General features: G+C 40.7%; 3 protein-coding genes and 1 long non-coding RNA gene across 8 annotated transcripts; all 4 read right to left on the bottom strand.

The window, feature by feature from the left end:
* Positions 1 to 17,493: 17,493 nt before the first annotated feature.
* Positions 17,494 to 80,889, bottom strand: LOC119777316 (NACHT, LRR and PYD domains-containing protein 12-like). 4 transcript variants are annotated; one of them, XM_038276141.1, is made up of 15 exons: positions 80,757 to 80,889; positions 80,133 to 80,262; positions 79,935 to 80,048; positions 73,171 to 73,284; positions 71,747 to 71,825; positions 71,426 to 71,630; positions 69,496 to 71,296; positions 34,758 to 34,931; positions 32,642 to 32,824; positions 30,285 to 30,455; positions 24,543 to 24,725; positions 22,637 to 22,807; positions 19,109 to 19,279; positions 18,480 to 18,650; positions 17,494 to 18,308 (listed from the first exon to the last, which is right to left on the bottom strand). In XM_038276141.1, exons 2-15 carry the CDS (start codon positions 80,219 to 80,221, stop codon positions 18,296 to 18,298), a joined length of 3,639 nt encoding a protein of 1,212 aa, XP_038132069.1. In that variant the 5' UTR covers positions 80,222 to 80,262; positions 80,757 to 80,889; the 3' UTR covers positions 17,494 to 18,295. The 4 variants fall into 4 exon arrangements, with proteins under 4 accessions (XP_038132069.1, XP_038132070.1, XP_038132072.1 ...); XM_038276142.1 differs by lacking the exon at positions 19,109 to 19,279; XM_038276144.1 differs by lacking the exon at positions 24,543 to 24,725 and having other exon boundaries at positions 80,757 to 80,888.
* LOC119777319 lies at positions 19,300 to 21,275 on the bottom strand. The gene is made up of 3 exons (XR_005279907.1): positions 21,256 to 21,275; positions 20,324 to 20,326; positions 19,300 to 19,383 (listed from the first exon to the last, which is right to left on the bottom strand). It is a non-coding gene; the product is annotated as an uncharacterized LOC119777319 (long non-coding RNA).
* A 1,331-nt stretch (positions 80,890 to 82,220) lies between the features above and the next one.
* On the bottom strand, positions 82,221 to 108,055 carry LOC119777320 (zinc finger protein 605-like). The gene is made up of 6 exons (XM_038276149.1): positions 107,739 to 108,055; positions 102,045 to 102,425; positions 86,712 to 86,782; positions 86,556 to 86,633; positions 85,710 to 85,803; positions 82,221 to 82,390 (listed from the first exon to the last, which is right to left on the bottom strand). Exons 1-6 carry the CDS (start codon positions 107,875 to 107,877, stop codon positions 82,221 to 82,223), a joined length of 933 nt encoding a protein of 310 aa, XP_038132077.1. The 5' UTR covers positions 107,878 to 108,055.
* On the bottom strand, positions 88,935 to 119,412 carry LOC119777317 (gastrula zinc finger protein XlCGF57.1-like). 2 transcript variants are annotated; one of them, XM_038276147.1, is made up of 3 exons: positions 119,357 to 119,412; positions 89,636 to 91,298; positions 88,935 to 89,467 (listed from the first exon to the last, which is right to left on the bottom strand). In XM_038276147.1, exons 2-3 carry the CDS (start codon positions 91,138 to 91,140, stop codon positions 89,143 to 89,145), a joined length of 1,830 nt encoding a protein of 609 aa, XP_038132075.1. In that variant the 5' UTR covers positions 91,141 to 91,298; positions 119,357 to 119,412; the 3' UTR covers positions 88,935 to 89,142. The 2 variants fall into 2 exon arrangements, with proteins under 2 accessions (XP_038132075.1, XP_038132074.1); XM_038276146.1 differs by having other exon boundaries at positions 88,935 to 91,298.
* Positions 119,413 to 125,376: the final 5,964 nt, after the last annotated feature.

The following is a 125,376-nucleotide window of genomic DNA, read 5'->3' as shown; positions in this document are numbered from 1 at the left end:
CTCTCAGGGTCTGGGACTTGGACTTGATCTGACTGCGTGCAAAGCGCAATTCACATGTGACGCAGACAAAAAAATTACCTGCAGGTCATGAATAATTATATACATATGGAGAGAAATCAAAAACTTTTTTTTTGGGTCCTTTGTATGTGTATTTAGTTCAGGTTAAATCAAAATCCAAAAAGAATGAGTTCCACAATCAAATGAATCATTTTATCCAGTTTAGAGCGACAGTCATTAGTTTGAATGAACAGCTACATGTTACATTTTTTTTCAGTGTACCTGGATTCTGCCTGCTGCCGACCTTTGACCTGTCTTCTCACCACGGCTTGGATCCCCCTCCTGGATCTTTTGGTTCCCATGCGTGATCTGGCAGCTGCTGCTCCTCTTCTCTCCTGGATCTCTGCTGCCCATTTCTCCCAGTTTCTGACCACAGATATTTCCAGAATCAGCAGGTGTGTCAGGCTCAGGTGTTGAGCTCACAGGAGCTGCTCTCATCATTTAGAAAAAGGAGATTTCCATGGGGAACATCTGAGAAATGGAGCTGCCCTGCTCTGCTGTGATCCCTAGCATCTTCCCCATGTTAGTACAAATAAGAATCATTGTTTGGATTCTATTGAACTAAGAACCTGATGAACAGGATCCAACTATTGAAGCAGTCGGAGCAAATGAGTGTTTTCTGTCTTTCTGTACCAGGCTAGGAGCCCTTTATTAGCAGGAAGACGGATTCTGTCTTCTGCTACTGGTAGAAATCTCCTTTATTGGCCTCAATGGGGAAATGAAAGGTTTATTGATCTTCTCTAAAGTTCACGATTTGTTTTTAGTTGCAGATTAATTTCTGTGGTTGTTTAGTTTTAAAGGGTTTACTTTTGATCAGCCTTAGCAGAGACTGAGCCTAGAAGCAGCCTTCAGATAGAAGACCTGGGACAGAATAATGGGTCCAGTTAGAAAGTGGAACATTAGTTGATGATCTGGACCCTTTTGGATCAGTTCTAACAGAACTATTATTGAAGTTTGGACTGAAACAGACCACAGGGTCTGCCTTGGAGGAAACTGATATCTGTTGCACCAGATAACAAAGGAGCATTTTGACCCAACGGTTTATCTGATTCTTCTCTGAGGCAGACGGAGGAAAATACATTTGTTAGAGAGTCTTTTAGATCACAGCCTGATTTTTATTTTCACCAACAGGTTTATATTTTCCCACATTTACCAAAAAACCCAATTCAATCCAATCTTTTGTTAAGTCTCCACCCTTTATACCTGAGTTTTTATTCCTGCAACAAAAGTCAGTTTTTTAAATCAATTTAAATACTTTATAAATTACAGACACTTTAACATGTCAATAAAGTTTCGTCTTCATCTTCAAACCTCCTGGATCCTCAGCGAGTTCTGACCAATCAGAGCTAACCTTCTAGTGTCGGCATCAAGTGGAGGAAAGAAACCTGAATCTTAAAAGGAGCAAAGTTCAAGCAGAAAATAAACCTCCACAGAAGTGAGAATGTTTCCTTTAGACCTCGTCTACAAAAGCTTCTGAAGCTAAACTTTCAGATAGATTTCACATAGAAACTCCAACCATATAACAGGATCCTAAACAAGAACATCACAGATTCTCCTGCTTTGATTTCTAATCATCAGAGGAAGCAACAAGTAGCTGCGTTGCCTCTTTTTTTATCACTGGACCATTTGGACAACAATGCAGCAGAACCAGGAATATACTGAGCATATTCTCCCAGAGAAAAATAAAAGAAGAAATCAGGAGGTGCAGCAAAGGAGCAGCGATCTGTAGAGAAGCAGGTCTCAGCTTTGCAGAGATGTTACCAAAGGAAGACCTGGAGGAGCAACGTCGCCTGTGGCCTCTGATTGATGAAGCAAGGAAAGCTGAAAAAAAAGGCCTTTTTTTCCTGGCGTCCCCATTGATACATTGAAGGAAGACGAGTGGACATAAATATGTAAATGACTTTTCACAGGGAGGAAAACATGCCAGCGGTGAAGGAGCTTGTCTTATAGCTTTCCCTTTCTTCTTTTCCCTTTTCTAGCTGGTGATTTTGATTCTTAAAAAATAAAAATAAAAATAAAGGTTAATGTTGAGTTCCAAAATTTATTTAGGTTCATTAAATGTTAAAAGAACTTGTTAAAAGAAAAGCAGTTTTTTTTTATTCTGTAAGGGGCAAAAATCTCATTGTTTGTTTCTACGAGAGACTCATCCTTCAGATGTGGACACTTCATTTTGGAAAAGTCATGGGGAAGATAGGATCCTGTTCAGTCATGGCACCAGCTGATCCGGTGGAGTTGCTGTACTATTCAATGATTTTCAGGGAGAAATCATCACTCATGGAACTGATAGTGAAGGTCACTGGCTGACAGCGGTGGTGAAGACAGATAATCTATTGATTATTTTATGTAACATCTACGGGTATAACAATGAAAATAAAAACAGAATAATGCTGGAAGACATAACGAAGGTTATTTCTGAGCTTAAGGCTCGTTATCCTACTGATTATATTTTGATGGGAGGTGATTGGAATGTGACTCCTGATGAGTGATTCGATAGACGGCCCTCAGGATCAGGGAGACCGCAATATAATAGGATAATTTATGATTTTATTGTTACTAGCAACCTGAATGATATTACAGTAGGAGATTTAAGAACCCAGGACTTCAAGGTTTTACACGGTTCAAGCCTCATAGATGTTGCAAATCTAGGATTGTCTACTGGTTGGGAAGTGACTCTGTTTTAAATCACACTTCAAAAATTATGACTTCAAAAGCTTCTCTTACTGACCATTGCTTTATAGAATTAAGTTTGGAACCTGCTGTTAGGAAATAACAAAAAAAGGGCTATTGGAAGTTTAATAGATTATGAAGACTATAGGTTCAGAAAAGTATCTTGAAGTGAAAGATTTAAACTTGGAAATGGCTGAAAGTATGATGGGAAAACCAATGGGACCACCAGAAACTGGCAGAATGACGATAACTTAAAGATCAGTTAGAAATTATGAGGGCAAATGTGATTGAGTATTTATTAAGTTGGGTTAAGCTAAACAGTTCAGAAAATATTATTTATTGATTGATTTATTTTATTTGTTATTTTTTCTGGGGTTGAGTTTTGTTTCCTGTTTCCTTGTTTTTCTCCTCATCAGTTGGTGGCGGTAATGCACCGGAATTTGCTTTCAACCGACATTAAACAGAAGAAGAAGAAGCGGAAGTTTCATCACTGGCAGCTAGCAGCATTAGCTTAGCTTGTGTGTGGAGTCATTGTAGAGAGGCTGATAATCTGGGAGTGTTTGCAGTGAGAATGTCTTCAGTCCAGCTTCAAGGAGAGTTTATCACCGAGCAGTTAACTCCTGCTGAAGAAACATTCACGGAGTTTAAAGGGAGTTTGGTCAATTCGGAGGAAAAGATGGACGATCAACATCTACTGCTGGATTTCACCAGGATCCCCCAGATCATCTCACACCGGATAGGTAGGAAACACCTGATAGAAACGATTCCCTGATGATGCACACTGTGGATTTTAGCTTCATCTGATTGGAAAACTGCTTAGAGGAGATCAAGATGCTAAGCTAAAGCTAAAGATGAACTGGTTGAGCAAAACTGCCAATATTTACACATTAATATTATTTAAAACTTTTAAGAGCTTTGAAAAGCAAAAATAAAAAAGCTGTAACTCTTTAAGCCAGTGGAGAACTATGATCCAACACTGATTTTGAGTCAATTCATCACATGACCTGGTAGCTTTTGAGCAAAATTGCTAATATTGTCATATAAAAATAGATATTAGAGATTTGAAATGGTAAAATAAAAAGTTTAGATTAGATTAAACTTTATTGTCATTGCCCAGGAACAGGTACAAGGAAACAAAGGGCAGTTTAGGTCTAACCAGAAGCAAGTGCAGGAAATACAATCCTTTTAAAATAAAGAAAAATAAAAGTAAAACTTGGACAGAAGCTTTTCCGATATAAAGTGCAGTGGAAGGTAATTGCATTTTACAGTTAAAATATAATGTTGCAAATCCATATGTAAACAGGTTAGTAGTGCGAGATGCTTTTAAACAGCTGTTACCATAGTAACGGTCAGCAGTGCAAGTAAACATTATAGTATTGCAAATAAAGTGGAGGCAGGTGTGAGGAGGGAGAGGAGAGTCTATCACCTTATGAGCAGAGTGGGATCAGTGAGGATTAGAGGTCAATAAAGAGACAGCTCTGGGAACAAAGTGGAACTATTGATGACCATGGAGTCAATTGATCACATGACCTAGAAGCTATAAAGCAAAAATGCTAATATTTCCATATAATAGCTAATTTAAAAAATTTAGTTTTAAAAACGGATAAATAAAAGATGTAACTTTTGTTCAATTTGTCACATGACCTGGAAGCTATTGAGCTCAAATATTTTCATAAGACTTAATTTTTTAAAATATATTTAGAGATTCCCCTTTTTTGACCGCTGTATTAGAGCTGTGAAAGGAATGCAGTGTCCTGATAGAATTTAAAATCCTCCTTCTCGCATTCAAAGCCTTAAATAGCCAAACTCCATCCTATGCCACAGATATGATAATTCCTCATGTTCCTAACAGGCCATCTTCTGTATCTATGCTTCTTTTTCTATGTCTGCTTCTGTCTCCTTGAACCCCAGTCGGCCTCAGCAGATGGCCGCTCACCCCGAGCCTGGTTGTGCTGCAGGTTTCCTCCTGTTAACAGGCAGTTTTCTCCACCGATGCTGCTTAATGTGAGGGATTGCCTTCGAGTGAACGAGTCGAAGTAATCAGCTGGATTTCCTTATATAGAAAACTTTAAACCAATCTGACTGGATGATCTGATTGAATAGTCTCTGTAAAATGCCCTTAAAGCCCTCATCAATAAAAATCAATGGAAACAACTGATGTTTTCTGGTCTGGCAGATTTGAACCCCACCATCAAGCTAGGCCTGGGTTTGCGGTACGTCTGGGAGCAGTCAGAGGCGGAGATGTCCCGATCCATGGCCTCTTAAATCGGCTCTGGGAATGTGGAATATCACCTCTCAGGTGGAAAGGAGCCTGAGCTTGTGCGGGAGGTGGAGCGATGCTCGTTAAAAACAGTGGGACTCATTTCCACACATAGCCTGGGCTCTGGAAGCCCGGCGGCTAAGAGAGGCTGGACTCTCTTCTACTTTGGAGTGGCCTGTGGGGAGGCGGCGGATGGGTCTGCTTGTCTCCACCCAGCTCAGCCATCTCATTTTGGAGTTTACCTTGGTGTGTCGCATCCTTTTTCATTTTCAAATAATTTTTAATAAATATTCTATGTATGGAAATATTAGCATTTTGTTCATCAGCTTCCAGATCATGTGAGCAGTTGACTCAAAATCAGTGTTGGATATTAGTTCTCCATTGCCTTCAAAAGTTATACCTTTTATTTATGCATTTTAAGTCTCTTAGTAGTTTTAAAATATTTCTGTCTAAATATCTGCAGTTTTGCTCAATAGTTTCCAGAGTTTGGGATGATTGACATAAAATCTATAAGGGATCATGGTACTGCACTGGTTTCTTGAGAGAAACCTTTTAGTTTTGCATATAAAGTCTCTAAATATTTGTATTTTTTGTATATAGGATAAATATCAATATTCTAGCTTGATAGCTTCTGGGCTTCAAAATCTAGGCCTGTAATTTTATTTTAAAAACAGGAAGTAGGCGCATGCTGTAGCCGTTTTCTCGTCGTTTTTCCACTGTAAGGTCTCTAATGCGGATGCACATGAAGTGTTGGTGCGACTTTCTCCACTCGCAGCAAAGAGGAGGTTTAACAGGAAGAAGAACAGGTTTAACCGGAGCAAATGTCTGTCGAATATTCAACGTAAAACTGACTTCACCGCGGTAATATGTCCCACTATCTTCCATTCTCTGTAGATCAGTCTAACATCAGCGATAGCGCAATCTTTCCAATAAAGATGCGTGTGGCTCTTGGTTCAGAAGCATCCAAGTTAGACTCACTTCAGCTCTGTCAGATGTTTTTTAATGTGACCATGCAATCCGACAAACTTTCTTTCCTCTTGATCAAGACGCTTTATTTTCAAAAATAAAAACAAACTTAGATTTTCTTACCGCAGTATGACGTGACAGGCAGATCATGTCGGCTCATTTCGTTCCTTTTTTGCCACTAAAAAAACAACAATAATCAAAAGTATTTTAATGTTATATTGCCTGACCCTTCTCTGTTCTCAGTAATTCCCCGTACTTATTGAGCTGTTAGGAGTATTTGATGGTTTATGTATGTATCTAATAATACCTGCCTGTTAATGTAAAGGCTCATGTTTTTCCAAGCTGTCTATTTAATTAGGACAGGTTATGGGAATGTAATGGGAGCCCAGAGAGAGGGGATCATTCTTCACAGAGAGATATCTCTCACTGTGCCTCAGAATGGCCTTGACCATAAAACAGTGTAATATTTCCATATGGCTGTAGGCAGGGACGTCTCCTCAGTTACAGACATGTATGATGTAATGATGTGATGATGTGGCAGGCTGCAAAGTCATACTGAAGTTTTATAAAATGCTTCTTTTGGCGTTACTTTGCCTTCATGTTCTCTGGTCTTTTAATACATAAATCTTCTAAAGTGATATTTAAAGTGTTTCTCTTGCCAGGAAAGAATCAGGATAGAAAGCTTAAAGATGTAAACACAGAGCTTTCTGTTCCAGCTCACATTCTAGCCAAATAACTCTGTATCATCTTTGTGATTTTAGCTGTTAACTGTTTCTGATCTGTGTTTCCTTCAGTGGATTTAGATTAACTGGTGAGATTAATTTCAAAATCCACAGATCATGCAAATTTAGTTTTAGATTCCAGAATATGAGATATTTTTTCCTTGTTTCCTCTTTCAACAGAGTTTTCCTCAGTTCTCTCTGAGCCTGCGTGGGTTCTCTCCGGGTACTCCGGCTTCCTCCCACAGTCCAAAAACATGACTGTTAGGTTAATTGGCTTCTCTAGATTCTCCTTAGGTGTGAATGGTTGTTTGTCCTGTTTGTCTCTGTGTTGCCCTGCGATGGACTGGCGACCTGTCCAGGGTGGACCCCGCCTCTCGCCCGTAGACAGCTGGAGATAGGAACCAGCACCCCTGGCGACCCTGCTTGGGATTAATCGGTTAGAAAATGGAATGATGGATGGATGGTTGTATGGAAACGGTCATCCTGGAGGCTCTCTGGTGCTTTTAGGGTGGATCAACACAGCCGACCAACTAGAAATATTTCAAACCCATTATTTACACAGCAGTGTTTTGATCAGGCAACAACACAGCCACCTAACTTTAAAAATACAGCCATTATGCAGACCCCATTAGTCACAAGTTAATTAAGGTGGGATTGTTTTCCAGTTTGTTTCTTGACTCTTGTCAACAAGGAGTCTAAACAGTAATTCAGTTCAGTTTGTTTATATAGCACCAATTCACAACACATGTCATCTCAAGGTTCTTTACAGAAACAGTTTAACTAGATCATACAGTCAGATTGGTTCAAGGTTTTCTATCTTAAGGAAAGTAAGTATCTGCAGGATCCACTCGCTCCTCAAAATCAAGGACAGAGTTTGGTGCTTTTATGTGAAGTGTCCTTTATTTAAGCACCAATAGAAAGTCTTTCTGCTGTGTTTGTCTTTCAGACCGCCTGCAGGATTATATTGGAAAAGAGGAGGATTTCTCTGACCAGCAGCTCTGTGGACAGGAGAGGAATTCCAGTTTGGATCAAGAGGAACCAGAAGCTCTGCGGATAAAAGAAGAGCAGAAAGAACCAGAAGATCCCTGGACTAAAGAGGAAACCATGGAGCTCCCCATAAGTGAGCATGAAGAGCAGCTTGTTCTAAAGCAAGAGACTGAAGAAACAGGAGAGAAACCTTTCTCATGTTTTACATGTGGACAACATTTTCTAAAAAAAGAACATTTAATAGTTCACATGAGAACTCCCAGAGGTCGGAAGATTTATGAATGTCTGACCTGTGGGAAAATCTTTCCAAAGAAATCTGGTCTTGATAGACACATCAGAATTCACACAGGGGAGAAACCTTTTTCCTGCACCATTTGTAACAAGAATTTCACTGAAAAGAGTAGCTTGACTTCTCACACGAGAATTCATACAGGTGAGAAGCCTTATGAATGTCTTTACTGTGGAAAAAGCTTCACTAAGAAATCTCATCTCGATAGACACATCAGTGTTCACACAGGGGAGAAACCTTTTTCCTGCACCTTTTGTAACAAGGATTTTACTGACAAGAGTAATTTGACTAAACACATGAGAATTCACACTGGTGAGAAGCTGCTCTCCTGAATGGTTTGTGACAAAGGTTAGAAAATAGAAGGTAATTTGAGCATTCAGATGACATTTGGTCATGCATGATGTGGAATAATTTGATTTTTTTCACATACCCCACCCTCTGGACTAGTTATGAATAAACATAAAATATTAAGTGTATTCCAGCGTTTTAGAAGATTCTAGGTCGTCAGCCATATGCTGGCTAAAGGGCTGGTTATACTCCTGCAGCAGTGTGTCGCAGTGAGCTTGATGCAGACATTTTTAATATTGAAGCGTGGTCTGCGCTACACGCTGTGGGTCTAGATACGGCCGAGGCAGGGAGGAAGGGGGGGCGGGGGGGGGGGGGGGGGGGGGGGGGGGCGAGTTTAGTCCGACAACGGAAAGTCATGACTGTGAAAAAGAGCGAGGATCCAGGTGGAAAAAGGGTCCCAGCGTTCTCACGCACCTCGATCTTCTAGCTGGTAAAACTTCACGAGTTGATTTCTAAAATTTCGGTCATAAAAACAAAACAAGGCGACTTCCTGTCTGCGGTCAGTTACAATTTGGGAGAGGAGCAGCGGAGCGTCTGCGGAGGGGGCGGGGACGGCGTTTTGTTCACTGCTACACCTACGCAGATGACCTGATTTCAAAGTATAAATCAGCCTTAAATCGTCAAGTTGTGACAGGGGCATTAGTAACGCATCAATCAGCCCTGCTACGTGTGTTGTTGAAACCAGGCCCACCAAAACTCCAACTTTATTTGGCCCAGTGTTAGAGCTATGGTCAATAGATATTAGAATGAAGTAGATCATCTATAGAGGAGTCTCAGATGAAGATTTGGGACATATAGAAGTGTGTGTCAGTCTCAGAGTTAGTCAGCTACAAGCTAATTAATGTTGTAAAGTAGCTCCAGCCGCCTTTAAAGGCTCTGGATTATGGGGTTAAACTACGGGACATCAAAGAACTCAGTTTAGAGGCTGGAGTCTGTAGTTCAGGGAAAATGAAGTCCTAAAATGATGAAACATGTTTGTTTAAAAAGATAAACTAGACTGATGATGTTGCTGCTTTTTTACTGATCAGTTTGAACCTGCTTTAACTCGGTAAAAACGGAGGATAGATCTTTGTTCTCAGACACAAAATCCATGTTAAGCTGTGAAAACATTGCATCAACTCATTGATTATGGTTTTTAAACATGTTTCCTTTGTTTACATAGTAGCTCAGTTTAAACTTAGTTTGACTAGCAATGTCAACAGTTATTAACTGAAATATGTTTGACTTGGAGCTGAATTATTTTTATTAATAAACTCTTATATTTTGAATTGAAGTTGTGTTTCCTATAGTAAATGTTCTAATGGTTATTAATGTTGCTTTCAGAATAAACTGTCATGTAAACCATATTTTATTACCATCCAAGTAGGGATGCAGGATATATCTGATGTAGCATCTGCTATCGGCCCATTTTAGCTATTTTCTAACATTTTATTCATTTTCTAACATATCAGCTTCGATAGCAGGAGATGAAAACACTCAGTTTAGTGGTGAGTAAATCTTTGTCTACATCATCATCATCCAGATGAAGAGCTGAGGCTGAAACAGCTGCTCTTATGGCTCGTCAGAAGCTGCTGAGGGAGAAACCTGCTCTGGAGGAGCAGCTGAGGAGAAAGAAGGAAGAGTAGCTGTTGGACATGGAGCTGGCAGCATCTCTGGCTAAAGTGAGTGTGTTCAGGTCTCCAGTTGGGTCTGTGTGTCTCATGGTTCTGCTAAAACAGACGGGATGAAGTCTTGTTTAAAGGAGCTGAGAGAAGCTGGTTAAATGCTGCAGCTTTAGTTGCTGAGGTTACCACTCAGCCATCAGCTGCTGAGGCTGGAGGTGATGCTTTGCCTTCAGGTTCTGCAGCTGTGAGGCTGTAGATGAATAACAGAACAGCTCTGCCTGCTGCTGGGATTTTTCCCTCTGCTGTTCTGTCAGATCTGGTTCTGGACTTTGGCTCGGTCTTTCCAGAACTCCAACTTTCCTCTCATGAAGCCGTTTTTATTATTGCTTTGACCCCCGGTAATGCTGCTGAATCAATTCTCTCTTCATCTTCCTAGTGAACAATAACTGTTCCTGAGCCACAGTTCCACCTGAAGAAAAGGAACCCCACAGCATGATGCTGCCACCACTGTAGTTCACTATGATTGGGATGTTCTGTGCTGTGTAATTACCCAGACCTATAGCTATATGCAGATGTGCTGCACACACTTCAGGGATGGATAAAACCTCTCTAGGAAATGCATTTGCAGATAAGAGAACATTTTCCATAAAAAAAGTGTTCAAATGCAATTTTTGAAGTCACAAATATTTTATCTGCATTAAAAAAAACTATTTTCTATGATTTAAAACGTTTATCTTTTCATTGAAGTTACTTTTTTATTGATTCTGTTGTTTGTTTGAAGCTACGTCTTTTTTGATTGAATAATAAAGACACAAATGTCCTACCCATTATATGGTCCAATCATAAACAATGTTACTACAATTAAAAAAGTTGTTTTAAACAAAAAAGACTGCACTTTCATCAAATAAAATATTTTCTATCAAAGAAAAGCAGTGTTCAAATGTACTTATTTGAGTCTCAAATATATTTTTGCATTCAAATACTTTTTTCTTTGAAAAGGTTTTTATTCATTTTTAATTGAAAATATATTTTTTGATTGAATGATAAAAAAAAAAAACCAAAATCTACCTTCATAGGATGAAATTAATGATAATTAGGAGCTGGAAAGAGCGAAGCAGGTGAAAGGCATGAGTAATTAAGGCCAGCAACCACAGCAGATCATGACACATTCTACAGAGATGAAGAAACAAGCTTTAAACTTCAGAAAAAAATAGAACAATGGGTGAGGATAAAAATCAGAAGTTCCACTTTATCAAATGTTCGGGTTCAACCAAGGAACATGTCCTGAATATTTCCTGTAGAGGTCTCTGTAGAACAAAGACATGTGATTGGTCTAGTCCAGTCAGGAAGTAGGTATTCCTAATAAGGAGAGAGGAGAGCACAGATTGGAGCTAACGTTCATGAGTTAAAGAATGAAAACTGTAAATATTCATTCTCTGACATTTATTGAACGAGGTTTCAGTTGAATCACGTCTGTAGTTTGATTTAAAGGAATCTCTCTATGCTGGACGTGTTTCTGATGGGAAGAGTTGATTGAATCTGAATATTAACTCATCAACTTTAAACAAGGAAGCAGGAGTAAAACATATTTCAGTTAAAACTCTTGACTAAAACAGTGAAACTCGACTAAGAAGAAGGAACAACATCAATAAATCTAGTAAACACAGAAACATCCTATAGTTTATAGCACAGCAGTTAGATTTTGCTGCTCATATTAAAACAGAGTGTAATGTAATCTTAGAATAATGGTTTTTAAATGTGGAAAAATATATCTTTAATTAATTAATGTAATTATTAAAACTGTTTGATTTGCTCACTGCTTATAAATGAAACTTGTTCAAACCGCAGCGGAGAGTTTGTTTGTGTTTTACTTTGAAAGGCTCCACAGGAAGCGCATCTCTGATAGATTTATTCCAGCTTTATTTTACTTGTAGTAACTACTTGTAGCCACCAGGGGGCGGGGCATAAACCCGCTGATCTGAATCCAATGAGTTTGTAGCGCTGTAGCTAGCTGGTTTCCAGACTCAGATCAGCAGATTAACTTCTTCCCAGTTCCAAACATTTTCTCAAATGTGTCTCCAGGTCTCGTTCCAATGTTTTCTCTATCAATGTGAGTAAGAATCAGTTTCACAGAGTTAAAGAAAAAACAGCCCCCAGAGACTCAGAGCGGAGCTAACGATGCTAACAGACGCTAGCAGGAGGTGGAGACACTGGAGGATGTTTTTAGCTCTGAGGCTGATCTTCATCAGCCCTCCCTGCTTAACTCTGATTATCAGCATCTGTAGATCTACACCCTGATGCTGAACCACAGCATCCATCTTTGGATACACAAACAATCCTTCAGATTTTATTTTTTACCATCATTATGATCCATTGTTCTAAAATTCTGAAGAATTGTAAAGTGTAATTACAACCTAATACCACGGGAGGGCAGTATAGAGACCACGTTCAGGACAGAATCTGTAAAAAATAAAATATGAATTCTTGTTTAGTTCATTTTCTCTTGTTCATGATACATTAACTGAACTATTCTGAGTGAAATATCCTTCCTCAATGTTCTTATCTCTTGTGTTTACACAAATAAAAATTATTTGAATTATGTTCAAGTATTAAATTAATTAACTTTGCTTTTTCATTTCCATAATTTTAACAAGAAGCTTCTCCATTTTTTTTAAAGCTCTGCTGCTATTCTTTACGTCTCTTTCCCTGTTTTTTTTTTTCTTACAAAAAAACTCTAAATATCAGCTTCTATAGATCTACACTGTTGGTAAACAAACAAGACCTTCATAGTTTAAGATGTAGAGATGAAGAAAGGATCCAGTTCTGGTTCTGATGATGAAGCTGAATCTGTTTAGAATCAGATCTTTCTGCTTCTGAAGGTGAAGATGTTCTGGTCTGACCATCTGCTTGTGGAGTGAATCCAGAGCAGAAGATCCAACCTAACTAGAAGCTGTGGAGCAGTGGGATCAGCAGGATCAGGAGGGGGCCGTGTCCCCTCCCTGACTTCCACAGCAACAACTGGAGGAGGTTATACATCAGGAAACAAGGTCTGACTGGAAATTTTAATGACAGTCAGAAAAATACTAAAGTTATTTTTCTAAAATACTAACAGTAGTTTTGTTAAAAAAAACTTGAAAATGACTGCTTGCATTATACTACATTACTTATTAACAGATGTAACCCATCTAAGAACATTACTTATGGAAGCCAACTGAGACCAATAATTAGTTAAATTAATTAAGATTTCTTTCAGTATTGTTTTATTTGTACTCAAGTTGTCAAAAGTATAACACTTGTTTGTTGTATATGCATCTATGTAATAAAGATGGGTTACATCTGTTAATAAGTAATGTTGTAGTATAATGCAAGTGGTTGTTTTCAAGTTTTGTTAAAAAAAGACTAGTTTTTTACAAACAAACTTTAGTATTTTTCTGAATGTCATTAAGGTTTCCCACCACAGTGGGTAGTTCCAGGCTACATCAACCACAGATGGAATTGAACTCAGACTCTGCACCACTGGCGCCTTACGGTCACAAACAATCCCACTCTGCTATGACACCTGTCACACTTTGGACTTTTCTCCGGGCGCATTTATCTTTTTGTTTCTTCTTCTACATTTGGTGGAAAAAGATAACATCAATTTCTGTGGCATTTGAACCCATGAGCTTCTAGTTTTAGAGTCAAGGCTTTATCATCCATGCCAAACTTTTGGACATCTGGTTTTTTTCTCCGGGTGGATTTATCATATATGTTTCTATATAACTTGACAAGCCAATGCTTTGACAAACACCAAAATCCAACAAGGTTTTGATCTTAAGAGCTTCAGGTCCAGGTCTGGTTGTTTCCACCACTGGACCACTGGACCATCCACGCTTTGACTTGTTCTCATAGCAGATCTATCCTCTCAGTTTCTACATTGACTTTGAGAGCAGATGAGTTCCCCACTACACCATTCAACCTTCCTCACTTTAACTTAAAAATGACCGCTTGCATATAAAACAACTAACTAAATGTTCCATTTACATAATCATTAGTTATACTTTTGACAACTTGAGTGCATGTAAAAGAAAATCTAGTTGAAGCAGATACTAGAAAGTAGAAAAGATCTTTATTCATTATGGGTTAAATTAAATTATACCTTCTCCTTCTAAAATCTGACAGAAAAATAGAACAATATTCAGCATAGTTTGATGTCAAACACGACATATGATGAATGCAGGAGTACAGTATTATTTTTATGAAGCAACATCTCCAATTACCATCAATAAGATCCCAGATGACATCAAATCAAACAGTTACTAAACATTATATGTTTTAGTTCAATCCTAATGATTGAACTCTGATGTTTTCTTTATGCTTTGCATTAAAACCCTTAACATTATTGTTTTATCTATCCTTTTTAATTACAGGTATTTTGACAGTCACACTTTAAGAAACTGAATGAAATGAAAACAAACGTGGAAAACTGGGGAAAATAATCACATGTCAATAAGAGTTTGTTACATAAAATGAAACAGTTATTTTATACAGTTATATTATATCCGTAGTCAGTCAGTCAGTCAGAGGCAGCAGAAGCAGCTGGTTTACATGCAAAGTCAATGGTTGACGCGCATCAAGGTGCAGCAAAAGATCCTGTTTACTAGTGGTTCCTAGAATTTCTAAAAGTAGAATGGGAGGCAGATCTTTTAGTTATCAGGCTCCTCTCCTGTGGAACCAACTACCAGTTTTAGTCCGTGAGGCAGACACCCTGTCTACTTTTAAGGCTAGGCTTAAAACTTTCCTTTTTGATAAAGCTTATAGTTAGAGTGGCTCAGGTTATCCTGAGCTATCTCTATAGTTCTGCTGCTATAGGCTTAGACTGCTGGAGGACATAGGGACCCCTTTTTCATCATTCTGCTTCATTCTATCTCTATTCTCCCACTCTGCAGAATCTCTTAGTTCAATCTCTAGATGTTGGAGCATGGCTTTTTTTTCAGTGTAGCCCTGTTTCTCTGACTCTGACTAACTGGATGTGCTCTCTTCATCCTCTGACATGGGAGCTGGCTGTGTGTTTCCTGGACGGGGCTGCCTTTTACAGCTGCCTTTAGTATCTATGCTTCTTTTTCTATGTCTGCTTCTGTGTCCTTGAACCCCAGTCGGCCTCAGCAGATGGTCGCTCACACTGAGCCTGGTTCTGCTGGAGGTTACTTCCTCTTCAAAGGTTGTTTTTCCTCTCCACTGTCGCTACAAAAATGCTTAGTGTGAGGGATTGCTGAGGTGACAATGAGTCGATGCAATCAGCTGGTTTTCCTTAGATAGAAAACTTTGAATCAATCTGACTGGATGATCTAGTGAACTGAAAAGTGCCTTGAGATGATGTGTGTTGTGAATTGGAAATATAGAAATAAATTGAACTGAATCAAAAAACTGAATTAACAACAGAGCAGATTATATATTCCATCATTTAAAACATTTTAAACAAGGGCAAAGACTGGAAACCAAACCATAAATAAGAGGAAAATTAGAGACCAGCACTAATAAACCTCCTCAGTTATTATTTTAATCAAATTAAATTACTTTGTGCCTCACCTGGATGCATGAATATGATTGGTTGATTCATTAGAAAGTTAGAGCCCAATCAAACGAATAAAGCAGAACAATGCTGAGGTTCTTGTGGAACACTAAGCTGCTTTTCTCTCTTAGCCATCAGATGTGACAGCTTCATAGGATGCTAGGAGCTTTTTAGAAATCAAAGTGCTAAAGGGGTCTGAAAAGTGGCTAAATATAGCGACTAAAGCGCTAAGTTGGCAACACTGCTCTTTGCATGGTTTGTTTTCAAATGGTTTGCTGCTGTCTGTTTGGACCTTTCTGAACATGTGCAGCAAATGGACTGATCCAATATGGTGGACACTGAAGGGGGGGGGGCTGAGACACACTTAATATTATCAGCGTTCTGGCAAACCAAGACAACTGTAATGGTCTATGACATATAAACCGTAATAACATATAATATTTAGAAATATGAAGATGTGTAAGGTGTGGGATACAGCTTCCTCTCAGCTGCTGCTTTATTTTTGATCTTTGTGAAATGTTTTTTAACCCTTTGATAGCTGTTGTTGCTAATAAGCATTACACTACAAAAAATGTGAATCAAAATATTTTTTTCCTAAAATAATAGCATTTTTCTGATTTGAGCAGGTAAGTGAGACATTTTGCCATTGGAACAAGACAACGTACATTAAAAATAAGAAAAAACAACAACTGCAGTATTGTTTTACTCATTTCAAGTGCATAATATCGAATTATCTTATTTTAATGGTAAAATGCTCATTCCATTGGCAGATAATCTTATTTTGCTACTCATATTACGGGTAAATACACTTATTTTAAGACATTTTTACTCCTTTTCAGAACATTTTTGCAGTGTAGGCAAACAGCCGCCATAGCGTTTTTGCATCACCCCAGTGCTAGCCACAGAGTATGTTAGTATGTAGTTATAACTGCTGTTGCAAAATATACTTTACCTTCATTTCCATATATTTAATAACATTGACTGCTTTAATTTGGCATCTCATTGAAGGGGAAAAACACGCACAAAATGTCTTTTTATCTGTATATGTACATCATTCCAGACTTCAAGGGGTTAATCTCTAGAAAATGTGTCAGAAAAATGTAAAAACTTTGCCTGTTTTTTCAGCTAAAATGGATCCATGAAGGGGAAATCAAAAGGTGATCTGCACCAGCAGCATGGCTCTGTTCTTCCCAGCAGGCTGAAGCACTCTGAGCTGTTAGCTTAGCTCTGAAATAACACCACCTTTGTTCCAGACGCAGAGGAAAGCAGGCGTGAAGAGGCTCCGACTGGATCTGACCTCCTCTCATTCGGAGCAGAAACCATTGATGGATGATCAAACTGGACCAGAGGACTCAGTCTCTGACCTCTGACCTTCTGATGACTCAGAGGCAGTGGTGGTTCTACACTAAATGTACCAGGGGGCCAGGAGGGGGCCAGCGTTGTTTTCATGGGGGCCCAGAAAAGCATGAAATAAAGAAAGGGTTAGGGATTCAAATATATTAATATAGCTGCATAAAGTGACATTTCTATTCAATTCGGTTTAACTAAAATTCTATTTCTTATTAGCTCAATATACATTTAGAATTTAGGAATTTTACATCTTTTTGACTCAATTTAAGTTAATGAATTAGAACTCAAGAGAAGCAGATAAATTCAGCTGTAAGAATTAGAGCAATTTGTTTTGAAAAAAACATTTAGCAGATGAAAAATGGGATCCGATCTCAACACCACTGAAGCGATCACCTTATTGTTTTAAATAATTAGTAAAACAGAATTTGTAGAGGGAAAAAAAATGAAAAAGATCCAAAGGACCTATCAGTAATCATGTCTGTTCCAGCGCAGATCATCATTAGAATTTCTTTGAGTATTATGTCTTCAGTACAGGGGCCATAACAGGGGCCAGGACCTGATCTGCAAGGGCACTGGCCCCTGTTGGGCCCCGTCTAGAACCGCCCATACTCAGAGGTAGTTAATCTAAACGGGCATTTCTCCACGCATGAAGAAACAAACAAGCAGCCAAGCAACCAGGAAAAGTGCCAATATATCTTTTTTATAAATACTTTATTCCAGCAACTTAGATTCATATAAACAAGAAAGTTTTGCACTAATTTTCTCCACAGCAACCAGCTGAGGATGCAACCTGAGGCTCTGATCAATATTTCAAAGCTGTAATGTGAGGTATCGGCCCCCAGGAGCCGTCTATGGAGGAGCGGCTTCAGTTCCAGCAGAAATAAGGTTCACTGTGGCTTTTAATGGGAACAGAAAGAACTATCTGACCGGGGCGCTACGACTACAGTACAGCAAGGAAACCTGCAGGGCAATGAGGTGTGGTGGTGACCACAAGTAAAAAAATCACCCTCTGATTGAAGAAACCATCATTTCCTCACTGAGCTGTTTGCAGCAACAGATCAGATGAGCAGAGCTGCCCAAACATCTGCAGAAAACATCTGGAATAGAATCAAAAACATCCAAAAACTGCATCACAATGAAGCAAACATGCAGCCTGAAAAGTTTAGAATTGAGCTTTATTTCAGATTTCTGGGTTACAGGCTGAAAATTAATGAGAGAGAAAAAAGATCAACTTTACAGTTTGATCAGATTCAGATCAAACCTCCATGGAGCCACTAAATGGAGCTTAGCTTGAATTTCATCTCCATTGTTCCAAAGAGAAAAACAATATCAGACACTAAATGACAGACAGGATCAAATAAAGAGGAGAAAAATCTCTAAACTCAGAGTTCATCATCAGGATCCAGTCAGAGTCTCTTTAAACTCAAACTTCTGCAGCTTCAACCTCTGCGGATCATCAGGACACAGATCAGCTTCTCTCCTCTACTAAGATCATCAGCTCCAGTACCTGCAGAGAGAAGAAGGATGAACAGAGGAGATCAATGAGTGTTTCCAGCCTCTCTCTCTCCATCAGCTGTCAGTCAGTGATGCAGCACATCCAGGATAAAGAGCAGCAGGGACTTCAGTCCTGTTCAGAGCAGCTGTGGAGCAGCTGGACTCACTCCAACCATCTACTTACAGAGTCTTCAGTTTGTAGTCTGGACTCTCTTTAAGATCCTGCAGCTGCTGAACATCTGACTCCTTCAGGTTGTTGCAGCTCAGGTCCAGGTGTTCCAGATGTGAGGGGTTTGACTTCAGAGCTGAGACCAGAGCAGAACAGCTGATCTTTGACAAACCACAGCGCATCAAGCTGGATGAAGAATAGAAAGATGTGAGCTGATCCAACAGGATGCAGGTTAGAACAGTCCAACAGAACTAGTTAAAGAGCTCTCATTGATATTAATGCCAACATGCTGCTGCTCCAATAAAGACCTGCTGACTTCAGCAGAGAGAAGGAGAAATCACACACCAGACGGGCCCTAGAGCAATGTGCTTCTCCTAACTGGGCTTTCCTCAAAGCAGATAGAAACCCAAACAGGACTCCAGCAGAACCCAAACCCAGACCCAGACCAGTAGTCACTCCATATGTTGGGGAGTTTCAGACAAACTGAGGCCTTTATTTTCTAAACATGTCTGTCCTCCTTCTGAGAGTCGTAACCTGCTCTTCTAATCATCAGCCTATTGATCCTTTACTAGCTCACTGATTGACCTTCACACTGAGATGTGCACTGGAATGTTATTAGAATAAACAAATATACTACATCTGACCTCAATGTCTGTAGTTTGCAGAGGGGAGACTGGAGAAACCCACTGAGCTCCTTCATTCCAGGGTCCAGCTTGGTTCCACTCAGGTCCAGTTCTGTCAGATGGGATGGATTAGACTTCAGAGCTGAGACTAGAGAAGCCCAGCTGATCTCTGAGAAACTGTCGCCCCTAAATCTGAATAAAGAATCAAAGATTTTAGCTGAATTCAACAGGATGCAGTTTAAAACTTTCCATTAAAACATTCCAGCAGAATATGTGACCCCGGCACGTGATAAACACTAATCCAAGGACCATTGGTTATTTTCCTCACTGACACTGTGCTGGCCCAATCATACAGCATCACTGAACACATTCTCTCTTTGGCCAGGGTCACTGAATATAGTATAACACCGGTACGCAGCTGCTACCATACTGAGATGGAGATAAAGCCCAGAGGAGTCGCTAGAAACTATGGGAACAAAACTCTCTATTCAAACGGCTCCAAAGGTGGAAAATGACAGTAAGGTTTGCAGGACAGGGCCTTCATCAGCCTGAACTGATGCGTGTGATGGTGGTGGCCCACAATAACATAACATTTAAACATTTTGATCAAAAACTAATTAGATAACTTTCACTGTATTTCATATAATGGCTGCCTGCTCCACCATAACCTGACAATGAATGGAATAAAAATCAGACAGAGAAATTGGTATTTGTGCACATGGGGCACCGTGACTGTGAACTAGGAGCTCCATGCAGGGACGGACTGGCAGCTTGTCTTTACTTTAAAGGTACACTATGGAACCGGTGTTGATTTTCCAGCGAGGCTCCCCCCAGAGGGCGAAAGTAAAAGTGCACTGTCGTAAATATGCACAGCTGTTCTCCTGGTTTCTCCGTCAAGCCAGGCGCGGTTGTTTTGAGCTTAGCAGACAGGCGAACGCAACGAATGACTAATGCTGCGTTCACACCGCAGCTGGCGCGACAGAAGCAGCGAGTTTACATGCAACGTAACGTCAAGGCGCAGCAAAAGGTCCCGCGGCGCGTTTTGAGCAGCAGGCGCCGCACGTCTGAGCAGCTGAAGCAGCGCATCGGGCGCGTTTAAGCATCTGACGCAGGGAGAGAGACACAGCGCTGATGATCACTCCTCTTAAACAGATTATTGACGCCTAAATTAACTTAAAATGCAGAAATCTGCCGGCAGAATATGCAGTTTGGATTATTTAGATGAAAAACACCTACCAGCTGCCATGGTGAACCGCGAGGAGGCGACCAGGCCAGAGGCTGCTGATATGTGGGGGTCTGAGCGGCTCCGACAGAAAAAATATTGAAGGCAGGATAATAATCTGAATGAACTGACGGCACTGATTACGTTTTCAGGTGTATTTTCTCACTTAAAAACATATTAAAACTACTTTATTCCCACTGATCACAGCAAATATAGCTGCAAGGCAGAGAAAGGATAGTGAAGCTCCGCCCAAAGCGCGTCAGACACACTTTTGCACCGCGCAGCCAGAGCAGCAAAGCTGCTTCAGCCGCGCGTCAGAAATAACTGGTACAAGCAGCAAAAAGGAAGCAGCAGACGCGATTTTGCTGCGTCCGATGTGAACATAGCATAACTGCACAAAGATTGCCACTGTGCTAGCAACGAGAATGCTTTTAACTGGGGGCGTGTAGCAGTTCTCGCCGTAAAGCAAGACTGACTCTCACGAGACTTCTGAGCCTGTGGGTGCGGGTCGGTGCTCCTGCAACTGCAAGTGCGGTATTTCCCCCACAGACCACTAGGGCGGCCGAGAATACCTTTGTTCAACCTGAAATGAATCATTTAATCATCCATAACGTTATGGAACACATTAATTAACTGAAAAATGTTGCATAGTGTGCCTTTAACGGGCAGAACAGCTGCTCAGTCCAGGGATGTGGGCCTGCCTCCATCATTACACAGAAATAAAAACAACAAGAAGCAAATAACCCTGCAGCAGGAGAACAGGGCTGATTTCAGAGCAGAGGTGGAGCCTGGTGCGTCTTTGATCACAGGAACAGAAAGAAACGGATCAATCCAGACCAAAGATAGAGATTAAACCTTAATACTGACTCAGAGCAGGAAAAATTTTTGGAAATCTCTCATCATGAATAAAATAATTAAATTTGTTTTTAGGATCTGATCATTTGACAGATTCAACAAAATCTATTTAATCAGTTTCTACGATTCTCTGAGTTTAAGCTTGTCGGCTACCATACATTCCTCCTGTCTGCTGAACTGCTGCTAGTTTAGTTTGTGCTTCAAGTTGTTGCCCATAGGACGACGTTACTGGATATAACGGAATATGTTCAGAACGGCTCCAAATGACACAAAACTATGGGTCAGTTACTGCATCTGAAATATTGACCTTTCTGAAGGCCAGATGCTGAGTCAGCACTTTACCCAAACCATCATCATCTCAGTATCACAGCAGAGCCTTAAAGGGGTCATAGAATGCAAACAGATGTTCCATGGTAATAGATGATTAATGATAGTTCAGGGGGTGAAATGGACGTACAGAGAAGTTCAAAGTCCATCAACACCTCCTTTCTCTGCAAATCTCACAATTGTAAACTTCCACCATAAAACGGGCGAAACCAAACGAAGAACCGAGTTAACGTCAAATCAGGGATGTTGCCTTATTTGGTTCTGGCCTGTACTTTAGTCACGCCCTGAAATTGACATACAGTAAATGCAGAGTTCCAGGCTGCACAGAGAAAGGGGAACATTTTCACAGTCTTCCCAAGGATCCGACGACTTAACAGGCATGGATTATTTTTGTGTATCAGAAGATCCCTGCAAATTTGGATGCTCACTGACTGGACTGGACCGGGCATTCAAACTGAGCCATCAGCTCCGGGGCTGGTCCAGGTCCGACCGAACCCGACCCGGTGATGGTATGCATCCCCCCCGATGGTATGCTTCCTCCCGCCTGCCTTACCAGACCCTAACCAGCCCCGGAGCTGACGGCTCGGTTCTGCTGCACTGTAGTCGACCAAAATCCTGGAAGATTTTGAAATTCCCTCCGGACATTTTTTTAGGTATGAAGGACTGAGTCTTTGCTCAGCAGCTTGGCTCATTGTAAACCAACCAATCAGCACACAGTTCATCTAAATATTCATGATCAAACCATAAAAGGAAGAAAACCTGTCGTTTCGTTCTGGGGCTTTTAACCAGGCTGCATTAGAGCTCATAGAACAGCTAATATGCCATTTTCAGCCCAACCAATGTTACACACCCTATTCAGAGACCTTAAGGACCAGCAGCAAACATCCTATAGAATCATTCTATTACCCCTTTAAAGAATCTGTATGTATTTGTTGATTCATCTGCATTAAAAAAGAAAAACATGTGATTTAACAGTTTGGCTGATTATTCTCCCTTTTTCATTTTTCTCCCAGTTGTTGGACATGTGTTCATGCAGCATCTTCTGAAAAAGCAGCCTATTGATCCTTTACTAGCTCACTGATTGACCTTCACACTGAGATTTGCACTGTAATGTTATTAGAATAAACAAATATACTACATCTTACATCAATGTCTGTAGTTTGCAGAGGGGAGACTGGAGAAACCCACTGAGCTCCTTCATTCCAGGGTCCAGCTTGGTTCTGCTCAGGTCCAGTACTGTCAGATGGGATGGATTAGACTTCAGAGCTGAGCCCAGAGAAGCCCAGCTGATCTCTGAAAATCTGCAGCTCCTCAATCTGAAAAAAAAAATCAAAGATTATAGCTGAATTCAACAGAATACGGATTAAAGCTTTCCATTAAAACATTCCAGCAGAATATGTGACCCCGGCACGTGATAAACACTAGTCCAAGGACCATTGGTTATTTTCCTCACTGACACTTTGCTGGCCCAATCATACAGCATCACTGAACACATTCTCTCTTTGGCCAGGGTCACTGAATATAGTATAACACCGGTACGCAGCTGCTACCATACTGAGATGGAGATAAAGCCCAGAGGAGTTGCTTGAAACTACTGGAACAAAACTCTCTATTCAAACACTGATGAAGGTTCTCAGTCATCCAGGTCATAGTCATTCTGTAAAAATTCAAAAAATATCCACTGGACTTGGTTTCCAAGATTTGAAGACGTTTCACCACCTCTCCAGGAAGCTTTCTCAATTCAAATGTCTGGATCCGCAGTGATTTTGAATCTTATATAGACAACGCCTTGTATCGCTTGGAAACATGCAAATGGTAACCAATGAATGGGTCGTTTGGTTCCATCGTTAGCCGGTAATAACTGAAACCTGTCTATGATTCTGAGGGCCGGTCGTTAAAGGGGGGGTTGTCTCCTGTAATACCTGAAACCTGTCTATGATTAAGAGTCGGTGGTTAAGGAGGTATTGTTCACCGGCTGGAGCGGGTAGGTCCCTTGTTCCTCTGTGATGGGGTGGGCGGTTTTGTGATATCTGGAAGGGATCATGTCGATGATTGAATTGTATATTTTGGGAAGCTGGAATCTGAGTCCACCACCTCTGTTTAAAGTTGGTTTTTCGCTCTTAACATAGATGGCGTGAAGGAACAGCAGCTTTAGGACAAAGATTTCATGTCTTTTCTTCCTAAACATTAGTTTTTAGATGATCTTATTTTATTCTAGTTATTCTAACATGTTTGTGGTTCTGGTTGTCAGGTTTATTCAATGATGATTATAAAATTAATGCATGTGCATATGGAACTATAAAGGATAAGATGCTTAACTCTGTTTACTGCAAACTTTCATGCAACTTTGGTAGAAAACTGCTGATGTTTGTGCAAGGATAATCACAGTTATTAGGAGACCACTCTATTCTGTGATTCAATCAAGAGGAGCATTTTGTCCTATGACCCGATCAATTGCCTTGTCAGAAGAACAGTATTCTGTAACTCACCCCATGTGTTATGATCTGCTAATAAAAAGGCTTCTGCTGACGAAACCCAACAGAGTGGAAATGTGACTGAACGCAACTCTCTCCTCCTGCAGAAGCTGAAAATTCCTATTCTGTGCGGACTCTTTCTTTCTTTTTACTAAACCTGCAATTTTGAACGTAACACTGGTTCTACTCTAGAGGAACCAAATGTCATTCTGGATGGAAAGATGTGAATCAGAAATGAGAAATAAAGCCATCTTATCTTGTCTCATCATCTGAATCTTTCCCAAATCAAACTGAAACATCTCCATCATTACTTAACATCATTTGACTCATTTTCCTCATTTTTGTCCATCAGTCCAAAACATTAGAAAGTTTCAATATCTGGAAAATAAAGTTCAATATTTAGAACATCTGGAACAGAAAAAGAATTCATTTACAAGGTAAAAAGTCTGAGAAATGTTATTCTGACATTTGGAGAGCAGCTGTTTTTAAAGAAATTATATTAGAATAAAATGATGAACTAAAATCAGCATTAAAGTATCAGTGAATTATTTGGTTTGAATAAACAGAGAAAACTCACTGCAGCTTCTTCACTTTGCAGATTGAACTCTCCAGTATCTCACACAGATGCTTCATTCCAGAGTCTCCAAAGGATCTACCTCCATAGATCGTCTCTATTTCCACCACAGTCAGAGGAAGGTAGGACTTCAGAGCTGAGGCCACAACTTCACATTCAGCCTCAGAGAGCAAACAGCCACCAAGTCTGTGATTAGAAGAGAAATGAAGTCAGTTCTAATGAAATCAGACAATCTGGATAATAAACACAGACTATAACATGATGATCAAACAGTGATGTCATCATCTTATGAACATCTGCTCTCCACATTACTGATGGGTCCAGCAACAGCGATGCGTCGGTGCATGCGTGGAGCCCATAGAGCTATACACTGTATCGGTGCGCGTGTCGTTTCCAGAAAGTCATGTGACCGATACAGGAGTTGTTTCTAACTGACTGACTCACTAAACTGGGTTTAAAAACGGATGATACATCTGCTGAAAAAATGTGTAATTTTTTGTGATTTATCATTTAAATTATCAAGAATTTTGGAGCCTATAAGGAATAGGAATGTTTCAGCCGTTGTGTTTTTATTTTAATTTTCTCGTTGTGTCAAACTTTTCCTCTCAGATATCACTCAACTTATCTGACTTAAAGTTAATTTCAAATTGCCTCTAAATTTAGTGTTTTTACTGTACTTATTGTTTTAAAATATGATTTAAAATCCTAGTTTACAAACATCCTCATTCACCTTTTCCCCTAAATATCACGTTATGATATGTTTTTACATTATTCATTGGCTGCATCTAAAAATATCAAAGATATTTTCAATTTAAACATAGATGTGAAATAATACAATATAACCTACAATAACTTAAATGATATCATTGTACTAGGTCATCAAATCAATTCAGTTTAGTCTGTCCAATAAGCTGCCTGTAGTGTCTTTAAATGTCCAGCAGGTGTCAGTATTCTGTGAGACAGTATCAACGCAGCATCAATCCAGTTTGGCTTCAAGATGCCTCATTAACCATCACTGCTCCTCTTCAATGTCCTGTTTGACACCACAGAGAATCTCTTCAGTCTCTTCAGGTCCTGGTTCAGCTGCAGACCTGCTGTGTCTCTGCTTTGGTTAGAAGCTCCATTGAACCACAGTGATGGAGACAAACAGAGAAGCTGAGCAACAGGTTCAAACAGCTCAGGCTTCATGATCATGACTTTAGACTTGATGAAATCACTAAATGAAACATGAACCTGATGGAGGAGACAGAGCCTGAACTGGCCTATGATTTCACATCTTCTACAGGTCAGATGTTGCTAATAATCATCAGTTCCTAACTTCTCCTCTCTCCACAGCCCCACAGACATGTCCAACATTGGAGATGGGAAGCTGCAGAGCAGTGAGATCAGCAGAGAGTGAAGCCTTGTTCCCTCCTTTAACTCAGCCAAGGTTACTGATGTCAAACCTGTGATGGTTTCTAACAAGCATTCAAAAACTATTTTATATGATTGAAAACGTTAATCTTTTTATTGATGTTACTTTTTTATTGATTCTGTCTTTTGTTTGTTTGAAGCAGTGACGTGCGGTCAGGGGAGGCAGGTGAGGCAGTGCCTCACCAGCCATCATGGAAAGAAAGAAAATATATAATCATAAAGTAATTTAAATTGTTATATTCATCCTGTGGTTTGTACTAAAAAATATTTATTTTTCATGTAGCTTCACCAATTTCGATTTTTATTTGTTCAAAATCGGTGAATTTTCTTATTTTCCCATTCAAATGCTTGGAAGCGATGCCGGTGAGGCAGCAGCGAGCTCTGCCTCACCTTAGATTGCGCAACCCCCTGGCTGCTAAGCGGAGAGAGCATGTTGCTGTACGGCGTCAATAAAATGGTTTAAACAAATTTAATATGTGAACTTTTTTCCAATAATTTAGCTTATGTACAGTGCTTTTTGTCACCAACTGTGTTTGTGAAACGTGTTTCGTGTAATGAGCGATTATAAACGGCAGAGAACAGGTTCAACGTGAGGCAGGCAGTTCTCTTGCCTCATGGCAGGGGGTGCTCAAGATCCCAGACTTTCGTCTTGTTCATCGGGAGGCAAGTCAAGTGCAGCGATAGATTATAATAGAGATAGTGATTTTTTTCCTCTCGCTTATCCCGACTTTCGACATGGATGACTACATTATAACACTAAAAAAGTTTTCTCAAGTGGACTTTCAATCGAAGCAGGAGATAATAACCAAAGGAAGACCAACGCCGGAGCTGAAAGGTTTGTTTCAGACTATGGGACAGAAGGTTAACCGCTCTTTTCAAACCGAGTGGTATTCACGAAAAGACTGGCTTTGTGGATGTCCTGCTCGAAACCACCTTTTCTGCTTTCCTTGCATTCTTTTTTCAACTTGTGGCACTGTGTGGACTCAGATGGGATTTGGTGACTTGAAGAACTTGCAAAGATCCCTCACCAAACATGAGCGGTCCACCACTCATATTCAAAGCCAAATTGCGCTAAAAACCTTCGGCCTGTCCAGGATAGATTTGGCTTTGGATGAACAGCGGAGACTCAACATCAGCATCCACAATGCTAAGGTAAAGGAGAACCGAGAGATTTTAAAAGATCTCATCAATGCAACCTGCTTTCTCGCTAGACAGCAGCTAGCATTTCGTGGAAATGATGATGAATCATTTGATCGCTGATGTTGTCAAGAATGTTACAGAACAGGTGTCTCCGTTCATCTCTAGCCGAATGTCTGTCTGTACCATCTGTCAAACCAAGTGCGCCCGTAATAACATTTATTTTGTTTTGTTTTTTAAGGAAATGTGTGTTTTGTGAGCTACAGTTTGTATGTCTAAGGATGCAGAAGTGAAACATAACCTGTAAACTGCTGTCAATCTATGCATCTATTTGCAAATCTGATTCTGATGACGTCAGTGCCTCACCAGCTATGAACCTCACCGCACGTCACTGGTTTGAAGCAACTTCTTTTTTGATTGAATAATAAAGACACAAAAGTCCTACCGATTATATGGTCCAATCAAAAAACAATGTTACTTCAATTAAAAAAGTTGCTATATATAAAAAAGACTGCACTTCTATCAAATAAAACGTTTTCAATCAAAGAAAAGCAGTGTTCAAATGTATTTTTTTAGTCTCAAATATATTTTTGCATTACATACTTTTTTTCTTTCATTGAAAAGTTTTTTTTCATTGAAGTGTTTTTTTTATTGAAAATGTATTTTTTTGATTGAAGAAACCTTTTTCTTGATTGAATAATAAAGAAACAAATCTACCTTCATAGCCTCCATGAATGAAGAAAATGAGAGAAGATAGCATGTTAGCATGAATTAGGATCTTAGCATGAGCTAATGTTAGCGGGGTAAGCTGTATACATGGAAAACATACACGTATGTCTAAATATGAAAATATACATTCATCCCCTTATAATACTAACAGATAAATATTCTCCGAGGCCAAAACGTTTGTAAACTTTAGACAATCTGACTTCAGCTGACTGCTTAGCTGGATGTGATCAATTCAGCTCTGCTGAGCAGTTAATGGAGGAAAAACAACCTGAGCAGGTTACATAGCTGCTGCTAACGAACTGAGTGCTCACTACGATGCTGTTTATTACGTCCAAGAATATATACTTTTTAAAATCTACTAACAAACTGAACAGAGAATCGGGGAAGTAGAACTGCAGGCCCCACAAATTCATAACAGATAAAAGTGCTGAGAACAGATCTGATGTTTGTTTTACTGGTGATCTTATTTGCCGCCTACAGGGCGGAGGTGCAGCATCTGGTGGACTGGTGCAGAGGGAGCAACCTGATCCTGAACGTCGAAAAGACCAAGGAGATTATCGTTGACTTCAGGAAATCAAGACCCACCCACACACCCCTCCTCATCAACGACTCAGCTATGGAGGTCGTCAGTGTTGGGATCTGGAGCTGTACCACCTTCCTCCAGCAGAGTGCGCCGTGGGTCTCCAAGAGCTGGAGTCTTCCAGCACACCTGAGACGCATCTTCTCATCAAGAGACCTGCCCTATATAACCAGCTGCCAGACCTTGCTTTGACGCCGCAGTGTTGACCTAGTTTGGTTAGCGACCTGAGCCTAGAACCTGAGAATCTTTGCTGTCTCTTGAGAGAGATCTGATTCTAATTCTCCCTTGTTTTTGCCTCACAGGAACCCTGTCTCTACCTGAGGCTCTGGATGAGCTTAACCTGCCGAGATTGCCCTCGTGAGCCAAACCTGAAGATTCCTATGTGGATTCCCCTGCTGCTCTTGGCTAAGAGCTGGAAACTCAGATCAAGGTCTACCTTTAAAGTCAGAAGCAAGACGCTGCAGCTGCTCTTGGACTCTGCTGAACAAACAGTCTCTGGACCCAACAGTTCCCTCTCTCTCAAAGAGAAGCCCGGACTCCTTCAAGGTATTCTCCTGAACAATCTAAAGACTCATAACTCATCAGTCCGTTTCCTAATCAAACTATCATCTCTGCAGACTCCAGTGAACCTGCCCTGACCAGTTCCAGATCCTGTTCATAATCTTGTGTTTTTGTACAAACTAAATAAACTCTGTTAAACTTTTACCCAGCCTCCGTTGTGTTCTGCATGTGGGCTAAGAACTTAAGGCCCATCATGACAGTCAGCAGCACCAAGTTCCTGGGTGTGCACATCACTGACAACCTCAGCTGGTCACCCCACATCTCCTCACTGGTGAAGAAGGGCCAGCAGTGCCTGTACTTCCAGCGTCGGATGAAGAGAGCATCTCTCCCGCCCCCCATTCTTCAGACCTTCTACAGAGGGACCATGGAGAGCCTGCTGACCAGCTACATCTCCATCTGCTCTGGGAGCTGCAGGGCCTCTGATTGGATGTCTCTACAGAGGGTGGTGAGGACAGGGGAGAAGATCACGGTTGCGCCGCTCCCCTGCATCAAGAACATCGCGGACAGGCGCTGCCTATCCTGGGCTCACCAGATCCTCTCCGACCCCACCAACCCCAACCATGGACTCTTCCCCCCCCTGGCATCCGGCAGAAGGTTCCGCAGCATCTTCTACACAAAGACCAGACTACTGAACAGTTTCTTCCCCCTGGCCATCAGACCACTTAAATGCCACATAACAATTGTTATGTTTGTTTTTTGTGCAATGACAATACAGGAAGTCTAAGTTCAAGTCTATTTAGCAGCATTCACTGTCAGTGTTTGCTTCAGGAATCATCTCAAATCAATTTAACTAAAGTCAAATCCTGAGAAAAATGAACAACAAGTGTCTGGAACAGGTAGAACTTGTGATGCTGAAATCTGAGTTGTATCTGCAATACTTTATTCCTCCATGAGATGGCACTCACACAGGAGCTGATCCACAGAAACCTTTTCTGGACAACCCATTTAATGAAATGATGTAGCTTATTACCCTCTAAAGCCCCTGTCACACCTTGATGATTTAGCAAGCAAATGTCTGACATATGAAAGATCTGGCAAAAATACTGGAAAACAATGGATAAGTTATGGGTACTTTTCCAGTGTCATTCAGTAAAAATCAACCCTATGAACATTCCAAGCCAAACACAACCTCATTATTTTATTCAGTAAAATGTTTATCAATAGGTTGATCTGAACGTTCTTAGAAATAAAATGTTATAAAAAAAAAGGGAACACACATAAACTGCACAAGCAGCCTATTGATCCTTTACTAGCTCACTGATTGACCTTAACGCTGAGATTTGCACTGTAATGTTATTAGAATAAACAAATATACTACATCTGACCTCAATGTCTGTAGTTTGCAGAGGGGAGACTGGAGAAACCCACTGAGCTCTTTTATTCCAGCTTCCAGGTTGGTTCCACTCAGGTTCAGTTCTGTCAGATGGGATGGATTAGACTTCAGAGCTGAGCCCAGAGAAGCCCAGTTGATCTCTGACAATCTGCAGTGATTCAATCTGAATAAAGAATCAAAGATTTTAGCTGAATTCAACCGGATGCAGATTATAACTTTTCATTAAAACATTCCAGCAGAATATGTGACCCCGGCACATGAGAAACACTAGTCCAAGGACCATTGGTTATTTTCCTCACTGACACTGTGCTGGCCCAATCATACAGCATCACTGAACACATTCTCTCTTTGGCCAGGGTCACTGAATATAGTATAACACCGGTACGCAGCTGCTACCATACTGAGATGGAGATAAAGCCCAGAGGAGTCGCTAGAAACTACGGGAACAAAACTCTCTATTCAAACGGCTCTAAAGGTGGAAAATGACTGTAAGGTTTGCAGGACAGGGCCTTCATCAGCCTGAACTGATGAGTGTGATGGTGGCGGCCCACAATCACATCACATTTAAACATTTTGATCAGAAACTAATTAGATAACTTTCACTGTATTTCATATAATGGCTGCCTGCTCCACCATAACCTGACAATGAATGGAGAAAAAACCAGACAGAGAAATTGGTATTTGTGCACAGGGGGCACCGTGACTGTGAACTAGGAGCTCCATGCAGGGACGGACTGGCAGCTTGTCTTTCCTTTAACGGGCAGAACAGCTGCTCAGTCCAGGGATGTGGGCCTGCCTCCATCATTACACAGAAATAAAAAAAACAACAACAAATAACCCTGCAGCAGGAGAACAGGGCTGATTTCAGAGCTGAGGTGGAGCCTGGTGCGTCTTTGATCACAGGAACAGAAAGAAACGGATCAATCCAGACCAAAGATACAGATTAAACCATCAAAGCAGGAAAAATTTAAGTTACAGCTCAATCAATGTTTATCTCATGTTTTGTAAATTGCCTATCATGAATAAAATAATCAAATGTGTTTTTAGGATCTGACCATTTGACAAAGATTCAACAAAATCAATTTAATCAGTTTCTAAGATTCTCTGAGTTTAAAAATGTTTGTTTATTAGATGATCAAAGATTCAGATAAAGGTTTTTTTTAAATAACTCCGAAGCTTAATGATCTTCAGTGAAAAGCTTTTCTCATCTTTTAGTTAATTTAAACAACTATGAAGGAAAAAATTAGAAAGCAAATTTTTGTAAAACTTTCAAGTTCTACTAAATGAAAATTAAGTTTTTGCCTCAAAAGATAAAACAACCTTTAAAAACTTTATTCTTCAAAATAATTTCTCTGCTGAGAAAACAGGTTAGTTTTGCTCCTTTTCTCTCTGTGTTGGTAGAGAGAACATAAAAATCCTGACTGGGTCTAGTTTGGTTCTAGATTGTAATTTCAGACAGGATGATATAGATTGAAGTGAACAGAAGTCCTTCATCAGCAGCTGAATCCTTTTAGAGCTCTGCTATTCACAGCATTAAAGCTGCAAACAGAATCAACATGGACATTTCCTCCCTAAGAAAGGGGGAATGGACGGGGAATGTCTGCGTCTAACAATCTGGTCCATCAATGTCTCCAGCCTCCTGTCTTCATCCATGTCTCTATCAGTGTTTTTCTACACTGCAAAAACGATCTAGAAATAAGTAAAAAATTTCTTAAATTAAGTGTATTCACCCTTAATTTGAGCAGGTAAATGAGATAGTTTGCCAATGGTATGAGTAATTTTACTCTTGAAATAAGATAATTAGATAAAATGCACTTGAAATAAAACAATGCAGTTGTGTTTTCTTATTTTAAGTGTAAATTCTCTTGTTCCATTGGCAAAATGTCTCTTTTACCTCCTCAATTCAAGAACAAATGCACTTATTTTAATAAAAAATGACTTAGCTAGATTGAAATTTTTTGCAGTGTACAAACTAACTGGGCTCCAACTGGACAGATTCTCTTCCTGATTTTCCCTGTTTTGTTGCAGCTCTTACGTCATGTCGTTATCAATATGGAGAGAAGAAATGAGCCAGTTTGGAGAAAGAAAGGAGTAGAAAGTCCAGATATTTGGCTTCAAATGTAGGAAGGAAAAGGAAAAAGGATTCTGAAAAATAAATACTGAAGTAAATAAGAAGTAAATCAGTCAGAAATAAAAAGCTGCTTAAGTTCAGTAACTAAGTATTTGTGGCTCTAGGCGACTCTGACAGCAGCTGTTTTTAAAGAAAATATATTACAATAAAATGATGAATTAAAATCAGCATTAAAGTATCATTGAAAGATTTGGTTTGAATAAACAGAGAAAACTCACCTCAGTTTCTTCACTTTGCAGATTGAACTCTCCAGTATCTCACACAGATGCTTAATTCCAGAGTCTCCAAAGGATCCACCTCCATAGATCTCCTCTATTTCCACTTCAGTCAGATGAAGGTTGGACTTCAGAGCTGAGGCCACAACTTCCCATTCAGCCTCAGAGAGAGAACAGCCACCAAGTCTGTGATTAGAGGAGAAATAAAGTCAGTTCTAATGAAATCAATCAATCAACCGAATTTCAAATTGACCCTTAGTTTATTTACTGTTTTTACTTATTGTTTTAAAGTTATGATTTAAAATCCTAGTCCACACGTATCCTCATTCACATTTTCCCCAATATGATCACATTATGATATATGTTTATATTATTTATCGGATGCATCTAAAAATATCAAAGATATTTTCAATTTAAACATAAATGTGAAATAATACAATATAACCTACAATAATTTAAATGATCTCATTGTACTAGGTCATCAAATCAAATCAATTCAGTTTAGTCTGTCCAATCAGCTGCCTGTAGTGTCTTTAAATGTCCAGCAGGTGTCAGTATTCTGTGAGACAGTATCAATGCAGCATCAATCCAGTTTGGCTTCAAGATGCCTCATTAACCATCACTGCTCCTCATCAATGTCCTGTTTGACACCACAGAGAATCTCTTCAGTCTCTTCAGGTCCTGGTTCAGCTGCAGACCTGCTGTGTCTCTGCTTTGGTTAGAAGCTCCATTGAACCACAGTGATGGACGGTGTTAGTTTTTTTGGAATATATAAGAGTTATGGTATAATTTCTAGTCACCGATCTGTTGCTACTATATTTTTTGCAATTGCAATAGCGGATCTTGACCTGGCCGGACCGGAGCGGAGCAAAAAATAGCTCTGCTCCGAATTTTTTCGGTGAAGGACGGACAAGACGTACGGGGACGGAGACATGCGGAGGAGTGGCGGTGGATGTGGAACAGCTCACATTGATTTACATGTAAGAAAAGTGCTCCACACGACGTACGTCAGCGGGGCGGAGCGCTGACGGAGTATGTGGAATCTGGGGGTTAGCCTTCCTCTCCTAGATTGAATCCCCCCTGATGTCTCCATGGTTTCTGGTTTGTTTTGACTTTGTTTTCATGTTTTGATTTTGGGATTTTAGATCTTTGGACTCCTGGGTTTCAGTTTGTTTGGACTTAGTTTTTCATGTTTGGATTTTTGGATTTGCTGCTTCTGTTAACCTTTTATTAAACCCACAAGAAAATCAACTCTGCCTCTCTGCCTCTGAATTTTGGGTCATCTATCCACTACCAAATCATGACAAGAGTCAAAGATGTTTTATCACACCACACTCAAACAAAATAAATACAAATATATATATGATTTTGTGTTTTGCTTTGGTCAATAGTATTTTGATTTTGTTAAAGATAGATAGATGCATCATCTGACACGTGTGTCCTGATAAATGTGTATCATGGTAACATTTATCTCCATCATCATCATCATTGTAGCACCATAAAGTTCAGATATTGTTTAATGGCAGCTGGGATTCCTCTCTGTTATGGTTTGGTTTCTCTTTTTTAAAGTTCTGCAGACATTGTATTGCTCACTTAGTTCCAAACAGAAACATCCTGCATGTCTTCAGAAAGAAAATAAGGCTGTATTTATTCAGTAAACAAACTACTGCACCTCCAAGCCTGTGGTATCTTTTTAATTGGGTGGCTGTTACTAGACTGGTGGGTCATCAGTCTTGCAATTCAAAGGTTTTGGGTTCTATTCCAGCTTTCCCAGTTGACATGTTATTTCCTTTGGGCAACGCACTAAACTAAGTGTTTGTCAGTCTGAGTATTGATGAGTCAAAGTGTGAACATTAGAGATACTGATGGGATAAATGTGACCAAGATTAACATCATATTGAGAGTTAAGTAGTATTTGGAAAGAGCTTCATAAATTTAGTCCTAAACAGTTTATTCCATGTTGTGTAACTAATAAAGACATTAATAACATTCAGAACTGAGAGTTTTGATTTTTTTTAGTTTGCAGTAAAACATTTTCAAATTCTCACCAAGTTTATTACAAAAACATTCAACATTATAAAACAAGGCCTCAAAATGTAACTTGGACAGATGTTCAGACCTGAGAGTTTCCAGTTTGCAGTTTGGACTCTTCAGTCTAGAAAACAGCAGCTTCAATCCAGAACCCTGCAGCTTGTTGTTACTCAGATCCATCTCTCTCAGATTAGAGGACTGGGAGCTGAGAACTGAGGCCAGAGCTTCACAGCTTCTCTCTGAGAGGTTACAGTCATTCAGTCTGAAGACACAGAGATAGAAATGAAGAACTATGATTTAATAAAACAAAAAAATGCATATTAAACATAACAGATGAAACACACAATTTGTTTATGTTGTGTGACAAAAGAAAAAAGAGAAAAATATTTATTGTAATTATGTGACATTACATGGGTACATGAAACAATTTCTATAGCTGCATCAAAATTTACAGGAATGCTTTTCAGAATTACAGAAGCCCTGGGGCGCAGGTGGTTGCTTTTTTTATCCAACAGACCCTGGAACAAACTACAGGCAAGAGGTCTATTATTCAAATAAATGTTCAAAGGGCTGGTTCCTAAATACCCCATCTTCCCACTTAAATGAGTTTGTTGTAAATAAAAGGAAATACACTTCAAGCACCTAAACTGCCATACCAAACTTTTGGTTTCAATTCTAACATAGAGTTAACTAAACTTTAATTAATGCAGTTTGGAGGATCAATATTTCAAAAAATTACATAAGCAAATAAATAAATAAATGACTTACTATTATCCATTGGTGAAATAATAGCTTAAAATCTATTACGTAATAATTACGTATATGAAACTCCCTCTCACCCACGCCCCTACACCTGGGTGGGGTGGGGGGGTTCTTTCTTCTCCAGTTCAGATCCTCTACCAGAGACCTGGGAGTTTGAAGATTCTTCTGATTATTTAAGCTGTTCCTAGAACTGAGATCTCTGATGTTTCTAGGGTTGTCACAATACTAAACTTTTCAACTCGATACCGCTACTAAGGAAAACATTCGATACCCAATACCATTTTCGACACCACAAGGATAAAAACAAAGACTCCAAAATTCAACAGAAATATTTTCATTAATAAATAAAATATAATAAATAAAAACAATAAGAACAATATTTTTAGGTAGTATGCTGTGCACAATATTAAGCAAGCATGAAAGAAAACTTATAAAATTAAAATTAAGTGTTCCTTTCTTGGCTATGCTTTGTACACATAATAATGACACTAGCCAAACCGGTTAAGAAACAAATATAATTCTCAGCAGCTGCACCTCTTACAAAAAAAAGTCAGAAACTGAAAAGTGCACAGAATTGTTCAATCACACAGTGATCTGAAAGTGCATTGTCCTCTATTCTGCACTTTAGATGAATGACCGCTTAGGTGCCACTGTTGGTGGCACTGTATCGATACTTTTAAAAACGAGTATTGTATCCGGATACAACATTTCAGTATCGATACTTTTTTGAGTATTGATATTTTTGACAACCCTAGATGTTTCGCCAGGTATTTGTTGGAGCCATTTCTCTAGTCTGGAGGTTACTGCCCTACATGCTGTTGGGATCTGGAGGTCTGTCCACTTTCTCCACCAGAGGGCGTACAAGATCTCCTGGAGCTGGAGCTGATTGCACCACCTGTCGCTCATCTGCTCATCAGGAGATCCGTATTTAAGGAGACAGAGGACTTCTCTCCAGTGCCAGAGTGTTTGCCAGTAACGGTTAGCAAGCCTGAGCCAACCAGCCTGTCTGAACCTCTGACTCCCTGAAAACCTGAACCTGATCTGTTTTCTCCTCTCTGCTTCCTAGATTGAACCTGCCTGAAACCTGAAACCCTGAAGAGTTTCATTGCCGGTGATCTGTCTGTCCGTTCTCAGATGAACTCCGGAGAATTATTCATGTCAAAGATCTGCCTGCCCACTCTATGAAGACACTGGAAGGAAACTCAAATCTGTGATCTGCCAGCACTCGAATTAAGCTCTGCCTTCGCCTAGCCCTCAGCCTGCCGACAGCCTCTGGACCCTCAAGGTTCCCCCCCTCTGCCGCTCTGCTCAACTCCAGAACAGGTACAGCTCTGCACACTCTCATCCTGCAAAATACCTTGACCTCAACTAACTCCTCTGTCCCCCTCTGCAGAGAACCCACTCATGACCAGTCCTGGATCTGATTTCTCTGTGTGCTTTTCAGAACCCACTCGTGACCAAACGAGTTCCCCTCTGGACCTGTTCATTTATTGTGTTCAAACTTATCAATAAATCTTTGAACTTTTCTCCTGCCTCTGAGTGTTCTGCATGTGGATTAGACACCTGAATCCGAAAATGACAGAACACTCTGGCCAACAGACTAACCCAGCGGAATCACTCAGGAGGATGTTGGAGCAACAACAAACTCTCATTCAGAGCCATGACACCGCCCTCCGTGAGTTAAACACACGTCATGAACAAACAAATCGCTCATTACAGGAAATAGCCGGCTATCTTCAGAACGCTACACCTGGAACGGAGACCATTCAACTTCCGGTTCAAGATAGTAATCCTCCACTCAGGTCAGAACCCAGCCCGTCGTTTCCTGAATTCCGCCCTTCACTTCCTGAAAAGTTTTTTGGCAATCCAAGTAAGTGCAAGGCATTTTTTTTCCAGTGTAAGCTCATTTTTGAGCATTCGCCGTCAAGTTTTCCTAATGACAAGAGGAAAATAGCCTTTATTCTGTCTCAATTGTCTGGAAAAGCCCTCAAATGGGCGGAAGCCAGATTTTCTTCAAAATCTAGTTTTGATTGTTCATTTGAGGAATTTATCCAAGAGTTCATGCAAGTTTTTGATGAAGACACTGATAAGTCCACTGAATCTCGTGGACTTTGGAGTTTAAACAGTGAAATAGAACTGTTGCTGAATTTTCAATCGACTTCCGGGTTAAAGCTGCTGCTTCCGGATGGAATGAATCTGCGCTCAAAAGCGCTTATTTCCATGCTCTAGACGAATCAATTAAGGACAAGCTGGCCACTCTCGATGAGCCAGCGACCTTGGAGGAACTCATAAAGTTAACAATCCGCTTGGATAACAGACTGCGAGCCAGATTCAAGTCTAGATTTAGAAGCCATGTTTTTTCTGTTTCTGCCCCAGCAGCTAAGACAAATGACTCAGAAGCTGAGTCCAGATTAGAGACTGACATGGGAGTGGATTTTCACTCCTGTCCTGTCCCACTCCCACAGAAAAAAATGGTGTCCCGTCCCGATCCCGGGCCAGAGTAGAAATCTAAATCCTGTCCCGTCCGAATCCTGGTGAAATTACTCCCACTCCCATCTGTCATGATCGGTTCTCTTATGGAGACCCAAAGATGCAGAACACCACTGACGGACACAGGATGAAAAGTTTAACAAGTTTATTTGCACAATCACACTGAATATGCAGAAGGCTGGTTCGGGCCTGGATTCTGGTTTCACCGGAGTCTGCGTGAGAGACAGCACAGTTAAGGACTGTTGACGGGGTTGGGTTTCCAATGGTGCACAGATAGTACCTTGAGGGTTCTTGAGGTTCTCTTTGGGAGAGTCACTGTTGGTTCTGGAGAAGGATTTAGTAGCAGAGTCCGTTAGCTGCTTCAGCGTCTCACGTCTAGCTTGAGCAGACCTTGGCCTTGGTTTCCCAGCTCTAGCCCAGAGCTGCTTGGGGGTTGTCTGAGAATCTTCAGGGTTTGGCTCTGAGGGTCGGCTCGGCAGGTTAGCTCTTCCAGAGCTTTCACGGAGGAAGCACGAGTTTCCTAGAGGCACAGAAACAGAGGTTAGAATCCAACTAGGGATTAGAGTCATGGAAATAATCACTTAGATCAAGGCTTTAGCGCTGACCAACTGGAACAACACTGCGGCGTTGAGGCAAGGTCTGAAGACAGCTTATATAGTGGATCCTCTGATGATCTTGATGAGCTGCAGCTGTGCAGGAGGCTCCCTCAGAGGATCCACGGCGGACTCTGCTGGAGAAAGATGGGATTTTCTCCAGCTCCCAACAGTCCCCCCCCCTCAACGACCGCCCCTTGGCGGTCCGGAGGAAGTGGAAGGGCAGGAACGCTCGTACTCCTCGATGAGAGCAGGGTCGAGGATGTACGAGCCTGGGACCCACTGACGATCCTCCGGTCCATAGCCCTCCCAGTCGACGAGGTACTGCCATCCGCGACCTCGTCGACGGGAGTCTACTATGCGGCGGACCGTGAAGGCCGGATGGCCATCGACTTCCAGGGCGGGTGGTGGGGAGTCGGATGGTGGGCACAGAGGGCTCGAGGAAACAGGCTTGATCTGGGAGACGTGGAAGGTCGGGTGGATTCGGAGGGAAGGAGGAAGTTGAAGACGGACAGCTGATGGGTTGATTACACGTGAAATCTTGAAAGGACCTATGAATCTCGGGGAAAGTTTTCGAGACATCCCCTTGCCCACAGAATACTCAGGGGTGGGGCGTCTCTTAGCGTCAGCGAAACGCTTGACTGACTCAGATGACTGGTTGAGTGTGGCGATGGTCTCCCTCCAAATCCTCCGACAGCGGCGGATGTGTTGGTTTACGGACAGCACCGATATCTCTCTCTCATCTGCGGGTAAAAGAGGTGGTTGATATCCGAGACTGACCTGGAATGGAGACTGTCCAGTGGAAGCGGAACGGAGAGAGTTGTGGGCATATTCTATCCATGGGAGGTATTGGCTCCAATCCACCGGGTTATTTGATGTAAGACAGCGGAGGGTGGATTCCAAATGTTGGTTCATACGCTCGGTCTGGCCATTCGTTTGAGGATGGTAACCTGAGGTGAGAGATGGTTTACAGCCGAGAGCAGAACAAAAAGCCTTCCATACCTGGGATATGAATTGGGGACCTCTGTCCGATAGAATCTCCTGGGGGATGCCATGAAGCCGGAACACATGTTTGATAAGAAGCTGGGCTGTCTGGAAGGCCGTGGGAAGTTTTCTCAGGGGAACTAGATGGCAAGATTTAGAGAAACGGTCGACAATGGTTAGTATGGTGGACATACCTCGGGAGACAGGGAGACCGGTGACGAAATCAATGGCTATGTGGGACCATGGACGCGAGGGAACAGGTAGTGGTTGAAGGAGACCAGAAGGAGGTTGATGTGAGGCCTTGTTACGAGCACATGTGGGACAGGCCAACACATACTCTTTTACGTCTCGATGGAGCGTAGGCCACCAGTAGCGCCTGGAGATGAGAGCGACAGTCCTACTCACTCTTGGATGAGCGGAGAATTTTGCGGCATGCATCGACTGTATCAGACGGGACCTGACAGAAGAAGGGACATATGTGCGATTAGACGGACCGGTACCTGGATCTGGTTCGGTGGCTAGGGCTGAGTTGATTAGGTCCGTTATTTCCCAGTTGACCACTCCTACGGTGCATGAGGCTGGGAGAACAGGTTCAGGTGTCTCAGGATGATCGACGGAGTAGAGACGAGAGAGAGAATCGGGCTTCACGTTCCTGGATCCGGGTCTGTAGGTGATGATAAGATTAAATCGAGAGAAAAAGATTGACCACCTGGATTGGCGAGGGTTAGCCTGTTTGGTTGACTGGATATGAGCCAGATTTTTGTGGTCAGTCCACACAAGGACCGGATGCTCAGCCCCCTCCAGCCAATGCCTCCATTCTTCCAACGCCAGTTTGATTGCCAGGAGCTCACGATCACCCACATCATAGTTTTGTTCAGCTGAGGAGAGCTTACGGGAAAAAAAGGCACAAGGGTGTATTCTTTGATCTGAATCGAGTTTCTGAGAAAGAACAGCTCCAACACCGGAATCTGAAGCGTCCACCTCAAGGATGAATTGTTTTGAAGGATCAGGTTGAATTAGTACAGGTGCTCTGGAAAACATGGATTTTAATTTCTCGAATGCAGCTTGGGCCTCGGGGGTCCACTGAAAAGTTTGTTTAGAAGACGTTAGTGAGGTTAATGGAAGGGCGGTTTGGCTATAGTTCCTTATGAACCGACGATAGAAGTTAGCAAAACCTAAAAACCTCTGTAGTTGCTTTCGATTCTCTGGAACTGGCCAATCTAGGACTGCCTTGATCTTGTCCTCAGAAGGTTTTACCTGGCCGCCCTCGAGCACAAACCCCAGAAAGGTGACTGAAGACTGATGAAATTCGCATTTCTCGGCTTTCACGAACAGCTTATTCTCCAGTAGTCTCTGTAGAACGAGACGGACATGTCTCTTGTGTTCATGGAGATCCTTGGAATAAATGAGAATGTCATCAATGTAAACAAACACAAACACGTTGAGGAAATCTCTGAGAACATCATTAACAAGGGCTTGGAAACAGGCTCGAGCGTTAGTCAGACCAAAAGGCATCACCAGGTATTCAAATTGGCCCAAGGGTGTCTTAAAGGCAGTCTTCCATTCATCACCCTCTCGTATTCTAAGGAGGTGATAAGCGTTTCTTAAATCCAGCTTGGTAAAGACAGTTGCACCCTGCACTGGTTCAAAGGCTGAGGCGAGGAGAGGCAGTGGGTATTTGTTTTTAATTGTAATCTGGTTCAAACCTCGATAGTCAATGCATGGCCTCAGGGAACCATCCTTCTTGCCCACGAAGAAGAAACCGGCGCCCAGGGGAGAGGATGAAGGACGGATTATTCCAGCAGCCAATGATTCGTTGATGTATTTCTCCATAGTCTCTCTTTCTGGTTTGGAAATGTTATACAATCTGCTGCTTGGAAGAGGAGCACCAGGTAAAAGTTCTATGGCACAATCGTATGGTCTATGTGGAGGTAGGGACGTCGCACTGACCTTACTGAAGACGGGGGCTAAGTCGTGGTACTCAGAGGGAACTGAAGAAAGGTCAGGAGAGTCCATCTCCCCCCCACCTCTAGGAGGCCCCACCATCGGGGCAGCAGAACGAAGGCATGTTTCGTGGCACGTAGTAGACCATGATTCCAGGAGACGTTTGGTCCAATTTATGTGAGGGTTATGCTTCTCCAACCACTCGAATCCGAGGACCAGGGGAGAACATGCAGAGGGAAACACAAAGAAGGTTATAGTTTCTCGGTGGTTACCTGACAAAAGTAGCTCGAGGGGCTGGGTTTGGTGGGTAACACGATGGAGTCTTTTTCCGTCTATGGCGGACACACTGAGAGGCTGAGACAAGGGAACGGTTTTAATCTGGAGCTGCTGGACGAGGTCTGAGTCGATAAGATTACGCTCACAGCCTGAGTCGATGAAGGCGGAGAAAGAGAGACTCTGGTTATTACAGAAAAGGGTGGCTGGCAGCAACAGTCGAGGAGATTTAATTGAATTTATATGGCCCGCCAGACTCCTCATATCCTCTGGCGGGCCCCGGCTTTTGATTTTGCCGGGCAGGAGGCGAGAAAGTGACCACTCTCACCACAGTAGATACAGAGTTTTCCTAAGAAACGCCTCTGTCTCTCCTCAGGAGAGAGCCTAGTGTGTCCCACCTGCATAGGCTCATAATCCCTTTCGCCTGAATGAGAGGCCTGAATCGGCAATGATAGAGACTGGGGCTTAGATCTCTGAGTGGGCATCTGCTCTGTAGAGGGAGAGAGAACAGTCACATAATGAGAGGCAGAAGAAGAATTACTTTGCTTCTTTGAACTGTTTCTGGCTCGAATTCTGTTCGAATTCGAATTCTGTAATCTGATGGAGAGACGAATTAAATCTTCGAGGGAGGCTGGTTCATCGAGGGTAGCAAGTTCATCTTTGATTTGCTCATTTAAGGCCATAAAAAAGGCTCCTTTCAGAGCGCTCTGGTTCCAACCGGAAGCTGCCGCTTTAACCCGGAAGTTAATTGAAAATTCTGCCACTGAAGAATTACCTTGTTTAAGGTTGAAAAGAGCTCTGGAATCAATCGTTTGGTCTGTCTCCTGGTTAAAGACCTGGGAAAATTCAGCAATAAAGTCAGAAAAACGGCAATTTAAACCGTCGTCGATGGCAAATCTTGCCTGAGCCCATTCTAAAGCTCTTCCTGTTAACTGAGAGAGAATGAACGTTATCTTCTTGTGATCTGTAGAAAAACAACCAGGAGAGTTCTGAAAGATCAGCCGGCACTGGAATAGGAATCCCTTACAATCTTTCATGTTACCAGAGAATTTTTCTGGGAGACTAGGACGGAACTCTGATGACGTCACAGGTTGTGACCTCGGGGGAGGAACTGGACCCGGAAATGGTTGCTGTGCGGATGTAGCATTAGCTCCATTCAGAAAATTAGAGCAACTCTGTAGCATTTGATTATGAGATCCAACAAGATGGTATAACTCACGAAGCGTTTGGGTTTGTCCTTGGAGAAGAGCTTCCTGCTCGTCCAAACGACGGGTGAGGTGATCTGCTGGGCCTTGAGTTTGGCCGCAGTGTTCTGTCACGATCGGTTCTCTAATGGAGACCCAAAGATGCAGAACACCACTGACGGACACAGGATGAAAAGTTTAACAAGTTTATTTGCACAATCACACTGAATATGCAGAAGGCTGGTTCGGGCCTGGATTCTGGTTTCACCGGAGTCTGCGTGAGAGACAGCACAGTTAAGGACTGTTGACGGGGTTGGGTTTCCAATGGTGCACAGATAGTACCTTGAGGGTTCCTGAGGTTCTCTTTGGGAGAGTCACTGTTGGTTCTGGAGAAGGATTTAGTAGCAGAGTCCATTAGCTGCTTCAGCGTCTCACGTCTAGCTTGAGCAGACCTTGGCCTTGGTTTCCCAGCTCTATCCCAGGGCTGCTTGGGGGTTGTCTGAGAATCTTCAGGGTTTGGCTCTGAGGGTCGGCTCGGCAGGTTAGCTCTTCCAGAGCTTTCACGGAGGAAGCACGAGTTTCCTAGAGGCACAGAAACAGAGGTTAGAATCCAACTAGGGATTAGAGTCATGGAAATAATCACTGAGATCAAGGCTTTAGCGCTGACCAACTGGAACAACACTGCGGCGTTGAGGCAAGGTCTGAAGACAGCTTATATAGTGGATCCTCTGATGATCTTGATGAGCTGCAGCTGTGCAGGAGGCTCCCTCAGAGGATCCACGGCGGACTCTGCTGGAGAAAGATGGGATTTTCTCCAGCTCCCAACACCATCCCGCTCCCATTCAGAATGACTCCCGCTCCTGCACCACTCCCATTCTTGTTGTTTTTGAGCGCGGGTGAAAAACTCAGAGCGGAAGTTACTATTGGTTTGCTCCCGCTCCCGTCTGCTCCCGTTAATGTTTAATCCTGTACCGTCCCAATCCCGTGATCGTTACTAATACTGACTCCCATCCCACGGGAATCCCACGGGAATCCCGTGACCCGTGGGATTCCCGAAAAAATGTCAGTCTCTAGTCCAGATCTAAGAGCCTAAATCCACCTGTATCTGTGCTTGTATCTAAGACCCATTACGTCTCTCCTTCCACAGAATCCTCAGAAGTTGAGCCAATGCAGATCGGTCACACCAGGCTCACATCTGAGGAGAGGCAAAGGAGGTTTAAGGGGAACCTTGGCATGTACTGTGGAGAACCAGGTCACTTTGTTTCAACCTGCCCAGCTAAGGTAAAATCCGGGGTCCGCCAGAGGAAATGAGGAGTCTGGCCATCTTCAAACCGAGAAAACTCCTCGCCTGCTGTTACCTGCAACCCTGTTTCTCACGGATCAATCCCTCACGCTATCAGCATTGATTGACTCTGGCTGTGAGAAGAATCTTATAGACTCCAGTTTGGTTCAGCAATTGAAAATAGAAACCACCCCTTTGAATAAGCCTCTGAGAGTCTCGGCCCTCGACGGTAAAAGATTACCTCAGGTCACACACAAAACCAAGCCACTCGAACTTTTAATCTCTGGTAACCACAGAGAAACCATATCCTTTTTCGTGTTTCCATCAGCCAGCTCATCCATAGTCCTTGGTTTTGAGTGGCTTCAACGTCATAATCCACACATCAATTGGTCCAAAAGACATGTTGAGTCCTGGTCTGCATCCTGCCATGTTTCCTGTCTCCGCTCCGCCGCACCTTCGACTCAGTCTCCGGCCAGTCATCAGGAGGCTGACCCGCCTGATCTTTCCTTAGTACCTCCTGAGTACCACGACCTGGCACCCTGTTTTCAGCAAGGTTAGTGCACTTTCTCTTCCCCCGCATAGACCTTATGACTGTGCAATTGATCTTCTATCTGGAGCCCCCCTCCCTAACAGTCGGCTCTATAATATCTACAAGCCCGAGAGGGAAACCATGGAAAAGTATATTAATGAGTCCTTAGCCACCGGTATAAGTCGACCTTCCTCATCTCCTCTTGGGGCCGGTTTCTTCTTTGTGGGAAAGAAGGATGGATCTCTGCGACCTTGTATCGATTACAGAGGTCTAAATCAAATTACAGTTAAGAACAAATACCCTTTACCCTTGTTAGCCTCTGCCTTTGAACCTGTCCAAGGAGCTACAATTTTCACTAAGTTGGACTTAAGAAACGCCTATCATCTCCTCAGAATCAGAGAAGGAGATGAATGGAAGACCGCATTTAAAACTCCTATAGGGCAATTTGAGTATCTAGTAATGCCATTTGGTCTGACCAACGCCCCTGCCCGTTTCCAGGCCCTGGTTAACGATGTTCTGAGAGATTTTTTGAACAACTTCATTTTTGTCTATATTGATGACATTCTGATCTACTCCAAAAAACCTATCTGAACATAAGAGGCATGTCCGTTTGGTTCTACAAAGACTCCTTGAAAAAAAGCTGTTTGTCAAAGCTGAGAAATGTGAGTTTCATCGTCCATCTGTCACCTTTCTAGGTTTTGTGCTCGAGGGCGGGCAGGTGAAGCCGTCTGAGGACAAGATCAAGGCGGTTCTGGACTGGCCAACTCCCGAGAACCGAAAACAGCTACAAAGGTTTCTGGGGTTTGCAAATTTTTACAGAAGGTTCATCCGCAACTACAGCCAGACAGCTCAGCCTCTGACTGCCCTGACATCTTGTTAAAAGGACTTTTCACTGGTCTGCTGAGGCTGCATTTAATAAACTCAAGGCTCTGTTCTCTAGTGCACCCATCCTCATCCAACCTGACCCCTGCAAGCAGTTCATCTTGGAGGTGGATGCTTCTGATTCTGGGGTGGGGGCAGTCTTGTCCCAAGTATCTGATTCTGACCAAAGAGCTCATCCATGCATATTTTTCTCCCGCAGACTTTCGCCCGCAGAGCAAAATTACGACGTCGGAGACAGAGAACTCCTCGCAATTTAACTACCTCTGGAAGAATGGCGCATTAGCTGGAGGGCGCAGAGCATCCCGTTCTGGTATGGACTGATCACAAAAACTTATCGTATATTCAATCTGCTAAAAGATCCAATCCCCGTCAGTCCTGTTGGTCACTGTTTTTCTCAAGATTCAACCTGATTATCTCCTACCAGCCTGGTTCCAAGAACATCAAACCTGACTCTCTTTCACGCCTCTATTCTCCTGACAAACCTGAAACTCCTGATTCCATTCTCCCTGCCAGCTGTACGGTGGCTACTGTCTCATGGGAAATTTCTGATCTGATAAAACTGGCTCAAGTTTCTGAACCCGACCCTGGTAATGGTCCACCCAACAGAACTTATGTTCCCTCTTCTGTCAGGTCCCGTCTCATCCACTGGATGCATTCTGCAAAGTTTTCAGCTCACCCCGGCGTAAGCAGAACCGTAACCCTGATCTCTCACCGTTTCTGGTGGCCATCCTTCCATAAGGATACGAATGAGTATGTCCTAGCCTGTCCCGTCTGCGCTCGCAACAAACCATCACATCAACCTCCCTCTGGTCTTCTCCGTCCGCTACCTGTTCCATCTCGCCCCTGGTCCCACATCGCCGTGGATTTTGTAACCGGTTTGCCCACATCCAGAGGTATGACCACCATCTTCACAATAATAGATCGATTCTCAAAAGCCTGCCATCTTGTTCCCCTCAGAAAACTTCCAACTGCCTTCCAGACAGCGCAGCTCCTCGTCAAGCACGTTTTCAAACTCCATGGTTTCCCCTAGGAAATTTTCTCAGACAGAGGGCCTCAATTTACCGCACAGGTCTGGAAACATTTCTTTTCTGCTCTTGACACTAACATCTCTCTAACTTCAGGTTATCATCCACAATCAAATGGTCAAACAGAACGTCTAAACCAGGAACTTGAATCAACTCTCAGATGCTCCACTTCAACCACTGGGTAGAGTATGCACACAACTCCCACACATCTGCCACCGGTCTGTCTCCCTTTGAGATTTCCCTAGGATATCAGCCACCCCTGTTCCCCGCTGATGAAAACGAAATCTCTGTTCCATCTGTTCAGCATCACATCCGCCGTTGCCACAAAATCTGGAAGGACACCATTGCCACTCTGAACCGGACATCTGCCCAGAATAAGAAATGTGCCGACCGCAAACGACGCCCTGCTCCTACTTACACGCCAGGTCAACAGGTTTGGCTCTCCACACGCGACATCCCTCTCAAATCCATGTCCCGTAAGCTCTCTCCCAGGTTCATCGGTCCGTATAAAACCGAGTCCATTATCAACCCGTCTGCCATTCGCCTGCATTTGCCATCCTCACTCCGGATCCATCCAACATTCCACGTCTCTCAAATTAAACCTGTCCTGACCAATTCTTTTTGCCCTCCGTCTGACTCCCGTCCACCCGCCCGGGACATTGATGGTCACCCTGCCTTCACCGTCTGCCAGATCGTAGACTCCCGTCGCCGGGGGCCACGGCTGGCAGTACCTGGTCGACTGGGAGGGCTATGGTCTGGAGGGTTCCTGGGTCTTTCATTCTCGACCCTGCTCTGATTGATGAATACCGTGAGTCTCTGCCATCTACTTCTTTTGGACCACCAGGAGGCGGTCGTTGAGGGGGGGCGTACTGTTGGGATCTGGAGGTCTGTCCACTTTCTCCACCAGAGGGCGTACGAGATCTCCTGGAGCCGGAGCTGATTGCACCACCTGTCGCTCATCTGCTCATCAGGAGATCCGTATTTAAGGAGGCAGAGGACTTCTCTCCAGTGCCAGAGTGTTTGCCAGTAACGGTTAGCAAGCCTGAGCCAACCAGCCTGTCTGAACCTCTGACTCCCTGAAAACCTGAATCTGATCTGTTTTCTCCTCTCTGCTTCCTAGATTGAACCTGCCTGAAACCTGAAACCCTGAAGAGTTTCTCTGCCGGTGATCTGTCTGTCCGTTCTCAGATGAACTCTGGAGAATTATTCATGTCAAAGATATGCCTGCCCACTCTCTGAAGACACTGGAAGGAAACTCAAATCTGTGATCTGCCAGTACTCGAATTAAGCTCTGCCTCCGCCTAGCCCTTAGCCTGCCGACAGCCTCTGGACCCTCAAGGTTCCCCCCCGCTGCCGCTCTGCTCAACTCCAGAACAGGTACAGCCCTGCACACTCTCATCCTGCAAAATACCTGGACCTCCACTAACTCCTCTGTCCCCCTCTGCAGAGAACCCACTCATGACCAGTCCTGGATGTGATTTCTCTGTGTGCTTTTCAGAACCCACTCGTGACCAAACGAGTTCCCCTCTGGACCTGTTCATTGATTGTGTTCAAACTTATCAATAAATCTTGGAACTTTTCTCCTGCCTCTGAGTGTTCTGCATGTGGGTTAGACACCTTAATCCGAACATGACACATGCCACAATGACCGTGAGCACTACAGCTGTCGTTACCTTCCAGGCTCTTTCTATTTCATTATTTAATATTCCATATTCAGAAAACACCATCCTACTAATCCTTTTAAAGTTATCACACAGGGAATATTTCTCTCTTAATATGAAGCTGAGCTTCAAATTCAAATGCCAGGCATGTTTTACAATCAAAGTCTAGGGAGATGTCTATTTATAATAATTAAATAATACAGAATTGGTTCATGTTGAGTTAAATAACTCAAATGCAGGGAGGGATGGCCTGTTGTTTCAAACATACTGCTTGGTCAATGAATGCTGCAAGTTTCCTGGCTTGATTCCCAAAAAATGGCACTCTGTGTCTCAGCATCAGCCTGAGCCCAGAAATACTCCATGGGAGCTACACTGCTGCACACTGCTCCATGGGTTAAATACAAAGGGCATTTTTTGGGGTAATAGAGGATAAAGATTATAGTAACAGTATTTCAATCAGAGAGGTGGGCATGTGTCAAGTTATTGAAGAAAAAGTGAGTTGATTTGCTATATTACAGAATTAAACAAAAAATCTAATTTGTGAAGTTAACCAACCTCTGGATAATATTTATACTTTGCTCCAATAAACATGAATCACAGATCTGGGAAGATTCTCAGTCATCCAGGCCATGGTCAAGCTTGAAAAAACACCTCTAACTGCAGTATATTAATCTCATTGCTCCCCATCACTAATTAGAACTGAAGAACTGAATTAGAGGATTTTTAAAGCATGACTCAAAGAGTTTTCCTCTATGCCCGCAGGGGTGTCAAACTGGTTCCAGAAAGGGCCGTGTGGCTGCAGGTTTTCTTTCCAACCAAACAATAGCACACCAGACTCCATTCATCTTATCAAGTCATCATTTTCAGATATGACTCCCTTGATGAGATGACTGGAGTCTGGTGTGCTATTGTTTGGTTGGAAAGAAAACCTGCAGCCACACGGCCCTTTCTGGAACCAGTTTGACACCTGGTAAACTGGAAAGAACAAACAAGCAAATATAATAATCGACTGTTTTTAATAGTAACTAAAGAAAGCTTCTTATTGAGGAGCTGGACTTTGCCTAATGCTAGGACACGAAATGTTAGAATATCCTGCAAGTTCAAACTTCAGGATTCTTTGTCATTTTTTAATGTTGTACATTTAAATGTTAAAAAAACTGTATCTATGTTCTTTACAAAAAGAGTATCAAACTGCTCAGACCCAGATGTGTTTGCTGCAGGCCAGTCCATCACAGTAGTGTCAGAGTATAAATATCTTGGACTCATTCTGGATTCAAGTTTCACATTTAAAAAACATGTATAGAAAGTCACTCAAACAGTCAAACTCAACCTTGTAAACTTCAGATACATAAGAAATAATCTGAACACAGATGCAGCAAAATTGTTTTCTAACGCAATGATTATGCCTCATTTAACATACTGTCTTAGCAGCTGGTCACAGGGCTGTAAAACAACATTAAAACCAATCCAGTCTGTCTACAAGCAGGCTCTAAAGGTTTTGGACAGGAAACCCTTTCGTTTTCATCATTGTAGTATACTGGACAAACATGTCCTGTTAAACTGGGAAAATTTAGTTACATTTCATGATGCAAATCTGGTCTTTAAAATTTTACATGGCTTTGCTCCACCACCACTTACCGCTTTTTCACACAAGGTAGCAGACTCACCAGATCTGTCTCTTCTAATAACCTTACAGTCCCACTGAGAAAAAGCTCATTTGGTCAGTCTTCTCAGTGCGAGCAGCTCAGTCCTGGAACACCATTCCAACTCATATACGCAATGCAGACACATACAGAACTTTCAAAAACATGTTAAAAGCATGGTTACAGGAGAATCAAACCTGTAATCATAATCAATAACTTCTGTCTGCCTGTCTGATGCACTTTTGTCAATGCTTTTTAAATCTTATATTTGTAATAATGTCTTTGTTTTTTACAGATCAATGTCCAACTTTTATGTAGATTACTAACTATGTATTTTATTGTTTGCACTAATTTTTAATGTTGTTGTTTTATTATGTTGGCATTTTAAACCTTGCCCAGGGACTACAGTTGAAAATTAGCTACTTAGCTAACACTGGCTCATTTACAGAAATGTTTATTAATGTGCACTGTCCCTGTTCAAATAAACACGTAAATAGAAATAAAAATAAAATAAAGTGTAGAATAAATAAAATATTCTAATCATACTTTATATAGAGTATTGGGCTTTCCTTTGAGCTTGCTTAGCTGAGGGCCTGTCAGTCAGTCCATCATTATTCTCATCTAGGCGTATCTCTCCTCTGACCCAAAAGTAAGCTCTTCATAGTCATCTTCATAGAAATCTTTGAGGTTTCTATTTTTTAGAAGACTTGGAAAAGTGACTTTATCCAGTTCAGGTCAAATTAGATTAAATGATCTAAACAAACAACAACTTTAGGTATTTACAAACAAGGTTTAAATGGAAAGAGAATAAAATAAGTATACTTAAACTTCTGAAGAGCTATGGATGTAGATCATCTATAAAACACAATTTGTTGATTAAGTGACCCATTAATGTCAGTGTAATATGTATACAGTATAATATGTATATATATATAATGATGGTGAGATTGTAAAAGTAATCTAAAAATATGAATTGAAAGTCCCTGGATTCATGATACATATTAGATTTGATCTAGAAGCTGTGCTCTAAATCAGCAAATAAATATTTTCTTTATTGATTTTTAGCCGGGTGCTTATTTGCTGTTTATTGCTGTAGTTTGATCTCCTATATCTAACATACCTAGAGAAAAAGTCCTATTCATCAGAAAGGAAGGCTTTTTCCAGTTTCTTTTAAAGCCCTTTCATTATTATATTATTTGCTTGTTTGCTTGATCCAGTTTACTATTAAGAAAAACTGTGTCAGTCTTGTTTGTTGGAGCAAAAAATAAATATTAAGCTTGAAGTTAGTTTTCAGCCAGGCATGTTTTACAACCAAAGTCTAGGGAGATGTCTATTTATAATAATTAAATAATACAGGTTTGGTTCATGTTGAGTTAAATAACTTAAATGCAGGGAGGGATGGCCTGTTGTTTCAAACATAGTGCTTGGTCAATGAATGCTGCAAGTTTCCTGGCTTGATTCCCAAAAACTGGCACTCTGTGTCTCAGCATCAGACTGGGCTCAGGCTGATGCTGAGACACAAGACTCAAGATCTGGAGGCTTGGCTAGCCACGGTGGACAAATCAGGTCTACCTGGCAAGTTCAAGGCCTGGGTGTACCAACATGGCATCCTTCCAAGGATTCTCTGGCCCCTCCTTGTGTATGAGGTCCCGATCTCCACAGTCGAGGGCTTTGAAAGGAGAGTCAGCAGGTTCCTGCGGAAGTGGATGGGTTTACCGCGGAGCCTGAACAGCATCGCCCTATATGGAAAGAACAACATGCTGAAGCTCCCCTTCAGCAGCCTGAATGAGGAATTCAAGGTGAGCCGAACTAGGGAAATGCTGCAATACAGAGAGTCATGTGACCCAAAAGTCTCTCAGGCTGGTATCGAGGTCTGGACGGGGTGGAAGTGGAGGACGGCAGAGGCTGTGGAAGTGGCGGAGTCACGGCTGCGGCACAGGACTCTGGTGGGGACAGTGGCTCGGGGAAGAGCAGGCCTTGGTAGCAACACAACACATTGCTGCGGGAAGGCAAAGGAGAAGAGGAGGAAAACGCTGCTCCAGGAAGAAGTGCGGGTAGCAGTGGAAGAAGAGCAGGCCGGCAGGGTGCTTGGAATGCGGCAGAAGGGAGCCTGGACGCGATGGGAGCAAGCAGCAGAGCGCAAAGTCACGTGGACTGAACTGTGGAAAGCCGAGCCCCAGCGCATAAAATTCCTGGTCCAGGCTGTATACGACGTATTGCCAAGCCCGTCTAACCTGTTCTGTTGGGGGAAGGTGGAGTCACCAGCGTGTGCCCTGTGCCAGAAGAGAGGGACTCTGGAGCACATCTTGAGCTGCTGTCCGAGGAGCCTGAGTGAGGGGCGCTATTGCTGGCGTCATGACCAGGTCTTAAAGGCCATAGCGAACACCATCTGCAGTGGAATAGCCCACTGCAAGCGCCTCCGCCCAGCAAAGAAGACTATCTCCTTCATCAGAGCTGGAGAAGGACCACCAGCTGTTGCCAGGGTCTCTTCCTCTGGCCTGCTCACAATGGCACAGGATTGGGAGCTGATGGCAGACTTGGGGAAACAACGGAAGTTCCCAGAACATGTGGCCATAACATCACTAAGGCCAGATGTGGTGCTGACCTCAGCAACATCGAAGCAGGTTGTGCTTCTGGAGCTCACGGTCCCTTGGGAAGACCGCATCGAGGAGGCCAATGAGAGAAAGAGGGCTAAGTACAGCGATCTGGTGGAGCAGTGTCGGCTCAATGGGTGGCGAGCAAGGTGCGAGCCCATTGAGGTGGGATGCAGAGGGTTTGCTGGCCAGTCCCTCTGCAGGGTGTACAGCATGTTGGGCATCACAGGGGCCAGCAAGTGAAGGGCCATCAAGGAGGCCACAGAGGCAGCAGAGGTTGCCTCGCGGTGGCTGTGGATCAGGAGAGGAGATCCGTGGGTAGGGTAGCGCTACCTGGACACAAGCTGGGGTCTGATCAACCCTGGCTGGGTCACCTGGAGGAGAGTGTATGATGTTTGAAAGACCCGAAACACTCTATGATACCAGGTAATATCACTGATGATGTGTCCAGGTTGCATCACTAGTTGATGTATGTACAAAGATCTTCACACATTAGAGTTCTTGTTTAACTCTGAAATATAGTAAATTTATTCCCTTTTTTTCCAATAACACATTTCCTATTTGCAAAAAAATGTCTCCTCTGTATTTAACCTGTGTCAGGATCCCTGTTTTTGTGTTTGTCTTGTCTTTTGTGTTTCTTCCTTCCACCACCAGGAGGCGCCTGGCTCCGGTTCGACTCCTCATGCACCTGCAAGCGTTTACCTCATCACCGGACTGCTCTTAAGCTGCTGGTTGCCACTACTTCGACACCAGAGTGTTTGCAAGTTTGGGGAAGCCTTCCTGCAAACTGGACCCTTTGGGAACGCCTCCTCCTAAGTGGGATCAACTGAGTCTTACACTGAGCGACGGATTCCAAACAAGAGGTTTCGATCCAGCCACCTTTGAGCACACTGAGATCTCTCTGAGTAAGGAAGTCATCTTCACCACGACCCGTTCAAGTACCACAGGAAAACTGAGTTGCAACAAGAGGCTACATCATTCAGCACCGTCCGAGTTCTGGGTAAACCCTGTTCCTCCCTCCACTAAATCAAACATTCTCTGGAAGATCATCACACAGTCTGAAGTCTAAGTGTCTCTACTTCTATGGAAACGTGAGTGGCAACTAATCCTCTCCTTCAAGATTGACAACTCCAATTTCCTGAGCCTGAACCTAACAGCATGTCTCCCCTTCGTCTTCCAGTTTCCGGCTGAGCGCCAAACTCAATATACCCTTCAATAAACGCCGTTGAACTTTTATATTGTGTCTCCCTGTTTGGCTTCATTGCATGTGGGTCCAAGCCTTGGAAGAATAATGACAACCTGCACACTGTGTTTTCTGGGTTAGAAATTTAACACAGAGCAATAAAGTAACCTGACTATCTGCTCTACCTGCTGCTGAATGTACGACTATAACTCTACATCCAGTCTTTGAACCTTCTAACTTCAACAGCAAGAATATGGTGGAAGTTAGGAAAAGTATCAGAGAAATATCACTTTTTTCAACTGATGTGACCAATGATTTACTGACTTTTACACATTGGTGCAGTTTTTTTTATCAACTGTGTCTGATGCTCTCTGAAAGCTGGTAGCCCCTCCAATCAGAATGACTTGTGGACCAACTATTCATTTATAGAACTTGGATCACTTTAGCTGTATTTACAATCATTTCTGGGGGGATGTAAACATATCTCCACCTATATGGATATATTGAATTTCTACCAATTTAGGTAGACTGGTGATATGTAGCAACTGTAGAGCAAGTTTATTATCATATCAGATAATGGAGTAATCAAAAAAGATCTTTAAAAGGGACTAACAGATACACTTGAGATGGGGGTGGGGGGTTTGGAGGGATTTGAGAAGGTACATCTTCAGTGTATGTACAGAAATAAGCTGAGATTTAATATTAGCATGAACATTTCTTACTTAAAAACATGTGTATGGTACTCCCAGTTTTAATTACACCTGAGAGCAACATGCAACAACACCACATCTGAGCAGGCGCAGGGAGGATCGGGGTCTTCTCACACCCCTGTTCTCCGGCTGCCACCATGAGTCTGGGGCCTGGAGGAAGAGCGAGCCGCCTGGTCTGTGGTCTTGGCAGGGGGCGGCTGCAGGGCCTAGGTGGCCTGATGGTGGCGGGGCTGTCACTTCTGCTCTCCCCAAAGAAGGTTGGAAGGAGGGGCTTTAAGTGGGTGGTTGAAGTAATTTGGGGGGGGGGGTTCTGGTTGTGTGTCTGGTCCGGGTGTCGGGTGGGGGGCCGGGCTCGAAGCAGGAATGAGATAGGTGGGTGTGGAGGTGTCGCCGCTCCCCTCCCCCCCATCCGGATTTTAGGTTCACTTATTGGGTCATCCGATAATCCCGGGACCAACCACCGGTGCTGCCGGGTCTTTGGTCCTGGTATTATTGGATGTGAGAGTTATGTGTGAATGTGTGTCTGCTTTTCTTTTTTTTTTCTTCTCCCAGGTTGGGGTCTGAACTGCCCCCTCTCCCAAACACATCTCAAGTCTCCGCTAAGGGCGGAGCCCATTCCCCCCGTCCTGCTCTCCCTCTGGTGGCTGGCGTCGGGGCTCCCCAGCGCACTGGTGGAGCTCGGGGTTCTCTCCGCGGCGCGGCGGCCTCTCCGCGGGGCCCGGCCGGTTGGGGGCCTGGCTGGGGCTCCTGTCTGGGGGTCGGCCGCCCCTGGGGCCTCGGATCCCTGGGGCCCAGGGCCGGATTCACTTCAGGGTACAGTGGGCACTGGTTGGAAATGGACGGTTTCCTGCGTGATTCCTGTGTGAGTCCTGCGTGGATCACGATGTATTTCCTGAGGCCAGTTTTTTTTATTTCAAAAAGAACTGCAATGTACCCGGACAACCACCAGGCGGCACTTGGGAACTTTTTTTTTTCTCCTTAATCAAGGCTGTTAAGATGCTGTCTTTAAAGCAGGTTTATTGGGGATCTTGGTGTGATATTGTGCTATTTTATGATGTTTTTGATTAAAATAAAGTTAATGAATTAATTTAACACAGTGACTGCATTATCTTATTTCATGAAAATTGTTGCATACTGTATGGGCGCAGTTATAGATACACCCTGTGATCTTATCTGAGAACTGTTTATTTCTATTTATCTGCATCTCTATTATTTAATGAAAAAATATTATAATTAATCTTTTTGGCAAAACAAATAACTGAATCAATAAAGGTCCGTGGATCATCCGTCCATTCGGGAGGGAGAGGGGTTCTTGCAATGTCATTCCATCACCGGTATCTCGGTATCCAATCAGCTCACTGACTTGCGCGTTGATCAAAGCCATCTCTGACAACAGCATTGAAACACCACTATTTATCAAGACGGTCTGGCTGCAGCACTGCAGCTGTCAGACCAGTTCCGCTGCAGGCGCCTGTCACAGGCCACCTCCCCCGTAGGGCCGGAAATAAACAAATTTAGCCATGCCCACCTCCCCCCAACCGACATCACCTTCTAGACGAAGAAGAAGGTTGTTGAACACGCGAGACTCTGCAACACTAGCTACGTTTACATGCGCAAAATTTCCCCGATCCGATCCAAACCTTGGTTGATCGGAAATTCAAAATCTCCGTTTACATGGACACTAAATGAAATGATCCGATCATGACGTGTGTATACATGTATCAAGCGTTGGATCAGATTAAATCTTTTAAGCATGCGCAGAACTTCCTGCCAAACTTGGCAGTTCTGTCTGCGTCTGGTTTTTGGGAGGCCTGACAAACGAAGCGCTCGGAGCGAGCGGAAAGAAAAAAGGAGAGAGGAGGAAAAAAGCGCTTGGCAGCGAAATGTCCGAGAGAAAATGTAAAGAATGAGCGATTGAACCGGCGTGGGAGAGCGAGTGGGCTGTGGAGAGGAAGAAGAGGAAGAGGAGGAGGATAAATTCCTGCTTCCTGCAGCTTTAAATTAACTTATAAGTCGGCGTTCCTAGACTCCCCCCCGCCATGTTGTTCACAGCGAGAGAGACCGGTGATTTCCTGTTGTTGACAAGGCGGAAAACGTCACTCTGACGTCGCACACATGCGCAGTGAAGATTATTTTACTCTATAGATCCGAATGGGTGTTTACATGGACGCCAATCGGAATGGCGATCGGCAAAAACCACCTCTCTCATTCGGAATTAAATTTAGATCCGATCGGACCGAATCGGATTAGAATCTTCAGTCTGACATGTTTACATGAAACATTTTTGATCTGATCAGGCCTTCAATCCGATTAGTTGTGTCCATGTAAACGTAGCCAATGGTAAGTTAATTTCTTAATTTTACTGCGAAGCAAAAGATGTCTGGCTTTCATATGCTTGTCAGCAATGTATCGCTGTAGCGTTATATGTAAAGCACGTGCGGTTACTGAGTGTTACAGTCAGTGATGGGCAGTAGCGCCGCTACATGTAGCGAAGCTATTAGTTTAACTACATGTTCCAGTAGCTTGACCGTAGCATCGCTGCTTTATTTGTCAAGTAACTTTCCAGTAGTGAGGTTATTGTATTTACCAAGTAGCGACGTAGCGTCCACAAACGCTACAAAATCCAGGGCAAAACTAAGTAATGAAACCAGATTTTCTATTTTTGAAACAAACAATCGGAGTTATTTGCTGGACATTCACGCATGAGCCTCTATTCTGCCTCTCCTGTCTGTGTCTACGAAAGATGCGCATGAGCACTGTAGTGGAACTCAAAGAATGACACACAGACACACAGAGCCACACACATAGGGTGGAGGAGGAGACAGGAGCAGAGCGCCTTATCTTCAGCTAGGTATGGAGGAACAGCTCTCCCATGTTTAAAAATAAATACATGCTTAATAAATAAATGAACATTCAATTAATTACCCCCCAAAATACAATGAATAAATATGTAGGTAGAAATTAGATTATACAGTGAGACATACATGTATATATATCTCTTAATTAGCATCTTTATTTTTTCACCTTTTTTGTAAAGAGCTTCATTTGTTACTTGAATCGACTGTTTAGTTTCATGTAAAACAAATGGCTAGTCTTGGCCACATGAGCTCTCTATGGCCAAGAACCGAAATTTGAACACATACTTTTTATCAGAGGATTCAACAAGTTTCAAAATCTCTGAAGATAAGGCGCTCTGCTCCTGTCTCCTCCTCCATCCTGTGTGCGTGGCTCTGTGTGTCTGCGTGTGTCTGTGGGTGTCATACATTGAGTTCCACTAGCGCATGCGCATGTTTCGTAGATACAGACGGGAGAGGCAGAATAGAGGCTCATGCGTGAATATCCAACGAATAACTCTGATTGTTGTTTCAAAAATAGAAAACCTGGTTTCATTTCTTAGTTATGCCCTGGATTTTGTAGCATTTGTGGACGCTACATCACTACTTGATAAAAATAATAACGTCACTACTGGAAAGTTACTTGATAAATAAAGCAGCAACGCTTCGGTCAAGCTACTGGAAAATGTAGTTAAACTAATAGCTTCGCTACATGTAGCGGTGCTACTGCCCATCACTGTATACCAGTTATTAAATAAATGCTTGTCAGCAGATTGATGAATATGTTTAAATATCAAATTTTATACTTATTTGTAAGTTTGTAATTTATTTGTTTCTAACTTTAGTAATTTGAATTGATTAGTTAAATGTGTACAAACCCTGTAAATAACTGACTTAAATCACTACATTCACTATCACTAATGTTGTGTTGAGAAGCCAAACTGTTGAGAAATAAATCATTTTTTGTCTAAATTGTTATCCCTGTTGGGAGCTGGAGAAGTTCCACCTTTCTCCAGCAGAGTCCGCCGTGGATCCTTCTGAGTGAGCCTCCTGCACAGCTGCAGCCCATCAAGATCATCAGAGGATCCACTATATAAGCTGTCTTCAGACCTTGCCTCAACGCCGCAGTGTTGATCCAGTTGGTCAGCGCCTAAGCCTAGACTCTCAGTGTATCTTTGTGACTTTGAATCCAGCCTGGATTCTAACCGTTGTCTCTATCTTCCAGGAAACCAGTGTCTCCTCTGTGAAGCTCTGGAAGAGCTAACCTGCCGAGCCGACCCTCAGAGCCAAACCCAAAGAACCATAGAGAACTTCCATGCAGCTCAGGACTAAGAGCTGGAAAACCCAAAGCCAAGGTCTGTTCATTACTAGACGTGAGACGCTGAAGCAGCAAGCGGACTCTGCTGATCAACTCCACTCCAGATCCAACAGTGACTCTCCCAAAGCTAACCTCAAGAACTCTCAAGGTACAATCAGTTTTAATCAAGAAATCAAGCTCCAACGTGCAACGCTAACTGAACTGTCTCTCACGCAGACTCCAGTGAACCAGTGTCCAGGCCCGAGCCAGAACCAGTACATTCTGTGTGCTTGTGTCAAAATAAACTTGTTGAACTTTTATTCCTGTGTCCGTCAGTGGTGTTCAGCATAATTGGGTCACTCTTAAAGTACCCATCATGACAGAACACTGCGGCCAAACTCAAGGCCCAGCAGAACATCTCCGTCAACTATTGGAGGAGCGGGATGCCCAAATCCACAGACAAGTCCAAGCTCTCAGTGAGTTATTTCAAGATCATATTGTCCGAAACTTCACCAGTCGTTTGAACAATGCTAATGCTACACCAGTACCTCAACCATTTCCGGGTCCTGTTCCCCCTCCGAGGTCACTGGCAATGACGTCATCCGAGTTCCGCCCAAGTCTATCAGAAAGATTTTCTGGTAACATGAAGGATTGCAAAGGATTTTTATTTCAATGTCGCTTGCTTTTTCAGAACTCTCCAGACAGTTTTTCCACGGACTATAAAAAGATTACTTTCATCCTTTCTCAGCCAACAGGAAGAGCCTTGGAGTGGGCTCAAGCAAGATTTGCCTCCGACAATAGCCTTAATTGCTATTACTCTGACTTCATTTCCGAGTTTACCCAAGTATTCAATCAAGAGACTGATCAAACTATTGACTCTCGAGCTCTTTGCAATTTAAAGCAGGGAAATTCTTCTGTGGCAGAATTTTCCATCAACTTCCGGGTTAAAGCGGCAGCTTCCGGATGGAATCAAAGCGCTCTGAAGGGAGCCTATTATATGGCATTAAATGAGCACATTAAGGATGAGCTCGCAACACTCGACGAACCTGCTACCCTCGAAGAATTAATTCGTTTAACGATCAGACTAGATAATAGAATCCGTGCCAGAAACAGTTCTAAATTGAGAAATCAGGGGACACTTTCCTCTGCCTCACATAACGTGACTGTTTGTTCTTCCCCCACAGAGCAGCTGCCCATACTGAGACATAAGGCCCAGTCGCTCCCTCTGCCTATTCAGTCCTCTCATTCTGGTGAAAGAGATGTCGAACCCATACAGGTGGGACACACCAGGCTCACCCCTGAGGAAAGACAAAGACGTTTTCTGAGTAAATTATGCATTTACTGTGGTGAGAGTGGACACTTCATCGCTTCCTGCCCGGCTAAATCAAAAGCCAGGGCCCGCCAGAGAATCTGAGGAGTCTGGCGGGCCAAATTAACACTAAGAAATCTCCTCAACTGTTGCTTCCTGCCACGTTGTTTTGTGCTAACCAAAGCCTCTCCTTTTCTGCATTCATCGATTCAGGCTGTGAACGGAACTTAATCGATTCGAACCTCGTCCAACAACTCCAAATAGAAACTATTCCTCTGACTCAACCTCTTAGTGTTTCCGCCATTGACGGGAAAAGACTTCACCAAGTTACCCATCAAACTCAACCCCTCGAGCTACTTCTGTCAGGTAACCACCGAGAGACAATAACATTTTTTGTTTTTCCTTCTGCATGTTCCCCCCTGGTGCTTGGTTTCGAATGGTTGGAGAAGCATAATCCTCACATAAATTGGACTGATCGTCACCTGGAATCATGGTCCACTTCATGCCATGAAACATGCCTCCGTTCTGCTGCCCCCTTGGTGGGGTCTCCTAGAGGTGGGGGGGAGATGGACTCTCCTGACCTTTCTTCCGTTCCTTCCGAGTACCATGACCTAGCTCCTGTCTTCAGTAAGGTCAGTGCGACGTCCCTACCTCCACACAGACCATATGATTGCGCCATCGAACTTTACCTGGTGCTCCACTACCTAGCAGCAGGTTGTACAACATTTCCAAGCCTGAAAGAGAGACCATGGAAAAGTACATAAATGAATCATTAGTTGCAGGAATAATCCGCCCATCTTCCTCTCCTTTGGGCGCCGGGTTCTTCTTCGTTGGAAAGAAAGACGGCTCCCTGAGACCATGTATTGATTACCGAGGTTTGAACCAAATCACTATAAAGAACAAATACCCACTTCCTCTACTCGCCTCAGCATTCTAACCTGTACAAGGAGCAACAGTTTTCACTAAACTGGATTTAAGGAATGCATATCATCTTCTTAGGATCCGAGATGGTGATGAATGGAAAACAGCCTTCAAAACTCCCTTGGGCCAATTTGAGTATTTGGTGATGCCTTTTGGTCTAACTAACGCTCCAGCCTGCTTCCAAGCCCTCGTGAACGATGTTCTCAGAGACTTCTTAAATGTGTTCGTTTTCATCTATATTGATGACATACTCATTTATTCTAGGAACCTCTCTGAACATAAAAAACATGTCCGCCTTGTTTTACAGACACTGCTGGAGAACAAGCTGTTCGTTAAAGCCGAGAAGTGCGAATTTCATCAGTCTTCAGTCACCTTTTTGGGGTTTGTGCTCGAGGGCGGCCAGGTAAAACCATCTGAGGACAAGATAAAAGCCGTGTTAGATTGGCCAGTTCCAGAGAACCGCAAACAGCTACAGAGATTCCTGGGCTTTGCAAACTTTTATCGTCGGTTCATCAGGAACTATAGCCAGACCGCCCTTCCATTAACTTCTCTGACCTCTGTCAAACGCATTTTTCAGTGGACTCCTGAGGCACAAGCTGCATTTGATTAATTGAAATCTTTATTTTCCAGAGCACCAGTGTCAATGGAGCCTGACCCTGCTAAACAGTTTATTCTCGAGGTGGACGCTTCTGATTCTGGAGTTGGAGCGGTCCTATCCCAGAGACTTGACACGGATCAAAAGATCCATCCTTGTGCATTCTTCTCCCGTAGACTTTCTTCCGCAGAGCAGAACTACGATGTGGGAGACCGTGAGCTGTTGGCCATCAAATTGGCGCTGGAGGAATGGAGACATTGGCTGGAGGGAGCTGAGCACCCGGTTCTAGTATGGACTGACCACAAGAACCTGGCTTACATCCAGTCAACCAAGCAAGCCAATCCTCGTAAATCCAGGTGGTCCATCTTTTTCTCACGGTTTAATCTCATCATTTCCTACAGACCCGGATCCAAGAATGTCAAACCCGATTCTCTCTCTCGTCTTTACTCCGTCGATCATCCTGAGACACCTGAACCAGTCCTTCCGGCTTCCTGCACTGTTGGAGTGGTTAATTGGGAAATCACTGACCTTATCAACTCCGCCCTGGCTACAGAACCCGACCCAGGTAACGGTCCCACTAACCGAACCTATGTGCCATCTTCTGTCAGGTCCCGTCTCATCCAATGGATGCATGCTGCCAAGTTTTCTGCTCATCCGGGAGTCAGTAGAACCATCGCTTTGATCTCAAGACGCTTCTGGTGGCCAACCCTCCACAGAGATGTTAAGGAGTATGTGTTGGCTTGCTCCACATGTGCCCGTAATAAAGCCTCACATCAACCTCCTTCAGGCCTGCTTCAGCCACTTCCGGTTCCCTCGCGCCCTTGGTCCCATATTGCGATTGACTTTGTCACCGGCCTCCCCGTTTCTCGAGGTATGTCCACCATTTTCACCATTGTTGACCGTTTTTCGAAGGCCTGCCATCTCATTCCCCTTAGGAAACTCCCCACGGCCTTCCAGACAGCCCAGCTCCTCGTTAAACACGTCTTCCGCTTACACGGCATCCCCCAGGAGATCCTGAGCCGAGCCTTCGACGCACCTGTGGCTCGTTTCATCATCAGAGGATCCACAGTATAAAAGCTGTCTTCAGACCTTGCCTCGACGCCGCAGTGTTGAATCTAGTTGGTTAGCACCTGAGCCAAAGAACCTTCTGAGAATCTTTTATTGCCCTCTGAGTCCTGCTAGGATTCTAATCCTTTGTGTCTCTGTTTCCAGGGAACCTGTTTTTCTCTGTGAGCTCTGGATGAGCTTAGACTGCCGAGCCTGCCCTCTGAGCAAAACCCGAAGACTCCTCTCTGGATTTCCCATGCAGCTCTGGATTAAGAGCTGGAAACCCAAAGCCAAGGTCTGCACCCTCTTCAGAAGTAAGACGCTGAAGCAGTTATTGGACTCTGCTGAAACAAACCTTCTCTGGACCCAACAGCTCCTCTCTCTGAACTCAAACTGGAACCCTCGAGGTATTAATCTGAACATCACAAACCCAAACCCAATTGCTCTCAAAGCTAACTGCTCTGTTATCTACACAGACTCCAGTGAACCAGTACCCAGGCATGAACCAGTTCCAGACAATATTCCATGTGCTTGTGAACAATAAACATTGTTAAACTTTTACTCTAGTTTCCGTCTCCGTGGTGTTCTGCATAACTGGGTCTCTTCAGTGAACCCATCATGACATTCTACAGAAAAAGACTTTGGAATGGTAACCTGGAGATTACTTTTTTAGGCTTACTCAAAATGTAAATTAACATGAATATAATAAATGAAAGATGTTATTTCCCTACACACATATATATATACATACATACATACATACATACATACATACATACATACATACATACATACATACATACATACATACATACATACATACATACATACATACATACATACATACATACATACATACATACATACATACATACACTCCGAAGTAGGCAGCCTGTGAATTGAGACGCAGCCATTTTAACCATCATTGACAGTCATAATGATGCCTTATTAGACAATGTAGAATTTGTAAATATTTTCTTAATATTAATATTTAGTGCAGTGAGCATGGTGAGGCTTGTGAAAACCACTTTTCTCAGTATACAATGTCGGAGAAAGAGCAAGGCAGTTATTGTTGGATCTTCTGTATTGATAAACCTGCTTGTAATTTTGTTTTATAATGCTGTACATAATTAGGATAATAAATATAGAGTATATGCAACACATTTTTTTTTAAATTTTGTTCATAATCTAAACCTGACATGTTATCAATATGACAAATTAGATCCCGCTGTGTACTTGTTTAAATAGCACTGTGTTGGAAACAAAGCTGCTTTAGATTTTTAAAGAAAGATTTCTTCACAACAATTGCTCATATCCTCATAATCTTTCACATTGGACATATGTGGGAATGTTTGTATTGATTGTGAAAAATGAAGTGTTTACCTATATTGAGATAATTGAAGTTAAAGATGCTAGTATTGGAGGCCAAAAATGTGAGGAATTTTCCAAATAAGTTTGAACCACTGCTACAATCCGGCCGATATTTTAGGGATTGAATATTTTTAGGACCCTCCATAGATCTACCAAGTTTGAAATGTTTGGCTTTATTACTTTTAGAGATAATTGGAATCAAAGATACAATTAGAGGCCAGAAATGCAAACATTTCAGGAATTTTCCAAATAAGTTTCCTCTAGAACAGACATGGGCAAACTACGGCCCCCGGGCCGTATACGGCCCGTTAGGCTTTTTAATCCGGCCCGCCGAACCTGTCCAAATTACCGTATTTTCACGACTATAAGGCGCACATAAACGTCTTTTTTTCCCCTCAAAATGTGCGTTGAGCCCTTTGGTGTGGTGCGCCCTATGTGTGTTGTAACTGCGACTTTTGAGACCACCTCATTGAGGAGATGATGAAAGAGTGGCTGAGGGAGGTGAATGTAAGGAGACCAGGTGGTTTTTTCCACTCATCACCATCGCTGTTAATCTGTGACTCCGTGCGTGCCCATCTCACAGGTGATGTGGAAAAACATGGTGAAACAAATGAATGCTGTGCTCGCTGTTATTCAACCGCTTGACATCGGTGTGAACCGGACGCAGCAGGCACAGCAGAAGCAGCGAGTTTACATGCAAAGTCAATGGTTGACGCGGGTATAGGCGCAGCAAAAGATCCCGCAGGGCGTTTTGAGCAGCAGGCGCAGCGCGTCGGGAGCATTCTGACGCGCCGCCAACGCGCTGCTGCTCAAGATGGAAAAATTTAAGTTTTGCTGCTTAAAAATAAAATGTGAACAGCTTTTAAGATTTTTCAATATGATTAACCCTCCTTTCTTGGCATTGTGCTGCAATTACTAAATCAATATACAATTAAGACAATAAAGAGACCAAAATGTGTTAATTTATGTTGCCTAACAAAACCTATACAACAGAAAACGTTTGTCTTAACACATAGACTTGTACAGAAGAGGATTAGGGCCACTGAAAAAAAAAAAAAAGTTAACTGATTTTTAAATTTTATTTCAGTTTAACATGGGAAAAAAGTCAGAATTCTGACTTTTTTATTGTCAGAATTCTGAGATTAAAGTCAGAATACTGAGCAAAAAGTCAGAATTCTGACTTTTTTATTGTCAGAATTCTGAGATTAAAGTCAGAATACTGAGGAAAAAGTCAGAATTCTGACTTTTTTATTGTCAGAATTCTGAGATTAAAGTCAGAATACTGAGCAAAAAGTCAGAATTCTGACTTTTTTATTGTCAGAATTCTGAGATTAAAGTCAGAATACTGAGGAAAAAGTCAGAATTCTCAGCAAAAAGTCAGAATTATGAGAAAAAAGTTAGAATTATGAGATTAAAGTCAGCATTCTGACTTTTTTTCCCATACTAAACTGAAATAAAATTTAAAAATCAGTTAACTTATTTTTTTTTTCAGTGGCCCTAATCCTCTTCCGTATTTGCAATTGCAAACTCTACCAAAATTATTTGTAGCCTATGTGGTCGTCCTCACGTTATCTGTCATTGACTTGGGCTACAGTGTAAAACTTTCAGAATCAGAATCAGGTTTATTGCCATTGTTTGTGAAGGAGTTCACAAACTAGGAATTTTTTATGGTACAATTGTGCAACATGAAACATATAATATGGAATAGGTAAATAAAATTATAAAAATATCTAAAAACTGTGGGTATACGTCATGCAATAAAATAGACTAATGTATACACTTAAGATAAAAAATATGGATACAAAATATAAAAAGTAAAATAGCATCTTACAAGGAGACAACTAGTTTATCTGGTGACCAGTCGGCAAAATGCGTGTTTGGTGCTGCTGAATGAGACATTTTAACGCACAACAAAATGATTCTGCTTGATCTGTATATTACCTGGCTAATGGGGCACGGGAGAAGCAGCCTGTCAGCGACCGTTCCTGCTATCTGAAAACTGCTATGATGCTGCGCATCTGGCAAGCCCTGCGGGCGACCGAGCGAGTTCACGTGACAAAGGAAGAGAGAGAGGCTGGTCGGGTGTGCGCAAGTAGGTCGGTCATTTCGGGGCATTGTTTCAGTCGTTTTTAATGGCTCAGGTTTTCAAAAGATCATTTCAAAACCGACCTCAGTAAAATCTTAATAATATTAATAATAATAATAATAAAAAAACGAGTTTCAAAAGGGCATTTTCTTTGATAGAGGGCAAACTTCCTAGTGCTTTAGCACCACCTAGTGTCTATCTGTGCACGCCCCTGCTTGTCCAAATGCTCCTGGCCCGGCCCTTCTGTCAAATTTTAGAACCCATTCTGGCCCGCAAGTCAAAAAGTTTGCCCACCCCTGCTCTAGAATCACTGCTCCAATCCGGCTGATATGGGAACCGGAACCACACAGGAGGTCTTCCACAGGATGGGGACCACCCCCAGGCTGAGGCTCAGGTTGTACATGTTGCTGAGGATCTGACAGAGCTCATCTGCACAGGTCCTCAGCAGCCTGGGGGGGAGGCCGTCTGGTCCTGAGGCCTTCCTCTGTTTCAGCCTCCTCAGCTGCCTTCTCACCTGCATTGGTGTTACTGTGAGGGGGGAGGAAGGCACGACTGGAGGTGTGGATGGGTCGGGGGTCGGTGGGAATGGTGGCGGTGGGGGGGAAAGGTCTCTGGGGGGCTGGTGGTTGGAGGTGTGTGGAGAGTTGAGTGCAGGGAGGGGACCATTGTGAGGGGAGTCAAACCGGGTGAAGAAGCTGTTTAACTCATCTGCAAACTTGGTGTAGGCACAATGCTCTCCACACAGAAGGTCATGTAGTCAGTGATGCATTCAGTCAGGCTGTAGAACATGCTCCAGTCTGTGGTGTTGAAACAATCCCTCAGCTCCTCAGTGGCGTCATCCAACCAAACTTTCACTGACTGTGCAATTGTCCTTCTCACCAGTGGAATGTAATGGGGGGGCAGGTAGACAAGGTTTTGATTTGAACGACCCAGCGGGGGGAGGGGTGCGGAGGTGTATGCATCCTTAACATTTGCATAAAAAAGGTCCAGCCTTTTATTGTTCCTGGTTGCATGTGACGTATTGTGTGAGCGTGGTGAGAGTGGAGCAGAGTGAAGAAGTCTGTTCTAACAAATCCCATTGAAAAGGGTGGATTAAACTTTATCGATTTCTGTACTCTAAATAATACCTTTAAAATAAATTGGCTAAAACACTTCTTTAAAAACCCTAACTCTATTTGGAACGTCATACCATGTCACTTGCTATCAAAACTGGGTGGCTTGAGCTTTTTCTTAACCTGTAACTATGATATTGATAAAGTCCCGATAAAAATGTTAGCCTTTCACCGCCAGGCCTTCCTTTCATGGTCCCTTATTTTCAAACACCACTTTTCACCCAACAAATATTTCATCTGGAACAATAAAGACATATTGTTTAAACATAAATCCTTATTTATTGATTATTGGTTTAATAATAACATTATTTTGGTTGACCAATTATTTAACAAAGAGTGTCTTCTTTACTCTTATAAAGAGTTTCTAAAAGAATACAAAATTCCTGTGTCCCCTATAGATTATGCCAAAGTCTTTGGAGCAATTTCTCCTGGTATTTGCATGTCATTTATCCTCTAAAACAAAACAAACACATACATATATATATATATATATATATATATATATATATATATATATATATATATATATATATATATATATATATAAGCCTTTTTTTCGACTCTAGCACAGGGGCCCTCATCCTGACTCCAGCCCAGGGGCCCCCATCCTCCTAAATCCGGCCCTGCATACTGGAATACATTTGTGCAAAACATTGACTGGAAGAAGGTCTGGCTCTTACCCAACTAATATTTGCTGACCACCAAAATTAAAGCAATATCATTTAAAATAATTCATAAGTTTTACCCGTCTAATGATCATATTGTCAAAAAATTTAAAAAAGACATTGAAGTATTGTGGGATGGGAGTCAGTATTAGTAATGATCACGTGATTGGGATGGTACAGGATTAAACACTAAAGGGAGCAGACAGGAGTGGGAGCAAACCAATAATAACAAAAAAAAACTAGGATCGATGCCAAAAAATAAAATAAAATAGAAAGAAAAAAAATCCAGTACTGGCGCAAAGCCGGCATTTTGTAGTTTTTTTCATTGAAGCCTACACTATAATGCGAGTCAAAAAAACTACACGACCCAAAAACCAACAGTGCTTCGGCTCTGAGTTTTTCTCCTGAGCTCAAAAAAAAAAAAAAAACAAGAATGGGAGTGGTGCAGGACCGGGAGTCATTCTGAATGGGAGCGGATGGGAGTGGGAGTAATTTCACCAGGAGTGGGACGGGACAGGATTTAGATTTCTACTCTGGCCCGGGATCTGGACGGGACACAATTTTTTTTTCTGTGGGAGTGGGACGGGACAGGAGTGAAAATCCACTCCCGTCTCAGACTCTAGTCTGAAACTTGTTTACCACGCTTTGGAAACGCACAGCACGATCACGTGACCAAACTCCCGCGGCAGATAATAAAGTCTTAAACTCACTGTGAGTAATTCCACATCTGGGCTGCATATCTGCTGCTTCACGTGAACATGAGCCGAGCCGCACCATTTCTCATTCACAAACACCACCAGACCATGACACATATAATATGGAATAGGGTAAATAGAATTATAAAAATATCTAAACACTGTGGCTATAAGGCATGCAATATAATAGACCTATATATACAGTCAGATAAAAATGTAGAATGATAATCCCTATGGTCTAATGTAATAAAAAAGTGATTAAAACAAATAGAAAAACATTACTCGGCCACAGCTGGGACTGAACCCTCAACCTTCAGAGCAGCAGACCACTCACTCTACCCTCTATGCTAACTGCTTGCAACCGTAACACCCCCCCCTGTTTGCCAATTGAGCTATCTAATCCTGACTCATGGGACGCCGAAATGGACTCAGACTGCCACCTAGTGGCTATAGTAGTCACATGTTTTTCACGCAATTCGTGAAACACGGGGAGCGTGAGTGAAGTGTCCATTTCCAACCAGTGCCCACTGTAGCTGGCTGCTGGCGGAGCCTGCGGACTCGTCCCCGCGGCTTCCAGGGGTGCCGACCTTTCTTTCATTTTTTCTCTTTTTTTTTTCCTTTTTCTTCTTCTGTTTTTCCTCTTCTGTTCTATTTACATTGCAATATCCATATAAACTGTAAAACTCCCTGTATAATTATAATAAAGCAATTTATATGCATGAAACAAGTGTAGCAATATGGCAATTGCCATACTGCCACACTTGTGATAGTAAAATCTGTTGGGCTCTTTTTGGCATCAAGACAATTATTCTTATTGCCTCATTGCCAGACAGGACACCGTAAAAAAAAACAACAAAAAAAACATGTGTGACTTAATTTCTGTTTCTAGGTCTAGCGATAATGAACTTAATTCGTGATTTACAACAATAGAAGAAAAAAATTATTAAGTAATTATGTTCCAGTTTGATAAGAGAAATCAATTTGTGCAAAGATTTATTTTACATAAATGTTTGTATGTAAATTAACTCAACTAGTATTTATTTAAAACATATTTCTATAGAACCGAGAGTCAAACAGGTGAATTGGGATAATTAATAGTAACCTTTTATCGGTTTTAGCATTTGGTGTAAGAACCCAAATTCTGTCAGTACTTACAGAGCTTTGTTTGAAGCTTTGACCACTGGCAGCAGCCTGAGAAGAACCTCCTCTGAAGCAGAGTATTTCTTCAGGTCAAACACATCCAGATCTTCTCCTGATGTCACTAAGATGAAGGCCAGAGCTGACCACTGAGCAGGAGACAGTTTATCTGTGGAGAGACTTCCTGATCTCAGAGACTGTTGGATCTCCTGGACCAGAGAACGATCATTCAGTTCATTCAGACAGTGGAACAGGTTGATGCTTTTCTCTGCAGACAGATTCTCATTGATCTTCCCTTTGATGTACTGAACTGTTTCCTGATTGGTCAGTGAGCTACTTCGTGCCTTGGTCATCACACCTTGTAGGAGAGTCTGATTGGTCTGCAGTGAAAGACCCAGGAGGAAGCGGAGGAACAAGTCGAGGTGTCCATTTGTACTCTGCAAGGCCTTGTCCACAGCACTCTGATGGAGACTTCTTGGTTTTGCTGTCTTAGATAACTTAGCCTTAACAGAAATATTTCTATGTTCTTCCATCAGATTGACTTCATTCTTGACGAAGGTCAGATGGACGTGAAGAGCAGCCAGAAACTCCTGAACACTCAGATGGACGAAGCAGAACACCTTGTCCTGGTTCTGGTACAGTCCTCTCTCCTCTTTAAAGATCTGTGTGAACACTCCTGAGTAAACTGAGGCTGCTCTGATATCGATGCCACACTCTGTCAGGTCTGATTCATAGAAGATCAGGTTTCCTTTCTGCAGCTGATCAAAAGCCAGTTTTCCCAGAGACTCAATCATCTTCCTGCTCTCTGGACTCCAGTGTGGATCTGACTCAGCTCCTCCATCATACTTGACCTTCTTCATTTTGGTCTGAACCACCAGGAAGTGGATGTACATCTCAGTCAGGGTGTTGGGCAGCTCTCCTCCCTCTCTGGTCTCCAACACATCCTCCAGAACCGTAGCAGTGATCCAGCAGAAGACTGGAACGTGGCACATTATCTGGATGCTTCTAGATCTATTGATGTGGGAGATGATCCTGCTGGCCTGCTCCTCATCTCTGAACCTCTTCCTGAAGTACTCCTCCTTCTGTGGGTCATTGAACCCTCTGACCTCTGTCACCATGCCAACACACTCAGGAGGAATCTGATTGGCTGCTGCAGGCCGTGTGGTTATCCAGAGGAGAGCAGAGGGAAGCAGTTTCCCCCTGATGAGGTTTGTCAGCAGAACATCCACTGAGGTGGACTCTGTAACATCAGTCAGGATCTCCTTGTTGTGGAAGTCCAGAGGAAGTCGACTCTCATCCAGACCATCAAAGATGAACAGAACCTGCACCCGATCAAAGCTGCAGATTCCTTTGGTTTCAGTGAAGAAGTGATGAACAAGTTCCACCAAGCTGAACTTTTTGTCTTTCAGCACATTCAGCTCTCTGAAGGTGAATGGAAATATGAACTGGATGTTCTGGTGGGCTTTGCCTTCAGCCCAGTCCAGAGTGAACTTCTGTGTTAAGACTGTTTTCCCAATGCCAGCCACTCCCTTTGTCATCACTGTTCTGATTGGTTGATCTCTTCCAGGTGGGACTTTAAAGATGTCTTCTTGTCTGATTGTTGTTTCTGGTCTGGTTGGTTTCCTGGATGCTGTTTCAATCTGTCTGACCTCATGTTCATCATTGACCCCCCCAGTCCCTCCCTCTGTGATGTAGAGCTCTGTGTAGATCTGGTTCAGAAGGGTTGGACTTCCTGCTTTAGCGATCCCCTCAAACACAGACTGGAACCTCTTCTTTAGACTGGATTTAAGTTTACGTTGAGAAACTAAAGCCAAAAGCTCTGAAAGGTTAAAGAATATCATTAGTATCATAACAATTCCTTTTAATAGATTATTCTTTCTTTCTGCACTTCTGACTGAAATAAAGTTATAATTTCTCCATCATTAAATCTCTGTATAAATCTTCTTACTGCTCTGCAGACGTTCAACCAGCTCCTCCTGTTTCATCCTGCTTAGGAAATTCAGTGTGATCTGGACCAAAGCCCTTCTGCTGCTCCTCATATGCTCCTCATCCTTCCACTGACTCTCTAAGCCTTCTGGTTCATCTGGACTCAGAACCTTCTGGATCTTCTTCAGTTCCTTCTTCACAAAACTAACAATGTTTTCCTCCAGCAGCTGAACAGAAGAATACATGAAGGACACATCAGACTGAGATCATGAAGCCAAACATCAGCTTTATGTTGAACAGACTGACAGTCCCATGGAGAAGTAGTTGTAGTTCATGTACAGACCATAAATATGGAGTCCAGCTGGGTTTGATGCTGCGGGGTAGATGGATCACTGGGAACCTGTGAGTTCTGCTGGTCCACTCTGTAGAGGAACCAGGAAGCATTAACTCACATTCTAAAGAACAACAAGCAGAAAAAGGCAAAGGACCTTGTGGTGCCCCGATCCAAAAGCTATAAATCAGTTTTTTTTTTTTTTTTTTTTTTTTTTTTTTTTTTTTTATTACTTTTGTTATTATTTTTGTCTTTGTTTTTTTTTTCTTCTTTTGGTCTCTGTAGCACTTTGAGATTTCTTTGAAATGTAAGGTGCGTTACAAATAAAATCTATTATTATTAATCTATTATAAATGGGGACACCGGTCACCAGAGTGGAAGCTCCTACCTGATCAGAGTTTGGATTTCTAATGCTCAGACTGATGTTAAAAATAAGTTAAATTAATTCAGAATAATAAGTTTAATTCCATAGAATCCATATAATACGATAGCGGCAGCCTATGTTAGAAAAATAAATTAGGCAAGTTAATCCAAAGTCCAATGGATGGTTGGAGATTTTTACATCCTTAGATAAATCAGTTTGCTTCATGATAAAAATGGTCCAAGATCTGCATCTGAGACCTAAAATGAGGATCCATGGAAAGAAATAATGCAAGTGTTCAATAAGAAGACTTAGAAAAACTTTATTTTCATCTCGTATACTCAGTGTATATATAACAAAATTTTGAAACATACAGCTTTTCAACAGTGAAACAGAGCAGAGAACATTAGGGAACATTTATAAAGCGCAGCAGTGATCAGAATGTAAGGTGGCTTTAACAAGGCATTTCTGTGATTCAAATGAAAAACATCTTTCATTTCTATATTGATTTTATGGAATAAAGTAAATAAAAACGGGTCATAAGAAAGTAAAATTTAGTTATTTCCTCCAGTGAGTTGGTTTGTTTTGCTCTTTACCACCAACAAAAGCTTGCCTTAAACATGTAAGTTTTCCTCTTTATTTAGAGTGTCACACTTGAACCCGAGAGTTAAAAATGATCAGATCAAAGGATTAAACTGGTAATTTATCTTGGTTTGCCTCCTTTATTTATTTGAGTTCAAAGTAATCTGATTAAACAAATTCAGAAACAGAAAAAAATAATCTAGCGTCTGAACTGAGTACAACTTTTTCTGTCATTGATTGTTTTTGTAAAATGTTTAACCTAAATTCTGGCTTCAGCTGAAATCAGCCTGACCCCTGCTGGACCAACAGGTGAACTACAGACCTTTAGAAAAACCTCCAACAATGTTTACCCTGAACTCAATGGAGACTGAATAATTGAAAAAACATCCAGTAAAAAACTGTTTCATTAAAAGGAATAAAAAATATGGAATCAAAACATTTCAAACTGAGTCAGATCAGTTTCATATGGTTAAAACATTTAGACAGAGCTCACCTCTTTGCAGCCGAAGGTCGGTCTGATTTAAAATTGATAATGCGACCCTTTGACCTGTTGCTCTTTAAGGAAACACAGCTAGGTTCTGGTTCTGGTTTGAGGTTCAGTTGGATCCTGAAAGAAAAACCCTGAATTCAATCTTAGTCTAATAATGTATTTCAAGTTAAACAGTGAAGCCCAGAACTCTAAAGTGTCCCACAGTGGCTCTAGTTTGAAGTGGATGCAAATATTCCTGGTTTCACTGTAAACTGTATATATTTATTTTTTTATTTTTTTATTTTTTTTATCTTAACATTTTTATTGAGAAAGCACATTACACTACAATTATATACATATACTGGTTATGTTCATATTTTTACATGCTTTCTCTGTTTTCTAATTTTAACACGAGAAAAAAGAAAACCGAACACACACACAAAAAAAAAAAAAAAAACTTAACTGGGAGTTGCGGGGCAGCCTGAATATCAACTAATAAGCACAAATCAAGTTAGACCATAAATCTGAATGACAGCAGGGTTTATAAAGAAAACTCAGGTATAACAGGTTTGACATATTCTGTCCACTTAGACCATATCTTGTAGAAAGTGTCTCTCTGCACATTGATGGAAAAAGACAGTCTCTCCAGTGCATACATCTCTTTCTCTACACTTATCCAGTCATCAATTGTTGGAGGTTCCCGTTTAAGCCATTTTTTTGTGAGGGCCTTTTTGCTCCCGGCCAGTAAAATGAACAGAAGTTTCTGATCATTGTGGTTCAGTTTGTCTACCGGGATGTTACATAAAAATATGCATTCAAAAGTTAAAGGAAATTTAGCTGAGAATACGTTCTATAAATGTTCATGGATTTTAGACCAATATTGCTGGATGGCTCGGCAGTCCCAGAAAACATGGAAATGATTGGCACCATCCCTTCCACACCTCCAGCAGGTATCACCCCTCCCCTGATATCGTTTCTGCTTTGGGGTTATGAAAAATCTTATAATATTCTTCCAGCAGAATTCACGCCAAACCTTCGATCTTGTTATTGTCCATGGTATCTTACAGATGTGGTCCCAATCTTCTTCTGAAATCGACAGGCTGGCTTCTTTTTCCCATTTCACTTTAACATAATCAGTGCTGTCCTTTTTACACCGCAGGATGGCGTCGTATAACCTGGAGATAATTTTACCTGATTTTGATTTGGTTAGTAATATAAACGTTTCCACAAAACTAAGATTATGTAAATGTACTTTTAGATCTTTATTAAAATAATTTCTAACCTGTAAAAATCTAAAAAAGTCATTTGCACATAAATCATGTTTTCTTTTCAAGGTCTCAAAGCATTGGACGCCCCCTTGTGGACAAAAGAATAGTAATTAGTTAGGCCCTTTGAAATCCACTTCTTGAATCTGTCATCATGTTGATTTGGGATGAAATCCGAATCATAAGCGCACCATCTTAAAAGTTTAGAGGCATTTTCTGAGCCACAGATTCTAATTGCTTCGTTCCATGCAGATATCATTACTTGTGTTATAGGTTCGTCTGCCAAATTAATTTTGTTCTGTAATTTTGTGTCAGCTATTATGGCTCTAATCGGTAGTGTTTTGACTGTTTCCCCTTCCACATTCTTCCATCCCGCAGTGTAATCCGGACAGCATAAACATATCAAAGGTTTCAACTGAGCTGCACAAAAGTATTCTCGTAAACATGGAAGCCCATAGCCCCCTTTTTCCTTTTTTAATTGTAAACTTTTGTATTTAACTCTTGCTTTTTTTCCCTTTCCAAATGTATTTAGACAGCATCTTATCCCATTCTTCAAATTGTTTTGACGGTACGGGAACTGGCAGGGATTGAAATAAATACAAAAATCGGGGAAGAATGTTTAATTTTACTCACTCAATCCTGGAGTGTAGGTTTAAAAATGGCATGTCATTCCATCTTTGGATATCCGACTTTATGGCTATGTTCAAGGGGGCATAGTTAGATTCAAACATTTTAGTAGGGTCACGATGGATCACCACCCCCAGATACCTAACGCTATCGGCCTCCCATTTCCATTTATAGCAATTTTTAATTTCAGCTGGTGGGTCATAATTTACCGTTAGTACCTGTGTTTTGTTCACATTAACCCTGTACCCCGAGTATATGCCGAAATCAAGTAAGATTTTCATTATTTTGGGGAGAACCTGCGCAGGATGAGATATAACGAGCAACAAGTCATCAGCAAATAATGCCAACTTTTGCTCCCCTCCTTTGGTCCTTATTCCAATTATATCCTGTCTCTGTCTGATCCACTGGCTCAGTGGTTATATAAACAAGGCGAAGAGGAGTGGCGACAAACAGCAACCTTGTCGAGACCCTCGCTCGAGTGTGAATGATTCAGTAAGGTCTCCATTAATTTTGATTCTGGCTGTTGGTTTACTATACAACCCCGATATAGTATTTATTATAGATTTATCAAATCCAAATCTCTCGAGAACCTGATCTAGAAAGGACCACCTCACAGAATCAAAAGCCTTTTCGGCATCTAAACTTAACAGTAAAGTCTCTATTTTTTGTCTATGAACCTGGTTCATTATATGTAAAACTTTACTAATGTTATCTTGAGTTTGTTGATGTTTAATAAAGCCTGTTTGATCATTGTGTATTAGTCCGGGTAGGATAGTTTCAAGTCTCTTAGAGATGATGGAAGTGAACAACCTATAATCAATATTTAATACACTGATTGGTCGATAGTTGCTACAATCTAGGTTATCTTTTCCTTCTTTCTTAATTATAGAGATTATTGCTTCTTTCCATGAGGGGGGTATGGTTTTTCCCTCCATCACCCAATTAAATGTTTTCTGCAAGGTTGGAGTCAAATGATCCTGCATTATTTTATACCATTCTGGGCCAAATCCATCTGCCCCTGCCATTTTCCCCCCTTTTAGTCTTTTAATTGCCGAGTGAATTTCTTCTCTGGTTATTTTGGATACCAACACATTATTGTGTTCCTCCGTCACTGTTGGTAGTTCTAGTTTAGACAGGAAAGTGAAGACCTCTTGATTATTATCTACTTGGGTTTGGGAGTAAAGTTTTCTATAATAATTCTCAAAACATTGTTTAATTTTCTCCTCATCGGTTTCTATTTGACCATTTAAAGAATTCTTATTCTGTGTATAGTCCTCTCTGCTTGCTGCTTTCTGAGTTTATATGAAAGAAGTTTTAGTGATTTCCCCCCTACATCACCGTACTTCTGCTTGTTAAAAATGATTTTTTTCTGTACTTCAATCATGTTTAGGTCATCTAATTCTTTTTTAAATTTTACCAAATCAGATGCAGTCATTCATAGTCACGGAGTGTTGATGTTGAAGTTCTAGCAATTTATCTTCCAGGTATTTACGTTTTTGCATGATTTCTTTTTTAAGGTGGGAAGATATACTAATTATTTTCCCTCTAATCACTGCCTTCATTGCATCCCACAAGATTCCCGGAGACACCTCCTCATTATCATTTTGAACTAAATAATTCTCTATTTCTTTTTTTAAATTCTCTTTAATGTTTGGGGAGTTTAAAATATTTGTGTTCATCCTCCATAACGTAGATCTTTTTTTCCTGTTCAGACAGATATCAGCATAAACTGGATTATGGTCAGAAATTGTACATGGGCCAATTTCACAGGTTTTAATTTTAAACAAATAATTTTTGAATGCAAGAATGTAGTCTAACCTAGAGTATACGTTATGCGGGTGTGAGAAGTGGGTGTATTCTCTATTAGTAGGATGATGTTCTCTCCATACATCAACTAGTCCTACCTCGTCCATAAGGTGTCCCATCCTCTTACCAATATTTCGTCCATCACCTTTCCCACTAGAAGAATCAAATTTGGAGTTTAATAAGATATTGAAATCACCACTGCATATTAAAGTTCCCTGACTCTTAGTTGTTGCAATTTCGAGTACCCGTCTATACAGGGACCAATCACTGCCCGGTGGGATGTATATATTCAGAATGGTGTCGTGGTACCATCAATCCTGCCCGTAATCATTATGTAACGACCTTCTTTGTCTTTGAATTCTGATGTGTTCATAGTTAAGAGTTCCAGATAACAAAATTGCCACTCCCCTTTGCCTCCCAGAACTGTGGGACGAATAAAATACATGTTTAAAACCCATCCTGTTCAACTTATCATGTTCACTATCAGGTAGATGTGTTTCCTGCAATAGAACAATTTGGGCTCTGTCTCTTTTAAATTTAGATAAGACTTTCCACCTTTTTACTGGGCTATGCAAACCATTAATGTTGTTTGACACCAATTTTATCAACCTGCTACTCATCTAACTTATATTTCTTAATTATATCAACAAGGTTATTGGGCTCCCCACTCACTCTTAAAAACAATGAACATAGAACATATAGAAAAGTCAACATTAAGAACAAACAGAACTCAAACTGAACTCTTGGCTTACAAGGGGGGGGGGGTCTCAGATGAGAACCCTGCTTCACCTCCAAAGGCAGCTTCCTCATCAAATAATAAAGGGGCCCTTAGTGGCTATGGCCTCAGCGTAGGGAGCACCACGAGAAACCTGTCTTATTTACTTATTGTACATCATAAACCAAATGCAAGTTCTAGTTCTTAATAACAGAGTGGATAAACCTTAATTTTCCTTGCGTGTGGGAGATGTCCTCTTGAAGGCTCTGAGTTTTTCTTTGTAGCCGGCTGCGGGGTCCTGTCTCTTGTTTGCTGGCCCACTCCTCGGTCCGCCGCGTACTCTGCTCCAAGTCAGCTGCTTCAGTTGTTCCAGGACCATTTCTGGTGACTTAACGACCCGCACAGCGTAGCCTCTATTGGACATGTCTTCGGTAGCTTCCACCACTGTGTTGTAGATCTTTGTTTCATCGCCATATTTCACCCTCAGCCGGGCAGGAAAGAGGGTCTGAAAAGGGATTTGTTGCTCCTTCAGGATCTTGCGCACGTCTGCGTATTCTCTTCGTTTTTTCAGAATCAGAGGAGGGTAATCATGGTCCAAATTCACTTGGCTGCCGTTCCAAGTAAATCCTCTTTTCTGCCATGCCTTGCGAAGGAGAAGTTCTTTGGTTTTAAAACTGAGGAACTTCACAATAATAGATCGCGGGGGAGCGTCGGTTGGGGGCGGAGGGCCTAGAGATCAGTGAGCCCGTTCGATGTGTATGTCGAGCTCTTCTGGTGATAGCGCCAAGCCCTCACGGAGCAACCTCTCTACAAAGTCACCCATCGATGCCGAGTCCCGCTCTGCCGCGTCGGGTACACCATAAATGCGTATGTTCTCTCTTTGTGTACGGCTTTCTAAGTCCATTAGCTTATCTTCCAGCTTTAACTGTAGCTTCATTATTTCAGTGACAGCGTCCTCCGTGGTTAAAATCCTCTCCTCCGCTTTTTCAATCAGATCCTCAGCCTCATCCAGTCTGGCGTTCACCTTACGAATTTCATCTTTGATTTCCCCCAAATGTGCATTATTTTCTTGTCGGAAGCCTTTTAATTCCTGCAATACGGTCTCCCATTTAGCCATAGTGTCTCTGTTGGTTGCTTAGCTCAAGTCAGAGAATGCAGCGGTATTTCTTCAAGGCAGAGGTTCGAAATGAATAGCGATTAGCATTAGCTGAAATGCTAGCAATATTTTCTCAACTTTAAATGCCCGCTTTTGTCACCACAAAGCATCGGTTTTGAAGTATTTCACTCACCCCAGTTTTTTTCACCTTTATAGATATGTTTTCGTCGTTTGAGTGGGGTTGGGTTTTCAATTTCTTAGGTTCTCTCGGGAGCCCGTTCACAGCGTGGCCATCACGGTGACGTTCAAACCGGAAGCCCGTAAACTGTATATTAATGATGGATTAATAATTAGCTCTGATAATAATTAATAAGGGATGATGTTTGGGTTTGTTAGCAGGAACTGAACAATAATCAGAAAGTCTGGATGTAGAACAGTGTTTGATTTGTTCTGATCTTCTATCATGACAAACTTTCTTCCTTTGGATCAGAGTCAGAACTGCTGATGAAGAAACAAGTTCATTTATCTTCTAGTTGTTTGTTTTGCTTGTTCTAGTCTTAAACTGATGATCAAACCCCTTTAGAGCAGCGGCTTTATTCTCAGCTGATCATTTCTGAGCTTCTATTCAGCTTTTTATGGTAATATAGGCCTGGTGGTGCATTTAAGGACCTTTCATTAATGCAGTAATCCACACTTAATATCCTATCAAAGCTTCATCTTGTTCTTATCATTAAACTTCCTCGAGCAGCAGGTCAATGATCTTGTATTTCTGATGACATGTAGTGGCTGCTGAAGGAGACTGTGGAGCAGTTTGCTAATAATCAGACTGATGATCATTTTGAATGAACGCAGATGAACTTTAGAAGCTGCTGTTTTCACTGATGTTTGCAGATAACAGTGAGAGATCATGTTTTCCATCAGATTTAGTTTGGATGATTTAGTTTCTATCTAATAGTTGAATCAGCATTATGACTTGCCTACATGTGCATCACCTTAAGCTCTGCAGAAGCACCAACTCTGGTTCACTAATGTGACACAAGGTGATCCAGAAAGATTCAACTGGATGGAGAACAACTGATTTTAGCTCCAATATCATCTAACAAGATCATTTCATATCATCACAATAAAACAATCCTTTGATTATTTCCATTATTTAGCCTCCATCACTCACTGCTTCACATGTGAACACAGACATGAGTGAGAAAGAGTTGTGTTCACATTAATATGTTGGAATGAAGTTAGTTTAAACCAATTAGTGGAACATTTTGAAATAGCTCACCTGTTCGCTGAGGAAGGTTGGTCTGATTTGAAATCCCAAAATGCATCCTTTGACATGTTGCTCTTTAAGGACACACAGCTGGGTTCTGGTCCAGGTTCTGGTTCTGTTTGTTTCCTGTGAATAAAGATGGTTTGGTGATGTTCATGCTGAGCTCTGACATGGAGAAGAGTCCTGGACAGTTAGAGATGGTGATCTGACCTCTGAACTTTGCTCTGGTCCTCATGTTCTCCACACAGAGTGGTTTTAGAGGGAGGGACTCTGTCCTCTCTGTCCTCACACTGATCCATGCTGCTCACTTCACATCAGCTCACACACCTTCTACCTTCATCTGAGGAGGAAAAACTCATCATTCAGCTGAACGTCAACTCTGATCAACAACACTGACAGGAACCAGTAGGTGGCGCTCACTGCTCTCTGTTAAAATATTCTCCGTAGAAATCCCTCTGCAGTCTCTGACTGGTGAGTCAACATTATTCCATGTTTATCAACAGGCTACAATCACACATGAACTCTGATCTGCCATAAAACTAGTTAAAGATAAACTGGAGTCCAGTATCAGAGTCTGGTCCAGAACCAGGACTTGATGTCAGAACTCCTGTCTGAGAGTTTCCTGGAGATAAACAGAACATTACAGTCAGAGTTGTTCTTTGGAGCAGAAAGCAGCAGCAGATGGGAGAGACTGGGATTTATTTTATGCGGAACAACCTGCAGCTAAGTAACACTCACAGCCTGCTGCTCAAAAGTCTCATTGGATCAAACTCTTTTCTTCATCTGGAGACTAAATCTCAGCTTTGAGATCTGAAGGAATAAAGCTGGACTCACTCAGTTTCCTCTCATTTCTTCACTCCGTAACTCTTCTGTCTGGACCAGGTCTGTAGAAGAGAAACTCCTGGACTTTTTCTCCACTGTTGTTCCTCTGAGTCTGAAAGCTTCTGTTACTCTGAAAACAGACTTAATGTTCCAGCTCACAGGGCAAAGATCAGCTGCTATAACTTTATATGACTTCAACTTTTTCAATCATTAACCAGCAGCTTCCTGATGCTAATCGGACCATCAAAGAAAGTTCTAAACTCTCTGGTCTCTGATGGTATAAACACCCAGAACTCTTTCTATTTTAGGGGTCTAAACATTTCTGGGTTGTTTTCATGTTTACAGTCTGCAGGATCCAGTTGGACCCTGTAGAAGCAGCCGATTCAATAAAACTAGAGTCATTAGAGTTAAACATGAAGCTACATGGAGGTTTTAGATCAAAATAAATGTTGGTGTAGTTCTGTTCACCTTCCTGGCTCCTTTGGCCTTTGTAATCTTTTCCAGAAATCTAGATATCAGTGACCTCGTTTCTCATCTCTTCTTGAGATCCAGGCCTGATGTGTTGCTGTTGAAGATTTTTATCCAACTTCCATGTTGTCAGATGGGTTGTATAGATTTTCTTCTTGATTCTGCAGATGAGCAGGTAATCAGGCCCAGATGTGATTGTTGTGTATAGCTTTATTAATGTAATGAATAAAATCATCCTGTGAAAACTGCTTTTTTGTTTAACAGATATTCTTTGATACAGTCTTTTTCCAGTGTGACTTTATACTTCTTGCAATAATTATTATAGTACCTTTAAAGGAATCCTGAATCCAGTCAACACAACATTTTTGAGACACTTTAGTGTTAAATGATGTCCATTTATAGAAGCACATTTAAAGACTGCACCTCATTATACTAAAGAGATGTTGAAATCGGCTCCTCGGTTCTTACTGTGATTGGATGTATTGATTATTTGAGATATCTTAGCATTACCAGAGCAGTTGTCATGGAGACCTCTTATGGTGGCTGTTAGATACTCTCCTTTAGGTTTCATTTTAAAGGACTGAGAAAAGTTGAAAAACAACAGCAGAGAGCAATAAAAAAAAGGCTTCATTAATCAGTAGTTGAGGCAGCTAACAGCTTTATACTGCCCTCTGGTGGTCTCAGAATGTAATTACAACCAAAGCTGGAGAGGTTCATAATGTACTAAAAAATAACTTTATTTAAAAATATATATATTGCAAGTATTTGCATGCAAATTGTTTGAGTAAAATGCAACGCTGCAACATCAAATAAACCTTACTTTACCGTTAAGTGTGTTTTGATTTAAATAAAACATATCAGTTGTGAAGATATTAAGTAACATTCACTTAATTTCATCCCAGTTGTCAGTTATGTATATTTAAACAAATGAAGTAAAGTCCACTTTTTTCAGAAGAAAGAGCTTTATTTTACTCAAAGTTGTAGGTAAATTTTATATCACTGTAGCTGCTAACACAAACTTCCCTCCTCCTCCCCCTCCCCCACCACCTCCTCCCCCTGGGCCAGTACTACAGCCAACATTTTCCTCCATAGAGCTGATAAAAGAGAGGAGAGGGAAGAAGAAAGATCAGATGGTTGAGGATTCAAGGCCTGCAGAAATCCCCAGCATGCTGGACATCCTAAAGGACAAAGACAAGGTTAAGCTGCAGTCTGTGAAAAGGTTTGTCTCACATTTTCAACTCTTTTATATGTATATATATATCTTAAAAAGATGTGGAAAGTAAGAGCAGCAGTGGTGCCAGTGGTAATTGGAGCACTGGGGGCTGTGACCCCCAAATTGGGAGAGTGGCTACAGCAGATTCCAGGTAAATCATCATAGGTCTCTGTCCAGAAGAGCGCAGTCCTAGGAACAGCTAAGATACTGCGCAGAACCCTCAAACTCCCAGGCCTCTGGTAGAGGACCCGAGCTTGAGGATGACACATACCACCCCATGAGGGGTGAGAAAACAGTTTTATATATATATATATATATATACCGGTATATATATATATAGATATAAAAGTTTGGGGGTCACAGCCCCCAGTGCTCCAATTACCACTGGCACCACTGCTGCTCTTACTTTCCACATCTTTTCTAGCTCCTCCTTCATATATATATATATATGTATATATATATATATATATATATATATATATATATATATATATATATATATATATATATACATATATATATATACATATATATATATATATATATATATATATATATATATATATATATATATATATATATATATATATTAGATATATATATTAAAATGTTCTCCTTTTGCTTTTAAAGCTGATTAGAGGTACCTGTAGTCAAAATGAAATCCAAATAGCCGTCTAAACAATAAATCGAAACAATAAATATGTGTATAAAAAATACATCTGTAGAATCTCTTATATTCGGCAACAATAAAAATATTAGTTAAAAAATTGTGCAAAAAAGCAATTACCGTAAAAAAATACAAGAAAAGCTATTCAATAGTAAATTAGATCATAAAATAAAGGTATAAACATTGACAATGGACATCACTGGACTGAAAAAGATAAAGAATGTAAGGGGTCAGTAATTAAGGATGACATTTGGACAGAGCAGCAGACAGGAAGGAAGCGACAAAGAAGATTGGAAGGTGGCCGTCCCAGAAGCCAAAGCTCAAACTGAAACCCCTCTGGTGAGACGCAGGTCTTCAGCCTTCTGGTTCTCAGCTGGAAGGTGAATATTCAGTACATTTGTCAAAGAGTAGGTTCTTGATCTGCTTTGTTCGGTTAACTTCAGTTTGAGCAGCAGATGCTGAAACCAACCTGGAAGAAAAGGTTCCTTTGACCAGGAGAAGCTGAGCTGCTGATCCAGGATCTCTGCGGACTCTTAGAAGAGACTCCTTTATGCTGATCCTCTCTGACCTAACCTGCTGGACCAAATATTCATCATCTCATAGAATCCATGATGTGGATTTATTTATTTTTGTAACTTTTATCCTCTTTATTTTTCACAAACAGGATTTTAATTTGAACATAAACACTAATAATTAGTGTTAACTTGTTGCACATTGAATGGGTGATCAGATCTGTTCTGGAGGAGCAGAATGAGCTCATTGAACATAGAGGGACTATCAGACGTAAAGATTTGGTACAGTGTTTTACATGAAGCAACTGTAGTCTGCATCGACTTGGAGAAGTTATTTATTTAGTCAGTTTAGCTCGATGCTGTAAATTAATTTTAGCATTTAGTTGTTTTTTTTACCAGCTCTAGTTATTTTAGTTCATATTTATTTGCCCTTTTGAAGCCAAAGACGTTCCACTGATTTCACACTGAATTGTTCATTTTATTAAAGTTCTTCTTTGTTAAAGGAAAGCCACCTTAGATTATGTTTTCATATTTGATGCTTTAGTTACAGAAGCAGAGTTTAGTCAGTACCTACCTCTGTGCTTTAGAGTTGAAGGCAAAGTCAAAGATGATGATTCTAGCCAAGCTTTAAGAAAACCATCAGTTGTTATGGAGCAGGTGAATTAAACTGACATTTTCAGGCGTTTTGATGAGTTTCTGTATCATTTCTCAGTATACTTTCACTCTATAGCTGCTTATTTAAGGCTTTTTCAAGGGAAGATAAGGTGGTCATTAAAATGGGATTTTTATCTGCAAAGTTCTCTAAAAATTGTATTTCATTTTAATAAAAGTATCTCCTGACTCCCTGTCCTTTATTGTGCTGAAGCACTTCTTTTTGTAAATGTCTGAACAAGGAAAATTTACGAAAAATTATATTGATTATGCTTATTATTGATTATAATTATTTAAATTGATCGTTTTTAACTGATGTGTGATTTTACATGTTCCATTTTTTACATCTTGTTACGCTAAAACCCCATACTTTCTTGTATTTAAATTAGATGATTTGTGAAGGATCCAATTGCACTGCAGGTTTGCAAAGTGGTAGGAAATGTTAAATGGCTTTTAAAAATCTTCATAAACCAATATCAAAATTGCCTGTAATTAATATTCCCCCCTTTATTGCAGGACCAGGAAAACCTTTTACAATTTAACAAATTTCTCTATAAGTAGACCTATTTTGAGTTGTTTTGAAGAATAAGGATTGACTAATTTGGAATGTGTGGGGAAATTAAAAGCTAGAAAAAGCACTTCTTTTCTAAGGTTTAGATTAATTGCATTAAAAATTCAGTTTTGTTTTACATATTTAGGGTAAAACTAAAAGCATTCAGAAACATAATCTGACCCTGCAGCAGGACATTCTAGCTCACCATCCATAGCATCTCTGTGCCGTCACGATGCAATGATTGTACAAATAAATATCCACATATTTTAAAGACTGAAATGAAGGTAAAGATTTAAATATAAATGTTCCCAATTATAATTAAACGCAGTTCCCAATAATATGGGGTTTTAATGTCAAATTTCAGACTTTAATAGAGGCTTATTTCTGGATGACTGATTTCTATCCTGTTGACAGATTATTCCACTTGAGCTGTAGATCTCTGCAGCTCCTCCAGAGTGAAGCTAAGAGGCACTGTGAATTCTTTGTGGGTTTGCAGCAGCAATTTCAGTCATCCCTACGGTAGCATAAGCTGGCTCAGGAGGAGGGATTTGTCTGTTCAAGCTGCAGCTCCGTACGTCTCTGTGTCATTGGGCAAGACGCTGCACTTGCCTGATGTTAGAGGTCAGATACTGCTATGTTGAAGTTTACCACCAACATGCATCAATGTCTGCTCTGTTCCTTGGTTTTCCTGTCGGGTTATTTCTAGAATGTTCTCCAACAAACCTAAAAGGCCTTCAGGCAACAGGTATCTAGACATTAGGTTATCTCTGAAAGCAGCCGGTTGCACTGGGCATATTTCTCCATAAAGAGTTTATGTTATGATGATCCATCGCATGAAATCCAAACTAAATATTAGAAGGGCAAATAAATACCTCAGGATGTTGTCCAAACTGTTCCTCACCTGTCCAGGTATCTTGGCTCCGCCCACTCACTGCAGTCTGCATGTCGTTCTGGTTCTTTCTGATGAGACCCATTGGACCCTCTTCCAGATATCTCTGCTGATTCAATTTGGTTTTTTATTAATTTCAGTATTAAAGTACTTTGAACCACACAGACTGTGCTATTTATTAATAACTTAAAACTGAATAATTCATTTTTTAAAATTATAATCATAAATTGATTTCAGAAGAACACATTAATTCAAATTATAATTAAAAATTGAATTATTTTTAAATCTAATCATTTTATGTAAATAGGTTTTATGGCAGACGTGGTCAAACATGCAATGTACTTGATTATTTGTATTTAGATAAAGAGCCAAACCTTTATCTCCAAATGTAGCCAAAAAACACACGAGGCTCAGTGAATCTCCCTAATAAATATATCTATATATATATATATATATATATATATATATATATATATATATATATTTTAAATAAAACAATTTCATTCAGTCTCCTCTTCTCTCCCCTTCCCTTCATTCCACCTAACCTCTATTCAGTTTCCACCTTTCTGCTTTTCCCACCTTCTCTTTTCTTCTATCATCTTCCTTTCCTTCCTAACCTCTTCTCTTTTGTCCTATCCCTGTTCCTTCTATCTATCTCGGTTGGATGAATGTAACCTGGCCGTTTAGACACAGGTCGCATTTAAAAAGATCAGATACTATCGGATTCAGGACATAGCCAAGTGGCCTGGGTTGCATTTGAAAAGAAAAAATCTGATCTTTCTTGTTCAGACTGTCATGAAAAGATCAGATACAGATCGCATATGGGCAACACAACAACAAATGAATTAAAAATCATACTTGGGTCCCTTCAGGCTGCATTGTGAACATAGCCATAGTTAGATCCTTCATTCCTCTAGTTGCTTGGTTGTAGCGGCTCTGGACTCACACAGTTATAGCAACTGAAACACTTGTTTTATCAGGAGCCGAACCAACTGGGCCAGAATACGTACCTACATTATTTCCTGATCTAAGTTCTCCAACAAGCAAAGGAGGATTTATCCAATGGCCAGATTTGAACTCAGGCTCTAAAAAGCAAACAGATTAATGCTGATGGAGGAGCAACAGGAAAGACTGGAGAAGACAGAAGGTGAATGCCATTAAACTATTTATTTTACAGCTTTAGTTCGGCTGAAAATATCAGAGAAAACATGGAAAAAGATTCTTTCTAATTTATATGAAACCAGATAAAGAAACATTTTTACAATCCATGAGGTTTTTATTGCTGCTAATTCATCAGTTTAGAAGTGATTACAATAATTAAAAACATCCACAGCAGAATATAATCCATAAAATCAGTTGTATAAAATAGGTGATAGTTACTTTCAATCATAGCAGGTAAATAGAACATCTACAGAATCAAGAACAAAACTATTAGAATTAGTTCAAAGGAAAATTATACTTTCAAAAATCTTTAAAAAGCAGAAACTTTAAACTTCTAGAGGAGAGTCAGATTTCTTTAATACATTATTAAGACAAAGGCTTTTTACCGAGTTAAAGCAGGTTCAAACTGATCAGTAAAATAACAGCAACATCATCAATCTAGTTTATCTTTTTAAACAAACATGTTTCATCATTTTAGGACTTCAATTTACCTGAATTACAGACTCCAGCCTCTAAACTGAGTTCTTTGATGTCCCGTAGTTTAACCCCATAATCCCAGCACCCCCTTTCAAGGTGGCTGGAGCTACTTTACAACATTAATTAGCTTGTAGCTGACTAACTCTGAGACTGACACACACTTCTATATGTCCCAAATCTTCACCTGAGACTCCTCTATAGATGATCTACTTCATTCTAATATCTATTGACCATAGCTCTAACACTGTGGCTAAAACAGTGGGAGTTTTGGTGGGCCTGGTTTCAACAACACACGTAGCAGGGCTGATTGATGCATTGCTAATGAAAGCCAACAAGACACTGAATTAGCTAAACTCTGAACATTTGCAGGCGACCTTTAAAAAATCCTCCAAAAACATCAAGAAACTGAGCAAAGCACATTAAATCTGTCCTACCTTTGCTTTTATTTTCATCTGAGGATATTTTCACCTGAATAAAAATCTGTTTCTGGAATATATCCAACTGATAGCAATCAATCATTCAGCTAAGATTTCTCATGTTTAAAAATAAAATTTAGTTTTTTTTCTGAGTAAATTAATCCAGAAAAAGTTCAAATCCAGATGGACCACTGCAGTGTCCATCTGGATTTTTTATTTCAATTTAAACATTCTTCCCAATTGCTTGTTGTATGGATTCTAAACTTGCTCCTTTTCTCCAAAAAGACCATTAACCTGTGAGTTTCTCAAGTAATGAGGTGAAGAAGTTTCTAGATGGACATTTTACCACCAGTCAAACATGGAAAACACCTGTAATGTTCATTCCTGTGGCATCTAACTGCTGTAACTTAAGTGACACGAATGTTTTTAAAGTTGTAGGGAAATGGCTGCTCTAACCGTATATATTCTTCCATATTCTCCCGAGTAGTGCACGACTTTACACGAGTGAATAAAGTGAATGTAATTGGTCGTTTATCAAGAGGGCGGGTCGTTGTGGCAGAAGGTTCACAAGCAAGTTTAATTGGTGCCGATGTTTGGAAGCATTTTGCTAACCAGTTAGCAACTTAGTGCTACTTGGTCCCAATGGGAAATTCCATTGGGACCAAGTAGCACTAAATTGGTGACTTAGAAACGACGCTGTCAAGGAACGCTATGGACAGAGGAAACATGCAAGAGGAGGAGAGTTTAGTGTCGGAGGTCGTGGATGAGTCTCCTCCGTCATCCATTTTTTATTTAGAGGAGGAAAGCGGGGACGAAGATGTTGTAGAAAAGGACGCCAGGGCGGCAGAAGCTTGGTTTGGTGTAGAAGGCTTCCAGCCGTACATGTTTGAGCCCTTGCCTCGCAACGCTGCCAGTTCTGTTAGCTCTACGCCTGCTGAAGACACAGACGTCCATCCCCGTGAACACTGGGACGCAACTCAATGGTAAAGGAAATAATTTTTATTTCTTATTTTAACCTTCACCTATATTAGCTGCGACATATGAATCAAGATGCGATGATTGAAAAAATTTGACTGACAGATGACTGTTGATGTATGATTTGCCGAATTTAGGTGTACAAGAAGAAATAACTAACTGGCCTGCGAAAGATAACGAAAAAAAACCCCAAAGATTTTAAGACAGATTTTTTTTTTTTTTTACAGAAATTTTCTTTTGGACAATATCGTATGATAAAAGAGTACATTTACATACATACTTAAGCAACAATGATTTGACATTAAAATATGATTTCCCTATTATTTAAAAAAAAATACAAACCCTTCCACATCATGCATTAATAAATGTCAACTGAATACTCAAATTACCTTCTCGCTTAAAACCTTTGGGACAAATCATTCAGGAGATGGCTTCTCACCTGTGTGGATTCTGTACATGTGTACAGTCAAATTATTTTTTCTAGTAAAGCGTTTGCCGCAAATCGTGCAGAAAAAAGGTTTATCACCTGTGTGAATTCTCATGTGGTCATCAAGATGAGATTTCTGAGTGAAGCTTTTTCCACAGGAAACACATTCAAAAGGCTTCTCACCTGTGTGAATTCTCATGTGAGTATTAAGAACACATTTGTGAGGGAACCTTTTTCCACAGGACAGACATTCAAAAGGCTTCTCACCTGTATGAATTCTCATGTGTGATGTCAAACTACTACTGGTAATAAAACTTTTGCCACAAATTCCACAGGAAAAAGCCTTATCACCTGTATGAATTCTCATGTGAGTATCAAGACCAGATTTCTGACGGAAGCTTTTTCCACAGGACAGACATTCAAAAGGCTTCTCCCCTGTGTGAATTCTCACGTGTCTTGTCAAAAGACTATTTCGAGTAAAACTTTTGCCACAAATTCCACAGGAAAAAGCCTTCTCACCTTTATGAATTCTCATGTGAGTATTAAGATCACATTTCTGACGGAAGCTTTTTCCACAGGACAGACATTCAAAAGGCTTCTCCCCTGTGTGAATTCTCATGTGTGATGTCAAACTACTACTGGTAATAAAACTTTTGCCACAAATTGCACAGGAAAAAGGCTTCTCACCTGTGTGACTTCTCCTGTGAGTGTTAAGACTAGATTTATTAGTGAAGCTTTTTCCACAAGACAGACATTCAAAAGGCTTCTCACCTGTGTGACTTCTCATGTGTACTGTCAAATGACCTTTTACAGTAAAACTTTTGCCACAAATTGTGCAGGAAAAAGGCTTCTCACCTGTGTGTTTTCTCATGTGAGTGTTAAGACTAGATTTTTTAGTGAAGCTTTTTCCACAAGACAGACATTTAAAAGGCTTCTCACCTGTGTGAATTCTCATGTGTCCTGTCAAACTACCTTTTAGATTAAAACTTTTGCCACAAATTGTGCAGGAAAAAGGCTTCTCACCTGTGTGACTTTTCATGTGAGTAGTAAGACAAAATTTCTGAGTGAAGCGTTTTCCACAGGACAGACATTCAAAAGGCTTCTCACCTGTGTGAATTTTCCTGTGTTTATTAAGACTAGATTTCTGAATGTAGCGTTTTCCACAGGACAGACATTCAAAAGGTTTCTCACCTGTATGAATTCTCATGTGACAAGTAAAAGTACTTTTGTCAGTAAACTTCTTGCTACAAATTGTACAAGAGAAAGGCTTCTCACCTGTGTGCATTCTTATGTGTTTGTTAATATAAGACTTTGAGGTGAAGCTTTTTCCACAGGACAGACACTCAAAAGGTTTCTCACCTGTGTGAATTTTCATGTGAGAAGTCAAACTACTTTTTGCAGTAAAATTCTTGTGACAAATGGTGCAGGAAAAAGCCTTTTCACCCATGTGAATTCTCATGTGTGTTTTAAGGGTAGATTTCTGAGCAAAGCGTTTTCCACAGGACAGACATGGAAAAGGCTTCTCACCTGTATGAATACTCATGTGAGAAGTCAAATTACACTTGTCAGATAGATTCTTGTTACAAATGGTACAGGGAAAAGCTTTCTCACCGGTGTGAATTCTGGTGTGACTATAAAGATGAGATTTATACATAAAGCTTTTTCCACAGGACAGACATTCAAAAGGCTTCTCACCAGTGTGAATTCTCTTGTGACAATTCAAAGTACTCTTGTGGGTAAAACTCTTGTTACAAATGGTACAGGAAAAGGGCTTCTCGTTTGTGTGAATTCTGATGTGTGAAACAAGACTGGATTTCTGAGTGAAGCTTTTTCCACACGACAGACATTCAAAAGCCTTCTGACCTTTGTGAGTTCTCATGTGATCCACTAAATGTTGTTTTTTTATAAAGTTTTCTCCACATGTCAAACATGAGAAAGGTTTCCCTCCTGTATCTGTCTCTTCCTGCTCACTTATGGGGAGTTCCATGGTTTTCTCTTTTGTCCAGGGATGTTCTGGTTCTTGCTGCTCTTCATTGATCTGCAGAGGTTCTGGTTCCTCTTGGTCCAAACTGGAATTCCTCTCCTGTCCACATAGCTGCTGGTCAGAGAAACCCTCTTCTTTTCCAAAATAATCCTGCAGGTGGTCTGAAAAGACAAACAACAGAGAGGTTCTATTGGTGGTTAAATAAAGGACACTCCAGTTTAATCATTCTTTTGATAATCCAACTACATATAAACAGACTGGAACTACATCTCCCAGCAGGCACTTCAGCCCTGACATACAGGTTTGAACCTCAACTTTTATGTTTAAACTTATTTTTACTTTCATTCTCCCAGTAAACAAACCCAATGTTATCACGTAAAAATTCAAAAAATATCCACTGGACTTGGTTTTCAAGATTTGAAGACGTTTCGCCACCTCTCCAGGAAGCTTTCTCAATTCAAATGTCTGGATCCGCAGTGAGTTTGAGTCTTATATAGACAACGCCTTGTATCGCTTGGAAACATGCAATGGTAACAGATGAATGGGTCGTTAGTTCCATCGTTAGCCTGTAATATCTGAACCTGTCTATGATGCTAGGGGTCGGTCGTTAAAGGGGGGATTGCCATTAAGGGGGGGGGGGGGGGGGTTGTCTCCTGTAATACCTGAAACCTGTCTATGATTGTTAAGGGTTGGTCGTTAAGGAGGTATTGTTCACCGGCTGGAGCGGGTAGGTCCGAGGAACGAATCTCACAACTTTTAAAGAAAATTCTTATTGCAGGAATGGATGAAGAGATGATGAGTTTGGAAGCAGAGAACAAACAGAGTTCATACAAACTATGTTTGATCCTAGTTATTCCTGTTACAAAAATCCACAGAAAGAAAATATTTGGGCAGAAACTGAACATCTGCTGGATGATGATGGGGATTTTTTAACCATAGAGATAAAAATAGCCCTGTGATTCAAATTATAAATTGTATTTGGAATAAAAATGAGAGAACTAGGGGTGCTAAAAAAAACACATCCTCCAAAGACAGATATTTACATGGGAATGTGGCAGATAATTCATTGACATTAGGGCTGGGCGATATAGAAAAAAAGCTTATCGATAAAAAAAAATGCATATTGATTGATATCGATAATTATTGAAAAGATTTGAAACAATTTTTTTGTGCAGCTCTGCCTGGACTTTTTATAATATTGCTAAATGATTTAATTTTAATAAAGAACACAAACACAGACTTCGAATTAAATCTTTATTTAACCAACTTTTTTAACCATAACAGAATTGTTTTAAAGAAAAATAACTTAAGAGACCTGAGTTATGTTATGAAATACTGACAAAGAATAAACTAAAGTGACCAGAAAAGTGACCAAAATAAATATAACAAATAAATAAATGCCCCCCCCACCGCCGCCCCCGTTTCCTGCTTTAACCTGAGTTATTACTTTGAAGTTTCTGGCCCCTCAGCATTTTTATCTCAATTGTTAGAACTACGTGGGAAACTGCCCAGAACTGAAAATATATATATATTTCCCGAAGATTCTTCGGAGGAGAGCCGCGTCATGGCCTACACAGCTCGTACTCCTGCGGGTGGGAGCGGCTGAGATGATAAAAAAAAAAAAAAAAGTTGGTTGTGTTATCAGACTGGTTTTCACTGGTTCCTGACACATTTTACAGATGACTGTGGTTTGTTTTTGGTCCGACTTGCCAGGACCGAAATACTGCCAGACTGCCGAACTACAAAAACCCTTTTTTGAAACAATTTCCTCCGCCTCTCCTTGCTGCGACGTCTTCATGTGCTCTGTGTTGTGGTTTGAGAGGGCGGCGCTTTGTGACGGCATGCCTGGGTCCGCGATTGTGATTGGTTGGGAGGAAGCAGTGACTAGCATAAAGCTACATGCTAGGCTACAATGAGAAGGAAGGAAAACTGCGTTTCTTTTTTATCGACCCTCTTTTTTTCTATTGCGCCACACGTCTATCGATCGATATATATCGTTATTGAATTATCGCCCAGCCCTAATTGACATATTACTGATCTTGCTGGATTTTATTCTGCTTTACTTCCATAAATTGCAGGATCTTCTTTACGTCTGGACGCTGAAACATCCTGCGGCTCTGACTGCAGCGCTGAGAGGGACTCCTGCGGGAGAACAGGGTTGGGGTGGGGGAGGCGCCTCACAGCAGAGTAGGAACGATACATGCTTTAACGTAAAAGTCTCCAAAAGCCGCCAGTGACAACGTAAAAAGTCACCAGATTTGTCGCTAGTCGCTTTTTTGAAAAATAGTCGCTGGAGGGGTCTGAAAAGTCGCTGAGTTGGCAACACTGCACCTGCGGCACTGAATCGCTCTGCTGTATTTTTTTTCTTCCCCCATTTCAGTCAAGTGGATGTGATGACGGCGGCGGCGGATGACGCATTAATCGCGCGACACAACCATTCGATGATTAAATTCATTGCCAACGCTTTTAAAAGTCGATTTTTATCGATTTTATTGATTCGTTGTTGCAGCCCTAATATAATTGGAAAGTTTAGATTTCTCTCTTATTATATTTTAACTTATTCTATTTACTCACTATAAAAGTTTTCACTCAGGCCGTTTCTCTCTCAAGGCCGCACCATTCTCTGCAGGATGGTGTTTGTAGACCAGACATAGCTTCTTCCCATAACATACCAGATTCTTTCTCAAGGTTTATTCATAACATGTTACTGTTTAACCAAAGCGTCTGACTACGTTCCATTAGGGGTGTAAATCACATCCATCATGGCGATTCGATTCAGTATCGATTTCCTGACCTAACCTTTCGATTATTATTATTTTTTTTAACACCTTACAGGCTAAACAAAGTTTCAAGTTTGAAATAAATAAATGAAAGCTGTAATATCGTTATGCATTTTCTTTAGAAACAACAGCAAATAACAGAAGTAGAAAAGTTGCATCAAAAAATACTGCAAAAATACTGCACAATATCACTGTAATGAGTTCAATGCAATACCTCGGCTCCAGAGAAACTGTCCAACATATTTTTTTAGAATGTAATAAATATACTCAGGAAAGAGAGATGTTGCGTAGAGAGTTAGACAGGAATAAAAATAAACTAGATATAAGGGAATTGTTTCAAAGGTCATCTGGGGATGTAGTTTTTGGTGGTATTTTTAATTTTCTAAGAACAACGGGTATTTTAGGGAGAATATAATAGTTTGTTTGGTCCATACTCCATTCTGGAAGGTGGCGGTAATGCACCTATAAGTTGTCTGCCAACCGCCATTAAAAAAAAGAAGAAGAAGACTCCAGAGTGCCGACGTCACCGCCCCCTTGAGAGACGCTCCGCTGCTCCTCTCCCAGATTGTAACTGACCGCAGACAGTGCCGCAGACAGGAGGCCGGCTTGTTTTGTTTTTATGACCGAAATTGCGGAAAACAACTCATGAAGTTTGACCCGCTAGAAGAGCGAGGTGCGCGAGAACGCTGGGAGCCTTTTTCCAGCTGGATCTCCGCTCTTTTTGGCCCTCATGTCCCTCCGTCGTCGGACTAAACTCGCCCCCACTTCCTCGCCGCCTCGGCCGTATCTAGACCCACAGCGTGTAGCACAGACCACGCTTCATTATTGAGCATAATTTAAAAATGTCTGCATCAAGCTCACTGCAACACACTGCTGTAAGAGTATAACCAGGAAGCGAGGTACGAGGGCAAAATAGGTTTAGCGCCACCGCAGCACGGGAGGAGAATTACGCCCAGGATCAAATGGATAAAAATAGACCGGAGGAAAAAAAAACATGAATCGATTATCTTGCGGACGTGTCGATGCATCGGTACAAAATGATTATTATTTACACCCCTAGTTCCCATTGTTGTAAGTAAAGGGGGACGAACGCTGCTCATGCAGAACAGAGCAGAATGCTATGCCATAAGGGCTGTATGATGAACTGTTCTCTCTTTGCAAAGATATTAATAAATGTGCCGACTGAGTGAAATCCATCGATCTCCGTTTATTTAACTAGGATGATTAGTTGAATATTTTTTTCCACGACAATTTGGCGTTGTCAATGCACGATTCTCTTTGACTGATTTTTTCTGAGGACAGCGATTGTCAGAAGTGTCAGGAACCACCTGGAGGAAGCAGTCTTCCAGCCTCAATACCCCGTTAGAAGGTTAAGGGACTGAGGACTTCTGGCATCGAGGTCCCTGGAGGTCAGCAGGAGGATCAAAACCAACCATTTTTTTGAGACGGTGAGATTAATCTTTTGTCGGCTCAGTTTAAATTAAATTTCAAAAACTAAATTACAAAACAACAGATTGTTTACAGATTTAAAGATTACTAGAGATCAAATACTGGAAAATTAGCTGAAACAAAGTCCTCTTTTTAAATGTAATCTAACAAAAAAACAAACCAAAACAATAAGAAACTAGATAAAATAAAGATTAATAGGATAATCTTTTTAATGCACTAAAATTAGTATAATACTAAGCAATATACATAGAAAATAAAAGATAACTTTTCTCTTGGGGACACAAAAGGCAATTCTGTTTTTGTTCCACCTGTGAACCAAAAGACCTCGCATAGGAACGTGAGGCTCTCTCTAAGGGTGAGAGGAAGGTTGTAGGTGCCACCAGAAGGTACTTCATTTTACTGAGACGTCGGTAATCTAGAGTGGGATCCCCCCCAGTTATCCAGGTCGGCACCAGAGGAATGGTGTGCATATTGGAAACCAGTAAATTACCTGTAGATAATGTGAAAGGTTTTGCAGTTCTAGTGAAGTAGAACAAAGGCAAGGTTCCAGGGAATTGTCAACTGCCCAAGGAGAAATTTTTGATCAATTGCAAAGAAAATAAGGTTCTTTTAATGTTGCAAAAATCAAAAATGTTAAAGATAAGATAAAACATTATGATGAGAAGTTAAGAGGCTAAAAAGAAGGTCTAAGGTAAGAAGATAAAAAAAAAAAAAAAGAAACTGTTTAAAATGATGGATGGATGAGAGAGAAATGGGTTAAAGAATTCAAAAAGGCAGTTTTTAAACCTGATATTAAACATATTTACACTGTATTATATATTATATATATATATTATATTATAATAAAGAATTTTACTTTCAATGGTGCTTTTAAAGAAACAAATCTCTAAACATTTACAGGAATTACCGTATTTTCACGACCATAAGGCGCACCGTACTAAAAGGCGCAGTCTCAGTTATGTGTCCCATTTCTGTATTTAACACACACATAAGGCGCACCGGACTATAGGGCGCGTTTTTTATATACCGGTACATGTCCTCTACTACCTTTAAATACCTCTACTGCGTATTTAAAAATACAGCGGGAGCAAAACTGAGTATGACTGTGCTTTATTCATGTATTTATTACAAAGTATTAATCAAACCTGGGAGCTGGCCGTGAGACAGACACATCGCAGATGACACAGCGCTGTGATCACTCCTAAATTAACTTAAAATCCTGAAACCTACCGACGGAATATGTTCGCTTTTATTACCGGTATCCTGGTGCCTGCAGCTAAAATTATTTAGATGAAAAACACCTGCCAGCAGCCGCGGTGAACCCAGAGGCTGCCCAGCCTAGAGGCTGCTGATGAAGGGATTTCTGCTGTCGGTGCACCGCTGGTATGTGGGGGTCTGAGCGCCTCCGACAGAAATAGATAATCTGGATGAACTGACTGCAATTATTAAGTTTTCAGGTGGACTTTCTCACTTAAAAACATATTAAAACTACTTTATTCCCACTGATCACAGCAAATATAGCTGCAAGATTTAGATTATTTAGATGAAAAAACACCTGCCAGCCACCGCGATGAAGAGGAGGAGACCCGCCCAGAGGCTGCTGTTGAATTAAGTTTTCAGGTAGAAAAATAGAGCGGGAGCAAAACTGACTATGATTGTGCTTTATTTATGTATTTATTACAAAGTATTAATCAAACCCATCAAAGTCATCATCCTCTGTCTCTGAATTAAACAGCTGCGCTAAATCAGACATGCCAGTTTCCCCTTCTTCGCTGTCAGAGTTACTTTCCGTGCCGGGCGGCTCCTCAGAAATAATGCCGGCTTTTGCAAAAGCTTGAAGAACAGAGCCAGCAGACACGTTAGTCCAAGGGCGTAGGTTTGATTTGAACTTTGGTGGGGACACTATTGGTCGGGTGTCATTGGTGCTGCAATATGCATGCCCTTTTTTATGCTCGATGTGGGCATCCGTACTGATAAGACGAATTCATTGTTAAAAGAGAAAAGTATAATTTTGCTACATTAATAAAAATGTTATAAGCACTACACTCATTAGATGTTGTTTATCAATGTTTGAAGCATCACCGGCTCTGATGAATGTGGAATTAGGACTGTTTTCCACTTTGTAAATGGTTTCATTTGAACGACTAATAGAGAAGGTAAATACAGTATTTTCTTTTGAAGATATAGAATTGTGCAGAGTTAAACCCCACTCTTATATTTTACCTACTATGCTCTCTTTATATCAAGCAAAATAATACATTCATTAAAATATTAACTTCACTATAAAAGTTGAACATCTGGGCTGTAGTTACTCTGTGTCGCACATTTCAGGTATTTTATCTGGGACTGAAAAATGAATCGTATTAATTGATTATTTCAATAATTGTCAACTAATTTAGTATGTGATTAATCATTAACTGGTGAATGGAGACTATAAAACATAATATAAATGTAAAATAAATGTCCCTTTCCCCTATAGAGCAATCAACTTAGATCAGTAATTATACCAAAATTGTAAAAATACAATATATATATATATATATATATATATATAATATATAAGATTAAAAAAAATTGTCTGTCAATATTCTCCATCCAGAACTCCTCATGTGGAAATATTTTAGTTTCACCTGGTTTATTTAGACATCACCTGAAGCACTGAAGGGCCAGCTGCTTCACCTACAAGCTGCCCTCGATCATTATTACTGGATATCTGTGTTTCCTATAATCATATAATGTATAAGTGCATTTTTAATAGTAAAGGATTAAATGTAACACAACCTTTTATCATCATCCTATATTGCTTACTGTCTGACTGTTTAAATAGCTCCTTTTGTCTATTTTCTTTTTCAGTGGCATCATCTACAAACACAACACTAAGAATGAGCCTAAGTTTATTCAAATATAAAATCACTTTTAACAATTATAAAAGACAATATAACTTATCTTATATCTTATCTGTAATTTAATAATATCAAAAATAAACAGCCAGATTCAAGCATTTTTACCAGACATTAATGTTTGTACTAATTTACTTATAGACTGTGTGGAAATCTATGTAAGATAAAATGAATGTTGATATTCTTCATCTGTTTGTTCTTGTCTTTATCCTATTTCTAGAAGTATAAATAGCCAATAAAATAGAACTATTATTATGTGGAACCCTAATTATGCTTTTTAAACGATAAACAGCAGATGTTTAGCCACCATTTCTTGTTGTTATACTCTATAAGAGAAATAACACCTGCTAATAATTATACCTGAACTTCCTCAAAGAGTCATCAAAAAATGAAAACAGTAACAGCAACTAAATATTGGTGAAAAGGAAACCCTCACATTTTCTTTTTTAGCTGGCTGTGGCTAAGAATCAGGAATGTTGATGGCTTACAGCCTTTATTTGCCCAATTTTCCAGCAGTCTTCAGAACTCCTGGCTGACTCAGAATATTTCGTTTTATAAAAGAAAAAAAAAAAGGTTTTTGTTTTTTAGTGTACATGATATTATTTTTTTTTTATTGGGACTTGTTTTGTAGCCTAATAATAACCGCAGCATTCTAATGTGAATACATTTTCAATGTTGTGCTCCAAGCACACGCGGACTAGAAAACAGCCAATCAGAGGGAGAGAAGGCGGAACCTAAGGCAGAACAACCAATGAGAGTGGAGTTAAACAGCGCAGCACAGTTCCATGCGCTGCTACATGAAAGGGACAGGAGAGACCAGGCAGAGGAGCTGCGAGAGGAAAAGAAGCCACTGCTGCAACAACTACTGCTGTAAATTATAAACATGTTGCTCACATCCAACTATTGGTAGGGACAATTAGGTCGGTTCAAAATTTTGGTAGGGACATGTCCCTATGGTCCCTATGCAAACCTACGCCCATGAATTAAACTATTTATTTTAGAGCTTTAGTTTGTCTGAAAACATCAGAGAAAACATGGAAAAAGATTGTAATTAATATGAAACCATAAAAAGAAGCAAATTGTTTCAATCCATGAGTTTTTTATTGCTGCTTGTTCATCAATTTAGAAGTGATTACAATAATAAAAAACATCCACAGCAGAATATAAAACATAAAATCAGTTGTATAAAATAGAAAATCTACAGAATCAAGAACAAAACTGTTAGAATTAGTTCAAAGGAAAATTATACTTTCAAAAATCTCTAAAAAGCAGAAACTTTTAACTTCTAGAGGAGAGTCAGATTTCTTTAATACATTTTTAAAACAAAGGCTTTTTACCGAGTTAAAGCAGGTTCAAACTGATCAGTAAAATAACAGCAACATCATCAATCTTGTTTATCTTGTTAAACAAACATGTTTCATCATTTTAGGACTTCATTTTCCCTGAACTACAGACTCCAGCCTCTAAACTGAGTTCTTTGATGTCCCGTAGTTTAACCCCATAATCCAGAGCCTTTAAAGGCGGCTGGAGCTACTTTACAACATTAATTAGCTTGTAGCTGACTAACTCTGAGACTGACACACACTTCTATATGTCCCAAATCTTCATCTGAGACTCCTCTATAGATGATCTACTTCATTCTAATATCTATTGACCATAGCTCTAACACTGGGCCAAATAAAGTTGGAGTTTTGGTGGGCCTGGTTTCAACAACACACGTAGCAGGGCTGATTGATGCATTGCTAATGAAAGCCAACAAGACACTGAATTAGCAAAACTCTGATCATTTGCAGCTGAATTCTTAAAAAATCCCCCAGAATAATCAGCAAAACTGAGCAAAGCTCATTAAATCTGTCCTACCTTTGCTTTTATTTTCATCTGAGGATATTTTTATCTGAATGTATGTTTCTGGAATATTTCCAACCAATAGATTATCATTCAGCTAAAAGGTTCTTTTATCTGAATGATGAATACAAACACCTTTTTTTGTCAAGGCAACTTTCTTACTAATTTACTCAGGTCCAAAATAATTAACTTTCAAATGTTCACATCCACATATTCACCCAGGACCTGAATATTTACTAGTTTACAATAGAACACCTTATCTGTTCTAGTTTCTATGTAAAAAGAGCTGTTAATTAATGGCTTTCTCAAAACTTTGCTTGAAAAAGACCATTAACCTGTGAGTTTCTCATATAGTGAGGTGAAGGAGTTTCTAGATGGACATTTTCTCACCAGTCAAACATGGAACTAGTGTTCATACCTGTGGCGTCTAACTGTGGAGGAGAATAAATGAGCAGTACGCTGCAGAGAAAGCTGCTAAAGTTGATTGAGGCGACGTGTTTAGCGCTGACGAGGGACCACTAGACATCTGTCTATAATGAGAACTACCTCAGCATTAGTGGACACCTCATTGATGCCAGCTGGGAACTGCACTCCTTCACTTTAGGTAGGCCATGTTTAGTCATTTTAAATTTCATTTTACCAAGACACAGCAAATTATTACCACATTATGTTTGCTTCTTGATGATTGCTTTGGTGAATGTGGGTAAAGTTGGATGCTTTTTGAAAATGTTGCTTTCAGTAGTATTATGTGATGCATTCTGGAAACAGGAGATGAGCCCCTGGTCTAATGCACCAGTTCAAAGACTTACTTTTACTTATTATTTAGGTACCACACACATATCATCCTTATCAGATTTTATTCTTATATCTTATTTGTACTCACAATCTAATTTTTCCCCTCTTCTGTAAATTTCTTTCGCATGGCAAGAAAACAATTTCCCTCAAGGGATTGATAAAGTTATTCTGATTGTGATTCATGAAGCCATTTGGCAGAATTCAAATCAGCCGTTTTAATCTAGATTGATCTAGATTAATTCCAAGACTACAGAAATGAATATATGCCCACCTCAAATATAAATCATTCCACATCATGAATGAATAAATGTCATCTGAATAACCGAATAACCGTCTTGTTTAAAACCCTTGTCACAAATCGTTCAGGAGAACAACTTCTCACCTGTGTGAATTATCATGTGTTTATGCAAATGACTTTTTTGAGTAAAACTTTTGCTACAAATTGTGCAGGAAAAAGGCCTCTCACCTGTGTGAATTCTGATGTGATAATTAAGACGGGTCTTAGAGGTGAAGCTTTGCCCACAAGATAGACATTCAAAAGGCTTATCACCCGTGTGAATTCTCGTGTGTGCAGTCAAATGACTTTTGCGAGTAAAACTTTTGCTACAAATCGTGCAGGAAAAAGGCCTCTCATCTGTGTGAATTCTGATGTGTGAATTAAGAGTAGATTTCTCAGTGAAGCTTTTTCCACAGGACAAACATTCAAAAGGCTTCTCACCAGTGTGAATTTTCATGTGAGAAGTCAAATGACTTTTGCAAGTGAATTTCTTGTTACAAGATGTACAGGAAAAAGGCTTCTCACCCGTGTGAATTCTGATATGATGATTAAGACGGGTCTTAGAGGTGAAGCTTTGCCCACAAGATAGACATTCAAAAGGCTTCTCACCAGTGTGAATTCTCATGTGAGAAGTCAAATGACTTTTGCGAGTGAATTTCTTGTTACAAGATGTACAGGAAAAAGGCTTCTCACCCGTGTGAATTCTGATATGATGATTAAGTATAGATTTCTGTATGAACATTTTTCCACAGGACAAACATTCAAAAGGCTTCTCACCAGTGTGAATTCTCATGTGAGAAGTCAAATTACTTTTGCAAGTGAATTTCTTGTTACAAGATGTACAGGAATAAGGCTTCTCACCTGTGTGAATTCTGATGTGAAGATTAAGTCTAGATTTCTGTGTGAACATTTTTCCACAGGACAAACATTCATAAATCTTCTGACCAGCTTGATTTCTCATGTCAGATATTGACTGTTCTTTTTTTAGAAAGTTTTCTCCCCCTGTCAGACATGGGGAAGGTTTCTCTTCAAAATCCTGCTTCAGAACAAGCTGCTCTTCCTGCTCACTTATGGGGAGCTCCATGGTTTCCTCTTTTGTCCAGGGATCTTCTGGCTTTTGCTGCTCTTCTTTTATCTGCAGAGCTTCTGGTTCCTCTTGATCCAAACAGGAATTCCTCTCCTCACCACAGAGCTGCTGGTCAGAGAAATCCTCCTCTTTTCCAAGATCATCCTGGAGGCGGTCTGAAAGACAAACACAGCAGAAAAACTTTATTACAGGCTAAAGAAAGGACACTTCACTTTATTCTTTTGTTGATCTAACTACGTAAAAGCATACGTCAGAGAAAACCTCTTTTCCAACATAATCCTGAAGGTGGTCTGAAAAGAGAAACACAGCAGAAAGACTTTCTATTGGTGGTTAAATAAAGGACACTTCACATAAGAGCACCACACTCTGCCCTTGAGTTTGAGGAGCGAGTGGATCCTGCCAAGAAACCTGAAGATATGAAGTTCATTCTGACCTAAAGTTGTTTCCCCATAAAGAATTATTAAAGAAAGTAAAGAATTGCCTGAGCTGATCTCCAGTAGAGCCAGAGGCTGTTTTTGCTCTTGTCTGGGTTCCTCGTCACAGAAGAGCAAAGTAACTCAGCCGTATCACTCAAGAGGAGGATACTTGCTGTCACTGCTGCAGAAAAAAACATTTGACCAAACCAACTGAAGAAACTCCAACAGACAGAATAAAGGAGGGGTCAGATGGAGGAGCGCAGCGGAGCGCTGACAGACGGTGTGGGATATCGGGGTAACACAGGGTAGCTGCATCCAGCCGGCTGTGATAACCAACTTCCTCGTCTATTTTCAAACTGAAGCGCTCTGCTCCTCATCTATACGTTAACAGCTGTTTCTGTTACTATAGTAACAGTTTCTATGCAACATTTCCCCTTTATTCATAAAACGGTAAAATCAGGGACATAGGTGGGGACAGCTTTAGCAGGGGACAGGTGGTCTAAAACGGGGACTGTCCCTGGAAATCGGGGATGTCTGGTCACCCTAAGCCATGGGCAATCGCTACTAGGGGTGTAAATCACATCCATCATGGCGATTCGATTCAGTATCGATTTCCTGACCCAACGATTAGATTATTTTCGATACTTAAGAATACACCACGATTCGATTCGATTAATCGATTAATCGGTTAATTTTTTTTAATTATTATTATTATTTTATTTTTTTTACACCTTACAGGCTAAACAAAGTTTCAAGTTTGAAATAAATCAATGAAAGCTGTAAAATCATTATGCATTTTCTTTAGAAACAACAGCAAATAACAGAAGTAGAAAAGTTGCATCAAAAAATACTGCAGAAATACTGCACAATATCAGTGTAATGAGTTCAATGCAATACCTCGGCTCCAGAGAAACTCTCCAACATATTTTTTTAGAATGTAATAAATATATTCAGGAAAGAGAGATGTTGTGTAGAGAGTTAGACAGGAATAAAAATAAACTAGATATAAGGGAATTGTTTCAAAGGTCATCTGGGGATGTAGTTTTTGGTAGTATTTTTAATTTTCTAAGAAGAACGGGTATTTTAGGGAGAATATAATAGTTTGTCTGGTCCATACTCCATTCTGGAAGGTGGCGGTAATGCAACTATAAGTTGTTTGCCAACCGCCATTAAAAAAAAGAAGAAGAAGAAGGCTCCAGAGTGTTGACGTCACCGCCCCTTGAGAGACGCTCCGCTGCTCCTCTCCCAGATTGTAGCTGACCGCAAACAGTGCACCAGACAGGAGGCCGGCTTGTTTTGTTTTTATGACCGAAATTGCGGAAATCAACTCGTGAAGTTTGACCCGCTAGAATAGCGAGGTGCGCGAGAACGCTGGGAGCCTTTTTCCAGCTGAATCTCCGCTCTTTTTGCCCCATTGTCCCTCCGTCGTCGGACTAAACTCGCCGCCACTTCCTCATCGCCTCGGCCGTATCTAGACCCACAGCGTGTAGCCCAGACCACGCTTCTATAGGGCTTGGTCGTCATGACGTAAGCAGTTTAGGTTGCCGCCATATTGACGGCCTCTTTTACCGCGGCTCAGACTACTGCCTATGACTACCACATACTGTACTCCTTCTCAGCCTGATTAATTTGACCTTAACTTGATTTCAACCATGGTAAACCGTTGCTGTATTGTGGGCTGTAACAGCTCAACACATGATCGCCATGGGAAAAACATAGAAAATGGGTTAACTTTCCACCGCTTTCCTGCCTGGAGGCGTAACCATGGAGACCAAGCGTCAGAGAAAAAGAGTCGTCGGCTAGCTTGGATCGCGGCTGTAAGACGACCGAACATAACTTTCCACAGTATTCCAATGTCATTGAGAGTGTGTTCCCTGCATTTTCATTCTGGTAAGGTAAAGATGCACGGTTTTATTTTATAGCCTACTTTGTTTCTTTCCTTCAAAGTTGGGATCTTTTACGGGAAAACAATAAAAACGGCAGCGGGAAAAGGCTCAAATACGTGAGAAACCCGGAGGGTTGGCAGTTAACGTTACTAACTACACCTTTGAAACACATAGCAGCTAGTTAAAAGTACATTACATGCGTGAGTGGTTGTTAGGATTAGCAGTTAGTGGTTGCTAAACTAGCAGGTTCCAGAGCCCGTCTGATCACAGCTTACCTTCGTACGGATTACTGTGTTCCCACTGTTTGCTGGCTTTATGATCTGCAGCTCCTGAACCCATCCATTCATGAACTGCATATGAGACTCCAAGGACTTGTAGCTTCGGAACTGTTTTGAAGTATAGGCGCTCACTCATCGGTGCTCCACTCATTGTTTGGAACTTTATATGGATCCAAATTATTAATAATGCTGATTTTGTCAACATACCGGTCCGAGGCTTCTCTATTTAATGTGTCCTGGTAAATTCCAGATCTTTTTCGGGATTTCGACATCTTTTTTCTCTCTACTTCTACGTCTCTTGTTTCAACAACAACGTTGTATCAGAGCTATGTTTACGTTTGCGTAGCCGTCAATATGACCGCGACGTCCCACAATGCAACGTGGATCCCGAGCCCTATACTGAGCATAATTTAAAAATGTCTGTGTGAAGCTTGCTGCAACAAACTGCTGTAAGAGTATAACCAGGAAGCGCGGTAGGAGGGCAAAATAGGTTTAGCGGCACCGCAGCACGGGAGGGAGAATTACGCCCAGGAGCAAATGGATAAAAATAGACCGGAGGGAAAAAAAAAACATTAATCGATTATCTTGCGGACGTGTCGATGCATCGGATCGTCGGCTTTTGGATCGATGCATCGATACAAAACGATTATTATTTACACCCCTAATCGCTACCAGCTGAAAATCTGGCTTAGGGCCAGAATACTTTAATCCCTGTACTTTTCTGCAGCTTTCACTATTATTCGGATTTTTTCAGTTTGTGGTCTGAGCGCTATAATTGATCACTTCTACCATGAAAAGTACAAAATCCTTCTTTTTTTACAATGAATGAGTCTTCTGCCATTTTGGGACGCTCCTCTAGAGATTTTGCAAGGCTCATTTTCACCACTGTTGATTTGGGTCTTTCTGACTGGGATGGGATTCTTTTTGCAGCATCAGTAAAGTTATTCCGAGCTCTAATTTCACTTTTCTTCTCTCTTCAGATCTTTTGCTCTCTTCACATCCGTGATACGCAGCAGGATGTTCTCCACCACAGTTACAGCATTTCATTTTTACTCCTTTCCCTCATTTTCCATATTTGTCGAGTAATATTCCATATTACTTTGTTATCATTTTGTTTTCCTGTAGAATTTCTAGATTGTTCATCTTAATTGTTCTGTGTTGGACTCCCCCTTTTTTGTTTTTGATTCAACTTTATTCCAATCTTCTTTGTTTTCAGCATTTCCTTCTTCCATCCCACAAGAATGGCTTCCTGTTTCCTCGCTACTCAGGACCCAGGACATTTCTCCACCAGGTGCTTAGAAACACTCATCCTTGTGTCGCCCAACAACGCCCCAACAACCTGCACACACATTTATTACAGAAGGCCAAAATAAAAGGGAGGTGCTCTCCAGAAAGCCAGAGCTGCATCCCATTCTGCTCTGATCCAGCTCTTTATCCAGCATTCTGTCTTCGCTGACCTCAGTACAGAGCTAGTTGTAAACCTTCTCTAACTCCTTAGACACAATAAGAAGAGAAAGATTTAAAAGGATGGTAAAAGGACACAATGCTCCTCTTCTGAAGACACAATATGGGTAATGCAGAACATCTTAGAAAAACAGGATGAAGTTAACATAGATGACATTTTCCATCACATTATTCTCCCAAAGAAATATTGATTTCCATCACAAAACACAGTTTCAATCTTTTCCCTCCCCGGTTTATTTCTGCTTCACTTTAAAGGCTAGAGTGAAAACTAATCCACACTACATTCCTGAGACAAACTTTTTGTTATTCTCATGACAAATATTCATACAGTTCAAGCTCCTCCTATTTAATGACTCGGTCTGAGGTGAAGCAACTGTGCATCACTGTGATAAACCTGAAGTCTAAAGCATTTAGATATCATAGAGGATGACAATAGAAACATGATAAAGCCAATTGTTCCTTTTGAACTATTTGAAATGCAGAGACCTGGATGACGACATGTTAACCAGAGGCAGAAGGCTGAAGAAAACTAAAATGTCTGCTCCTGTTTTAGCTGGAATACCTCTATTACTTTAGAAAAATGAGCAAAAGGACACGATTTTTGCCTTTGTGGATGGAGAAGATGTTTGTGTTTTCCTCTCAACCGGATTTGGTAAGAAATTGATTTATCAGTTAATACTGAAACAAATGAAGAATGTGATTGGTCAGCTGCTACTGCTGCTGTGGTTGGCTAAAAGCTGGACATGAGAGATGGATACCCAATCAGCTGGAAGAACTGTACTGAATGATCCTCCCTTTTGCTAACAGCCTCTACAGAACGATACCCAGATTCATACGGTGTAGGAACTGAATTTAACTACATGTCAATCTGGTTTATGCCAGGTTAAATATGTGGCCCAGATGCAAAAAATAAAAATAGGCCCTTCCAGAGCTCTTTATTGAATCTCACAAAGCAGAAAAAGCTTTCAAAAAACCAAAAGGGAGTTTTAAAATTTCTGCTTTTATCTTGAAATAATATAAACCAGTTTTTAAGCATCTGAATGGTTTAGATTTTCATGAAGAGCAGATAAATGACACTTAAGGCTGTAATAAAACAGGTGGAATAGCCCTTTAGCTTTTCACTGAACCGGTGTTACGAGAAGAAGAGCATGCCTGCTGAGAATGACCTCAGCTGCTGCTCTCTAAGCTCTTACACATTTATGATCAAGTGTCATGAAATGGCCGCTGTTTTAGTGAAGGAGGCCGTGGAGACATTTTATTTCAATGGAGAGAAAAAAAGAATCAATATGAAAGATAGAGAAAATGAAGCTGACAAAGGATAATGCAGAAGTGCTTTTAAGAGGTTTGTAGGAGGCTTTGATGTACCTATCAAGTCTAGATTTCTTTGTTAACATTTTCCCACAGACATTCATAAATCTTCTTACCTGTATGAGTTCTCATGTGATCCATTAAATGTTCTTTTTTAAGAAAGTTTTCTCCACATGTCAAACATGGGAAAGGTTTCTCTTCAGTCTGCTGCTTCAGAACAAGCTGCTCTTCCTGCTCACTAATGGGGAGCTCCATGGTTTCCTCTTTAGTCCAGGGATCTTCTGGTTCTTTCTGCTCTTCTTTTATCTGCAGAGCTTCTGGTTCCTCTTGATCCAAACTGGAATTCCTCTCCTGTCCACAGAGCTGCTGGTCAGAGAAATCCTCCTCTTTTCCAATAGAATCCTGCAGGCAGTCTGAAAGACAAACACAGCAGAAAGACTTTCTATTGGTTCTTAAATAAAGGACACTTCACATAAAAGCACCAAACTCTGTCCTTGATTTTGAGGAGCGAGTGGATCCTGCCAAGAAACCTGAAGATATGAAGTTCATTCTGGCCTAAAGTTGTTTCCCCACAAAGAATTATTAAAGAAAGTAAAGAATTCCCATCCAACACCACAGTGACTGTCTGGCAAATGAGGAAGTAATGAGACACCCTAGCCTCAGCAGCGCTTCCTGTACACCTCTGCCTGGAAGAGACAGACCCCAGCTCAATGTGTCAGACTGTGAGCTGATTTTAAGTGATTCATGAAATTCTCTGTTCTATCATATCAAAAAGAAGCATTATGGTTAGAAAGAGAAAAACAGGCCTAAATGATAAAGCCGTCTGGAGTAGCTTCCTCATTTTTTGCTAAAATGTAGCAATCAGCAGGGCTGTTTTTGCTCTTGTCTGGGTTCCTCATCACAGAAGAGCAAAGTAACTCAGCCGTATCACTCAAGAGGAGGATACTTGCTGTCACTGCTGCAGAAAAAAACATTTGACCAAACCAATTGAAGAAACTCCAACAGACAGAATAAAGGAGGGGTCAGATGGTTGAACCATATTTATATTGATTTTTTATTTATATACAGTGGGGCAAAAAAGTATTTAGTCAGCCACCAATAGTGCAAGTTCTCGCACTTAAAAAGATGAGAGAGGCCGGTAATTTTCATCATAGATATACCTCAACTATGAGAGACAAAATGAGAAAAAAAAATCCAGAAAATCACATTGTCTGATTTTTAAAGAATTTATTTGCAAAATATGGTGGAAAATAAGTATTTGGTCAGTTACAAACAAGCAAGATTTCTGGCTCTCACAGACCTCTAACTTCTTCTGTAAGAGGTTCCTCTGTCCTCCACTCGTTACCTTCATTAATGGCACCTGTTTGAACCCCTTATCAGTATAAAAGACACCTGTCCACAACCTCAAACAGTCACACTCTAAACTCCACCATGGCCAAAACTAGAGAGCTGTCAAAGGACACCCGAAACAAAATTATAGACCTGCACCAGGCTGGGAAGTCTGAATCTGCAATAGGTAAACAGCTTGGTGTGAAGAAATCAACTGTGGGATCAATTATTAGAAAATGGAAAACATACAAGACCACTGATAATCTTCCTCGATCTGGGGCTCCACACAAGATCTCACCCTGTGGGGTCAAAATGATCACAAGAACGGTGAGTAAAAATCCCAGAACCACACGGGGGGACCTAGTGAATGACCTGCAGAGATCTGGGACCAAAGTAACAAAGGCTACCATCAGTAACACACTACGCCGCCAGGGACTCAAATCCTGCAGTGCCAGACGTGTCCACCTGCTTAAGCCAGTACATGTCAAGGCCCGTCTCAAGTTTGCTAGAGAGCATTTGGATGATCCAGACGATGACTGGGAGAATATCATATGGTCAGATGAAACCAAAATAGAACTTTTTGGTAAAAACTACTCGTCGTGTTTGGAGGAGAGAGAATGCTGAGTTGCATCCAAAGAACACCATACCTACAGTGAAGCATGGGGGTGAAAACATCATGCTTTTGGGCTGTTTTTCTGCTAAGGGACCAGGACGACTGATCCGTGTGAAGGAAAGAATGAATGGGGCCATGTATCGTCAAATTTTGAGTGAAAACCTCCTTCCATCAGCAAGGGCATTGAAGACGAAACGTGGCTGGGTCTTTCAGCATGACAATGATCCCAAACGCACCGCCCGGGTAACGAAGGAGTGGCTTCGTAAGAAGCATTTCAAGGTCCTGGAGTGGCCTAGCCAGTCTCCAGATCTCAACCCCATAGAAAATCTTTGGAGGGAGTTGAAAGTCCGTGTTGCCCAGCAACAGCCCCAGAACATCACTGCTCTAGAGGAGATCTGCATGGAGAAATGGGCCAAAATACCAGCAACAGTGTGTGAAAACCTTGTGAAGACTTACAGAAAACGTTTGATCTCTGTCATTGCCAACAAAGGGTATGTAACAAACAGTGGCGGCCGGCCCATAGGGGGCGCTGGGGCACCGCCCTCCCTGATAAGAAGAGAGAAACTTAAAATATATTTTTAGAAATTAACTCATAAATGTCAGTTTTACTCTCTAGAGTGTGTACCTATAAGCAAAACAAATTATATAAACTACATTTCCCTATCTACTGTCATTCATTTGTGGATTTCCACAGACAGACTCCTACCGTCTCTGTTCTGGGGGCGCTGATCAGACAGCCCCACATTTGCAGAGAATCTGTCAATCATGTACTATTGCTAGGTGAATTTAATGGCCAATCAGCGTCTCGGAACTTTATGGTCTTGGGGCGCTGAAAATACTGCGCTTTAACAGGCTTCTGAACCCAAGCGCAGGTGCAGACAAGGGACGATGGCGAATGTAACAAGCGAGGTGCAGCTTCCACCAAATTCGGTGAGATCCTTATTTATCTACCCGTTTGCCAGAAGAACATCCCTGTTGTAGGGTAGGAAAATTTCCTGTCATGGTTATTGTAACTGCGACGAATCCACCTCCTCGCTTAAAACAACCTCTCTAACTTTGCGCGCCACACACACATTCCTGTTATACTGTGTTTGTGAGGACCAATACACTTGCGCTGAGCCCAGTAGCGGTCTATTAACTTAAAACACACAAGCTGTTCCTGGTTACCTGCTGGCGTATTGAGGGTGCACACTTAATATTTCAGTGGGGTTAGCCGCGTGTGTCTGTGTGTGTGTGGGTGTGTGGGGGGTGTGGGTGTGTACGTGTTTATGCTATGGGGACTTGTCATCTTCAGTCTGGCTGCGTCTTTGCTGGGTTCAAACCCAGTTTGGTGTAATTGAATAAGTCAATGAATCTGTGTAAAAGAATTAAGTTGTAAAAATTATTTGTTTTTGTACATCAATTGTTTGTGGAGGTAAAATATGGACAAAACTGATTAATGAGAAGAAATCAGAAATAAGAGAGCCTGTAGGGGCTTAAATTATTTAATGAGGGCTGTGGGAAGAAAAGCGGCAATTTCTGTTTTCTGTTTCTTTGTTACATTGCTGGTAACTGGAGGGAGGCTGACCCCCAGATTCCACATACTCCGTCAGCGCTCCGCTCCGCTGACGTACGTCGTGCGGAGCGCTTGTCTTTCATGGAAATCAATGAGAGCTGTTCCACATCCACCGCTACTCCTCCGCACGTCTCCGTCCACGTACGTCTTCTCCGTCCGTCACCGACAAATTACGGAGCCGAGCTATTTTTTGCCCCGCTCCGGTCCGGCCAGGTCAAGATCCACAATTGCAATCGCACCAAACAGGAAAAAGAACATCGAGAAATTCCGGTTCGTCAAATTAAAATATAGTAGCAACAGATTGGTGACTATAAATTATAGCACAATTCTTATAAATATCAAAAAAAAAAAAAAAAAAAAAAAAAAAAACTAACACCGTCTTTTTTAAATGATTGGATCAAAACTATTGGTTATTCACCAACCAGGAAGCAGATTTCTCATCTCCATCATTTATTTTATACCGAGGGACTTAAAGTTTAATCAAATCCATTCAAAAGAAACTTCTTATTACAGGAATGAAAAGAGATGCTCAGTTTGGGAGTAGAGAACAAGTTCATTTAAAAAAGCTGTTTTGAATTATCCTTATCCCTGTTACAAAAATCTACAAATATATATATAAATATTTGGGCAGAAACTGAACATATGCTGGATGATGGTGGGATTTTTTTAATATGTCATATTAAATTAAGCGCTCACAGGGTTCATACAGGAATGAGTGACTCTAATTTAATGCTATTTTAATGCTATTAGAAATGATTTTAATTCCATCAACAAGAACCATGTACACAAGTAATTAGTGTACATGAAATATGAAGGAGCTGGAAGCAGAGTTCCATGACTCCTGTATGTATGTAAACACACACACACACATATATACGTATATATATATTCTCTAGCTTTTTCTCCACCTCGAGCTTCCTTTCTGAACATACGGCTTTATGATCAGTTTCACGCAAATTAATAGCGATATAATATATCGGACGAAATTGTTTTTATAAGCATTTTTTATTAAAGAATTATAAATACTTCGATAAACATATTTAAATAATTTTAGTGCCAATTAAGGCCTTGATTTAAAGAAAAAATTAATGAATTGTAATTATTTTTAATGATCCGCGGAAACCCTGGTTCATCTCGCGCATGCCCTCTACGATCTCCAAGGAACTCAGAGCAGAGCGGACGGGACCACAGCAGCAGCTGTAAGCTTTGCTTTGCGCAGGCGGTCTGGAGCGCAGCGGGGCGGAGCGGAGCGCTGACGGAGTATGTGGGAATTCAGGGTGAGGCCCAGAGTATCTTGTATATGTTTAGTTTCTTTTGCACCCTGTTTTGAGTTTTTGAGCACAATAAATCACCAACACCGGTAACCCGACTGAGCCTGGATTCTTGGAGGGCAAAGAACCCCGTCACAGTAATTGGGAGAACTTGCACTATTGGTGGCTGACTAAATACTTTTTTGCCCCACTGTATTTAGCTTGAGTCGTGCTGCTTTCTTTGCTCTGTCAGAGTTTGCTAATAAAAGATCATTACACATTAGCATATGTGTGGAAAGAACATTTCCTGAGTGAATTTCCTGATGGTGTCCTGTAGAGGAAAAGCAATGCGTGTGGGTTCTAGAAAATAATAATAGGAGCTTATTAGGGTTTATCTGAAGCTAAAACCTATTAATCACCCATGGAGCTAATATGGCCACAAAAACACTGATGACCAGTATTCCAAGAGCCATTAGAATCATTTTCATGGCCTCAGATAATGGACTTATATCTGTACTTGTCCTGTTAGATCTCAGCGCTGCATTTGATACAGTTAATAAAATTATTATTTTAGACAGACTTGAATATTTCGTAGGAATTAAAGGAACAGCACTAGACTGGTTTAAATTCTATTTATCTGACAGATTTCAGTTTGTTGGTGTTAATGATAAATCTTCCTCATGCTCAAAGGTTACCTGTGGAGTACCACAGGGATCAGTGCTAGGACCAATTCTCTTTACTTTATACATGCTCCCAATCGGTAGAATTATTAGACAGCATGGGATTAATTTCCACTGTTATGCTGATGATACTCAGCTATATCTGTCTATAATCCAGATGAAGCTAATTCATTACATAGATTACAGGCATGTCTAAAGACATAAAAACCTGGATGACTCTTAACTTTCTGCTTCTGAATGCAGACAAAACAGAAGTTATAGTCTTTGGACCAGAGTCTCTGAAAAAGAAGCTGATTAGTCAGTCACTTCATTTGGATGGGATTAAACTGATTTCAGATAATAAAGTAAAAAAATCTTGGTGTTGTTTTTGATCAGGACCTGTCATTTAAATCCCATATCAAAGAGGTTTCTAGAATTTCCTTCTTTCATCTGAGGAATATTGCAAAGATTACAAATCTCCTGTCCAGGGGTGATGCTGAGAAACTAGTCCATGCATTTGTTACTTTAAGGCTGGACTATTGTAATTCTTTACTATCAGAAAGTCCACAAACTGTAGTTAAAAGCCTTCAGCTGATCCAAAATGCTGCAGCCAGAGTTCTGATGAAAATGAAAAAGAGAGATCATATCTCTCCTATCCTGGCTTCTCTTCATTGGCTTCCTGTTAAATCCAGAATAGAATTTAAAATACTCCTTCTCACATATAAAGCCTTAAATAACCAAGCTCCATCTGATATCAGAGATCTGATTTTATTGTCGGTGAAACATGTCAAGCTGAAAATACCAAAATGCCTTTTTCTAAAGAGAAATGGAACTAAAGATGTCTGCCGTTAAGGTTTTAAGCTCAGACATCAGAAAGGGCATCTTTAAAATACCTTTCTGTTATGTTAGCAGAAAAGGCAGTGCGCATGATAAAGTCCCGCCTCCTGCGCTGTGATTGGTCCATCAAGATCTGGCTGAAGTCAACAGCGGTTTACTATAATTGATTCATAAAGTGAATGTAAAGAAAAAAAGAAGGGCTGTCAGAGTTACAAGATTAATGTGCAAAAATGCAATGTACTTTAATCTTAATCTAATCTTAAAGCAGGATTAAAGCACTTGCTTTGGTTCTCTGTGGAATTGGTTTGGTTTCCTAAATAGCTCTGTAGAGACCGGTCCACTGTCCACCTCATCCGCGCTCTGACCAGCTGACCAACCAGAGGTGATCACAGCTGATCTGAGAGGAGAGAAACAGGACCAAACTTTGGATCCTTTAACTGCTGGAGACTAAAGATGTCCCGATCCAGGTTTTTGCACTTCCGATCCGATACCGATATTGTTTTTGGACTTCCGATCTGATACCGATACTGGCCGATACCAGCCTATCCGAGCATGTATTTAAGTTTAAGTTAAAGTATTTAGCCTTAGTTGTAAGACTCATGTTGAAAAGGGTTTTAGTACTCTTGATAGCATCTAGCCAGCTGAATTAGGTGAGATTGAATAAAACACAATGCTTGGTAACAACAAACTTACCTGTTTATTAAGAGATGAACACAAACTGGACAAAATTATGAATAGCAATCTGAAATTGCACAGTGAACAGTAAAACTGTAAACAGTTAAAGGCGCTATATTACTGTAACTTTTGATAAAAATGCAAACAGACAAGAGTGGAAAATATTCTATTAACTTAGAATCAGGACTTTACTCTTGAAAAAAGACACTGCTTAAAAAAAAATCAGTGCAAATTATAGTGAACTATTACACAAAAATGCCTTATACTCCACAATCTCCTCCACACCTAGTCTCCATCTATACATCGTGCAGGATAAAATAATCCCACACGGCTACCACTATCTTCCAATTCACCTGTTTTAATGGTTAGGTCGGGAGACAGACCCAAAAAGACCTGTGGGTGTGTTGAAGGTGTTCTGGAAAATGTGGACCGGATTCGGGAAACAAATAGTGGAATGGATCGTTTCAATCGGCGAAACTGGAAAATACGGACCGGACTTTTTTTTTTTTAAACTGGATCGGCAGTCTGGATCGGCATTTTTATATGCTTTGCCGATACGCATTCTTTTGCCAATATCGGCGTCCCGATCCGATCCACGTATCGGATCGGGACAAGCCTACTGGAGACTAAAGAATAAAAGAGCAATTAACAGCGTCTGTTTACTGGAATTAATAAGCAGAGGATGAACCCACTTTGAGGATGTTGGCTTCTGATAAGAGCTAATGTTTCTCTCCATTAAATTAATACAGCAGCTTCTATTTTTTCATAGTGCGCTGCGCTCACGTACGCCGTGCGGAGTATTTGTCTGTCATGTTAACCAATGAGAGCTGTTCCACGACCACCGCTACTCCTAAACTCGTCACCGTCCGCGTGCGTCTTCTCCGTCCTTCACCATCTAAATATGGAGCCGAGCTATTTTTTGCTCCGCTCCGGCTGGTCCGTCCAGGTCAAGATCCGTAATTACAATCGCACCAAACAGGAAAAAGAACACAGAGAAGATCCAGTTTGTAACGATGGATTGTTAACTACAAATCAGAGCATAATTGTATATATTCCCCAAACTAAGAGTGTTTAAACTAGGGCTGCAACTAACGATTATTTTAAAAATCGATGAATCGGCCGATTATTTTTTCGATTAATCGATGAATCGGACAAAAAATATTTTTTATATTAACCTCTTTATTCCAAAATAAACATTTTAGACAGAACCAACAAGCACACAAGTACAGGTTGCTCATTAACTGTACTGGTGCAATATGAAAAATAAATGTTTGTGTTAAAACTACGCAAACTTACATGAGAAATGTAGCTGTACATCCACAAAATATAGGCTACTTTGTTTCATAAAGCACAAAAAAGACATTTTTGTTTTTAAAAGCCCCTAAGGGGTTCAAACAATAGGTCCCCCCATTTCAACAAATGAGTTTTTTTAGACTAGAAGAGTTCTGCCTTTTAAGACAGGAAAGTATAGCAGTTAAAGATGCTACTTGAGAAAATACTGAACCATAGAGATAAAAATAGCCCTGTGATTCAAATTATAAATTGTATTTGGAATAAAAATGAGAGAACTAGGGGTGCTAAAAAAACCATCCTCCAAAGACAGATATTTACATGGGAATGTGGCATATAATTAATTGACATATTACTGATCTTGCTGGATTTTATTCTGCTTTACTTCCATAAATTGCACGATCTTTACTTTATTTTTGCCAGAAGATTTAAACTTTAAAAGCCTTGCCCTCATAATTTGCAAGTTAATTTATTTATAAAGTAAATATAAACGCTGCTTAAGCTAATTCAAATGAAATTAAAAGTAAAATAAATAGCCAACCTTATCACTGTCTGTAACCTACTAACACGGTAAGGAAAGCATCAGATGAGCTACCTGAGAAACTAACGTTACGTTTCCCCACTTTAAAACAAAACAAACATGGTGATTCCGTGCCATGTTAATTTGTTTTGACAAAAGTTGCATGTTACGACTTTTTTCACTTTACAAAGCGCAGGCTATTTTAATTATTGTGATCAATTTGCGACGTCAATCCCGGTGCATGCGTGCTTCATTTGCAGTCTGGACGCTGAGGGTAAACATCCTGCGGCTCTGACTGCAGCGCTGAGAGGGACTCCTGCGGGAGCGGGGGGAGGCACCCCACGGCAGAGTAGGAATTAGAGCTGGGCGATATGGCGATATATATCGTGAGGACGAGAGAAACCTGTCTATCGTGACCTTTCTCCTCTATTTTTTCTATCGTGATAAACTTTTTTATTATTATTATTACTGCTAATATACATTTTAATATAATTTGTTAATATAACATTTTGCGTTTTTGCTATGCAAACTCTAAGTGTATATAACGAAAAAAAAAAAAGAGAATAAAAAGATAATGTGTAGAAAACGTGGTTTTGCGACACTACACCGCTTTACGTCACGCGGCTTTGCACCATACGTTTGCGACATTACTGACGGAGAGAGCCCGCTAAATTTCTTTCTGGCTTGAAAAAAAATGAATGATGGACACCCAAGAAGATGTTACCGTTAAAGTGGAGCTGCCTGGCTTATATGCTAGTTGTCGGGCTGAAGTGGAGAGAGAGGTACGCAGTGGTGCGACGCATTATGCGTTGACTACGGACATGTGGATGAGTAGAGCAACACAGCCTTATATGAGTCTCACCATCCATTTCATCAAGGACTGGACCCTCCGCGCTCGGTGTCTACAGACCATGTACTTTCCTGAGGACCACACCGGAGTGATGCTCGCCCAAGGTATGAGCCTGACATTGCTATGCACTTTTGTGCGTTCGCTAGTTTTACTATTATTGGTTTTACTAATATGCTTACACCAATGAACTGTGTGCTTTTACAGCATACGCATCCATTACTGGACCTCACTGATAGTATAATTTATTCTGAAGGGGGGAAAAGTGAAGGCTACTGCACCTGTGAGTGTTGTGTTTACACACAAAGGTGCTGTAGCATTCACTTTTTCCCCTTCAGAGTAAATCATACTGTGTGTATTAGTGTGTACTGTTTGTTATAGTTTGTTGTATAGTACTGTTGTGTTCCATGTTTTTAAACTGTGCAGCTTGTTCTCTTGTGACTGCTGAAAAATAAAGAGAACAACTGAAACACCCATAATTGTGGTACAGGTCGTATGATGGATCACATTTTTAACTACACTGACACTCCTATCCAGTAGAACATGTGGGCATTTTAATTAATGTAGTTATTACCAGTGCAGACACATTTCTTCTTAAATAGGCGAGGCGCCTCCTAGTGGAAAACAAGGTAAGTGAAAGACAAGAGAAAAACCTGGCCTTGAAATGTTATAAAATGTCAATAACAAACGAATATTAAATGATTAATTACTGCAGCGCAATAGCCAAGATTCTATACTGTTCACTGTCATGGCCGCAAATCGCATTACTGGTGTTCTTGGTTTGGGGTTGGGATTCTCATATTAGAAAACAAGATGATGGGTAAAAAATAGGCGATGAAAGATTTTTTTCAACCCTGTCCATCTGACGGACTATGAAAACATAAAATGCAACATCAGTTGTGGTGTATCGTGATATATATCGTTATATAAAATAATCCATATCGTGATATAGTTTTTTTTCCATATCGCCCAGCCCTACCTGGTACTGAGCATTTTCTGATGAGTTTACCATTTTCTCCCTCTAATTGTGTCAGTGAAGCATACAGTATTTGGGCTCATAGTACAAACAAACTCAAAGTATTTTCAAATTGCATGAAAATTTAAAAACATTATTAATAAAAACTTTATCTGGCTGCAAATCTAATAACGCAGCTCTACTGATAGAAGGGAACATGAGATCACAGGTAACTTTATGAACATGGTTACAGACCATGGCAGTGTCATAACAGCCACATGAAGCAATGAAGGATCATTAGAAATCCCAATCTAAAGTACTGTAATCCTAATTTATGGATTTAAACCTCATCCCAGCTGTTGGAGTGTTTTACAGTCCATATTCTTCCAGATCCTCCTGGATCCCAACTTTCAGGACTCTGCAGACTCAGATGCTTTTTTTCACAATGAGGTTTTTGATCACAACACTTCAGTTTCCCACAATATTTCCCATTATTCACATCCATCAAACACGTGTTTGATAGATCTGAGGCCTGAAATGAGGACATTTATTCTGACCTTTTTGTTTACCTTTGTTTTAACTGTTTTATGTTCTGCTTATTTATTTTCTTTGCAGCCCTTTGATCAGCTGTGGTTGTTTTTAAGTGCTGCAGTAACTCCACTATTTCCCCACAGTGGGCCAACAAAGGGAGTTTCTATTCTATGTAGTGTATATCTGCTGTTTATTTAGTAATGTCTTCCAAAGCTCTGATGCCTTCATGAAGTTCTCCCTCCAGCCCTGATGTCAACAGTCTGTTGATTTAAACTAAACTCCGCTGCAGTGCTGAGGCATCCTTCTACTGTTCTGCTTAAAGCAGCAGGTTAGGGCAGCAGGATGACCTCCCCAATATGGCGCCCGTAATGTCTGCGCAGAGACAGTCAATGCGGGGTCTACTCTAATATTATCTCTATGGTAGAGACGGCTTTCTGTGATTGCAGTGAACTCGGAGCGAAGAAGAGGTTTAACCGGAGAAAATGACTAACTTGACCGCAGTCATTAAAACCCAATGCTGGAAGTGAGCGAGCTGACCGCAGTAAGATGGCCGTCGACCGTAGGTTAGCTTTAGCTTAGCATGTTGATCTCCTCTAAGCAGTTTTCCAATCAGATGAGGCTAAAATCCACAGTGTGCATCATCAGGGAATCGTTTCTATCAGGTGTTTCCTACCTATCCGGTGTAAGATGATCTGGGGGATCCTGGTGAAATCCAGCAGTAGATGTTGATCGTCCATCTTTTCCTCCGAATTGACCAAACTCCCTTTAAACTCCGTGAATGTTTCTTCAGCAGGAGTTAACTGCTCGGTGATAAACTCTCCTTGAAGCTGGACTGAAGACATTCTCACTGCAAACACTCCCAGATTATCAGCCTCTCTACAATGACTCCACACACAAGCTAAGCTAATGCTGCTAATGCTACCCGATCATTACCAGCAGCTCATTGCGCATGCGCAGCTACATCTACTTCCGGGTCACGCTCGATGTAAAATTACGTTGCTTCCCTCCTAAAAAACAAAATCAAACCAATAAATGAACGAAACTATAATCATTTAAAGGATAATAATGATTTTCCTGAGAAAATCGTTTGTAGAACACGGTGCTGTGACGTTACCCGCTGCCATATTGGTACTCCCTAGTCAGACCGGGCAGAATGTAAACATTGGGTGTTTTTTAATTCATTTATGTAATTTTTATTGAACATTATAAACAATTGTTCAATATCAAATTCATTTATATACATGAAGAAATCAAGTCTTACAGGATTAAGGAACACATATAATTCTAAGACAGCAATTAAAAAAAGTAAACCAAAAATATAAATAAATTTTGTCAGACATCAAACAGATGGATAACAGAACTACTAAAACAAACAGAAAGAGATAAAGGGGCAAAAGAAGTCAGATCATTAAAGGCGTCTCAGAGCTGTAATCCATGCTGGTTTTGATCTGTTTTAAGGTTCTGAAGTGGTTTTCCATTAGAAGGTCTTTAAAGGCTGAAAAGTCAGGTTTTCTATCAGCGCATTTACAGGAATGGATGAAGAATTTCACAAAGATCAGCAGGTTGGTCAGAATGAGGTCGGTTCTTCTGTCTCTGCGGATGGTTCCAAATATTATATCCTCTCTTTCTAAGGGAAGATGGAGGGAAAGTTTGGTTGAGATCCAGTCCTGAAAGTTTCTCCAAAATGTACCAGTGAGCAAACAATAGAAGAAGAGATGATCTGTTGTTTCAATGTCGTCGTCACTAAAGGTTCAGCTGTTAGTGTCAAAGTTGAATCTTTGTCTTAAATGTTCCCTGGATGGAAAAATGTTATTGATAATTTTAAATGAACTTCTTTAGCTTTAGGACTGAGAGGATATTTAAGGTAAGCAGTTCTCCACTTATTGACCTCTGAATCAGAAAACTCATTTAAGATGGAGACGAAATATAATTTTTTTAAAAAGATTTTGTTTTATATTATAAACCATTACATGCAGTAGACAACGTGTCGGCATCAGATGTATACAAACATGAAAAACTTTGAGGAGCCGACCCAAATTGCTTCCACATTTACAGAACAAATAAGATAAAAAAAAGAAAAAAATTAAAGATAAAAATACATAAAGCACAAACAAGAAAAAAAGAGAAACTACAAGCACACATACATTAGCGGTGTCTCATCAGCTCCAGATTATTTATCAGATTATTTCTTGTTTTTTGTCCATTAATTTTAGAGATAAGAAGAGGTGGCAGAGTTCCTTGTGAAAAGAGGGGAAAGATGGTTTGACTTTAAGAAAACTACATCTGGAGAGGTGGCGAAACGTCTTCAGATCTTGGAAACAGTGGATTTTTTTGAACTTTTACGGAAATTCTCATAAAAATCTTTAGCTGTGCATAAAATATTTGGGGGAATAGCTCTAATAATCTTTTGAAATTCACCTTTGGTTATCTGCAAGTTATATTTAATTCTGAACACTTCATAAGATGTAATCCCTTCATTATTAAACAAATGCATCACAGACCAAACACCTTGTTCTAGCAAGAGACGTGCAAAGATTGATTTATTCACTTTTATGTAACAGCAATTCCACAAGGTAGCATTGTGTGGGCTGTAGTTATGTTTATAGATTAATCTCCAATATAATCATATCTGCTGGTGAAAGAAGGAAAGTTTAACGGGTAGCTTTTTTATATCAAAGTCACATCTAAGAAGGAATCTAATTCCGCCCAGGTTTGAAAATATTTTACTTGGAATATGGAACCATAATTGATTTTGATTTATTAAAAAATGACCGAAGCCAATTCATTTTCTTAGTGCCATTAATGCTGTCAAATTCAATAGCTTGTAGTCCTCCTTCTTCAAATTGTTTCATTAAATTACCTTTTTTTTATATATAGTGAGATTTTTGTTTGCATATAAAGTCAAAATTCCTCCTGTTAATAGATTTGATTGCTGAACTGGGTATTCCTAATGTATCTGCAGGGTAGATAAGTCTGGAAATACTTTCCATTTTGGTGAGAAATATTCCTCCTAGAATAGATAAATCTCTGTGTGCCCATTTATTTAAATGAGTTTTACGTTTTTGAAGTTTCTCCCAAATATTCAAATTTTCCAAGTTAGATTTATTTTTATTTATATTTATATTAAAAGCACTAGATATTGGACAGTTTTTTAGAGGCAAAATTTCACATTTGTTTAAATTTGATTTAAGTCCTGAAGCCTTTGAGAACGTTTCAATCAATTTAAGGATTTTGGGAATTTCATTCAGGTTTATTTCAGAGGATGGTTTTGTCATCAGCTAGCTGACTAATAGAAAACTCTTTGCCTTCCACCAATAATTTACCAAATTGAGCTTTTTTAATTGATATGGAAAGCATTTCTGCAGCAGTAATAAATAGCAGAGAAGAAATTGAAAAAGCTTGTTTTCTACCTTTGTTGATGCTAAATCTTTGTCAGGTACCATGTAGAAGACCCACTGAACAGTTTGCATCTTTATAAAATGTTTTAATTACATTAATAAATTTAATTCCAAACCAAAATAAATCTAAAGCTTTGAACATAAATTCATGTTCTATCACATCAAAGGCTTTATAAAAGTCTAAAAATAATACAAAGCCTTCATTCTCAATTAAATGGTTATAGTCAATTAAGTCCAGAATAAGGTGGATGTTATTATGTATAGAGCGACCTTTTATAAACCCAGATTGAGTGTCAGAAATAATTTGGGATATGCCTGATTTTAACCTTTTAGTAAAAATGTGGGTCAAAAGCTTGTAATCATTATTTAATAGTAGCCTGGGTGCCAGTCCGAACTTAGCCCCGCCCACAAGGTTTGAGTTCGGGGAAGTTCGGTCTGGCTCTGCTCCATAGTAGCGCGAGTATTAAAGCCCACTGTCAGGCGATCCAATCAAATTGTCAGGGCGGGCTTTATACGATGATGGACAGATGATCAAGAGTAACGTTATCAACCACGTGACCAAAGCGCGCTTGGGTGACAACAATAATGGCTGCCGCTGGAGAGTTTGGGTGAGTAGATTCTGCTATCAGGTCTGTTCTAGAAGATATCGACAGCAAATTAATTTTAAAAGAGGAACAGAGAAACGCGATCAAGGCTCATCTTCTTATTCTAGGCGTGAAACTGCACGCTTTGATTTTTGTGGACAACAACTATGCCTCGCTTAACATACGTCACGCACTCCGCTGCTCTTATTGGTTGTAGGTCTATCCAATTGAGTGCAGAGGCATTTTTTTCCTGGTCCGTTCAAAACACGCCCCATAATCACAGCTCTATGGAGCAGTATCAGACTCATATTCTGACTAGAATTGAGTCGGACTACGTCAGGCTAATTTAATAGAGTTATTGGTCTTAAATTATCAAGAAGTGATGGATCTTTTCCATCTTTGGGAATCAGCGTGATGACACCTTGTTTCATAGTGTGGGTTAAGCAGCCGTGTTCTAATAGTTCTGTAAGCATTCCAAACACAAGGGTTCTGATGTGATCCCAAAAATGTTTATAAAAATGACTTGTTAGACCATCACAGCCTGGAGCTTTGTCCTTGGATAAAGAACCCAAAGCTTTATCCAATTCCTCTATGGTGATGTCTGCTTCACATATGATATATATGGGTTTTATATTTTATGGTCTTTAACAATCATACAAGTTTTGTATCACAAATGAAGCCCTCTTATTACCTAAACACTCTCATTATCTAAGTTTCTGTTTCCTTGAGAGCATGATATCATTTGTTTTTGTACTCATGAGCTCTCAGTGCCATGCTCTGACCATGATGTAACTTGTTTTTGGTTTCGGCTGTCCATGAGCCCTGGGTGGGTTCAGGGGATGCCGGAAACATATTTTGGTTTCTGTAATCATGCGCTCCAGGCGTGAGAGGGAGCGATCACTTTCCTGATTGGGTGAAAGATTTTCCTTTGAAGTTTGGCATAAATGATGGCGGTTGGCGCTGGCAGGGTCTGCTAGGGTTGCGTACGAACGCCTAGCTGCGCGGGTTGCTGCCCTGCCAGGATCGACCGGCTCTCCGATCCTTTGTGTCACGGTAAAGGGGACAATATAATCTGTATTCAGCACCATACCTTGATTGATGTGCTTGCTTTGCTGTGTTCTGTTGCGGAATAAAACAACACATTTTACTCTAGCAGACACAGTGTGTGTATCTGTGTGTGCATCTTTATCACCGACTCATCCCCATCCTGCCTAAATTTCATAATACAACATATCTGCTTAAAATTGTCATCCATTTTTGGAATCAAGTGTTGAATAGAATGATAGAATGCTTCTGCCATGGAGTTATTATATGCAGAAGTATATAAATTGCCATAAAAACTACAAATTTCTTTGGATATTAATTTCGAATCAGTGCATGGTTTAATATTAATTTGCGAGCAATTTATTGCATTTCTTTTTTGTCTAATTGTTCTAATCTGCAGAAATACACAGTGCTTTTCTCACCATCTTCAATCCACTCAGCTCGGGACCTCAGGTATGCTCCTTTGCCTTTTTTAGTATAAGTATATATAAGTAGTATAGTATTAGTATAAGTATATAAGTATAATCATCTAATTCAGAATGTAGAATGTTTTTGCGCTGCTTGTCATCTTCATTAAAAAACGGTTTAGAGCAGATGTGACTAAGTTCTTGAATGATTTCTAATTCCTTTTCCTTATTTTGCATAGCTTTTAATTTACTGTGTTTGATTGAGATTTGACGGACTTTAAATTTAAAGAATTCCCATTTTTCCCTGTAAGAATTTAGATTTTTATCACTACAGGTTAAATTGAGATGCTCCAGGATTTCGTTATTAAACCTTTCTTTGTTAAGCAGGGTTGAGTTAAACTTCCAGTAACCTTTGTTACAGGATTTTTCCAATTCAGTTGATATTGAGTTTTATCAGACAGTGATCGGATAAAAGTGCAGGTGAAATTGCAGCATTAACACTATTTTGCATCAGACCATCTGAAATTAGCCAGAAGTCGATACCTGACTTAGCTGAGCCATCAGGTTTATGCCAGGAGAATGACTGACCGTGTTGATTTGCTTCTCTCCACGGATCTACCAGGTTCAGATCTAGGCAAAAGTTTAGTAAAACTACATTTATATGATGAGATTGGAACTTAGAGGGTGATCTATCAAGCCATTCATTATACACCATATTAACATCTCCTCCCAATATGAAATTATTTGTGGAGTATTTCTGAGCTAGTTCATTTAGATGACTAGTTAATTTAGATAATAAACCTTTATTCTGAGCAGCATTGTTGTAACCATAGACATTACAGAGAATCAGAAAGCTACTTTTCATTTTGAGGAGAGAAATAATCCAGTGGCCCTGTTTGTCTTTCCTATGAGTTTCTAGTTTATTCTGAAAATGTTTCAATAGTAAAGCAAAACCAGCAGATTTATTCAGTGAATTTATACAGTGAATTGAATTGAATTCAGAACAGAGTAACTGACCTCTAACCAAATAAGATTAGGATATATTTATGAAAAAGATTCATCAAAATTTTTAGAAATAAACGAATATGATCTTTCTTGAATTATAAACTAGCTCTTGTGCAATAATGTGTGATTATGTGTGATTACTAGACACCACCATTGGATCTTCAGTCAATCAGGGAGAACCAGAACTCCGCTAATATAGCCGATGTGCCCTCGGTAGTAGACATTTTTCCCCTCGTTCCTGGCTTGCAGGGAGAA

Source organism: Cyprinodon tularosa, unplaced genomic scaffold (genome assembly GCF_016077235.1).
Source record: "Cyprinodon tularosa strain WSP-4 unplaced genomic scaffold, ASM1607723v1 ctg1220, whole genome shotgun sequence".
Classification (NCBI taxonomy): Eukaryota; Metazoa; Chordata; class Actinopteri; order Cyprinodontiformes; family Cyprinodontidae; genus Cyprinodon; species Cyprinodon tularosa.
The sequence above is the reverse complement of the archived record's forward strand: the minus strand, read 5'-3'. Positions and strand labels throughout refer to the sequence as shown.

What these genes read in the sequence shown, in the direction of transcription:
- LOC119777316 (XM_038276141.1), bottom strand. Translation starts at nt 80,221, where the DNA reads ATGGATCAGTGTGAGGACAGAGAGGACAGAGTCCCTCCCTCTAAAACC. An exon ending in CGACCTTCGGCTGCAAAGAG is followed by an intron (nt 71,826 to 73,170) that starts GTGAGCTCTGTC and finishes GTTCCTCTACAG; the next exon opens with AGTGGACCAGCAGAACTCAC. An exon ending in TGCAAACTACAGACATTGAT is followed by an intron (nt 19,280 to 22,636) that starts GTAAGATGTAGT and finishes TTCTTTATTCAG; the next exon opens with ATTTAGGGGCGACAGTTTCT.
- LOC119777317 (XM_038276146.1), bottom strand. Translation starts at nt 91,140, where the DNA reads ATGGAACTCCCCATAAGTGAGCAGGAAGAGACAGATACAGGAGGGAAA.
- LOC119777320 (XM_038276149.1), bottom strand. Translation starts at nt 107,877, where the DNA reads ATGGAGCTCCCCATTAGTGAGCAGGAAGAGCAGCTTGTTCTGAAGCAG. An exon ending in TCACATGAGAACTCATACAG is followed by an intron (nt 102,426 to 107,738) that starts GTAAGAAGATTT and finishes TTTGTCTTTCAG; the next exon opens with ACCGCCTCCAGGATGATCTT. An exon ending in GAGCCAAGATACCTGGACAG is followed by an intron (nt 82,391 to 85,709) that starts GTGAGGAACAGT and finishes TTTGTCCTTTAG; the next exon opens with GATGTCCAGCATGCTGGGGA.